This window comes from Macaca nemestrina, chromosome 10 (genome assembly GCF_043159975.1).
Source record: "Macaca nemestrina isolate mMacNem1 chromosome 10, mMacNem.hap1, whole genome shotgun sequence".
Classification (NCBI taxonomy): Eukaryota; Metazoa; Chordata; class Mammalia; order Primates; family Cercopithecidae; genus Macaca; species Macaca nemestrina.
This window is the reverse complement of record NC_092134.1, coordinates 98,484,358-98,628,231: the sequence shown is the minus strand read 5'-3', so window position 1 is coordinate 98,628,231 and position 143,874 is coordinate 98,484,358.

Sequence of the window (143,874 nt, the reverse complement as noted above, 5' to 3'; positions counted from 1 at the left end):
AGAGAAAGAAGCTTTCTGAGAAACTTCTTTGTGTTCTGTGAAATCATCTCACAGAGTTACAGCATTCCCTTCAAGAAGCCTTTCGCTAAGAAAGTTCTTGTGGAATTGGCAAAGTGATATTTGGAAGCCCATAGAGGGCTATGGTGAAAAATGAAATATCCTCAGATGAAATCTGGAAAGAAGCTTTCTGAGAAACTGCTTAGTGTTCTGTGAATTCATCTCACAGAGTTACATCTGTGTTTCGTAGATCTCTTTGCTAGCCTTATTTCTGTGCAATCTGAGAACAGATATTTCGGATCCCTTTAAAGACTATAGGGCCAAAGGAAATATCCTCCGATAACAAAGAGAAAGAAGCTTTCTGAGAAACTTCTTTGTGTTCTGTGAAATCATCTCACAGAGTTACAGCTTTCCCCTCAAGAAGCCTTTCGCTAAGACAGTTCTTGTGGAACTGGCAAAATGATATTTGGAAACCCATAGAGGGCTATGGGGAAAAGGAAATATCCTCAGATGAAATCTGGAAAGAAGCTTTCTGAGAAACTGCTTAGTGTTCTGTGAATTCATCTCACAGAGTTACATCTGTGTTTCGTAGATCTCTTTGCTAGCCTTATTTCTGTGGAATCTGAGAACAGATATTTCGGATCCCTTTGAAGACTCTAGGGCCAAAGGAAATATCCTCCGATAACAAAGAGAAAGAAGCTTTCTGAGAAACTTCTTTGTGTTCTGTGAAATCATCTCACAGAGTTACAGCTTTCCCCTCAAGAAGCCTTTCGCTAAGACAGTTCTTGTGGAATTGGCAAAGTGATATTTGGCAGCCCATAGAGGGCTATGGTGAAAAAGGAAATATCCTCAGATGAAATCTGGAAAGAAGCTTTCTGAGAATCTGCTTAGTGTTCTGTGAATTCATCTCACAGAGTTACATCTGTGTTTCGTAGATCTCTTTGCTAGCCTTATTTCTGTGGAATCTGAGACCAGATATTTCGGATCCCTTTGAAGACTATAGGGCCAAAGGAAATATCCTCCGATAACAAAGAGAAAGAAGCTTTCTGAGAAACTTCTTTGTGTTCTGTGAAATCATCTTACATAGTTACACCTTTCGTCTCAAAAAGCCTTTTGCTAAGACAGTTCTTGTGGAACTGTCAAAGTGATATTTGGAAGCCTATAGAGGGCTAGGGTGAAAAAGGAAATATCCTCAGATGAAATCTGGAAAGAAGCTTTCTGAGAAACTGCTTAGTGTTCTGTGAATTCATCTCACAGAGTTACATCTGTGTTTCGTAGATCTCTTTGCTAGCCTTATTTCTGTGGAATCTGAGAACAGATATTTCGGATGCCTTTGATGACTATAGGGCCAAAGGAAATATCCTCCGATAACAAAGAGAAAGAAGCTTTTTGAGAAACTTTTTTGTGTTCTGTGAAATCATCTCACAGAGTTACAGCTTTCCCCTCAAGAAGCCTTTCGCTAAGACAGTTCTTGTGGAATTGGCAAAGTGATATTTGGAAGCCCATAGAGGGCTATGGTGAAAAAGGAAGTATCCTCAGATGTAATCTGGAAAGAAGCTTTCTGAGAAACTGCTTAGTGTTCTGTGAATTCATCTCACACAGTTACATCTGTGTTTCGTTGATCTCTTTGCTAGCCTTATTTCTGTGGAATCTGAGAACAGATATTTCGGATCCCTTTGAAGACTATAGGGCCAAAGGAAATATCCTCCGATAACAAAGAGAAAGAAGCTTTCTGAGAAACTTCTTTGTGTTCTGTGAAATCATCTCACAGAGTTACAGCTTTCCCCTCAAGAAGCCTTTCGCTAAGACAGTTCTTGTGGAATTGCAAAGTGATATTTGGAAGCCCATAGAGGGCTATGGTGAAAAAGGAAATATCCTCAGATGAAATCTGGAAAGAAACTTTCTGAGAAACTGCTTAGTGTTCTGTGAATTCATCTCACAGAGTTACATCTGTGTTTCGTAGATCTGTTTGCTAGCCTTATTTCTGTGGAATCTGAGAACAGATATTTCGGATCCCTTTGAAGACTATAGGGCCAAAGGAAATATCCTCCGATAACAAAGAGAAAGAAACTTTCTGAGAAACTTCTTTGTGTTCTGTGAAATCATCTCACAGAGTTACAGCTTTCCCCTCAAGAAGCCTTTCGCTGAGACAGTTCTTGTGGAATTGGCAAAGTGATATTTGGAAGCCCATAGAGGGCTATGTTGAAAAAGGAAATTTCCTCAGATGAAATCTGGAAAGAAGCTTTCTGAGAAACTGCTTAGTGTTCTGTGAATTCATCTCACAGAGTTACATCTGTGTTTCGTAGATCTCTTTGCTAGCCTTATTTCTGTGGAATCTGAGAACAGATATTTCGGATCCCTTTGAAGACTATAGGGCCAAAGGAAATACCCTCCGATAACAAAGAGAAAGAAGCTTTCTGAGAAACTTCTTTGTGTTCTGTGAAATCATCTCACAGAGTTACAGCTTTCCCCTCAAGAAGCCTTTCGCTAAGACAGTTCTTGTGGAATTGGCAAAGTGATATTTGGAAGTCCTTAGAGGGCTATGGTGAAAAAGGAAATATCCTCAGATGAAATCTGGAAAGAAGCTTTCTGAGAAACTGCTTAGTGTTCTGTGAATTCATCTCACAGAGTTACATCTGTGTTTCGTAGATCTCTTTGCTAGCCTTATTTCTGTGGAATCTGAGAACAGATATTTCGGATCCCTTTGAAGACTATAGGGCCAAAGGAAATATCCTCCGATAACAAAGAGAAAGAAGCTTTCTGAGAAACTTCTTTGTGTTCTGTGAAATCATCTCACAGAGTTACAGCATTCCCTTCAAGAAGCCTTTCGCTAAGAAAGTTCTTGTGGAATTGGCAAAGTGATATTTGGAAGCCCATAGAGGGCTATGGTGAAAAATGAAATATCCTCAGATGAAATCTGGAAAGAAGCTTTCTGAGAAACTGCTTAGTGTTCTGTGAATTCATCTCACAGAGTTACATCTGTGTTTCGTAGATCTCTTTGCTAGCCTTATTTCTGTGCAATCTGAGAACAGATATTTCGGATCCCTTTAAAGACTATAGGGCCAAAGGAAATATCCTCCGATAACAAAGAGAAAGAAGCTTTCTGAGAAACTTCTTTGTGTTCTGTGAAATCATCTCACAGAGTTACAGCTTTCCCCTCAAGAAGCCTTTCGCTAAGACAGTTCTTGTGGAACTGGCAAAATGATATTTGGAAACCCATAGAGGGCTATGGGGAAAAGGAAATATCCTCAGATGAAATCTGGAAAGAAGCTTTCTGAGAAACTGCTTAGTGTTCTGTGAATTCATCTCACAGAGTTACATCTGTGTTTCGTAGATCTCTTTGCTAGCCTTATTTCTGTGGAATCTGAGAACAGATATTTCGGATCCCTTTGAAGACTCTAGGGCCAAAGGAAATATCCTCCGATAACAAAGAGAAAGAAGCTTTCTGAGAAACTTCTTTCTGTTCTGTGAAATCATCTCACAGAGTTACAGCTTTCCCCTCAAGAAGCCTTTCGCTAAGACAGTTCTTGTGGAATTGGCAAAGTGATATTTGGAAGCCCATAGAGGGCTATGGTGAAAAAGGAAATTTCCTCAGATGAAATCTGGAAAGAAGCTTTATGAGAAACTGCTTAGTGTTTTGTGAATTCATCTCACAGAGTTACATCTGTGTTTCGTAGATCTCTTTGCTAGCCTTATTTCTGTGGAATCTGAGAACAGATATTTCGGATCCCTTTGAAGACTATAGGGCCAAAGGAAATATCCTCCGATAACAAAGAGAAAGAAGCTTTCTGAGAAACTTCTTTGTGTTCTGTGAAATCATCTCACAGAGTTACAGCTTTCCCCTCAAGAAGCCTTTCGCTAAGACAGTTCTTGTGGAATTGGCAAAGTGATATTTGGAAGCCCATAGAGGGCTATGGTGAAAAAGGAAATATCCTCAGATGAAATCTGGAAAGAAGCTTTCTGAGAAACTGCTTAGTGTTCTGTGAATTCATCTCACAGAGTTACATCTGTGTTTCGTAGATCTCTTTGCTAGCCTTATTTCTGTGGAATCTGAGAACAGATATTTCGGATCCCTTTGAAGACTATAGGGCCAAAGGAAATATCCTCCGATAACAAAGAGAAAGAAGCTTTCTGAGAAACTTCTTTGTGTTCTGTGAAATCATCTCACAGAGATACAGCTTTCCCCTCAAGAAGCCTTTCGCTAAGACAGTTCTTGTGGAATTGGCAAAGTGATATTTGGAAGCCCATAGAGTGCTATGGTGAAAACGGAAATATCCTCAGATGGAATCTGGAAAGAAGCTTTCTGAGAAACTGCTTAGTGTTCTGTGAATTCATCTCACAGAGTTACATCTGTGTTTCGTAGATCTCTTTGCTAGCCTTATTTCTGTGGAATCTGAGAACAGATATTTCGGATGCCTTTGATGACTATAGGGCCAAAGGAAATATCCTCCAATAACAAAGAGAAAGAAGCTTTTTGAGAAACTTTTTTGTGTTCTGTGAAATCATCTCACAGAGTTACAGCTTTCCCCTCAAGAAGCCTTTCGCTAAGACAGTTCTTGTGGAATTGGCAAAGTGATATTTGGAAGCCCATAGAGGGCTATGGTGAAAAAGGAAATATCCTCAGATGTAATCTGGAAAGAAGCTTTCTGAGAAACTGCTTAGTGTTCTGTGAATTCATCTCACACAGTTACATCTGTGTTTCGTTGATCTCTTTGCTAGCCTTATTTCTGTGGAATCTGAGAACAGATATTTCGGATCCCTTTGAAGACTATAGGGCCAAAGGAAATATCCTCCGATAACAAAGAGAAAGAAGCTTTCTGAGAAACTTCTTTGTGTTCTGTGAAATCATCTCACAGAGTTACAGCTTTCCCCTCAAGAAGCCTTTCGCTAAGACAGTTCTTGTGGAATTGCAAAGTGATATTTGGAAGCCCATAGAGGGCTATGGTGAAAAAGGAAATATCCTCAGATGAAATCTGGAAAGAAACTTTCTGAGAAACTGCTTAGTGTTCTGTGAATTCATCTCACAGAGTTACATCTGTGTTTCGTAGATCTGTTTGCTAGCCTTATTTCTGTGGAATCTGAGAACAGATATTTCGGATCCCTTTGAAGACTATAGGGCCAAAGGAAATATCCTCCGATAACAAAGAGAAAGAAACTTTCTGAGAAACTTCTTTGTGTTCTGTGAAATCATCTCACAGAGTTACAGCTTTCCCCTCAAGAAGCCTTTCGCTGAGACAGTTCTTGTGGAATTGGCAAAGTGATATTTGGAAGCCCATAGAGGGCTATGTTGAAAAAGGAAATTTCCTCAGATGAAATCTGGAAAGAAGCTTTCTGAGAAACTGCTTAGTGTTCTGTGAATTCATCTCACAGAGTTACATCTGTGTTTCGTAGATCTCTTTGCTAGCCTTATTTCTGTGGAATCTGAGAACAGATATTTCGGATCCCTTTGAAGACTATAGGGCCAAAGGAAATACCCTCCGATAACAAAGAGAAAGAAGCTTTCTGAGAAACTTCTTTGTGTTCTGTGAAATCATCTCACAGAGTTACAGCTTTCCCCTCAAGAAGCCTTTCGCTAAGACAGTTCTTGTGGAATTGGCAAAGTGATATTTGGAAGTCCTTAGAGGGCTATGGTGAAAAAGGAAATATCCTCAGATGTAATCTGGAAAGAAGCTTTCTGAGAAACTGCTTAGTGTTCTGTGAATTCATCTCACAGAGTTACATCTGTGTTTCGTAGATCTCTTTGCTAGCCTTATTTCTGTGGAATCTGAGAACAGATATTTCGGATCCCTTTGAAGACTATAGGGCCAAAGGAAATATCCTCCGATAACAAAGAGAAAGAAGCTTTCTGAGAAACTTCTTTGTGTTCTGTGAAATCATCTCACAGAGTTACAGCATTCCCTTCAAGAAGCCTTTCGCTAAGAAAGTTCTTGTGGAATTGGCAAAGTGATATTTGGAAGCCCATAGAGGGCTATGATGAAAAATGAAATATCCTCAGATGAAATCTGGAAAGAAGCTTTCTGAGAAACTGCTTAGTGTTCTGTGAATTCATCTCACAGAGTTACATCTGTGTTTCGTAGATCTCTTTGCTAGCCTTATTTCTGTGCAATCTGAGAACAGATATTTCGGATCCCTTTAAAGACTATAGGGCCAAAGGAAATATCCTCCGATAACAAAGAGAAAGAAGCTTTCTGAGAAACTTCTTTGTGTTCTGTGAAATCATCTCACAGAGTTACAGCTTTCCCCTCAAGAAGCCTTTCGCTAAGACAGTTCTTGTGGAACTGGCAAAATGATATTTGGAAACCCATAGAGGGCTATGGGGAAAAGGAAATATCCTCAGATGAAATCTGGAAAGAAGCTTTCTGAGAAACTGCTTAGTGTTCTGTGAATTCATCTCACAGAGTTACATCTGTGTTTCGTAGATCTCTTTGCTAGCCTTATTTCTGTGGAATCTGAGAACAGATATTTCGGATCCCTTTGAAGACTCTAGGGCCAAAGGAAATATCCTCCGATAACAAAGAGAAAGAAGCTTTCTGAGAAACTTCTTTCTGTTCTGTGAAATCATCTCACAGAGTTACAGCTTTCCCCTCAAGAAGCCTTTCGCTAAGACAGTTCTTGTGGAATTGGCAAAGTGATATTTGGAAGCCCATAGAGGGCTATGGTGAAAAAGGAAATTTCCTCAGATGAAATCTGGAAAGAAGCTTTATGAGAAACTGCTTAGTGTTTTGTGAATTCATCTCACAGAGTTACATCTGTGTTTCGTAGATCTCTTTGCTAGCCTTATTTCTGTGGAATCTGAGAACAGATATTTCGGATCCCTTTGAAGACTATAGGGCCAAAGGAAATATCCTCCGCTAACAAAGAGAAAGAAGCTTTCTGAGAAACTTCTTTGTGTTCTGTGAAATCATCTCACAGAGTTACAGCTTTCCCCTCAAGAAGCCTTTCGCTAAGACAGTTCTTGTGGAATTGGCAAAGTGATATTTGGAAGCCCATAGAGGGCTATGGTGAAAAAGGAAATATCCTCAGATGAAATCTGGAAAGAAGCTTTCTGAGAAACTGCTTAGTGTTCTGTGAATTCATCTCACAGAGTTACATCTGTGTTTCGTAGATCTCTTTGCTAGCCTTATTTCTGTGGAATCTGAGAACAGATATTTCGGATCCCTTTGAAGACTATAGGGCCAAAGGAAATATCCTCCGATAACAAAGAGAAAGAAGCTTTCTGAGAAACTTCTTTGTGTTCTGTGAAATCATCTCACAGAGATACAGCTTTCCCCTCAAGAAGCCTTTCGCTAAGACAGTTCTTGTGGAATTGGCAAAGTGATATTTGGAAGCCCATAGAGTGCTATGGTGAAAACGGAAATATCCTCAGATGGAATCTGGAAAGAAGCTTTCTGAGAAACTGCTTAGTGTTCTGTGAATTCATCTCACAGAGTTACATCTGTGTTTCGTAGATGTCTTTGCTAGCCTTATTTCTGAGGAATCTGAGAACAGATATTTCGAATCCCTTTGAAGACTAAAGGGCCAAAGGAAATATCCTCCGATAACAAAGAGAAAGAAGCTTTCTGAGAAACTTCTTTGTGTTCTGTGAAATCATCTCACAGAGTTACAGCTTTCCCCTCAAGAAGCCTTTCGCTAAGACAGTTCTTGTGGAACTGGCAAAGTGATATTTGGAAGCCCATAGAGGGCTATGGTGAAAAAGGAAATATCCTCAGATGAAATCTGGAAAGAAGTTTTCTGAGAAACTGCTTAGTGTTCTCTGAATTCATCTCACAGAGTTACATCTGTGTTTCGTAGAACTCTTTGCTAGCCTTATTTCTGTATAATCTGAGAACAGATATTTCGGATCCCTTTGAAGACTATAGGGCCAAAGGAAATATCCTCCGATAACAAAGAGAAAGAAGCTTTCTGAGAAACTTCTTTGTGTTCTGTGAAAGCATCCCACAGAGTTAAAGCTTTCCCCTCAAGAAGCCTTTCGCAAAGACATTTCTTGTGGAATTGGCAAAGTGATATTTGGAAGCCCATAGAGGGCTAGGGTGAAAAAGGAAATATCCTCAGATGAAATCTGGAAAGAAGCTTTCAGAGAAACTGCTTAGTGTTCTGTGAATTCATCTCACAGTGTTACATCTGTGTTTCGTAGATCTCTTTGCTAGCCTTATTTCTGTGGAATCTGAGAACAGATATTTCGGATCCCTTTGAAGACTATAGGGCCAAAGGAAATATCCTCCGATACAAAAAGAGAAAGATGCTTTCTGAGAAATTTTTTTATGTTCTGTGAAATCATCTCACAGAGTTACAGCTTTCCCTCAAGAAGCCTTTCGCTAAGACAGTTCTTGTGTAATTAGCAAAGTGATATTTGGAAGCCCATTGAGGGCTATGGTGAAAAAGGAAATATCCTCAGATGAAATCTGGAAAGAAGCTTTCTGAGAAACTGCTTAGTGTTCTGTGAATTCATCTCACAGAGTTACATCTGTGTTTCGTAGATCTCTTTGCTAGCCTTATTTCTGTGGAATCTGAGACCAGATATTTCGGATCCCTTTGAAGACTATAGGGCCAAAGGAAATATCCTCCGATAACAAAGAGAAAGAAGCTTTCTGAGAAACTTCTTTGTGTTCTGTGAAATCATCTTACATAGTTACACCTTTCGACTCAAGAAGCCTTTCGCTAAGACAGTTCTTGTGGAACTGTCAAAGTGATATTTGGAAGCCTATAGAGGGCTAGGGTGAAAAAGGAAATATCCTCAGATGAAATCTGGAAAGAAGCTTTCTGAGAAACTGCTTAGTGTTCTGTGAATTCATCTCACAGAGTTACATCTGTGTTTCGTAGATCTCTTTGCTAGCCTTATTTCTGTGGAATCTGAGAACAGATATTTCGGATGCCTTTGATGACTATAGGGCCAAAGGAAAGATCCTCCGATAACAAAGAGAAAGAAGCTTTCTGAGAAACTTCTTTGTGTTCTGTGAAATCATCTCACAGAGTTACAGCTTTCCCCTCAAGAAGCCTTTCGCTAAGACAGTTCTTGTGGAATTGGCAAAGTGATATTTGGAAGCCCATAGAGGGCTATGGGGAAAAAGGAAATATCCTCAGATGAAATCTGGAAAGAAGCTTTCTGAGAAACTGCTTAGTGTTATGTGAATTCATCTCACAGAGTTACATCTGTGTTTCGTAGATCTCTTTGCTAGCCTTATTTCTGTGGAATCTGAGAACAGATATTTCGGATCCCTTTGAAGACTATAAGGCCAAAGGAAATATCCTCCGATAACAGAGAGAAAGAAGCTTTCTGAGAAACTTCTTTGTGTTCTGTGAAATCATCTCACAGAGTTACACCTTTCGTCTCAAGAAGCCTTTCACTAAGACAGTTCTTGTGGAACTGGCAAAATGATATTTGGAAGCCCTTAGAGGGCTATGGGGAAAAGGAAATATCCTAAGATGAAATCTGGAAAGAAGCTTTCTGTGAAACTGCTCAGTGTTCTGTGAATTCATCTCACAGAGTTACATCTGTGTTTCGTAGATCTCTTTGCTAGCCTTATTTCTGTGGAATCTGAGAACAGATATTTCGGATCCCTTTGAAGACTATAGGGCCAAAGGAAATATCCTCCGATAACAAAGAGAAAGAACCTTTTTGAGAAACTTCTTTGTGTTCTGTGAAATCATCTCACAGAGTTACAGCTTTCCCCTCAAGAATCCTTTCGCTAAGACAGTTCTTGTGGAATTGGCAAAGTGATATTGGAAGCCCATAGAGGGCTATGGTGAAAAAGGAAATATCCTCAGATGAAATCTGGAAAGAAGCTTTCTGAGAAACTGCTTAGTGTTCTGTGAATTCATCTCACAGAGTTACATCTGTGTTTCGTAGATCTCTTTGCTAGCCTTATTTCTGTGGAATCTGAGAACAGATATTTCGGATCCCTTTGAAGACTATAGGGCCAAAGGAAATATCCTCCGATAACAAAGAGAAAGAAGCTTTCTGAGAAACTTCTTTGTGTTCTGTGAAATCATCTCACAGAGTTACAGCTTTCCCCTGAAGAAGCCTTTCGCTAAGACAGTTCTTGTAAAATTAGCAAAGTGATATTTGGAAGCCCCTAGAGGGCTATGGTGAAAAAGGAAATATCCTCAGATGGAATCTGGAAAGAAGCTTTCTGAGAAACTGCTTAGTGTTCTGTGAATTCATCTCACAGAGTTACATCTGTGTTTCGTAGATCTCTTTGCTAGCCTTATTTCTGTGGAATCTGAGAACAGATATTTCGGATCCCTTTGAAGACTAAAGGGCCAAAGGAAATATCCTCCGATAACAAAGAGAAAGAAGCTTTCTGAGAAACTTCTTTGTGTTCTGTGAAATCATCTCACAGAGTTACAGCATTCCCCTCAAGAAGCCTTTCGCTAAGACAGTTCTTGTGGAATTGGCAAAGTGATATTTGGAAGCCCATAGAGGGCTATGGTGAAAAAGGAAATATCCTCAGATGAAATCTGGAAAGAAGCTTTCTGAGAAACTGCTTAGTGTTCTGTGAATTCATCTCACAGAGTTACATCTGTGTTTCGTAGATCTCTTTGCTAGCCTTATTTCTGTGGAATCTGAGAACAGATATTTCGGATCCCTTTGAAGACTATAGGGCCAAAGGAAATATCCTCCGATAACAAAGAGAAAGAAGCTTTCTGAGAAACTTCTTTGTGTTCTGTGAAATCATCTCACAGAGTTACAGCATTCCCCTCAAGAAGCCTTTCGCTAAGACAGTTCTTGTGGAATTGGCAAAGTGATATTTGGAAGCCCATAGAGGGCTATGGTGAAAAAGGAAATATCCTCAGATGAAATCTGGAAAGAAGCTTTCTGAGAAACTGCTTAGTGTTCTGTGAATTCATCTCAGAGAGTTACATCTGTGTTTCGTAGATCTCTTTGCTAGCCTTATTTCTGTGGAATCTGAGAACAGATATTTCGGATCCCTTTGAAGACTATAGGGCCAAAGGAAATATCCTCCGATAACAAAGAGAAAGAAGCTTTCTGAGAAACTTCTTTGTGTTCTGTGAAATCATCTCACAGAGTTACAGCTTTCCCCTCAAGAAGACTTTCGCTAAGACAGTTCTTGTGGAACTGGCAAAATGATATTTGGAAGCCCATAGAGGGCTATGGGGAAAAGGAAATATCCTCAGATGAAATCTGGAAAGAAGCTTTCTGAGAAACTGCTTAGTGTTCTGTGAATTCATCTCACAGAGTTACATCTGTGTTTCGTAGATCTCTTTGCTAGCCTTATTTCTGTGGAATCTGAGAACAGATATTTCGGATCCCTTTGAAGACTATAGGGCCAAAGGAAATATCCTCCGATAACAAAGAGAAAGAAGCTTTCTGAGAAACTTCTTTGTGTTCTGTGAAATCATCTCACAGAGTTACAGCTTTCCCCTCAAGAAGCCTTTCGCTAAGCCAGTTCTTGTGGAATTGGCAAAGTGATATTTGGAAGCCCATAGAGGGCTATGGTGAAAAAGGAAATATCCTCAGATGAAATCTGGAAAGAAGCTTTCTGAGAAACTGCTTAGTGTTCTGTGAATTCATCTCACAGAGTTATATCTGTGTTTCGTAGATCTCTTTGCTAGCCTTATTTCTGTGGAATCTGAGAACAGATATTTCGGATCCCTTTGAAGACTATAGGGCCAAAGGAAATATCCTCCGATAACAAAGAGAAAGAAGCTTTCTGAGAAACTTCTTTGTGTTCTGTGAAATCATCTCACAGAGTTACAGCTTTCCCCTCAAGAAGCCTTTCGCTAAGACAGTTCTTGTGGAATTGGCAAAGTGATATTTGGAAGCCCATAGAGGGCTATGGTGAAAAAGGAAATATCCTCAGATGAAATCTGGAAAGAAGCTTTCTGAGAAACTGCTTAGTGTTCTGTGAATTCATCTCACAGAGTTACATCTGTGTTTCGTAGATCTCTTTGCTAGCCTTATTTCTGTGGAATCTGAGAACAGATATTTCGGATCCCTTTGAAGACTATAGGGCCAAAGAAATATCCTCCGATAACAAAGAGAAAGAAGCTTTCTGAGAAACTTCTTTGTGTTCTGTGAAATCATCTCACAGAGTTACAGCTTTCCCCTCAAGAAGCCTTTCGCTAAGACAGTTCTTGTGGAATTGGCAAAGTGATATTTGGAAGCCCATAGAGGGCTATGGTGAAAAAGGAAATATCCTCAGATGAAATCTGGAAAGAAGCTTTCTGAGAAACTGCTTAGTGTTCTGTGAATTCATCTCACAGAGTTACATCTGTGTTTCGTAGATCTCTTTGCTAGCCTTATTTCTGTGGAATCTGAGAACAGATATTTCGGATCCCTTTGAAGACTATAGGGCCAAAGAAATATCCTCCGATAACAAAGAGAAAGAAGCTTTCTGAGAAACTTCTTTGTGTTCTGTGAAATCATCCCACAGAGTTACAGCTTTCCCCTCAAGAAGCCTTTCGCAAAGACAGTTCTTGTGGAATTGGCAAAGTGATATTTGGAAGCCCATAGAGGGCGAGGGTGAAAAAGGAAATATCCTCAGATGAAATCTGGAAAGACGCATTCAGAGAAACTGCTTAGTGTTCTGTGAATTCATCTCACAGAGTTACATCTGTGTTTCGTAGATCTCTTTGCTAGCCTTATTTCTCTGGAATCTGAGAACAGATATTTCGGATATCTTTGAAGACTATAGGGCCAAAGGAAATATCCTCCGTTAACAAAGAGAAAGAAGCTTTCTGAGAAATTTTTTTATGTTCTGTGAAATCATCTCACAGAGTTACAGCTTTCCCTCAAGAAGCCTTTCGCTAAGACAGTTCTTGTGTAATTAGCAAAGTGATATTTGGAAGCCCTTAGAGGGCTATGGTGAAAAAGGAAATATCCTCAGATGAAATCTGGAAAGAAGCTTTCTGAGAAACTGCTTAGTGTTCTGTGAATTCATCTCACAGAGTTACATCTGTGTTTCGTAGATCTCTTTGCTAGCCTTATTTCTGTGGAATCTGAGACCAGATATTTCGGATCCCTTTGAAGACTATAGGGCCAAAGGAAATATCCTCCGATAACAAAGAGAAAGAAGCTTTCTGAGAAACTTCTTTGTGTTCTGTGAAATCATCTTACATAGTTACACCTTTCGTCTCAAGAAGCCTTTCGCTAAGACAGTTCTTGTGGAACTGTCAAAGTGATATTTGGAAGCCCATAGAGGGCTAGGGTGAAAAAGGAAATATCCTCAGATGAAATCTGGAAAGAAGCTTTCTGAGAAACTGCTTAGTGTTCTGTGAATTCATCTCACAGAGTTACATCTGTGTTTCGTAGATCTCTTTGCTAGCCTTATTTCTGTGGAATCTGAGAACAGATATTTCGGATGCCTTTGATGACTATAGGGCCAAAGGAATTATCCTCCGATAACAAAGAGAAAGAAGCTTTCTGAGAAACTTCTTTGTGTTCTGTGAAATCATCTCACAGAGTTACAGCTTTCCCCTCAAGAAGCCTTTCGCTAAGACAGTTCTTGTGGAATTGGCAAAGTGATATTTGGAAGCCCATAGAGGGCTATGGGGAAAAAGGAAATATCCTCAGATGAAATCTGGAGAGAAGCTTTCTAAGAAACTGCTTAGTGTTCTGTGAATTCATCTCACAGAGTTACATCTGTGTTTCGTAGATCTCTTTGCTAGCCTTATTTCTGTTTAATCTGAGAACAGATATTTCGGATCCCTTTGAAGACTATAGGGCCAAAGGAAATATCCTCCGATAACAAAGAGAAAGAAGCTTTCTGAGAAACTTCTTTGTGTTCTGTGAAATCATCTCACAGAGTTACAGCTTTCCCCTCAAGAAGCCTTTCGCTAAGACAGTTCTTGTGGAATTGGCAAAGTGATATTTGGAAGCCCATGGAGGGCTATGGTGGAAAAGGAAATATCCTCAGATGAAATCTGGAAAGAAGCTTTCTGAGAAACTGCTTAGTGTTCTGTGAATTCATCTCACAGAGTTACTTCTGTGTTTCGTAGATCTCTTGGCTAGCCTTATTTCTGTGGAATCTGAGAACAGATATTTCGGATCCCTTTGAAGACTATAGGGCCAAAGGAAATATCCTCCGATAACAGAGAGAAAGAAGCTTTCTGAGAAACTTCTTTGTGTTCTGTGAAATCATCTCACAGAGTTACACCTTTCGTCTCAAGAAGCCTTTCACTAAGACAGTTCTTGTGGAACTGGCAAAATGATATTTGGAAGCCCATAGAGGGCTATGGGGAAAAGGAAATATCCTCAGATGAAATCTGGAAAGAAGCTTTCTGAGAAACTGCTTAGTGTTCTGTGAATTCATCTCAGAGAGTTACATCTGTGTTTCGTAGATCTCTTTGCTAGCCTTATTTCTGTGGAATCTGAGAACAGATATTTCGGATCCCTTTGAAGACTCTAGGGCCAAAGGAAATATCCTCCGATAACAAAGAGAAAGAAGCTTTCTGAGAAACTTCTTTCTGTTCTGTGAAATCATCTCACAGAGTTACAGCTTTCCCCTCAAGAAGCCTTTCGCTAAGACAGTTCTTGTGGAATTGGCAAAGTGATATTTGGAAGCCCATAGAGGGCTATGGTGAAAAAGGAAATTTCCTCAGATGAAATCTGGAAAGAAGCTTTATGAGAAACTGCTTAGTGTTTTGTGAATTCATCTCACAGAGTTACATCTGTGTTTCGTAGATCTCTTTGCTAGCCTTATTTCTGTGGAATCTGAGAACAGATATTTCGGATCCCTTTGAAGACTATAGGGCCAAAGGAAATATCCTCCGCTAACAAAGAGAAAGAAGCTTTCTGAGAAACTTCTTTGTGTTCTGTGAAATCATCTCACAGAGTTACAGCTTTCCCCTCAAGAAGCCTTTCGCTAAGACAGTTCTTGTGGAATTGGCAAAGTGATATTTGGAAGCCCATAGAGGGCTATGGTGAAAAAGGAAATATCCTCAGATGAAATCTGGAAAGAAGCTTTCTGAGAAACTGCTTAGTGTTCTGTGAATTCATCTCACAGAGTTACATCTGTGTTTCGTAGATCTCTTTGCTAGCCTTATTTCTGTGGAATCTGAGAACAGATATTTCGGATCCCTTTGAAGACTATAGGGCCAAAGGAAATATCCTCCGATAACAAAGAGAAAGAAGCTTTCTGAGAAACTTCTTTGTGTTCTGTGAAATCATCTCACAGAGATACAGCTTTCCCCTCAAGAAGCCTTTCGCTAAGACAGTTCTTGTGGAATTGGCAAAGTGATATTTGGAAGCCCATAGAGTGCTATGGTGAAAACGGAAATATCCTCAGATGGAATCTGGAAAGAAGCTTTCTGAGAAACTGCTTAGTGTTCTGTGAATTCATCTCACAGAGTTACATCTGTGTTTCGTAGATGTCTTTGCTAGCCTTATTTCTGAGGAATCTGAGAACAGATATTTCGAATCCCTTTGAAGACTAAAGGGCCAAAGGAAATATCCTCCGATAACAAAGAGAAAGAAGCTTTCTGAGAAACTTCTTTGTGTTCTGTGAAATCATCTCACAGAGTTACAGCTTTCCCCTCAAGAAGCCTTTCGCTAAGACAGTTCTTGTGGAACTGGCAAAGTGATATTTGGAAGCCCATAGAGGGCTATGGTGAAAAAGGAAATATCCTCAGATGAAATCTGGAAAGAAGTTTTCTGAGAAACTGCTTAGTGTTCTCTGAATTCATCTCACAGAGTTACATCTGTGTTTCGTAGAACTCTTTGCTAGCCTTATTTCTGTATAATCTGAGAACAGATATTTCGGATCCCTTTGAAGACTATAGGGCCAAAGGAAATATCCTCCGATAACAAAGAGAAAGAAGCTTTCTGAGAAACTTCTTTGTGTTCTGTGAAAGCATCCCACAGAGTTAAAGCTTTCCCCTCAAGAAGCCTTTCGCAAAGACAGTTCTTGTGGAATTGGCAAAGTGATATTTGGAAGCCCATAGAGGGCTAGGGTGAAAAACGAAATATCCTCAGATGAAATCTGGAAAGAAGCTTTCAGAGAAACTGCTTAGTGTTCTGTGAATTCATCTCACAGTGTTACATCTGTGTTTCGTAGATCTCTTTGCTAGCCTTATTTCTGTGGAATCTGAGAACAGATATTTCGGATCCCTTTGAAGACTATAGGGCCAAAGGAAATATCCTCCGATAACAAAGAGAAAGATGCTTTCTGAGAAATTTTTTTATGTTCTGTGAAATCATCTCACAGAGTTACAGCTTTCCCTCAAGAAGCCTTTCGCTAAGACAGTTCTTGTGTAATTAGCAAAGTGATATTTGGAAGCCCATAGAGGGCTATGGTGAAAAAGGAAATATCCTCAGATGAAATCTGGAAAGAAGCTTTCTGAGAAACTGCTTAGTGTTCTGTGAATTCATCTCACAGAGTTACATCTGTGTTTCGTAGATCTCTTTGCTAGCCTTATTTCTGTGGAATCTGAGACCAGATATTTCGGATCCCTTTGAAGACTATAGGGCCAAAGGAAATATCCTCCGATAACAAAGAGAAAGAAGCTTTCTGAGAAACTTCTTTGTGTTCTGTGAAATCATCTTACATAGTTACACCTTTCGACTCAAGAAGCCTTTCGCTAAGACAGTTCTTGTGGAACTGTCAAAGTGATATTTGGAAGCCTATAGAGGGCTAGGGTGAAAAAGGAAATATCCTCAGATGAAATCTGGAAAGAAGCTTTCTGAGAAACTGCTTAGTGTTCTGTGAATTCATCTCACAGAGTTACATCTGTGTTTCGTAGATCTCTTTGCTAGCCTTATTTCTGTGGAATCTGAGAACAGATATTTCGGATGCCTTTGATGACTATAGGGCCAAAGGAAAGATCCTCCGATAACAAAGAGAAAGAAGCTTTCTGAGAAACTTCTTTGTGTTCTGTGAAATCATCTCACAGAGTTTCAGCTTTCCCCTCAAGAAGCCTTTCGCTAAGACAGTTCTTGTGGAATTGGCAAAGTGATATTTGGAAGCCCATAGAGGGCTATGGGGAAAAAGGAAATATCCTCAGATGAAATCTGGAAAGAAGCTTTCTGAGAAACTGCTTAGTGTTATGTGAATTCATCTCACAGAGTTACATCTGTGTTTCGTAGATCTCTTTGCTAGCCTTATTTCTGTGGAATCTGAGAACAGATATTTCGGATCCCTTTGAAGACTATAAGGCCAAAGGAAATATCCTCCGATAACAGAGAGAAAGAAGCTTTCTGAGAAACTTCTTTGTGTTCTGTGAAATCATCTCACAGAGTTACACCTTTCGTCTCAAGAAGCCTTTCACTAAGACAGTTCTTGTGGAACTGGCAAAATGATATTTGGAAGCCCTTAGAGGGCTATGGGGAAAAGGAAATATCCTAAGATGAAATCTGGAAAGAAGCTTTCTGTGAAACTGCTCAGTGTTCTGTGAATTCATCTCACAGAGTTACATCTGTGTTTCCTAGATCTCTTTGCTAGCCTTATTTCTGTGGAATCTGAGAACAGATATTTCGGATCCCTTTGAAGACTATAGGGCCAAAGGAAATATCCTCCGATAACAAAGAGAAAGAAGCTTTTTGAGAAACTTCTTTGTGTTCTGTGAAATCATCTCACAGAGTTACACCTTTCGTCTCAAGAAGCCTTTCGCTTAGACAGTTCTTGTGGAACAGGCAAAGTGATATTTGGAAGCCCATAGATGGCTATGGTGAAAAAGGAAATATCCTCAGATGAAATCTGGAAAGAAGCTTTCTTAGAAACTGCTTAGTGTTCTGTGAATTCATGTCACAGAGTTATATCTGTGTTTCGTAGATCTCTTTGCTAGCCTTATTTCTGTGGAATCTGAGAACAGATATTTCGGATCCCTTTGAAGACTATAGGGCCAAAGGAAATATCCTCCGATAACAAAGAGAAAGAAGGTTTCTGAGAAACTTCTTTGTGTTCTGTGAAATCATCTCACAGAGTTACAGCTTTCCCCTCAAGAATCCTTTCGCTAAGACAGTTCTTGTGGAATTGGCAAAGTGATATTGGAAGCCCATAGAGGGCTATGGTGAAAAAGGAAATTTCCTCAGATGAAATCTGGAAAGAAGCTTTCTGAGAAACTGCTTAGTGTTCTGTGAATTCATCTCACAGAGTTACATCTGTGTTTCGTAGATCTCTTTGCTAGCCTTATTTCTGTGGAATCTGAGAACAGATATTTCGGATCCCTTTGAAGACTATAGGGCCAAAGGAAATATCCTCCGATAACAAAGAGAAAGAAGCTTTCTGAGAAACTTCTTTGTGTTCTGTGAAATCATCTCACAGAGTTACAGCTTTCCCCTGAAGAAGCCTTTCGCTAAGACAGTTCTTGTAAAATTAGCAAAGTGATATTTGGAAGCCCCTAGAGGGCTATGGTGAAAAAGGAAATATCCTCAGATGAAATCTGGAAAGAAGCTTTCTGAGAAACTGCTTAGTGTTCTGTGAATTCATCTCACAGAGTTACATCTGTGTTTCGTAGATCTCTTTGCTAGCCTTATTTCTGTGGAATCTGAGAACAGATATTTCGGATCCCTTTGAAGACTAAAGGGCCAAAGGAAATATCCTCCGATAACAAAGAGAAAGAAGCTTTCTGAGAAACTTCTTTGTGTTCTGTGAAATCATCTCACAGAGTTACAGCATTCCCCTCAAGAAGCCTTTCGCTAAGACAGTTCTTGTGGAATTGGCAAAGTGATATTTGGAAGCCCATAGAGGGCTATGGTGAAAAAGGAAATATCCTCAGATGAAATCTGGAAAGAAGCTTTCTGAGAAACTGCTTAGTGTTCTGTGAATTCATCTCACAGAGTTACATCTGTGTTTCGTAGATCTCTTTGCTAGCCTTATTTCTGTGGAATCTGAGAACAGATATTTCGGATCCCTTTGAAGACTATAGGGCCAAAGGAAATATCCTCCGATAACAAAGAGAAAGAAGCTTTCTGAGAAACTTCTTTGTGTTCTGTGAAATCATCTCACAGAGTTACAGCATTCCCCTCAAGAAGCCTTTCGCTAAGACAGTTCTTGTGGAATTGGCAAAGTGATATTTGGAAGCCCATAGAGGGCTATGGTGAAAAAGGAAATATCCTCAGATGAAATCTGGAAAGAAGCTTTCTGAGAAACTGCTTAGTGTTCTGTGAATTCATCTCAGAGAGTTACATCTGTGTTTCGTAGATCTCTTTGCTAGCCTTATTTCTGTGGAATCCGAGAACAGATATTTCGGATCCCTTTGAAGACTATAGGGCCAAAGGAAATATCCTCCGATAACAAAGAGAAAGAAGCTTTCTGAGAAACTTCTTTGTGTTCTGTGAAATCATCTCACAGAGTTACAGCTTTCCCCTCAAGAAGACTTTCGCTAAGACAGTTCTTGTGGAACTGGCAAAATGATATTTGGAAGCCCATAGAGGGCTATGGGGAAAAGGAAATATCCTCAGATGAAATCTGGAAAGAAGCTTTCTGAGAAACTGCTTAGTGTTCTGTGAATTCATCTCACAGAGTTACATCTGTGTTTCGTAGATCTCTTTGCTAGCCTTATTTCTGTGGAATCTGAGAACAGATATTTCGGATCCCTTTGAAGACTATAGGGCCAAAGGAAATATCCTCCGATAACAAAGAGAAAGAAGCTTTCTGAGAAACTTCTTTGTGTTCTGTGAAATCATCTCACAGAGTTACAGCTTTCCCCTCAAGAAGCCTTTCGCTAAGCCAGTTCTTGTGGAATTGGCAAAGTGATATTTGGAAGCCCATAGAGGGCTATGGTGAAAAAGGAAATATCCTCAGATGAAATCTGGAAAGAAGCTTTCTGAGAAACTGCTTAGTGTTCTGTGAATTCATCTCACAGAGTTATATCTGTGTTTCGTAGATCTCTTTGCTAGCCTTATTTCTGTGGAATCTGAGAACAGATATTTCGGATCCCTTTGAAGACTGTAGGGCCAAAGGAAATATCCTCCGATAACAAAGAGAAAGAAGCTTTCTGAGAAACTTCTTTGTGTTCTGTGAAATCATCTCACAGAGTTACAGCTTTCCCCTCAAGAAGCCTTTCGCTAAGACAGTTCTTGTGGAATTGGCAAAGTGATATTTGGAAGCCCATAGAGGGCTATGGTGAAAAAGGAAATATCCTCAGATGAAATCTGGAAAGAAGCTTTCTGAGAAACTGCTTAGTGTTCTGTGAATTCATCTCACAGAGTTACATCTGTGTTTCGTAGATCTCTTTGCTAGCCTTATTTCTGTGGAATCTGAGAACAGATATTTCGGATCCCTTTGAAGACTATAGGGCCAAAGAAATATCCTCCGATAACAAAGAGAAAGAAGCTTTCTGAGAAACTTCTTTGTGTTCTGTGAAATCATCCCACAGAGTTACAGCTTTCCCCTCAAGAAGCCTTTCGCAAAGACAGTTCTTGTGGAATTGGCAAAGTGATATTTGGAAGCCCATAGAGGGCGAGGGTGAAAAAGGAAATATCCTCAGATGAAATCTGGAAAGACGCATTCAGAGAAACTGCTTAGTGTTCTGTGAATTCATCTCACAGAGTTACATCTGTGTTTCGTAGATCTCTTTGCTAGCCTTATTTCTGTGGAATCTGAGAACAGATATTTCGGATCCCTTTGAAGACTATAGGGCCAAAGGAAATATCCTCCGATAACAAAGAGAAAGAAGCTTTCTGAGAAACTTCTTTGTGTTCTGTGAAATCATCTCACAGAGTTACAGCTTTCCCCTCAAGAAGCCTTTCGCTAAGCCAGTTCTTGTGGAATTGGCAAAGTGATATTTGGAAGCCCATAGAGGGCTATGGTGAAAAAGGAAATATCCTCAGATGAAATCTGGAAAGAAGCTTTCTGAGAAACTGCTTAGTGTTCTGTGAATTCATCTCACAGAGTTATATCTGTGTTTCGTAGATCTCTTTGCTAGCCTTATTTCTGTGGAATCTGAGAACAGATATTTCGGATCCCTTTGAAGACTATAGGGCCAAAGGAAATATCCTCCGATAACAAAGAGAAAGAAGCTTTCTGAGAAACTTCTTTGTGTTCTGTGAAATCATCTCACAGAGTTACAGCTTTCCCCTCAAGAAGCCTTTCGCTAAGACAGTTCTTGTGGGATTGGCAAAGTGATATTTGGAAGCCCATAGAGGGCTATGGTGAAAAAGGAAATATCCTCAGATGAAATCTGGAAAGAAGCTTTCTGAGAAACTGCTTAGTGTTCTGTGAATTCATCTCACAGAGTTACATCTGTGTTTCGTAGATCTCTTTGCTAGCCTTATTTCTGTGGAATCTGAGAACAGATATTTCGGATCCCTTTGAAGACTATAGGGCCAAAGAAATATCCTCCGATAACAAAGAGAAAGAAGCTTTCTGAGAAACTTCTTTGTGTTCTGTGAAATCATCCCACAGAGTTACAGCTTTCCCCTCAAGAAGCCTTTCGCAAAGACAGTTCTTGTGGAATTGGCAAAGTGATATTTGGAAGCCCATAGAGGGCGAGGGTGAAAAAGGAAATATCCTCAGATGAAATCTGGAAAGACGCATTCAGAGAAACTGCTTAGTGTTCTGTGAATTCATCTCACAGAGTTACATCTGTGTTTCGTAGATCTCTTTGCTAGCCTTATTTCTCTGGAATCTGAGAACAGATATTTCGGATATCTTTGAAGACTATAGGGCCAAAGGAAATATCCTCCGTTAACAAAGAGAAAGAAGCTTTCTGAGAAATTTTTTTATGTTCTGTGAAATCATCTCACAGAGTTACAGCTTTCCCTCAAGAAGCCTTTCGCTAAGACAGTTCTTGTGTAATTAGCAAAGTGATATTTGGAAGCCCTTAGAGGGCTATGGTGAAAAAGGAAATATCCTCAGATGAAATCTGGAAAGAAGCTTTCTGAGAAACTGCTTAGTGTTCTGTGAATTCATCTCACAGAGTTACATCTGTGTTTCGTAGATCTCTTTGCTAGCCTTATTTCTGTGGAATCTGAGACCAGATATTTCGGATCCCTTTGAAGACTATAGGGCCAAAGGAAATATCCTCCGATAAAAAAGAGAAAGAAGCTTTCTGAGAAACTTCTTTGTGTTCTGTGAAATCATCTTACATAGTTACACCTTTCGTCTCAAGAAGCCTTTCGCTAAGACAGTTCTTGTGGAACTGTCAAAGTGATATTTGGAAGCCCATAGAGGGCTAGGGTGAAAAAGGAAATATCCTCAGATGAAATCTGGAAAGAAGCTTTCTGAGAAACTGCTTAGTGTTCTGTGAATTCATCTCACAGAGTTACATCTGTGTTTCGTAGATCTCTTTGCTAGCCTTATTTCTGTGGAATCTGAGAACAGATATTTCGGATGCCTTTGATGACTATAGGGCCAAAGGAAATATCCTCCGATAACAAAGAGAAAGAAGCTTTCTGAGAAACTTCTTTGTGTTCTGTGAAATCATCTCACAGAGTTACAGCTTTCCCCTCAAGAAGCCTTTCGCTAAGACAGTTCTTGTGGAATTGGCAAAGTGATATTTGGAAGCCCATAGAGGGCTATGGGGAAAAAGGAAATATCCTCAGATGAAATCTGGAGAGAAGCTTTCTAAGAAACTGCTTAGTGTTCTGTGAATTCATCTCACAGAGTTACATCTGTGTTTCGTAGATCTCTTTGCTAGCCTTATTTCTGTTTAATCTGAGAACAGATATTTCGGATCCCTTTGAAGACTATAGGGCCAAAGGAAATATCCTCCGATAACAAAGAGAAAGAAGCTTTCTGAGAAACTTCTTTGTGTTCTGTGAAATCATCTCACAGAGTTACAGCTTTCCCCTCAAGAAGCCTTTCGCTAAGACAGTTCTTGTGGAATTGGCAAAGTGATATTTGGAAGCCCATAGAGGGCTATGGTGGAAAAGGAAATATCCTCAGATGAAATCTGGAAAGAAGCTTTCTGAGAAACTGCTTAGTGTTCTGTGAATTCATCTCACAGAGTTACTTCTGTGTTTCGTAGATCTCTTGGATAGCCTTATTTCTGTGGAATCTGAGAACAGATATTTCGGATCCCTTTGAAGACTATAGGGCCAAAGGAAATATCCTCCGATAACAGAGAGAAAGAAGCTTTCTGAGAAACTTCTTTGTGTTCTGTGAAATCATCTCACAGAGTTACACCTTTCGTCTCAAGAAGCCTTTCACTAAGACAGTTCTTGTGGAACTGGCAAAATGATATTTGGAAGCCCATAGAGGGCTATGGGGAAAAGGAAATATCCTCAGATGAAATCTGGAAAGAAGCTTTCTGAGAAACTGCTTAGTGTTCTGTGAATTCATCGCAGAGAGTTACATCTGTGTTTCGTAGATCTCTTTGCTAGCCTTATTTCTGTGGAATCTGAGAACAGATATTTCGGATCCCTTTGAAGACTATAGGGCCAAAGGAAATATCCTCCGATAACAAAGAGAAAGAAGCTTTCTGAGAAACTTCTTTGTGTTCTGTGAAATCATCTCACAGAGTTACAGCTTTCCCCTCAAGAAGACTTTCGCTAGGACAGTTCTTGTGGAACTGGCAAAATGATATTTGGAAGCCCATAGAGGGCTATGGGGAAAAGGAAATATCCTCAGATGAAATCTGGAAAGAAGCTTTCTGAGAAACTGCTTAGTGTTCTGTGAATTCATCTCACAGAGTTACATCTGTGTTTCGTAGATCTCTTTGCTAGCCTTATTTCTGTGGAATCTGAGAACAGATATTTCGGATCCCTTTGAAGACTATAGGGCCAAAGGAAATATCCTCCGATAACAAAGAGAAAGAAGCTTTCTGAGAAACTTCTTTGTGTTCTGTGAAATCATCTCACAGAGTTACACCTTTCCCCTCAACAAGCCTTTCTCTAAGACAGTTCTTGTGGAATTGGCAAAGTGATATTTGGAAGCCCATAGAGGGCTATGGTGAAAAAGGAAATATCCTCAGATGAAATCTGGAAAGAAGCTTTCTGAGAAACTGCTTAGTGTTCTGTGAATTCATCTCACAGAGTTACATCTGTGTTTCGTAGATCTCTTTGCTAGCCTTATTTCTGTGGAATCTGAGAACAGATATTTCGGATCCCTTTGAAGACTATAGGGCCAAAGGAAATATCCTCCGATAACAAAGAGAAAGAAGCTTTCTGAGAAACTTCTTTGTGTTCTGTGAAATCATCTAACAGAGTTACAGCTTTCCCCTCAAGAAGCCTTTCGCTAAGACAGTTCTTGTGGAATTGGCAAAGTGATATTTGGAAGCCCATAGAGGGCTATGGTGAAAAAGGAAATATCCTCAGATGAAATCTGGAAAGAAGCTTTCTGAGAAACTGCTTAGTGTTCTGTGAATTCATCTCACAGAGTTACATCTGTGTTTCGTAGATCTCTTTGCTAGCCTTATTTCTGTGGAATCTGAGAACAGATATTTCGGATCCCTTTGAAGACTATAGGGCCAAAGGAAATATCCTCCGATAACAAAGAGAAAGAAGCTTTCTGAGAAACTTCTTTGTGTTCTGTGAAATCATCCCACAGAGTTACAGCTTTCCCCTCAAGAAGCCTTTCGCAAAGACAGTTCTTGTGGAATTGGCAAAGTGATATTTGAAGCCCATAGAGGGCTAGGGTGAAAAAGGAAATATCCTCAGATGAAATCTGGAAAGAAGCTTTCAGAGAAACTGCTTAGTGTTCTGTGAATTCACCTCAGAGAGTTACATCTGTGTTTCGTAGATCTCTTTGCTAGCCTTATTTCTGTGGAATCTGAGAACAGATATTTCGGATCCCTTTGAAGACTATAGGGCCAAAGGAAATATCCTCCGATAACAAAGAGAAAGAAGTTTTCTGAGAAATTTTTTTATGTTCTGTGAAATCATCTCACAGAGTTACAGCTTTCCCTCAAGAAGCCTTTCGCTAAGACAGTTCTTGTGTAATTAGCAAAGTGATATTTGGAAGCCCTTAGAGGGTTATGGTGAAAAAGGAAATATCCTCAGATGAAATCTGGAAAGAAGCTTTCTGAGAAACTGCTTAGTTTTCTGTGAATTCATCTCACAGAGTTACATCTGTGTTTCGTAGATCTCTTTGCTAGCCTTATTTCTGTGGAATCTGAGACCAGATATTTCGGATCCCTTTGAAGACTATAGGGCCAAAGGAAATATCCTCCGATAACAAAGAGAAAGAAGCTTTCTGAGAAACTTCTTTGTGTTCTGTGAAATCATCTCACGGAGTTACAGCTTTCCCCTCAAGAAGCCTTTCGCTAAGACAGTTCTTGTGGAATTGGCAAAGTGATATTTGGAAGCCCATAGAGGGCTATGGTGGAAAAGGAAATATCCTCAGATGAAATCTGGAAAGAAGCTTTCTGAGAAACTGCTTAGTGTTCTGTGAATTCATCTCACAGAGTTACTTCTGTGTTTCGTAGATCTCTTTGCTAGCCTTATTTCTGTGGAATCTGAGAACAGATATTTCGGATCCCTTTGAAGACTATAGGGCCAAAGGAAATATCCTCCGATAACAGAGAGAAAGAAGCTTTCTGAGAAACTTCTTTGTGTTCTGTGAAATCATCTCACAGAGTTACAGCTTTCGTCTCAAGAAGCCTTTCACTAAGACAGTTCTTGTGGAACTGACAAAATGATATTTGGAAGCCCATAGAGGGCTATGGGGAAAAGGAAATATCCTAAGATGAAATCTGGAAAGAAGCTTTCTGAGAAACTGCTTAGTGTTCTGTGAATTCATCTCACAGAGTTACATCTGTGTTTCGTAGATCTCTTTGCTAGCCTTATTTCTGTGGAATCTGAGAACAGATATTTCGGATCCCTTTGAAGACTATAGGGCCAAAGGAAATATCCTCCGATAACAAAGAGAAAGAAGCTTTCTGAGAAACTTCTTTGTGTTCTTTGAAATCATCTCACAGTGTTACACCTTTCCCCTCAAGAAGCCTTTCGCTAAGACAGTTCTTGTGGAACTGGCAAAGTGATATTTGGAAGCCCATAGAGGGCTATGGTGAAAAAGGAAATATCCTCAGATGAAATCTGGAAAGAAGCTTTCTGAGAAACTGTTTAGTGTTCTGTGAATTCATCTCACAGAGTTATTTCTGTGTTTCGTAGATCTCTTTGCTAGCCTTATTTCTGTGGAATCTGAGAACAGATATTTCGGATCCCTTTGAAGACTATAGGGCCAAAGGAAATATCCTCCGATAACAAAGAGAAAGAAGCTTTCTGAGAAACTTCTTTGTGTTCTGTGAAATCATCTCACAGAGTTACAGCTATCCCCTCAAGAACCCTTTCGCGAAGACAGTTCTTGTGGAATTGGCAAAGTGATATTTGGAAGCCCATAGAGGGCTATGGTGAAAAAGGAAATATCCTCAGATGAAATCTGGAAAGAAGCTTTCTGAGAAACTGCTTAGTGTTCTGTGAATTCATCTCACAGAGTTACATCTGTGTTTCGTAGATCTCTTTGCTAGCCTTATTTCTGTGGAATCTGAGAACAGATATTTCGGATCCCTTTGGACACTATAGGGCCAAAGGAAATATACTCCGATAACAAAGAGAAAGAAGCTTTCTGAGAAACTTCTTTGTGTTCTGTGAAATCATCTCAAAGAGTTACAGCTTTCCCCTCAAGAAGCCTTTCGCTAAGACAGTTCTTGTGTAATTGGCAAAGAGATATTTGGAAGCCCATAGAGGGCTATGGTGAAAAAGGAAATATCCTCAGATGAAATCTGGAAAGAATCTTTCTGAGAAACTGCTTAGTGTTCTGTGAATTCATCTCACAGAGTTACATCTGTGTTTCGTAGATCTCTTTGCTAGCCTTATTTCTGTGGAATCTGAGAGCAGATATTTCGGATCCCTTTGAAGACTATAGGGCCAAAGGAAATATCCTCCGATAACAAAGAGAAAGAAGCTTTCTGAGAAACTTCTTTGTGTTCTGTGAAATCATCTCACATAGTTACACCTTTCGTCTCAAGAAGCCTTTCGCTAAGACAGTTCTTGTGGAACTGGCAAAGTGATATTTGCAAGCCCATAGAGGGCTAGGGTGAAAAAGGAAATATCCTCAGATGAAATCTGGAAAGAAGCTCTCTGAGAAACTGCTTAGTTTTCTGTGAATTCCTCTCACAGAGTTACATCTGTGTTTCGTAGATCTCTTTGCTAGCCTTATTTCTGTGGAATCTGAGAACAGATATTTCGGATCCCTTTGATGACTATAGGGCCAAAGGAAATATCCTCCGATAACAAAGAGAAAGAAGCTTTTTGAGAAACTTCTTTGTGTTCTGTGAAATCATCTCACAGAGTTACAACTTTCCCCTCAAGAAGCCTTTCGCTAAGACAGTTCTTGTGGAATTGGCAAAGTGATATTTGGAAGCCCATAGAGGGCTATGGTGAAAAAGGAAATATCCTCAGATGTAATCTGGAAAGAAGCTTTCTGAGAAACTGCTTAGTGTTCTGTGAATTCATCTCACAGAGTTACATCTGTGTTTCGTAGATCTCTTTGCTAGCCTTATTTCTGTGGAATCTGAAAACTGATATTTCGGATCCCTTTGAAGGCTATAGGGCCAAAGGAAATATCCTCCGATAACAAAGAGAAAGAAGCTTTCTGAGAAACTTCTTTGTGTTCTGTGAAATCATCTCACAGAGTTACAGCTTTCCCCTTAAGAAGCCTTTCTCTAAGACAGTTCTTGTGGAATTGGCAAAGTGATATTTGGAAGCCCATAGAGGGCTATGGTGAAAAAGGAAATATCCTCAGATGAAATCTGGAAAGAAGCTTTCTGAGAAACTGCTTAGTGTTCTGTGAATTCATCTCACAGAGTTACATCTGTGTTTCGTAGATCTCTTTGTTAGCCTTATTTCTGTGGAATCTGAGAACAGATATTTCGGATCCCTTTGAAGACTATAGGGCCAAAGGAACTATCCTCCGATAACAAAGAGAAAGAAGCTTTCTGAGAAACTTCTTTGTGTTCTGTGAAATCATCTCACAGAGTTACAGCTTTCTCCTCAAGAAGCCTTTCGCTAAGACAGTTTTTGTGGTATTGGCAATGTGATATTTGGAAGGTCATAGAGGGCTATGGTGAAAAAGGAAATATCCTCAGATGAAATCTGGAAAGAAGCTTTCTGAGAAACTGCTTAGTGTTCTGTGAATTCATCTCACAGAGTTACATCTGTGTTTCGTAGATCTCTTTGCTAGCCTTATTTCTTTGGAATCTGAGAACAGATATTTCGGATCCCTTTGAATACTATAGGGCCAAAGGAAATATCCTCCGATAACAAAGAGAAAGAAGCTTTCTGAGAAACTTCTTTGTGTTCTGTGAAATCATCTCACAGAGTTACAGCTTTCCCCTCAAGAAGCCTTTCGCTAAGACAGTTCTTGAGGAATTGGCAAAGTGATATTTGGAAGCCCATAGAGGGCTATGGTGAAAAAGCAAATATCCTCAGATGAAATCTGGAAAGAAGCTTTCTGAGAAACTGCTTAGTGTTCTGGTAATTCATCTCACAGATTTACATCTGTATTTCGTGGATCTCTTTGCTAGACTTATTTCTGTGGAATCTGAGAACAGATATTTCGGATCCCTTTGAAGACTATAGGGCCAAAGGAAATATCCTCCGATAACAAAGAGAAAGAAGCTTTCTGAGAAACTTCTTTGTGTTCCGTGAAATCATCTCACAGAGTTACAGCTTTCCCCTGCAGAATCTTTTCGCTAAGACAGTTCTTGTGGAATTGGCAAAGTGATATTTGGAAGCCAATAGAGGGCTACGGTGAAAAAGGAAATATCTTCACATGTAATCTGGAGAGAAGCTTTCTGAGAAACTGCTCTGTGATGTGTTACTTCCACTCTCAGAGTTACATCTGTATTTCGTTGGTCTCTTTGGTAGCCTTATTTCTGTGGAATCTGAGAACAGATATTTCGGATCCCTTTGAAGACTATAGGGCCAAAGGAAATATCCTCCGATAACAAAGAGAAAGAAGCTTTCTGAGAAACTTCTTTGTGTTCTGTGAAATCATCTCACAGAGTTACAGCTTTCCCCTCAAGAAGCCTTTCGCTAAGACAGTTCTTGTGGAATTGGCAAAGTGATATTTGGAAGCCCATAGATGGCTAAGGTGCAAAAGGAAATATCCTCAGATGAAATCTGGAAAGAAGGTTTCTGAGAAACTCCTTAGTGTTCTGTGAATTCATCTCACAGAGTTACATCTGTATTTCGTGATCTCTTTGCTAGCCTTATTTCTGTGGAATCTGAGAACAGATATTTCGGATCCCTTTGAAGACTATAGGGCCAAAGGAAATATCCTCCGATAACAAAGAGAAAGAAGCTTTCTGAGAAACTTTTTTGTGTTCTGTGAAATCATCTCACAGAGTTACAGCTTTCCCCTAAAGAAACCTTTCGCTAAGACAGTTCTTGTGGAATTGGCAAAGTGATATTTGGAAGCCCATAGAGGGCTATGGTGAAAAAGGAAATATCCTCAGATGAAATCTGGAAAGAAGCTTTCTGAGAAACTGCTTAGTGTTCTGTGAATTCATCTCACAGAGTTACATCTGTATTTCGTGGATCTCTTTGCTAGCCTTATTTCTGTGGAATCTGAGAACAGATATTTCGGATCCCTTTGAAGACTATAGGGCGAAAGTAAATATCCTCCGATAACAAAGAGAAAGAAGCTTTCTGAGAAACTTCTTTGTGTTCTGTGAAATCATCTCACAGAGTTACAGCTTTCCCCTCAAGAAGCCTTTCACTAAGACAGTTCTTGTGGAACTGGCAAAATGATATTTGGAAGCCCATCGAAGGCTATGGGGAAAAGGAAATATCCTAAGATGAAATCTGGAAAGAAGCTTTCTGAGAAACTGCTTAGTGTTCTGTGAATTCATCTCACAGAGTTACATCTGTGTTTCGTAGATCTCTTTGCTAGCCTTATTTCTGTTTAATCTGAGAACAGATATTTCGGATCCCTTTGAAGACTGTAGGGCCAAAGGAAATATCCTCCGATAACAAAGAGAAAGAAGCTTTCTGAGAAACTTCTTTGTGTTCTGTGAAATCATCTTACATAGTTACACCTTTCGTCTCAAGAAGCCTTTCGCTAAGACAGTTCTTGTGGAACTGTCAAAGTGATATTTGGAAGCCTATAGAGGGCTAGGGTGAAAAAGGAAATATCCTCAGGTGAAATCTGGAAAGAAGCTTTCTGAGAAACTGCTTAGTGTTCTGTGAATTCATCTCACAGAGTTACATCTGTGTTTCGTAGATCTCTTTGCTAGCCTTATTTCTGTGGAATCTGAGAACAGATATTTCGGATGCCTTTGATGACTATAGGGCCAAAGGAAATATCCTCCGATAACAAAGAGAAAGAAGCTTTCTGAGAAACTTCTTTGTGTTCTGTGAAATCATCTCACAGAGTTACAGCTTTCCCCTCAAGAAGCCTTTCGCTAAGACAGTTCTTGTGGAATTGGCAAAGTGATATTTGGAAGCCCATAGAGGGCTATGGGGAAAAAGGAAATATCCTCAGATGAAATCTGGAAAGAAGCTTTCTGAGAAACTTCTTAGTGTTCTGTGAATTCATCTCACAGAGTTACATCTGTGTTTCGTAGATCTCTTTGCTAGCCTTATTTCTGTTTAATCTGAGAACAGATATTTCGGATCCCTTTGAAGACTATAGGGCCAAAGGAAATATCCTCCAATAACAAAGAGAAAGAAGCTTTCTGAGAAACTTCTTTGTGTTCTGTGAAATCATCTCACAGAGTTACAGCTTTCCCCTCAAGAAGCCTTTCGCTAAGACAGTTCTTGTGGAATTGGCAAAGTGATATTTGGAAGCCCATAGAGGGCTATGGTGGAAAAGGAAATATCCTCAGAAGAAATCTGGAAAGAAGCTTTCTGAGAAACTGCTTAGTGTTCTGTGAATTCATCTCACAGAGTTACTTCTGTGTTTCGTAGATCTCTTTGCTAGCCTTATTTCTGTGGAATCTGAGAACAGATATTTCGGATCCCTTTGAAGACTATAGGGCCAAAGGAAATATCCTCCGATAACAAAGAGAAAGAAGCTTTCTGAGAAACTTCTTTGTGTTCTGTGAAATCATCTCACAGAGTTACACCTTTCCCCTCAAGAAGCCTTTCGCTAAGACAGTTCTTGTGGAACTGGCAAAGTGATATTTGGAAGCCCATAGAGGGCTATGGCGAAAAAGGAAATATCCTCAGATGAAATCTGGAAAGAAGCTTTCTGAGAAACTGTTTAGTGTTCTGTGAATTCATCTCACAGAGTTATTTCTGTGTTTCGTAGATCTCTTTGCTAGCCTTATTTCTGTGGAATCTGAGAACAGATATTTCGGATCCCTTTGAAGAGTATAGGGCCAAAGGAAATATCCTCCGATAACAAAGAGAAAGAAGCTTTCTGAGAAACTTCTTTGTGTTCTGTGAAATCATCTCACAGAGTTACAGCTTTCCCCTCAAGAACCCTTTCCGAAGACAGTTCTTGTGGAATTGGCAAAGTGATATTTGGAAGCCCATAGAGGGCTATGGTGAAAAAGGAAATTTCCTCAGATGAAATCTGGAAAGAAGCTTTCTGAGAAACTGCTTAGTGTTCTGTGAATTCATCTCACAGAGTTACATCTGTGTTTCGTAGATCTCTTTGCTAGCCTTATTTCTGTGGAATCTGCGAACAGATATTTCGGATCCCTTGGAAGACTATAGGGCCAAAGGAAATATCCTCCGCTAACAAAGAGAAAGAAGCTTTCTGAGAAACTTCTTTGTGTTCCGTGAAATCATCTCACAGAGTTACAGCTTTCCCCTCAAGAAGCCTTTCGCTAAGACAGTTCTTGTGGAATTGGCAAAGTGATATTTGGAAGCCCATAGAGGGCTATGGTGAAAAAGGAAATATCCTCAGATGAAATCTGGAAAGAAGCTTTCTGAGAAACTGCTTAGTGTTCTGTGAATTCATCTCAGAGAGTTACATCTGTGTTTCGTAGATCTCTTTGCTAGCCTTATTTCTGTGGAATCTGAGAACAGATATTTCGGATCCCTTTGAAGACTATAGGGCCAAAGGAAATATCCTCCGCTAACAAAGAGAAAGAAGCTTTCTGAGAAACTTCTTTGTGTTCTGTGAAATCATCTCACAGAGTTACAGCTTTCCCCTCAAGAAGCCTTTCGCTAAGACAGTTCTTCTGGAATTGGCAAAGTGATATTTGGAAGCCCATAGAGGGCTATGGTGGAAAAGGAAATATCCTCAGATGAAATCTGGAAAGAAGCTTTCTGAGAAACTGCTTAGTGTTCTGTGAATTCATCTCACAGAGTTACTTCTGTGTTTCGTAGATCTCTTTGCTAGCCTTATTTCTGTGGAATCTGAGAACAGATATTTCGGATCCCTTTGAAGACTATAGGGCCAAAGGAAATATCCTCCGATAACAGAGAGAAAGAAGCTTTCTGAGAAACTTCTTTGTGTTCTGTGAAATCATCTCACAGAGTTACACCTTTCGTCTCAAGAAGCCTTTCATGAAGACAGTTCTTGGGGAACTGGCAAAATGATATTTGGAAGCCCATAGAGGGCTATGGGGAAAAGGAAATATCCTCAGATGAAATCTGGAAAGAAGCTTTCTGAGAAACTGCTTAGTGTTCTGTGAATTCATCTCACAGAGTTACATCTGTGTTTCGTAGATCTCTTTGCTAGCCTTATTTCTGTGGAATCTGAGAACAGATATTTCGGATCCCTTTGAAGACTATAGGGCCAAAGGAAATATCCTCCGATAACAAAGAGAAAGAAGCTTTCTGAGAAACTTCTTTGTGTTCTGTGAAATCATCTCACAGAGTTACACCTTTCCCCTCAACAAGCCTTTCTCTAAGACAGTTCTTGTGGAATTGGCAAAGTGATATTTGGAAGCCCATAGAGGGCTATGGTGAAAAAGGAAATATCCTCAGATGAAATCTGGAAAGAAGCTTTCTGAGAAACTGCTTAGTGTTCTGTGAATTCATCTCACAGAGTTACATCTGTGTTTCGTAGATCTCTTTGCTAGCCTTATTTCTGTGGAATCTGAGAACAGATATTTCGGATCCCTTTGAAGACTATAGGGCCAAAGGAAATATCCTCCGATAACAAAGAGAAAGAAGCTTTCTGAGAAACTTCTTTGTGTTCTGTGAAATCATCTAACAGAGTTACAGCTTTCCCCTCAAGAAGCCTTTCGCTAAGACAGTTCTTGTGGAATTGGCAAAGTGATATTTGGAAGCCCATAGAGGGCTATGGTGAAAAAGGAAATATCCTCAGATGAAATCTGGAAAGAAGCTTTCTGAGAAACTGCTTAGTGTTCTGTGAATTCATCTCACAGAGTTACATCTGTGTTTCGTAGATCTCTTTGCTAGCCTTATTTCTGTGGAATCTGAGAACAGATATTTCGGATCCCTTTGAAGACTATAGGGCCAAAGGAAATATCCTCCGATAACAAAGAGAAAGAAGCTTTCTGAGAAACTTCTTTGTGTTCTGTGAAATCATCCCACAGAGTTACAGCTTTCCCCTCAAGAAGCCTTTCGCAAAGACAGTTCTTGTGGAATTGGTAAAGTGATATTTGAAGCCCATAGAGGGCTAGGGTGAAAAAGGAAATATCCTCAGATGAAATCTGGAAAGAAGCTTTCAGAGAAACTGCTTAGTGTTCTGTGAATTCACCTCAGAGAGTTACATCTGTGTTTCGTAGATCTCTTTGCTAGCCTTATTTCTGTGGAATCTGAGAACAGATATTTCGGATCCCTTTGAAGACTATAGGGCCAAAGGAAATATCCTCCGATAACAAAGAGAAAGAAGTTTTCTGAGAAATTTTTTTATGTTCTGTGAAATCATCTCACAGAGTTACAGCTTTCCCTCAAGAAGCCTTTCGCTAAGACAGTTCTTGTGTAATTAGCAAAGTGATATTTGGAAGCCCATAGAGGGCTATGGTGAAAAAGGAAATATCCTCAGATGAAATCTGGAAAGAAGCTTTCTGAGAAACTGCTTAGTTTTCTGTGAATTCATCTCACAGAGTTACATCTGTGTTTCGTAGATCTCTTTGCTAGCCTTATTTCTGTGGAATCTGAGACCAGATATTTCGGATCCCTTTGAAGACTATAGGGCCAAAGGAAATATCCTCCGATAACAAAGAGAAAGAAGCTTTCTGAGAAACTTCTTTGTGTTCTGTGAAATCATCTCACAGAGTTACAGCTTTCCCCTCAAGAAGCCTTTCGCTAAGACAGTTCTTGTGGAATTGGCAAAGTGATATTTGGAAGCCCATAGAGGGCTATGGTGGAAAAGGAAATATCCTCAGATGAAATCTGGAAAGAAGCTTTCTGAGAAACTGCTTAGTGTTCTGTGAATTCATCTCACAGAGTTACTTCTGTGTTTCGTAGATCTCTTTGCTAGCCTTATTTCTGTGGAATCTGAGAACAGATATTTCGGATCCCTTTGAAGACTATAGGGCCAAAGGAAATATCCTCCGATAACAGAGAGAAAGAAGCTTTCTGAGAAACTTCTTTGTGTTCTGTGAAATCATCTCACAGAGTTACAGCTTTCGTCTCAAGAAGCCTTTCACTAAGACAGTTCTTGTGGAACTGACAAAATGATATTTGGAAGCCCATAGAGGGCTATGGGGAAAAGGAAATATCCTAAGATGAAATCTGGAAAGAAGCTTTCTGAGAAACTGCTTAGTGTTCTGTGAATTCATCTCACAGAGTTACATCTGTGTTTCGTAGATCTCTTTGCTAGCCTTATTTCTGTGGAATCTGAGAACAGATATTTCGGATCCCTTTGAAGACTATAGGGCCAAAGGAAATATCCTCCGATAACAAAGAGAAAGAAGCTTTCTGAGAAACTTCTTTGTGTTCTGTGAAATCATCTCACAGTGTTACACCTTTCCCCTCAAGAAGCCTTTCGCTAAGACAGTTCTTGTGGAACTGGCAAAGTGATATTTGGAAGCCCATAGAGGGCTATGGTGAAAAAGGAAATATCCTCAGATGAAATCTGGAAAGAAGCTTTCTGAGAAACTGTTGAGTGTTCTGTGAATTCATCTCACAGAGTTATTTCTGTGTTTCGTAGATCTCTTTGCTAGCCTTATTTCTGTGGAATCTGAGAACAGATATTTCGGATCCCTTTGAAGACTATAGGGCCAAAGGAAATATCCTCCGATAACAAAGAGAAAGAAGCTTTCTGAGAAACTTCTTTGTGTTCTGTGAAATCATCTCACAGAGTTACAGCTATCCCCTCAAGAACCCTTTCGCGAAGACAGTTCTTGTGGAATTGGCAAAGTGATATTTGGAAGCCCATAGAGGGCTATGGTGAAAAAGGAAATATCCTCAGATGAAATCTGGAAAGAAGCTTTCTGAGAAACTGCTTAGTGTTCTGTGAATTCATCTCACAGAGTTACATCTGTGTTTCGTAGATCTCTTTGCTAGCCTTATTTCTGTGGAATCTGAGAACAGATATTTCGGATCCCTTTGGACACTATAGGGCCAAAGGAAATATACTCCGATAACAAAGAGAAAGAAGCTTTCTGAGAAACTTCTTTGTGTTCTGTGAAATCATCTCAAAGAGTTACAGCTTTCCCCTCAAGAAGCCTTTCGCTAAGACAGTTCTTGTGTAATTGGCAAAGAGATATTTGGAAGCCCATAGAGGGCTATGGTGAAAAAGGAAATATCCTCAGATGAAATCTGGAAAGAATCTTTCTGAGAAACTGCTTAGTGTTCTGTGAATTCATCTCACAGAGTTACATCTGTGTTTCGTAGATCTCTTTGCTAGCCTTATTTCTGTGGAATCTGAGAGCAGATATTTCGGATCCCTTTGAAGACTATAGGGCCAAAGGAAATATCCTCCGATAACAAAGAGAAAGAAGCTTTCTGAGAAACTTCTTTGTGTTCTGTGAAATCATCTCACATAGTTACACCTTTCGTCTCAAGAAGTCTTTCGCTAAGACAGTTCTTGTGGAACTGGCAAAGTGATATTTGCAAGCCCATAGAGGGCTAGGGTGAAAAAGGAAATATCCTCAGATGAAATCTGGAAAGAAGCTCTCTGAGAAACTGCTTAGTTTTTTGTGAATTCCTCTCACAGAGTTACATCTGTGTTTCGTAGATCTCTTTGCTAGCCTTATTTCTGTGGAATCTGAGAACAGATATTTCGGATCCCTTTGATGACTATAGGGCCAAAGGAAATATCCTCCGATAACAAAGAGAAAGAAGCTTTTTGAGAAACTTCTTTGTGTTCTGTGAAATCATCTCACAGAGTTACAACTTTCCCCTCAAGAAGCCTTTCGCTAAGACAGTTCTTGTGGAATTGGCAAAGTGATATTTGGAAGCCCATAGAGGGCTATGGTGAAAAAGGAAATATCCTCAGATGTAATCTGGAAAGAAGCTTTCTGAGAAACTGCTTAGTGTTCTGTGAATTCATCTCACAGAGTTACATCTGTGTTTCGTAGATCTCTTTGCTAGCCTTATTTCTGTGGAATCTGAAAACTGATATTTCGGATCCCTTTGAAGACTATAGGGCCAAAGGAAATATCCTCCGATAACAAAGAGAAAGAAGCTTTCTGAGAAACTTCTTTGTGTTCTGTGAAATCATCTCACAGAGTTACAGCTTTCCCCTTAAGAAGCCTTTCTCTAAGACAGTTCTTGTGGAATTGGCAAAGTGATATTTGGAAGCCCATAGAGGGCTATGGTGAAAAAGGAAATATCCTCAGATGAAATCTGGAAAGAAGCTTTCTGAGAAACTGCTTAGTGTTCTGTGAATTCATCTCACAGAGTTACATCTGTGTTTCGTAGATCTCTTTGTTAGCCTTATTTCTGTGGAATCTGAGAACAGATATTTCGGATCCCTTTGAAGACTATAGGGCCAAAGGAAATATCCTCCGATAACAAAGAGAAAGAAGCTTTCTGAGAAACTTCTTTGTGTTCTGTGAAATCATCTCACAGAGTTACAGCTTTCCCCTCAAGAAGCCTTTCGCTAAGACAGTTCTTGAGGAATTGGCAAAGTGATATTTGGAAGCCCATAGAGGGCTATGGTGAAAAAGCAAATATCCTCAGATGAAATCTGGAAAGAAGCTTTCTGAGAAACTGCTTAGTGTTCTGGTAATTCATCTCACAGATTTACATCTGTATTTCGTGGATCTCTTTGCTAGACTTATTTCTGTGGAATCTGAGAACAGATATTTCGGATCCCTTTGAAGACTATAGGGCCAAAGGAAATATCCTCCGATAACAAAGAGAAAGAAGCTTTCTGAGAAACTTCTTTGTGTTCCGTGAAATCATCTCACAGAGTTACAGCATTCCCCTGAAGAAGCTTTTCGCTAAGACAGTTCTTGTGGAATTGGCAAAGTGATATTTGGAAGCCAATAGAGGGCTACGGTGAAAAAGGAAATATCCTCACATGTAATCTGGAGAGAAGCTTTCTGAGAAACTGCTCTGTGATGTGTTACTTCCACTCTCAGAGTTACATCTGTATTTCGTTGGTCTCTTTGGTAGCCTTATTTCTGTGGAATCTGAGAACAGATATTTCGGATCCCTTTGAAGACTATAGGGCCAAAGGAAATATCCTCCGATAACAAAGAGAAAGAAGCTTTCTGAGAAACTTCTTTGTGTTCTGTGAAATCATCTCACAGAGTTACAGCTTTCCCCTCAAGAAGCCTTTCGCTAAGACAGTTCTTGTGGAATTTGCAAAGTGATATTTGGAAGCCCATAGATGGCTAAGGTGCAAAAGGAAATATCCTCAGATGAAATCTGGAAAGAAGGTTTCTGAGAAACTCCTTAGTGTTCTGTGAATTCATCTCACAGAGTTACATCTGTATTTCGTGATCTCTTTGCTAGCCTTATTTCTGTGGAATCTGAGAACAGATATTTCGGATCCCTTTGAAGACTATAGGGCCAAAGGAAATATCCTCCGATAACAAAGAGAAAGAAGCTTTCTGAGAAACTTTTTTGTGTTCTGTGAAATCATCTCACAGAGTTACAGCTTTCCCCTCAAGAAGCGTTTCGCTGAGACAGTTCTTGTGGAATTGGCAAAGTGATATTTGGAAGCCCATAGAGGGCTATGGTGAAAAAGGAAATATCCTCAGATGAAATCTGGAAAGAAGCTTTCTGAGAAACTGCTTAGTGTTCTGTGAATTCATCTCACAGAGTTACATCTGTATTTCGTGGATCTCTTTGCTAGCCTTATTTCTGTGGAATCTGAGAACAGATATTTCGGATCCCTTTGAAGACTATAGGGCGAAAGTAAATATCCTCCGATAACAAAGAGAAAGAAGCTTTCTGAGAAACTTCTTTGTGTTCTGTGAAATCATCTCACAGAGTTACAGCTTTCCCCTCAAGAAGCCTTTCACTAAGACAGTTCTTGTGGAACTGGCAAAATGATATTTGGAAGCCCATAGAAGGCTATGGGGAAAAGGAAATATCCTAAGATGAAATCTGGAAAGAAGCTTTCTGAGAAACTGCTTAGTGTTCTGTGAATTCATCTCACAGAGTTACATCTGTGTTTCGTAGATCTCTTTGCTAGCCTTATTTCTGTTTAATCTGAGAACAGATATTTCGGATCCCTTTGAAGACTATAGGGCCAAAGGAAATATCCTCCGATAACAAAGAGAAAGAAGCTTTCTGAGAAACTTCTTTGTGTTCTGTGAAATCATCTTACATAGTTACACCTTTCGTCTCAAGAAGCCTTTCGCTAAGACAGTTCTTGAGGAACTGTCAAAGTGATATTTGGAAGCCTATAGAGGGCTAGGGTGAAAAAGGAAATATCCTCAGGTGAAATCTGGAAAGAAGCTTTCTGAGAAACTGCTTAGTGTTCTGTGAATTCATCTCACAGAGTTACATCTGTGTTTCGTAGATCTCTTTGCTAGCCTTATTTCTGTGGAATCTGAGAACAGATATTTCGGATGCCTTTGATGACTATAGGGCCAAAGGAAATATCCTCCGATAACAAAGAGAAAGAAGCTTTCTGAGAAACTTCTTTGTGTTCTGTGAAATCATCTCACAGAGTTACAGCTTTCCCCTCAAGAAGCCTTTCGCTAAGACAGTTCTTGTGGAATTGGCAAAGTGATATTTGGAAGCCCATAGAGGGCTATGGGGAAAAAGGAAATATCCTCAGATGAAATCTGGAAAGAAGCTTTCTGAGAAACTGCTTAGTGTTCTGTGAATTCATCTCACAGAGTTACATCTGTGTTTCGTAGATCTCTTTGCTAGCCTTATTTCTGTTTAATCTGAGAACAGATATTTCGGATCCCTTTGAAGACTATAGGGCCAAAGGAAATATCCTCCAATAACAAAGAGAAAGAAGCTTTCTGAGAAACTTCTTTGTGTTCTGTGAAATCATCTCACAGAGTTACAGCTTTCCCCTCAAGAAGCCTTTCGCTAAGACAGTTCTTGTGGAATTGGCAAAGTGATATTTGGAAGCCCATAGAGGGCTATGGTGGAAAAGGAAATATCCTCAGAAGAAATCTGGAAAGAAGCTTTCTGAGAAACTGCTTAGTGTTCTGTGAATTCATCTCACAGAGTTACTTCTGTGTTTCGTAGATCTCTTTGCTAGCCTTATTTCTGTGGAATCTGAGAACAGATATTTCGGATCCCTTTGAAGACTATAGGGCCAAAGGAAATATCCTCCGATAACAAAGAGAAAGAAGCTTTCTGAGAAACTTCTTTGTGTTCTGTGAAATCATCTCACAGAGTTACACCTTTCCCCTCAAGAAGCCTTTCGCTAAGACAGTTCTTGTGGAACTGGCAAAGTGATATTTGGAAGCCCATAGAGGGCTATGGTGAAAAAGGAAATATCCTCAGATGAAATCTGGAAAGAAGCTTTCTGAGAAACTGTTTAGTGTTCTGTGAATTCATCTCACAGAGTTATTTCTGTGTTTCGTAGATCTCTTTGCTAGCCTTATTTCTGTGGAATCTGAGAACAGATATTTCGGATCCCTTTGAAGAGTATAGGGCCAAAGGAAATATCCTCCGATAACAAAGAGAAAGAAGCTTTCTGAGAAACTTCTTTGTGTTCTGTGAAATCATCTCACAGAGTTACAGCTTTCCCCTCAAGAACCCTTTCCGAAGACAGTTCTTGTGGAATTGGCAAAGTGATATTTGGAAGCCCATAGAGGGCTATGGTGAAAAAGGAAATTTCCTCAGATGAAATCTGGAAAGAAGCTTTCTGAGAAACTGCTTAGTGTTCTGTGAATTCATCTCACAGAGTTACATCTGTGTTTCGTAGATCTCTTTGCTAGCCTTATTTCTGTGGAATCTGCGAACAGATATTTCGGATCCCTTGGAAGACTATAGGGCCAAAGGAAATATCCTCCGCTAACAAAGAGAAAGAAGCTTTCTGAGAAACTTCTTTGTGTTCTGTGAAATCATCTCACAGAGTTACAGCTTTCCCCTCAAGAAGCCTTTCGCTAAGACAGTTCTTGTGGAATTGGCAAAGTGATATTTGGAAGCCCATAGAGGGCTATGGTGAAAAAGGAAATATCCTCAGATGAAATCTGGAAAGAAGCTTTCTGAGAAACTGCTTAGTGTTCTGTGAATTCATCTCAGAGAGTTACATCTGTGTTTCGTAGATCTCTTTGCTAGCCTTATTTCTGTGGAATCTGAGAACAGATATTTCGGATCCCTTTGAAGACTATAGGGCCAAAGGAAATATCCTCCGATAACAGAGAGAAAGAAGCTTTCTGAGAAACTTCTTTGTGTTCTGTGAAATCATCTCACAGAGTTACACCTTTCGTCTCAAGAAGCCTTTCATGAAGACAGTTCTTGGGGAACTGGCAAAATGATATTTGGAAGCCCATAGAGGGCTATGGGGAAAAGGAAATATCCTCAGATGAAATCTGGAAAGAAGCTTTCTGAGAAACTGCTTAGTGTTCTGTGAATTCATCTCAGAGAGTTACATCTGTGTTTCGTAGATCTCTTTGCTAGCCTTATTTCTGTGGAATCTGAGAACAGATATTTCGGATCCCTTTGAAGACTATAGGGCCAAAGGAAATATCCTCCGATAACAAAGAGAAAGAAGCTTTCTGAGAAACTTCTTTGTGTTCTGTGAAATCATCTCACAGAGTTACACCTTTCCCCTCAACAAGCCTTTCGCTGAGACAGTTCTTGTGGAATTGGCAAAGTGATATTTGGAAGCCCATAGAGGGCTATGGTGAAAAAGGAAATATCCTCAGATGAAATCTGGAAAGAAGCTTTCTGAGAAACTGCTTAGTGTTCTGTGAATTCATCTCACAGAGTTACATCTGTGTTTCGTAGATCTCTTTGCTAGCCTTATTTCTGTGGAATCTGAGAACAGATATTTCGGATCCCTTTGAAGACTATAGGGCCAAAGGAAATATCCTCCGATAACAAAGAGAAAGAAGCTTTCTGAGAAACTTTTTTGTGTTCTGTGAAATCATCTCACAGAGTTACAGCTTTCCCCTAAAGAAACCTTTCGCTAAGACAGTTCTTGTGGAATTGGCAAAGTGATATTTGGAAGCCCATAGAGGGCTATGGTGAAAAAGGAAATATCCTCAGATGAAATCTGGAAAGAAGCTTTCTGAGAAACTGCTTAGTGTTCTGTGAATTCATCTCACAGAGTTACATCTGTATTTCGTGGATCTCTTTGCTAGCCTTATTTCTGTGGAATCTGAGAACAGATATTTCGGATCCCTTTGAAGACTATAGGGCGAAAGTAAATATCCTCCGATAACAAAGAGAAAGAAGATTTCTGAGAAACTTCTTTGTGTTCTGTGAAATCATCTCACAGACTTACAGCTTTCCCCTCAAGAAGCCTTTCACTAAGACAGTTCTTGTGGAACTGGCAAAATGATATTTGGAAGCCCATAGAAGGCTATGGGGAAAAGGAAATATCCTAAGATGAAATCTGGAAAGAAGCTTTCTGAGAAACTTCTTAGTGTTCTGTGAATTCATCTCACAGAGTTACATCTGTGTTTCGTAGATCTCTTTGCTAGCCTTATTTCTGTGGAATCTGAGAACAGATATTTCGGATCCCTTTGAAGACTGTAGGGCCAAAGGAAATATCCTCCGATAACAAAGAGAAAGAAGATTTCTGAGAAACTTCTTTGTGTTCTGTGAAATCATCTTACATAGTTACACCTTTCGTCTCAAGAAGCCTTTCGCTAAGACAGTTCTTGTGGAACTGTCAAAGTGATATTTGGAAGCCTATAGAGGGCTAGGGTGAAAAAGGAAATATCCTCAGATGAAATCTGGAAAGAAGCTTTCTGAGAAACTGCTTAGTGTTCTGTGAATTCATCTCACAGAGTTACATCTGTGTTTCGTAGATCTCTTTGCTAGCCTTATTTCTGTGGAATCTGAGAACAGATATTTCGGATGCCTTTGATGACTATAGGGCCAAAGGAAATATCCTCCGATAACAAAGAGAAAGAAGCTTTCTGAGAAACTTCTTTGTGTTCTGTGAAATCATCTCACAGAGTTACAGCTTTCCCCTCAAGAAGCCTTTCGCTAAGACAGTTCTTGTGGAATTGGCAAAGTGATATTTGTAAGCCCATAGAGGGCTATGGGGAAAAAGGAAATATCCTCAGATGAAATCTGGAAAGAAGCTTTCTGAGAAACTGCTTAGTGTTCTGTGAATTCATCTCACAGAGTTACATCTGTGTTTCGTAGATCTCTTTGCTAGCCTTATTTCTGTTTAATCTGAGAACAGATATTTCGGATCCCTTTGAAGACTATAGGGCCAAAGGAAATATCCTCCAATAACAAAGAGAAAGAAGCTTTCTGAGAAACTTCTTTGTGTTCTGTGAAATCATCTCACAGAGTTACAGCTTTCCCCTCAAGAAGCCTTTCGCTAAGACAGTTCTTGTGGAATTGGCAAAGTGATATTTGGAAGCCCATAGAGGGCTATGGTGGAAAAGGAAATATCCTCAGAAGAAATCTGGAAAGAAGCTTTCTGGGAAACTGCTTAGTGTTCTGTGAATTCATCTCACAGAGTTACTTCTGTGTTTCGTAGATCTCTTTGCTAGCCTTATTTCTGTGGAATCTGAGAACAGATATTTCGGATCCCTTTGAAGACTATAGGGCCAAAGGAAATATCCTCCGATAACAAAGAGAAAGAAGCTTTCTGAGAAACTTCTTTGTGTTCTGTGAAATCATCTCACAGAGTTACACCTTTCCCCTCAAGAAGCCTTTCGCTAAGACAGTTCTTGTGGAACTGGCAAAGTGATATTTGGAAGCCCATAGAGGGCTATGGTGAAAAAGGAAATATCCTCAGATGAAATCTGGAAAGAAGCTTTCTGAGAAACTGTTTAGTGTTCTGTGAATTCATCTCACAGAGTTATTTCTGTGTTTCGTAGATCTCTTTGCTAGCCTTATTTCTGTGGAATCTGAGAACAGATATTTCGGATCCCTTTGAAGAGTATAGGGCCAAAGGAAATATCCTCCGATAACAAAGAGAAAGAAGCTTTCTGAGAAACTTCTTTGTGTTCTGTGAAATCATCTCACAGAGTTACAGCTTTCCCCTCAAGAACCCTTTCCGAAGACAGTTCTTGTGGAATTGGCAAAGTGATATTTGGAAGCCCATAGAGGGCTATGGTGAAAAAGGAAATTTCCTCAGATGAAATCTGGAAAGAAGCTTTCTGAGAAACTGCTTAGTGTTCTGTGAATTCATCTCACAGAGTTACATCTGTGTTTCGTAGATCTCTTTGCTAGCCTTATTTCTGTGGAATCTGCGAACAGATATTTCGGATCCCTTGGAAGACTATAGGGCCAAAGGAAATATCCTCCGCTAACAAAGAGAAAGAAGCTTTCTGAGAAACTTCTTTGTGTTCTGTGAAATCATCTCACAGAGTTACAGCTTTCCCCTCAAGAAGCCTTTCGCTAAGACAGTTCTTGTGGAATTGGCAAAGTGATATTTGGAAGCCCATAGAGGGCTATGGTGAAAAAGGAAATATCCTCAGATGAAATCTGGAAAGAAGCTTTCTGAGAAACTGCTTAGTGTTCTGTGAATTCATCTCAGAGAGTTACATCTGTGTTTCGTAGATCTCTTTGCTAGCCTTATTTCTGTGGAATCTGAGAACAGATATTTCGGATCCCTTTGAAGACTATAGGGCCAAAGGAAATATCCTCCGCTAACAAAGAGAAAGAAGCTTTCTGAGAAACTTCTTTGTGTTCTGTGAAATCATCTCACAGAGTTACAGCTTTCCCCTCAAGAAGCCTTTCGCTAAGACAGTTCTTCTGGAATTGGCAAAGTGATATTTGGAAGCCCATAGAGGGCTATGGTGGAAATGGAAATATCCTCAGATGAAATCTGGAAAGAAGCTTTCTGAGAAACTGCTTAGTGTTCTGTGAATTCATCTCACAGAGTTACTTCTGTGTTTCGTAGATCTCTTTGCTAGCCTTATTTCTGTGGAATCTGAGAACAGATATTTCGGATCCCTTTGAAGACTATAGGGCCAAAGGAAATATCCTCCGATAACAGAGAGAAAGAAGCTTTCTGAGAAACTTCTTTGTGTTCTGTGAAATCATCTCACAGAGTTACACCTTTCGTCTCAAGAAGCCTTTCATGAAGACAGTTCTTGGGGAACTGGCAAAATGATATTTGGAAGCCCATAGAGGGCTATGGGGAAAAGGAAATATCCTCAGATGAAATCTGGAAAGAAGCTTTCTGAGAAACTGCTTAGTGTTCTGTGAATTCATCTCAGAGAGTTACATCTGTGTTTCGTAGATCTCTTTGCTAGCCTTATTTCTGTGGAATCTGAGAACAGATATTTCGGATCCCTTTGAAGACTATAGGGCCAAAGGAAATATCCTCCGATAACAAAGAGAAAGAAGCTTTCTGAGAAACTTCTTTGTGTTCTGTGAAATCATCTCACAGAGTTACACCTTTCCCCTCAACAAGCCGTTCGCTGAGACAGTTCTTGTGGAATTGGCAAAGTGATATTTGGAAGCCCATAGAGGGCTATGGTGAAAAAGGAAATATCCTCAGATGAAATCTGGAAAGAAGCTTTCTGAGAAACTGCTTAGTGTTCTGTGAATTCATCTCACAGAGTTACATCTGTGTTTCGTAGATCTCTTTGCTAGCCTTATTTCTGTGGAATCTGAGAACAGATATTTCGGATCCCTTTGAAGACTATAGGGCCAAAGGAAATATCCTCCGAAAACAAAGAGAAAGAAGCTTTCTGAGAAACTTCTTTGTGTTCTGTGAAATCATCTCACAGAGTTACAGCTTTCCCCTCAAGAAGCCTTTCACTAAGACAGTTCTTGTGGAACTGGCAAAATGATATTTGGAAGCCCATAGAAGGCTATGGGGAAAAGGAAATATCCTAAGATGAAATCTGGAAAGAAGCTTTCTGAGAAACTGCTTAGTGTTCTGTGAATTCATCTCACAGAGTTACATCTGTGTTTCGTAGATCTCATTGCTAGCCTTATTTCTGTGGAATCTGAGAACAGATATTTCGGATCCCTTTGAAGACTGTAGGGCCAAAGGAAATATCCTCCGATAACAAAGAGAAAGAAGCTTTCTGAGAAACTTCTTTGTGTTCTGTGAAATCATCTTACATAGTTACACCTTTCTTCTCAAGAAGCCTTTCGCTAAGACAGTTCTTGTGGAACTGTCAAAGTGATATTTGGAAGCCTATAGAGGGCTAGGGTGAAAAAGGAAATATCCTCAGATGAAATCTGGAAAGAAGCTTTCTGAGAAACTGCTTAGTGTTCTGTGAATTCATCTCACAGAGTTACATCTGTGTTTCGTAGATCTCTTTGCTAGCCTTATTTCTGTGGAATCTGAGAACAGATATTTCGGATGCCTTTGATGACTATAGGGCCAAAGGAAATATCCTCCGATAACAAAGAGAAAGAAGCTTTCTGAGAAACTTCTTTGTGTTCTGTGAAATCATCTCACAGAGTTACGGCTTTCCCCTCAAGAAGCCTTTCGCTAAGACAGTTCTTGTGGAATTGGCAAAGTGATATTTGGAAGCCCATAGAGGGCTATGGGGAAAAAGGAAATATCCTCAGATGAAATCTGGAAAGAAGCTTTCTGAGAAACTGCTTAGTGTTCTGTGAATTCATCTCACAGAGTTACATCTGTGTTTCGTAGATCTCTTTGCTAGCCTTATTTCTGTTTAATCTGAGAACAGATATTTCGGATCCCTTTGAAGACTATAGGGCCAAAGGAAATATCCTCCAATAACAAAGAGAAAGAAGCTTTCTGAGAAACTTCTTTGTGTTCTGTGAAATCATCTCACAGAGTTACAGCTTTCCCCTCAAGAAGCCTTTCGCTAAGACAGTTCTTGTGGAATTGGCAAAGTGATATTTGGAAGCCCATAGAGGGCTATGGTGGAAAAGGAAATATCCTCAGAAGAAATCTGGAAAGAAGCTTTCTGAGAAACTGCTTAGTGTTCTGTGAATTCATCTCACAGAGTTACTTCTGTGTTTCGTAGATCTCTTTGCTAGCCTTATTTCTGTGGAATCTGAGAACAGATATTTCGGATCCCTTGGAAGACTATAGGGCCAAAGGAAATATCCTCCGATAACAAAGAGAAAGAAGCTTTCTGAGAAACTTCTTTGTGTTCTGTGAAATCATCTCACAGAGTTACACCTTTCCCCTCAAGAAGCCTTTCGCTAAGACAGTTCTTGTGGAACTGGCAAAGTGATATTTGGAAGCCCATAGAGGGCTATGGTGAAAAAGGAAATATCCTCAGATGAAATCTGGAAAGAAGCTTTCTGAGAAACTGTTTAGTGTTCTGTGAATTCATCTCACAGAGTTATTTCTGTGTTTCGTAGATCTCTTTGCTAGCCTTATTTCTGTGGAATCTGAGAACAGATATTTCGGATCCCTTTGAAGAGTATAGGGCCAAAGGAAATATCCTCCGATAACAAAGAGAAAGAAGCTTTCTGAGAAACTTCTTTGTGTTCTGTGAAATCATCTCACAGAGTTACAGCTTTCCCCTCAAGAACCCTTTCCGAAGACAGTTCTTGTGGAATTGGCAAAGTGATATTTGGAAGCCCATAGAGGGCTATGGTGAAAAAGGAAATTTCCTCAGATGAAATCTGGAAAGAAGCTTTCTGAGAAACTGCTTAGTGTTCTGTGAATTCATCTCACAGAGTTACATCTGTGTTTCGTAGATCTCTTTGCTAGCCTTATTTCTGTGGAATCTGCGAACAGATATTTCGGATCCCTTGGAAGACTATAGGGCCAAAGGAAATATCCTCCGATAACAAAGAGAAAGAAGCTTTCTGAGAAACTTCTTTGTGTTCTGTGAAATCATCTCACAGAGTTACAGCTTTCCCCTCAAGAAGCCTTTCGCTAAGACAGTTCTTGTGGAATTGGCAAAGTGATATTTGGAAGCCCATAGAGGGCTATGGTGAAAAAGGAAATATCCTCAGATGAAATCTGGAAAGAAGCTTTCTGAGAAACTGCTTAGTGTTCTGTGAATTCATCTCACAGAGTTACATCTGTGTTTCGTAGATCTCTTTGCTAGCCTTATTTCTGTGGAATCTGAGAACAGATATTTCGGATCCCTTTGAAGACTATAGGGCCAAAGGAAATATCCTCCGCTAACAAAGAGAAAGAAGCTTTCTGAGAAACTTCTTTGTGTTCTGTGAAATCATCTCACAGAGTTACAGCTTTCCCCTCAAGAAGCCTTTCGCTAAGACAGTTCTTCTGGAATTGGCAAAGTGATATTTGGAAGCCCATAGAGGGCTATGGTGGAAAAGGAAATATCCTCAGATGAAATCTGGAAAGAAGCTTTCTGAGAAACTGCTTAGTGTTCTGTGAATTCATCTCACAGAGTTACTTCTGTGTTTCGTAGATCTCTTTGCTAGCCTTATTTCTGTGGAATCTGAGAACAGATATTTCGGATCCCTTTGAAGACTATAGGGCCAAAGGAAATATCCTCCGATAACAGAGAGAAAGAAGCTTTCTGAGAAACTTCTTTGTGTTCTGTGAAATCATCTCACAGAGTTACACCTTTCGTCTCAAGAAGCCTTTCATGAAGACAGTTCTTGGGGAACTGGCAAAATGATATTTGGAAGCCCATAGAGGGCTATGGGGAAATGGAAATATCCTCAGATGAAATCTGGAAAGAAGCTTTCTGAGAAACTGCTTAGTGTTCTGTGAATTCATCTCAGAGAGTTACATCTGTGTTTCGTAGATCTCTTTGCTAGCCTTATTTCTGTGGAATCTGAGAACAGATATTTCGGATCCCTTTGAAGACTATAGGGCCAAAGGAAATATCCTCCGATAACAAAGAGAAAGAAGCTTTCTGAGAAACTTCTTTGTGTTCTGTGAAATCATCTCACAGAGTTACACCTTTCCCCTCAACAAGCCTTTCGCTGAGACAGTTCTTGTGGAATTGGCAAAGTGATATTTGGAAGCCCATAGAGGGCTATGGTGAAAAAGGAAATATCCTCAGATGAAATCTGGAAAGAAGCTTTCTGAGAAACTGCTTAGTGTTCTGTGAATTCATCTCACAGAGTTACATCTGTGTTTCGTAGATCTCTTTGCTAGCCTTATTTCTGTGGAATCTGAGAACAGATATTTCGGATCCCTTTGAAGACTGTAGGGCCAAAGGAAATATCCTCCGATAACAAAGAGAAAGAAGCTTTCTGAGAAACTTCTTTGTGTTCTGTGAAATCATCTTTCATAGTTACACCTTTCGTCTCAAGAAGCCTTTCGCTCAGACAGTTCTTGTGGAACTGTCAAAGTGATATTTGGAAGCCTATAGAGGGCTAGGGTGAAAAAGGAAATATCCTCAGATGAAATCTGGAAAGAAGCTTTCAGAGAAACTGCTTAGTGTTCTGTGAATTCACCTCACAGAGTTACATCTGTGTTTCGTAGATCTCTTTGCTAGCCTTATTTCTGTGGAATCTGAGAACAGATATTTCGGATCCCTTTGAAGACTATAGGGCCAAAGGAAATATCCTCCGATAACAAAGAGAAAGAAGCTTTCTGAGAAATTTTTTTATGTTCTGTGAAATCATCTCACAGAGTTACAGCTTTCCCTCAAGAAGCCTTTCGCTAAGACAGTTCTTGTGTAATTAGCAAAGTGATATTTGGAAGCCCATAGAGGGCTATGGTGAAAAAGGAAATATCCTCAGATGAAATCTGGAAAGAAGCTTTCTGAGAAACTGCTTAGTGTTCTGTGAATTCATCTCACAGAGTTACATCTGTGTTTCGTAGATCTCTTTGCTAGCCTTATTTCTGTGGAATCTGAGACCAGATATTTCGGATCCCTTTGAAGACTATAGGGCCAAAGGAAATATCCTCCGATAACAAAGAGAAAGAAGCTTTATGAGAAACTTCTTTGTGTTCTGTGAAATCATCTCACAGAGTTACAGCTTTCCCCTCAAGAAGCCTTTCGCTAAGACAGTTCTTGTGGAATTGGCAAAGTGATATTTGGAAGCCCATAGAGGGCTATGGTGAAAAAGGAAATATCCTCAGATGAAATCTGGAAAGAAGCTTTCTGAGAAACTGCTTAGTGTTCTGTGAATTCATCTAACCGAGTTACATCTGTGTTTCGTAGATCTCTTTGCTAGCCTTATTTCTGTGGAATCTGAGAACAGATATTTCGGATCCCTTTGAAGACTATAGGGCCAAAGGAAATATCCTCCGATAACAAAGAGAAAGAAGCTTTCTGAGAAACTTCTTTGTGTTCTGTGAAATCATCTAACAGAGTTACAGCTTTCCCCTCAAGAAGCCTTTCGCTAAGACAGTTCTTGTGGAATTGGCAAAGTGATATTTGGAAGCCCATAGAGGGCTATGGTGAAAAAGGAAATATCCTCAGATGAAATCTGGAAAGAAGCTTTCTGAGAAACTGCTTAGTGTTCTGTGAATTCATCTCACAGAGTTATATCTGTGTTTCGTAGATCTCTTTGCTAGCCTTATTTCTGTGGAATCTGAGAACAGATATTTCGGATCCCTTTGAAGACTATAGGGCCAAAGGAAATATCCTCCGATAACAAAGAGAAAGAAGCTTTCTGAGAAACTTCTTTGTGTTCTGTGAAATCATCTCACAGAGTTACAGCTTTCCCCTCAAGAAGCCTTTCGCTAAGACAGTTCTTGTGGAATTGGCAAAGTGATATTTGGAAGCCCATAGAGGGCTATGGTGAAAAAGGAAATATCCTCAGATGAAATCTGGAAAGAAGCTTTCTGAGAAACTGCTTAGTGTTCTGTGAATTCATCTCACAGAGTTACATCTGTGTTTCGTAGATCTCTTTGCTAGCCTTATTTCTGTGGAATCTGAGAACAGATATTTCGGATCCCTTTGAAGACTATAGGGCCAAAGGAAATATCCTCCGATAACAAAGAGAAAGAAGCTTTCTGAGAAACTTCTTTGTGTTCTGTGAAATCATCCCACAGAGTTACAGCTTTCCCCTCAAGAAGCCTTTCGCAAAGACAGTTCTTGTGGAATTGGCAAAGTGATATTTGGAAGCCCATAGAGGGCTAGGGTGAAAAAGGAAATATCCTCAGATGAAATCTGGAAAGAAGCTTTCAGAGAAACTGCTTAGTGTTCTGTGAATTCACCTCACAGAGTTACATCTGTGTTTCGTAGATCTCTTTGCTAGCCTTATTTCTGTGTAATCTGAAAACAGATATTTCGGATCCCTTTGAAGACTATAGGGCCAAAGGAAATATCCTCCGATAACAAAGAGAAAGAAGCTTTCTGAGAAATTTTTTTATGTTCTGTGAAATCATCTCACAGAGTTACAGCTTTCCCTCAAGAAGCCTTTCGCTAAGACAGTTCTTGTGTAATTAGCAAAGTGATATTTGGAAGCCCATAGAGGGCTATGGTGAAAAAGGAAATATCCTCAGATGAAATCTGGAAAGAAGCTTTCTGAGAAACTGCTTAGTGTTCTGTGAATTCATCTCACAGAGTTACTTCTGTGTTTCGTAGATCTCTTTGCTAGCCTTATTTCTGTGGAATCTGAGAACAGATATTTGGGATCCCTTTGAAGACTATAGGGCCAAAGGAAATATCCTCCGATAACAGAGAGAAGGAAGCTTTCTGAGAAACTTCTTTGTGTTCTGTGAAATCATCTCACAGAGTTACAGCTTTCGTCTCAAGAAGCCTTTCACTAAGACAGTTCTTGTGGAACTGACAAAATGATATTTGGAAGCCCATAGAGGGCTATGGGGAAAAGGAAATATCCTCAGATGAAATCTGGAAAGAAGCTTTCTGAGAAACTGCTTAGTGTTCTGTGAATTCATCTCACAGAGTTACATCTGTGTTTCGTAGATCTCTTTGCTAGCCTTATTTCTGTGGAATCTGAGAACAGATATTTCGGATCCCTTTGAAGACTATAGGGCCAAAGGAAATATCCTCCGATAACAAAGAGAAAGAAGCTTTCTGAGAAACTTCTTTGTGTTCTGTGAAATCATCTCACAGAGTTACACCTTTCCCCTCAAGAAGCCTTTCGCGAAGACAGTTCTTGTGGAACTGGCAAAGTGATATTTGGAAGCCCATAGAGGGCTATGGTGAAAAAGGAAATATCCTCAGATGAAATCTGGAAAGAAGCTTTCTGAGAAACTGCTTAGTGTTCTGTGAATTCATCTCACAGAGTTACATCTGTGTTTCGTAGATCTCTTTGCTAGCCTTATTTCTGTGGAATCTGAGAACAGATACTTCGGATCCCTTTGGACACTATAGGGCCAAAGGAAATATACTCCGATAACAAAGAGAAAGAAGCTTTCTGAGAAACTTCTTTGTGTTCTGTGAAATCATCTCACAGAGTTACAGCTTTCCTCTCAAGAAGCCTTTCGCTAAGACAGTTCTTGTGGAATTGGCAAAGTGATATTTGGAAGCCCATAGAGGGCTATGGTGAAAAAGGAAATATCCTCAGATGAAATCTGGAAAGAAGCTTTCTGAGAAACTGCTTAGTGTTCTGTGAATTCATCTCAGAGAGTTACATCTGTGTTTCGTAGATCTCTTTGCTAGCCTTATTTCTGTGGAATCTGAGAACAGATATTTCGGATCCCTTTGAAGGCTATAGGGCCAAAGGAAATATTCTCCGATAACAAAGAGAAAGAAGCTTTCTGAGAAACTTCTTTGTGTTCTGTGAAATCATCTCACAGAGTTACAGCTTTCCCCTCAAGAAGACTTTCGCTAAGACAGTTCTTGTGGAACTGGCAAAATGATATTTGGAAGCCCATAGAGGGCTATGGGGAAAAGGAAATATCCTCAGATGAAATCTGGAAAGAAGCTTTCTGAGAAACTGCTTAGTGTTCTGTGAATTCATCTCACAGAGTTACATCTGTGTTTCGTAGATCTCTTTGCTAGCCTTATTTCTGTGGAATCTGAGAACAGATATTTCGGATCCCTTTGAAGACTATAGGGCCAAAGGAAGTATCCTCCGATAACAAAGAGAAAGAAGCTTTCTGAGAAACTTATTTGTGTTCTGTGAAATCATCTCACAGAGTTACACCTTTCCCCTCAACAAGCCGTTCGCTAAGACAGTTCTTGTGGAATTGGCAAAGTGATATTTGGAAGCCCATAGAGTGCTATGGTGAAAAAGGAAATATCCTCAGATGAAATCTGGAAAGAAGCTTTCTGAGAAACTGCTTAGTGTTCTGTGAATTCATCTCACAGAGTTACATCTGTGTTTCGTAGATCTCTTTGCTAGCCTTATTTCTGTGGAATCTGAGAACAGATATTTCGGATCCCTTTGAAGACTATAGGGCCAAAGGAAATATCCTCCGATAACAAAGAGAAAGAAGCTTTCTGAGAAATTTTTTTATGTTCTGTGAAATCATCTCACAGAGTTACAGCTTTCCCTCAAGAAGCCTTTCGCTAAGACAGTTCTTGTGTAATTAGCAAAGTGATATTTGGAAGCCCTTAGAGGGCTATGGTGAAAAAGGAAATATCCTCAGATGAAATCTGGAAAAAAGCTTTCTGAGAAACTGCTTAGTGTTCTGTGAATTCATCTCACAGAGTTACATCTGTGTTTCGTAGATCTCTTTGCTAGCCTTATTTCTGTGGAATCTGAGACCAGATATTTCAGATCCCTTTGAAGACTATAGGGCCAAAGGAAATATCCTCCGATAACAAAGAGAAAGAAGCTTTCTGAGAAACTTCTTTGTGTTCTGTGAAATCATCTTACATAGTTACACCTTTCGTCTCAAGAAGCCTTTCGCTAAGACAGTTCTTGTGGAAATGTCAAAGTGATATTTGGAAGCCTATAGAGGGCTAGGGTGAAAAAGGACATATCCTCAGATGAAATCTGGAAAGAAGCTTTCTGAGAAACTGCTTAGTGTTCTGTGAATTCATCTCACAGAGTTACATCTGTGTTTCATAGATCTCTTTGCTAGCCTTATTTCTGTGGAATCTGAGAACAGATATTTAAGATGCTTTTGATGACTATAGGGCCAAAGGAAATATCCTCCGATAACAAAGAGAAAGAAGCTTTCTGAGAAACTTCTTTGTGTTCTGTGAAATCATCTCACAGAGTTACAGCTTTCCCCTCAAGAAGCCTTTCGCTAAGACAGTTCTTGTGGAATTGGCAAAGTGATATTTGGAAGCCCATAGAGGGCTATGGGGAAAAAGGAAATATCCTCAGATGAAATCTGGAAAGAAGCTTTCTGAGAAACTGCTTAGTGTTCTGTGAATTCATCTCACAGATTTACATCTGTGTTTCGTAGATCTCTTTGCTAGCCTTATTTCTGTTTAATCTGAGAACAGATATTTCGGATCCCTTTGAAGACTATAGGGCCAAAGGAAATATCCTCCGATAACAAAGAGAAAGAAGCTTTCTGAGAAACTACTTTGTGTTCTGTGAAATCATCTCACAGAGTTACAGCTTTCCCCTCAAGAAGCCTTTCGCTAAGACAGTTCTTGTGGAATTGGCAAAGTGATATTTGGAAGCCCATAGAGGGCTATGGTGGAAAAGGAAATATCCTCAGATGAAATCTGGAAAGAAGCTTTCTGAGAAACTGCTTAGTGTTCTGTGAATTCATCTCACAGAGTTACTTCTGTGTTTCGTAGATCTCTTTGCTAGCCTTATTTCTGTGGAATCTGAGAACAGATATTTCGGATCCCTTTAAAGACGATAGGGCCAAAGGAAATATCCTCCGATAACAGAGAGAAAGAAGCTTTCTGAGAAACTTCTTTGTGTTCTGTGAAATCATCTCACAGAGTTACACCTTTCGTCTCAAGAAGCCTTTCACTAAGACAGTTCTTGTGGAACTGGCAAAATGATATTTGGAAGCCCATAGAGGGCTATGGGGAAAAGGAAATATCCTAAGATGAAATCTGGAAAGAAGCTTTCTGGGAAAATGCTTAGTGTTCTGTGAATTCATCTCACAGAGTTACATCTGTGTTTCGTAGATCTCTTTGCTAGCCTTATTTCTGTGGAATCTGAGAACAGATATTTCGGATCCCTTTGAAGACTATAGGTCCAAAGGAAATATCCTCCGATAACAAAGAGAAAGAAGCTTTCTGAGAAACTTCTTTGTGTTCTGTGAAATCATCTCACAGAGTTACAGCTTTCCCCTCAAGAAACCTTTCACGAAGACAGTTCTTGTGGAATTGGCAAAGTGATATTTGGAAGCCCATAGAGGGCTATGGTGAAAAAGGAAATAACCTCAGATGAAATCTGGAAAGAAGCTTTCTGAGAAACTGCTTAGTGTTCTGTGAATTCATCTCACAGAGTTACATCTGTGTTTCGTAGATCTCTTTGCTATCCTTATTTCTGTGGAATCTGAGAACAGATATTTCGGATCCCTTGGAAGACTATAGGGCCAAAGGAAATATCCTCCGATAACAAAGAGAAAGAAGCTTTCTGAGAAACTTCTTTGTGTTCTGTGAAATCATCTCACAGAGTTACAGCTTTCCCCTCAAGAAGCCTTTCGCTAAGACAGTTCTTGTGGAATTGGCAAAGTGATATTTGGAAGCCCATAGAGGGCTAGGGTGAAAAAGGAAATATCCTCAGATGAAATCTGGAAAGAAGCTTTCAGAGAAACTGCTTAGTGTTCTGTGAATTCATCTCACAGAGTTACATCTTTGTTTCGTAGATCTCTTTGCTAGCCTTATTTCTGTGGAATCTGAGAACAGATATTTCGGATCCCTTTGAAGACTATAGGGCCAAAGGAAATATCCTCCGATAACAAAGAGAAAGAAAATTCTGAGAAATTTTTTTATGTTCTGTGAAATCATCTCACAGAGTTACAGCTTTCCCCTCAAGAAGCCTTTCGCTAAGACAGTTCTTGTGTAATTGGCAAAGAGATATTTGGAAGCCCATAGAGGGCTATGGTGAAAAAGGAAATATCCTCAGATGAAATCTGGAAAGAATCTTTCTGAGAAACTGCTTAGTGTTCTGTGAATTCATCTCACAGAGTTACATCTGTGTTTCGTAGATCTCTTTGCTAGCCTTATTTCTGTGGAATCTGAGAGCAGATATTTCGGATCCCTTTGAAGACTATAGGGCCAAAGGAAATATCCTCCGATAACAAAGAGAAAGAAGCTTTCTGAGAAACTTCTTTGTGTTCTGTGAAATCATCTTACATAGTTACACCTTTCGTCTCAAGAAGCCTTTCGCTAAGACAGTTCTTGTGGAACTTGCAAAGTGATATTTGCAAGCCCATAGAGGGCTAGGGTGAAAAAGGAAATATCCTCAGATGAAATCTGGAAAGAAGCTTTCTGAGAAACTGCTTAGTGTTCTGTGAATTCATCTCACAGAGTTACATCTGTGTTTCGTAGATCTCTTTGCTAGCCTTATTTCTGTGGAATCTGAGAACAGATATTTCGGATGCCTTTGATGACTATAGGGCCAAAGGAAATATCCTCCGATAACAAAGAGAAAGAAGCTTTCTGAGAAACTTCTTTGTGTTCTGTGAAATCATCTCACAGAGTTACAGCTTTCCCCTCAAGAAGCCTTTCGCTAAGACAGTTCTTGTGGAATTGGCAAAGTGATATTTGGAAGCCCATAGAGGGCTATGGGGAAAAAGGAAATATCCTCAGATGAAATCTGGAAAGAAGCTTTCTGAGAAACTGCTTAGTGTTCTGTGAATTCATCTCACAGAGTTACATCTGTGTTTCGTAGATCTCTTTGCTAGCCTTATTTCTGTGGAATCTGAGAACAGATATTTCGGATGCCTTTGATGACTATAGGGCCAAAGGAAATATCCTCCGATAACAAAGAGAAAGAAGCTTTCTGAGAAACTTCTTTGTGTTCTGTGAAATCATCTCACAGAGTTACAGCTTTCCCCTCAAGAAGCCTTTCGCTAAGACAGTTCTTGTGGAATTGGCAAAGTGATATTTGGAAGCCCATAGAGGGCTATGGGGAAAAAGGAAATATCCTCAGATGAAATCTGGAAAGAAGCTTTCTGAGAAACTGCTTAGTGTTCTGTGAATTCATCTCACAGAGTTACATCTGTGTTTCGTAGATCTCTTTGCTAGCCTTATTTCTGTGGAATCTGAGAACAGATATTTCGGATCCCTTTGAAGACTATAGGGCCAAAGGAAATATCCTCCGATAACAAAGAGAAAGAAGCTTTCTGAGAAACTTCTTTGTGTTCTGTGAAATCATCTCACAGAGTTACAGCTTTCCCCTCAAGAAGCCTTTCGCTAAGACAGTTCTTGTGGAATTGGCAAAGTGATATTTGGAAGCCCATAGAGGGCTATGGTGGAAAAGGAAATATCCTCAGAAGAAATCTGGAAAGAAGCTTTCTGAGAAACTGCTTAGTGTTCTGTAAATTCATCTCACAGAGTTACTTCTGTGTTTCGTAGATCTCTTTGCTAGCCTTATTTCTGTGGAATCTGAGAACAGATATTTCGGATCCCTTTGAAGACTATGGGGCCAAAGGAAATATCCTCCGATAACAAAGAGAAAGAAGCTTTCTGAGAAACTTCTTTGTGTTCTGTGAAATCATCTCACAGAGTTACACCTTTCCCCTCAAGAAGCCTTTCGCTAAGACAGTTCTTGTGGAACTGGCAAAGTGATATTTGGAAGCCCATAGAGGGCTATGGTGAAAAAGGAAATATCCTCAGATGAAATCTGGAAAGAAGCTTTCTGAGAAACTGTTTAGTGTTCTGTGAATTCATCTCACAGAGTTATTTCTGTGTTTCGTAGATCTCTTTGCTAGCCTTATTTCTGTGGAATCTGAGAACAGATATTTCGGATCCCTTTGAAGAGTATAGGGCCAAAGGAAATATCCTCCGATAACAAAGAGAAAGAAGCTTTCTGAGAAACTTCTTTGTGTTCTGTGAAATCATCTCACAGAGTTACAGCTTTCCCCTCAAGAACCCTTTCCGAAGACAGTTCTTGTGGAATTGGCAAAGTGATATTTGGAAGCCCATAGAGGGCTATGGTGAAAAAGGAAATATCCTCAGATGAAATCTGGAAAGAAGCTTTCTGAGAAACTGCTTAGTGTTCTGTGAATTCATCTCACAGAGTTACATCTGTGTTTCGTAGATCTCTTTGCTAGCCTTATTTCTGTGGAATCTGAGAACAGATATTTCGGATCCCTTTGAACACTATAGGACCAAAGGAAATATACTCCGATAACAAAGAGAAAGAAGCTTTCTGAGAAACGTTTTTGTGTTCTGTGAAATCATCTCACAGAGTTACAGCTTTCCCCTCAAGAAGCCTTTCGCTAAGACAGTTCTTGTGGAATTGGCAAAGTGATATTTGGAAGCCCATAGAGGGCTAGGGTGAAAAAGGAAATTTCCTCAGATGAAATCTGGAAAGAAGCTTTCTGAGAAACTGCTTAGTGTTCTGTGAATTCATCTCACAGAGTTACATCTGTGTTTCGTAGATCTCTTTGCTAGCCTTATTTCTGTGGAATCTGAGAACAGATATTTCGGATCCCTTGGAAGACTATAGGGCCAAAGGAAATATCCTCCGATAACAAAGAGAAAGAAGCTTTCTGAGAAACTTCTTTGTGTTCTGTGAAATCATCTCACAGAGTTACAGCTTTCCGCTCAAGAACCCTTTCGCGAAGACAGTTCTTGTGGAATTGGCAAAGTGATATTTGGAAGCCCATAGAGGGCTATGGTGAAAAAGGAAATATCCTCAGATGAAATCTGGAAAGAAGCTTTCTGAGAAACTGCTTAGTGTTCTGTGAATTCATCTCACAGAGTTACATCTGTGTTTCGTAGATCTCTTTGCTAGCCTTATTTCTGTGGAATCTGAGAACAGATATTTCGGATCCCTTTGAACACTATAGGGCCAAAGGAAATATACTCCGATAACAAAGAGAAAGACGCTTTCTGAGAAACTTCTTTGTGTTCTGTGAAATCATCTCACAGAGTTACAGCTTTCCCCTCAAGAAGCCTTTCGCTAAGACAGTTCTTGTGGAATTGGCAAAGTGATATTTGGAAGCCCATAGAGCGCTATGGGGAAAAAGGAAATATCCTCAGATGAAATCTGGAAAGAAGCTTTCTGAGAAACTGCTTAGTGTTCTGTGAATTCATCTCACAGAGTTACTTCTGTGTTTCGTAGATCTCTTTGCTAGCCTTATTTCTGTGGAATCTGAGAACAGATATTTCGGATCCCTTTGAAGACGATAGGGCCAAAGGAAATATCCTCCGACAACAGAGAGAAAGAAGCTTTCTGAGAAACTTCTTTGTGTTCTGTGAAATCATCTCACAGAGTTACACCTTTCGTCTCAAGAAGCCTTTCACTAAGACAGTTCTTGTGGAACTGGCAAAATGATATTTGGAAGCCCATAGAGGTCTATGGGGAAAAGGAAATATCCTAAGATGAAATCTGGAAAGAAGCTTTCTGAGAAACTGCTTAGTGTTCTGTGAATTCATCTCACAGAGTTACATCTGTGTTTCGTAGATCTCTTTGCTAGCCTTATTTCTGTGGAATCTGAGAACAGATATTTCGGATCCCTTTGAAGACTATAGGGCCAAAGGAAATATCCTCCGATAACAAAGAGAAAGAAGCTTTCTGAGAAACTTCTTTGTGTTCTGTGAAATCATCTCACAGAGTTACACCTTTCCCCTCAAGAAGCCTTTCGCTAAGACAGTTCTTGTGGAACTGGCAAAGTGATATTTGGAAGCCCATAGAGGGCTATGGTGAAAAAGGAAATATCCTCAGATGAAATCTGGAAAGAAGCTTTCTGAGAAACTGCTTAGTGTTCTGTGAATTCATCTCACAGAGTTACTTCTGTGTTTCGTAGATCTCTTTGCTAGCCTTATTTCTGTGGAATCTGAGAACAGATATTTCGGATCCCTTTGAAGACGATAGGGCCAAAGGAAATATCCTCCGATAACAAAGAGAAAGAAGCTTTCTGAGAAACTTCTTTGTGTTCTCTGAAATCATCTCACAGAGTTACACCTTTCGTCTCAAGAAGCCTTTCGCTAAGACAGTTCTTGTGTAATTGGCAAAGTGATATTTGAAAGCCCATAGAGGGCTATGGTGAAAAAGGAAATATCCTCAGATGAAATCTGGAAAGAATCTTTCTGAGAAACTGCTTAGTGTTCTGTGAATTCATCTCACAGAGTTACATCTGTGTTTCGTAGATCTCTTTGCTAGCCTTATTTCTGTGGAATCTGAGAGCAGATATTTCGGATCCCTTTGAAGACTATAGGGCCAAAGGAAATATCCTCCGATAACAAAGAGAAAGAAGCTTTCTGAGAAACTTCTTTGTGTTCTGTGAAATCATCTCACATAGTTACACCTTTCGTCTCAAGAAGCCTTTCGCTAAGACAGTTCTTGTGGAACTGGCAAAGTGATATTTGCAAGCCCATAGAGGGCTAGGGTGAAAAAGGAAATATCCTCAGATGAAATCTGGAAAGAAGCTCTCTGAGAAACTGCTTAGTGTTCTGTGAATTCATCTCACAGAGTTACATCTGTGTTTCGTAGATCTCTTTGCTAGGCTTATTTCTGTGGAATCTGAGAACAGATATTTCGGATCCCTTTGATGACTATAGGGCCAAAGGAAATATCCTCCGATAACAAAGAGAAAGAAGCTTTCGGAGAAACTTCTTTGTGTTCTGTGAAATCATCCCACAGAGTTACAGCTTTCCCCTCAAGAAGCCTTTCGCAAAGACAGTTCTTGTGGAGTTGGCAAAGTGATATTTGGAAGCCCATAAAGGGCTAGGGTGAAAAAGGAAATATCCTCAGATGAAATCTGGAAAGAAGCTTTCAGAGAAACTGCTTAGTGTTCTGTGAATTCATCTCACAGAGTTACATCTGTGTTTCGTAGATCTCTTTGCTAGCCTTATTTCTGTGGAATCTGAGAACAGATATTTCGGATCCCTTTGAAGACTATAGGGCCAAAGGAAATATCCTCCGATAACAAAGAGAAAGAAGATTTCTGAGAAATTTTTTTATGTTCTGTGAAATCATCTCACAGAGTTACAGCTTTCCCTCAAGAAGCCTTTCGCTAAGACAGTTCTTGTGTAATTAGCAAAGTGATATTTGGAAGCCCATAGAGGGCTATGGTGAAAAAGGAAATATCCTCAGATGAAATCTGGAAAGAAGCTTTCTGAGAAACTGCTTAGTGTTCTGTGAATTCATCTCACAGAGTTACATCTGTGTTTCGTAGATCTCTTTGCTAGCCTTATTTCTGTGGAATCTGAGACCAGATATTTCGGATCCCTTTGAAGACTATAGGGCCAAAGGAAATATCCTCCGATAACAAAGAGAAAGAAGCTTTCTGAGAAACTTCTTTGTGTTCTGTGAAATCATCTTACATAGTTACACCTTTCGTTTCAAGAAGCCTTTTGCTGAGACAGTTCTTGTGGAACTGTCAAAGTGATATTTGGAAGCCTATAGAGGGCTAGGGTGAAAAAGGAAATATCCTCAGATGAAATCTGGAAAGAAGCTTTCTGAGAAACTGCTTAGTGTTCTGTGAATTCATCTCACAGAGTTACATCTGTGTTTCGTAGATCTCTTTGCTAGCCTTATTTCTGTGGAATCTGAGAACAGATATTTCGGATGCCTTTGATGACTATAGGGCCAAAGGAAATATCCTCCGATAACAAAGAGAAAGAAGCTTTCTGAGAAACTTCTTTGTGTTCTGTGAAATCATCTCAGAGAGTTACAGCTTTCCCCTCAAGAAGCCTTTCGCTAAGACAGTTCTTGTGGAATTGGCAAAGTGATATTTGGAAGCCCATAGAGGACTATGGGGAAAAAGGAAATATCCTCAGATGAAATCTGGAAAGAAGCTTTCTGAGAAACTGCTTAGTGTTCTGTGAATTCATCTCACAGAGTTACATCTGTGTTTCGTAGATCTCTTTGCTAGCCTTATTTCTGTTTAATCTGAGAAGAGATATTTCGGATCCCTTTGAAGACTATAGGGCCAAAGGAAATATCCTCCGATAACAAAGAGAAAGAAGCTTTCTGAGAAACTTCTTTGTGTTCTGTGAAATCATCTCAAAGAGTTACAGCTTTCCCCTCAAGAAGCCTTTCGCTAAGACAGTTCTTGTGGAATTGGCAAAGTGATATTTGGAAGCCCATAGAGGGCTGTGGTGGAAAAGGAAATATCCTCAGATGAAATCTGGAAAGAAGCTTTCTGAGAAACTGCTTAGTGTTCTGTGAATTCATCTCACAGAGTTACTTCTGTGTTTCGTAGATCTCTTTGCTAGCCTTATTTCTGTGGAATCTGAGAACAGATATTTCGGATCCCTTTGAAGACGATAGGGCCAAAGGAAATATCCTCCGACAACAGAGAGAAAGAAGCTTTCTGAGAAACTTCTTTGTGTTCTCTGAAATCATCTCACAGAGTTACACCTTTCGTCTCAAGAAGCCTTTCACTAAGACAGTTCTTGTGGAACTGGCAAAATGATATTTGGAAGCCCATAGAGGGCTATGGGGAAAAGGAAATATCCTAAGATGAAATCTGGAAAGAAGCTTTCTGAGAAACTGCTTAGTGTTCTGTGAATTCATCTCACAGAGTTACATCTGGGTTTCGTAGATCTCTTTGCTAGCCTTATTTCTGTGGAATCTGAGAACAGATATTTCGGATCCCTTTGAAGACTATAGGGCCAAAGGAAATATCCTCCGATAACAAAGAGAACGAAGCTTTCTGAGAAACTTCTTTGTGTTCTGTGAAATCATCTCACAGAGTTACACCTTTCCCCTCAAGAAGCCTTTCGCTAAGACAGTTCTTGTGGAACTGGCAAAGTGATATTTGGAAGCCCATAGAGGGCTATGGTGAAAAAGGAAATATCCTCAGATGAAATCAGGAAAGAAGCTTTCTGAGAAACTGCTTAGTGTTCTGTGAATTCATCTCACAGAGTTACTTCTGTGTTTCGTAGATCTCTTTGCTAGCCTTATTTCTGTGGAATCTGAGAACAGATATTTCGGATCCCTTTGAAGACGATAGGGCCAAAGGAAATATCCTCCGACAACAGAGAGAAAGACGCTTTCTGAGAAACTTCTTTGTGTTCTGTGAAATCATCTCACATAGTTACACCTTTCGTCTCAAGAAGCCTTTCACTAAGACAGTTCTTGTGGAACTGGCAAAATGATATTTGGAAGCCCATAGAGGGCTATGGGGAAAAGGAAATATCCTAAGATGAAATCTGGAAAGAAGCTTTCTGAGAAACTGCTTAGTGTTCTGTGAATTCATCTCACAGAGTTACATCTGGGTTTCGTAGATCTCTTTGCTAGCCTTATTTCTGTGGAATCTGAGAACAGATATTTCGGATCCCTTTGAAGACTATAGGGCCAAAGGAAATATCCTCCGATAACAAAGAGAACGAAGCTTTCTGAGAAACTTCTTTGTGTTCTGTGAAATCATCTCACAGAGTTACACCTTTCCCCTCAAGAAGCCTTTCGCTAAGACAGTTCTTGTGGAATTGACAAAGTGATATTTGGAAGCCCATAGAGGGCTAGGGTGAAAAAGGAAATATCCTCAGATGAAATCTGGAAAGAAGCTTTCTGAGAAACTGCTTAGTGTTCTGTGAATTCATCTCACAGAGTTATATCTGTGTTTCATAGATGTCTTTACTAGCCTTATTTCTGTGGAATCTGAGAACAGATATTTCGGATCCCTTTGAAGACTAAAGGGCCAAAGGAAATATCCTCTGATAACAAAGAGAAAGAAGCTTTCTGAGAAACTTCTTTGTGTTCTGTGAAATCATCTCACAGAGTTACACCTTTCCCCTCAAGAAGCCTTTCGCTAAGACAGTTCTTGTGTAATTGGCAAAGTGATATTTGGAAGCCCATAGAGGGCTATGGTGAAAAAGGAAATATCCTCAGATGAAATCTGGAAAGAATCTTTCTGAGAAACTGCTTAGTGTTCTGTGAATTCATCTCACAGAGTTACATCTGTGTTTCGTAGATCTCTTTGCTAGCCTTATTTCTGTGGAATCTGAGAGCAGATATTTCGGATCCCTTTGAAGACTATAGGGCCAAAGGAAATATCCTCCGATAACAAAGAGAAAGAAGCTTTCTGAGAAACTTCTTTGTGTTCTGTGAAATCATCTCACATAGTTACACCTGTCGTCTCAAGAAGCCTTTCGCTAAGACAGTTCTTGTGGAACTGGCAAAGTGATATTTGCAAGCCCATAAAGGGCTAGGGTGAAAAAGGAAATATCCTCAGATGAAATCTGGAAAGAAGCTCTCTGAGAAACTGCTTAGTGTTCTGTGAATTCATCTCACAGTGTTACATCTGTGTTTCGTAGATCTCTTTGCTAGGCTTATTTCTGTGGAATCTGAGAACAGATATTTCGGATCCATTTGATGACTATAGGGCCAAAGGAAATATCCTCCGATAACAAAGAGAAAGAAGCTTTCGGAGAAACTTCTTTGTGTTCTGTGAAATCATCCCACAGAGTTACAGCTTTCCCCTCAAGAAGCCTTTCGCAAAGACAGTTCTTGTGGAATTGGCAAAGTGATATTTGGAAGCCCATAGAGGGCTAGGGTGAAAAAGGAAATATCCTCAGATGAAATCTGGAAAGAAGCTTTCAGAGAAACTGCTTAGTGTTCTGTGAATTCATCTCACAGAGTTACATCTGTGTTTCGTAGATCTCTTTGCTAGCCTTATTTCTGTGGAATCTGAGAACAGATATTTCGGATCCCTTTGAAGACTATAGGGCCAAAGGAAATATCCTCCGATAACAAAGAGAAAGAAGCTTTCTGAGAAATTTTTTTATGTTCTGTGAAATCATCTCACAGAGTTACAGCTTTCCCTCAAGAAGCCTTTCGCTAAGACAGTTCTTGTGTAATTAGCAAAGTGATATTTGGAAGCCCATAGAGGGCTATGGTGAAAAAGGAAATAGCCTCAGATGAAATCTGGAAAGAAGCTTTCTGAGAAACTGCTTAGTGTTCTGTGAATTCATCTCACAGAGTTACATCTGTGTTTCGTAGATCTCTTTGCTAGCCTTATTTCTGTGGAATCTGAGACCAGATATTTCGGATCCCTTTGAAGACTATAGGGCCAAAGGAAATATCCTCCGATAACAAAGAGAAAGAAGCTTTCTGAGAAACTTCTTTGTGTTCTGTGAAATCATCTTACATAGTTACACCTTTCGTCTCAAGAAGCCTTTTGCTAAGACAGTTCTTGTGGAACTGTCAAAGTGATATTTGGAAGCCTATAGAGGGCTAGGGTGAAAAAGGAAATATCCTCAGATGAAATCTGGAAAGAAGCTTTCTGAGAAACTGCTTAGTGTTCTGTGAATTCATCTCACAGAGTTACATTTGTGTTTCGTAGATCTCTTTGCTAGCCTTATTTCTGTGGAATCTGAGAACAGATATTTCTGATGCCTTTGATGACTATAGGGCCAAAGGAAATATCCTCCGATAACAAAGAGAAAGAAGCTTTCTGAGAAACTTCTTTGTGTTCTGTGAAATCATCTCACAGAGTTACAGCTTTCCCCTCAAGAAGCCTTTCGCTAAGACAGTTCTTGTGGAATTGGCAAAGTGATATTTGGAAGCCCATAGAGGGCTATGGGGAAAAAGGAAATATCCTCAGATGAAATCTGGAAAGAAGCTTTCTGAGAAACTGCTTAGTGTTCTGTGAATTCATCTCACAGAGTTACATCTGTGTTTCGTAGATCTCTTTGCTAGCCTTATTTCTGTTTAATCTGAGAACAGATATTTCGGATCCCTTTGAAGACTATAGGGCCAAAGGAAATATCCTCCGATAACAAAGAGAAAGAAGCTTTCTGAGAAACTTCTTTGTGTTCTGTGAAATCATCTCACAGAGTTACACCTTTCGTCTCAAGAAGCCTTTCACTAAGACAGTTCTTGTGGAACTGGCAAAATGATATTTGGAAGCCCATAGAGGGCTATGGGGAAAAGGAAATATCCTAAGATGAAATCTGGAAAGAAGCTTTCTGAGAAACTGCTTAGTGTTCTGTGAATTCATCTCACAGAGTTACATCTGTGTTTCGTAGATCTCTTTGCTAGCCTTATTTCTGTGGAATCTGAGAACAGATATTTCGGATCCCTTTGAAGTCTATAGGGCCAAAGGAAATATCCTCCGATAACAAAGAGAACGAAGCTTTCTGAGAAACTTCTTTGTGTTCTGTGAAATCATCTCACAGAGTTACACCTTTCCCCTCAAGAAGCCTTTCGCTAAGACAGTTCTTGTGGAACTGGAAAAGTGATATTTGGAAGCCCATAGAGGGCTATGGTGAAAAAGGAAATATCCTCAGATGAAATCTGGAAAGAATCTTTCTGAGAAACTGTTTAGTGTTCTGTGAATTCATCTCACAGAGTTATTTCTGTGTTTCGTAGATCTCTTTGCTAGCCTTATTTCTGTGGAATCTGAGAACAGATATTTCGGATCCCTTTGAAGACTATAGGGCCAAAGGAAATATCCTCTGATAACAAAGAGAAAGAAGCTTTCTGAGAAATTTCTTTGTGTTCTGTGAAATCATCTCACAGAGTTACAGCCTTCCCCTCAAGAACCCTTTCGCGAAGACATTTCTTGTGGAATTGGCAAAGTGATATTTGGAAGCCCATAGAGGGCTATGGTGAAAAAGGAAATATCCTCAGATGAAATCTGGAAAGAAGCTTTCTGAGAAACTGCTTAGTGTTCTGTGAATTCATCTCACAGAGTTACATCTGTGTTTCGTAGATCTCTTTGCTAGCCTTATTTCTGTGGAATCTGAGAACAGATATTTCGGATCCCTTTGAACACTATAGGGCCAAAGGAAATATATTCCGATAACAAAGAGAAAGAAGCTTTCTGAGAAACTTCTTTGTGTTCTGTGAAATCATCTCACAGAGTTACAGCTTTCCCCTCAAGAAGCCTTTCGCTAAGACAGTTCTTGTGGAATTGGCAAAGTGATATTTGGAAGCCCATAGAGGGCTATGGTGAAAAAGGAAATTTCCTCAGATGAAATCTGGAAAGAAGCTTTCTGAGAAACTGCTTAGTGTTCTGTGAATTCATCTCACAGAGTTACATCTGTGTTTCGTAGATCTCTTTGCTAGCCTTATTTCTGTGGAATCTGAGAACAGATATTTCGGATCCCTTGGAAGACTATAGGGCCAAAGGAAATATCCTCCGATAACAAAGAGAAAGAAGCTTTCTGAGAAACTTCTTTGTGTTCTGTGAAATCATCTCACAGAGATACAGCTTTCCCCTCAAGAAGCCTTTCGCTAAGACAGTTCTTGTGGAATTGACAAAGTGATATTTGGAAGCCCATAGAGGGCTAGGGTGAAAAAGGAAATATCCTCAGATGAAATCTGGAAAGAAGCTTTCTGAGAAACTGCTTAGTGTTCTGTGAATTCATCTCACAGAGTTATATCTGTGTTTCATAGATGTCTTTGCTAGCCTTATTTCTGTGGAATCTGAGAACAGATATTTCGGATCCCTTTGAAGACTAAAGGGCCAAAGGAAATATCCTCCGATAACAAAGAGAAAGAAGCTTTCTGAGAAACTTCTTTGTGTTCTGTGAAATCATCTCACAGAGTGACAGCTTTCCCCTCAAGAAGCCTTTCGCTAAGACAGTTCTTGTGTAATTGGCAAAGTGATATTTGGAAGCCCATAGAGGGCTAGGGTGAAAAAGGAAATATCCTCAGATGAAATCTGGAAAGAAGCTTTCAGAGAAACTGCTTAGTGTTCTGTGAATTCATCTCACAGAGTTACATCTGTGTTTCGTAGATCTCTTTGCTAGCCTTATTTCTGTGGAATCTGAGAACAGATATTTCGGATCCCTTTGAAGACTATAGGGCCAAAGCAAATATCCTACGATAACAAAGAGAAAGAAAATTCTGAGAAATTTTTTTATGTTCTCTGAAATCATCTCACAGAGTTACAGCGTTCCCCTCAAGAAGCCTTTCGCTAAGACAGTTCTTGTGGAATTGGCAAAGTGATATTTGGAAGCCCCTAGAGGGCTATGGTGAAAAAGGAAATATCCTCAGATGAAATCTGGAAAGAATCTTTCTGAGAAACTGCTTAGTGTCTGTGAATTCATCTCACAGAGTTACATCTGTGTTTCGTAGATCTCTTTGCTAGCCTTATTTCTGTGGAATCTGAGAGCAGATATTTCGGATCCCTTTGATGACTATAGGGCCAAAGGAAATATCCTCCGATAACAAAGAGAAAGAAGCTTTCGGAGAAACTTCTTTGTGTTCTATGAAATCATCCCACAGAGTTACAGCTTTCCCCTCAAGAAGCCTTTCGCAAAGACAGTTCTTGTGGAATTGGCAAAGTGATATTTGGAAGCCCATAGAGGGCTAGGGTGAAAAAGGAAATATCCTCAGATGAAATCTGGAAAGAAGCTTTCAGAGAAACTGCTTAGTGTTCTGTGAATTCATCTCACAGAGTTACATCTGTGTTTCGTAGATCTCTTTGCTAGCCTTATTTCTGTGGAATCTGAGAACAGATATTTCGGATCCTTTGAAGACTATAGGGCCAAAGGAAATATCCTCCGATAACAAAGAGAAAGAAGCTTTCTGAAAAATTTTTTTATGTTCTGTGAAATCATCTCACAGAGTTACAGCTTTCCCTCAAGAAGCCTTTCGCTAAGACAGTTCTTGTGTAATTAGCAAAGTGATATTTGGAAGCCCATAGAGGGCTATGGTGAAAAAGGAAATATCCTCAGATGAAATCTGGAAAGAAGCTTTCTGAGAAACTGCTTAGTGTTCTGTGAATTCATCTCACAGAGTTACATCTGTGTTTCGTAGATCTCTTTGCTAGCCTTATTTCTGTGGAATCTGAGACCAGATATTTCGGATCCCTTTGAAGACTATAGGGCCAAAGGAAATATCCTCCGATAACAAAGAGAAAGAAACTTTCTGAGAAACTTCTTCGTGTTCTGTGAAATCATCTCACAGAGTTACACCTTTCGTCTCAAGAAGCCTTTCGCTAAGACAGTTCTTGTGGAACTGGCAAAGTGATATTTGGAAGCCCATAGAGGGCTAGGGTGAAAAAGGAAATATCCTCAGATGAAATCTGGAAAGAAGCTTTCTGAGAAACTGCTTAGTGTTCTGTGAATTCATCTCACAGAGTTACATCTGTGTTTCGTAGATCTCTTTGCTAGCCTTATTTCTGTGGAATCTGAGAACAGATATTTCGGATCCCTTTGAAGACTATAGGGACAAAGGAAATATCCTCCGATAACAAAGAGAAGGAAGCTTTCTGAGAAACTTCTTTGTGTTCTGTGAAATCATCTCAGAGTTACACCTTTCGTCTCAAGAAGCCTTTCGCCAAGACAGTTCTTGTGGAACTGGCAAAGTGATATTTGGAAGCCCATAGAGTGCTATGGTGAAAAAGGAAATATCCTCAGATGAAATCTGGAAAGAAGCTTTCTGAGAAACTGCTTAGTGTTCTGTGAATTCATCTCACAGAGTTACATCTGTGTTTCGTTGATCTCTTTGCTAGCCTTATTTCTGTGGAATCTGAGAACAGATATTTCGGATCCCTTTGAAGACTATAGGGCCAAAGGAAATATCCTCCGATAACAAAGAGAAAGAAGCTTTCTGAGAAACTTCTTTGTGTTCTGTGAAATCATCTCACAGAGATGCAGCTTTCCCCTCATGAAGCCTTTCGCTAAGACAGTTCTTGTGGAATTGGCAAAGTGATATTTGGAAGCCCATAGAGGGCTATGGTGAAAAAGGAAATATCCTCAGATGAAATCTGGAAAGAAGCTTTCTGAGAAACTGCTTAGTGTTCTTTGAATTCATCTCACAGAGTTACATCTGTGTTTCGTAGATCTCTTTGCTAGCCTTATTTCTGTGGAATCTGAGAACAGATATTTCGGATCCCTTTGAAGACTATAGGGCCAAAGGAAATATCCTCCGATAACAAAGAGAAAGAAGCTTTCTGAGAAACTTCTTTGTGTTCTGTGAAATCATCTCACAGAGTTACAGCTTTCCCCTCAAGAAGACTTTCGCTAAGACAGTTCTTGTGTAATTGGCAAAGTGATATTTGGAAGCCCATAGAGGGCTATGGTGAAAAAGGAAATATCCTCAGATGAAATCTGGAAAGAAGCTTTCTGAGAAACTGCTTAGTGTTCTGTGAATTCATCTCAGAGAGTTACCTCTGTGTTTCGTAGATCTCTTTGCTAGCCTTATTTCTGTGGAATCTGAGAACAGATATTTCGGATCCCTTTGAAGACTGTAGGGCCAAAGGAAATATCCTCCGATAACAAAGAGAAAGAAGCTTTCTGAGAAACTTCTTTGTGTTCTGTGAAATCATCTCACATAGTTACACCTTTCGTCTCAAGAAGCCTTTCGCTAAGACAGTTCTTGTGGAACTTGCAAAGTGATATTTGGAAGCCCATAGAGGGCTAGGGTGAAAAAGGAAATATCCTCAGATGAAATCTGGAAAGAAGCTTTCTCAGAAACTGCTTAGTGTTCTGTGAATTCATCTCACAGAGTTACATCTGTGTTTCGTAGATATCTTTGCTAGCCTTATTTCTGTGGAATCTGAGAACAGATATTTCGGATCCCTTTGAAGACTATAGGGACAAAGGAAATATCCTCCGATAACAAAGAGAAGGAAGCTTTCTGAGAAACTTCTTTGTGTTCTGTGAAATCATCTCAGAGTTACACCTTTCGTCTCAAGAAGCCTTTCGCTAAGACAGTTCTTGTGGAACTGGCAAAGTGATATTTGGAAGCCCATAGAGGGCTATGGTGAAAAAGGAAATATCCTCAGATGAAATCTGGAAAGAAGCCTTCTGAGAAACTGCTTAGTGTTCTGTGAATTCATCTCACAGAGTTACATCTGTGTTTCGTAGATCTCTTTGCTAGCCTTATTTCTGTGGAATCTGAGAACAGATATTTCGGATCCCTTGGAAGACTATAGGGCCAAAGGAAATATCCTCCGATAACAAAGAGAAAGAAGCTTTCTGAGAAACTTCTTTGTGTTCTGTGAAATCATCTCACAGAGTTACAGCTTTCCCCTCAAGAAGCCTTTCGCTAAGACAGTTCTTGTGGAATTGGCAAAGTGATATTTGGAAGCCCATAGAGGGCTATGGTGAAAAAGGAAATATCCTCAGATGAAATCTGGAAAGAAGCTTTCTGAGAAACTGCTTAGTGTTCTGTGAATTCATCTCACAGAGTTACATCTGTGTTTCGTAGATCTCTTTGCTAGCCTTATTTCTGTGGAATCTGAGAACAGATATTTCGGATCCCTTTGAAGACTATAGGGCCAAAGGAAATATCCTCCGATAACAAAGAGAAAGAAGCTTTCTGAGAAACTTCTTTGTGTTCAGTGAAATCATCTCACAGAGTTACAGCTTTCCCCTCAAGAAGCCTTTCGCTAAGACAGTTCTTGTGGAATTGGCAAAGTGATATTTGGAAGCCCATAGAGCGCTAGTGTGAAAAAGGAAATATCCTCAGATGAAATCTGGAAAGAAGCTTTCTGAGAAACTGCTTAGTGTTTTGTAAATTCATCTCACAGAGTTACATCTGTGTTTCGTAGATCTCTTTGCTAGCCTTATTTCTGTGGAATCTGAGAACAGATATTTCGGATCCCTTTGATGACTACAGGGCCAAAGGAAATATCCTCCGATAACAAAGGGAAAGAAGCTTTTTGAGAAACTTCTTTGTGTTCTGTGAAATCATCTCACAGAGTTACAGCTTTCCCCTCAAGAAGCCTTTCGCTAAGACAGTTCTTGTGGAATTGGCAAACTGATATTTGGAAGCCCATAGAGGGCTATGGTGAAAAAGGAAATATCCTCAGATGTAATCTGGAAAGAAGCTTTCTGAGAAACTGCTTAATGTTCTGTGAATTCATCTCACACAGTTACATCTGTGTTTCGTAGATCTCTTTGCTAGCCTTATTTCTGTGGAATCTGAAAACAGATATTTCGGATCCCTTTGAAGACTATAGGGCCAAAGGAAATATCCTCCGATAACAAAGAGAAAGAAGCTTTATGAGAAACTTCTTTGTGTTCTGTGAAATCATCTCACAGAGTTACAGCTTTCCCCTCAAGAAGCCTTTCGCTAAGACAGTTCTTGTGGAATTGTCAAAGTGATATTTGGAAGCCCATAGAGGGCTATGGTGAAAAAGGAAATATCCTCAGATGAAATCTGGAAAGAAGCTTTCTGAGAAACTGCTTAGTGTTCTGTGAATTCATCTCACAGAGTTACATCTGTGTTTCGTAGATCTCTTTGCTAGCCTTATTTCTGTGGAATCTGAGAACAGATATTTCGGATCCCTTTGAAGACTATAGGTCCAAAGGAAATATCCTCCGATAACAAAGAGAAAGAAGCTTTCTGAGAAACTTCTTTGTGTTCTGTGAAATCATCTCACAGAGTTACAGCTTTCCCCTCAAGAAGCCTTTCGCTAAGACAGTTCTTTTGGAATTGGCAAAGTGATATTTTGAAGCCCATAGAGGGCTATGGTGAAAAGGAAATATCCTCAGATGAAATCTGGAAAGAAGCTTTCTGAGAAACTGCTTAGTGTTCTGTGAATTCATCTCACAGAGTTACATCTGTGTTTTGTAGATCTCTTTGCTAGCCTTATTTCTGTGGAATCTGAGAACAGATATTTCGGATCCCTTTGAACACTACAGGGCCAAAGGAAATATACTCCGATAACAAAGAGAAAGAAGCTTTCTGAGAAACTTCTTTGTGTTCTGTGAAATCATCTCACAGAGTTACAGCATTCCCCTCAAGAAGCCTTTCGCTAAGACAGTTCTTGTGGAACTGGCAAAGTGATATTTGGAAGCCCATAGAGGGCTATGGTGAAAAAGGAAATGTCCTCAGATGAAATCTGGAAAGAAGCTTTCTGAGAAACTGCTTAGTGTTCTCTGAATTCATCTCACAGAGTTACATCTGTGTTTCGTAGATCTCTTTGCTAGCCTTTTTTCTGTGGAATCTGAGAACAGATATTTCGGATCCCTTTGAAGAATATAGGGCCAAAGGAAATATCCTCCGATAACAAAGAGAAAGATGCTTTCTGAGAAACTTCTTTGTGTTCTGTGAAATCATCTCACAGAGTTACAGCTTTCCCCTCAAGAAGCCTTTCGCTAAGACAGTTCTTGTGGAATTGGCAAAGTGATATTTGGAAGCCCATAGAGGGCTATGGGGAAAAGGAAATATCCTCAGATGAAATCTGGAAAGAAGCTTTCTGAGAAACTGCTTAGTGTTCTGTGAATTCATCTCACAGAGTTACATCTGTGTTTCTTAGATCTCTTTGCTAGCCTTATTTCTGTGGAATCTGAGAACAGATATTTCGGATCCCTTTGAAGACTATAGGGCCAAAGGAAATATCCTCCGATAACAAAGAGAAAGAAGCTTTCTGAGAAACTTCTTTGTGTTCTGTGAAATCATCTCACATAGTTACACCTTTCGTCTCAAGAAGCCTTTCGCTAAGACAGTTCTTGTGGAACTTGCAAAGTGATATTTGGAAGCCCATAGAGGGCTAGGGTGAAAAAGGAAATATCCTCAGATGAAATCTGGAAAGAAGCTTTCTCAGAAACTGCTTAGTGTTCTGTGAATTCATCTCACAGAGTTACATCTGTGTTTCGTAGATCTCTTTGCTAGCCTTATTTCTGTGGAATCTGAGAACAGATATTTCGGATCCCTTTGAAGACTATAGGGACAAAGGAAATATCCTCCGATAACAAAGAGAAGGAAGCTTTCTGAGAAACTTCTTTGTGTTCTGTGAAATCATCTCAGAGTTACACCTTTCGTCTCAAGAAGCCTTTCGCTAAGACAGTTCTTGTGGAACTGGCAAAGTGATATTTGGAAGCCCATAGAGGGCTATGGTGAAAAAGGAAATATCCTCAGATGAAATCTGGAAAGAAGCCTTCTGAGAAACTGCTTAGTGTTCTGTGAATTCATCTCACAGAGTTACATCTGTGTTTCGTAGATCTCTTTGCTAGCCTTATTTCTGTGGAATCTGAGAACAGATATTTCGGATCCCTTGGAAGACTATAGGGCCAAAGGAAATATCCTCCGATAACAAAGAGAAAGAAGCTTTCTGAGAAACTTCTTTGTGTTCAGTGAAATCATCTCACAGAGTTACAGCTTTCCCCTCAAGAAGCCTTTCGCTAAGACAGTTCTTGTGGAATTGGCAAAGTGATATTTGGAAGCCCATAGAGCGCTAGTGTGAAAAAGGAAATATCCTCAGATGAAATCTGGAAAGAAGCTTTCTGAGAAACTGCTTAGTGTTTTGTAAATTCATCTCACAGAGTTACATCTGTGTTTCGTAGATCTCTTTGCTAGCCTTATTTCTGTGGAATCTGAGAACTGATATTTCGGATCCCTTTGATGACTACAGGGCCAAAGGAAATATCCTCCGATAACAAAGGGAAAGAAGCTTTTTGAGAAACTTCTTTGTGTTCTGTGAAATCATCTCACAGAGTTACAGCTTTCCCCTCAAGAAGCCTTTCGCTAAGACAGTTCTTGTGGAATTGGCAAACTGATATTTGGAAGCCCATAGAGGGCTATGGTGAAAAAGGAAATATCCTCAGATGTAATCTGGAAAGAAGCTTTCTGAGAAACTGCTTAATGTTCTGTGAATTCATCTCACACAGTTACATCTGTGTTTCGTAGATCTCTTTGCTAGCCTTATTTCTGTGGAATCTGAAAACAGATATTTCGGATCCCTTTGAAGACTATAGGGCCAAAGGAAATATCCTCCGATAACAAAGAGAAAGAAGCTTTCTGAGAAACTTCTTTGTGTTCTGTGAAATCATCTCACAGAGTTACAGCTTTCCCCTCAAGAAGCCTTTCGCTAAGACAGTTCTTGTGGAATTGTCAAAGTGATATTTGGAAGCCCATAGAGGGCTATGGTGAAAAAGGAAATATCCTCAGATGAAATCTGGAAAGAAGCTTTCTGAGAAACTGCTTAGTGTTCTGTGAATTCATCTCACAGAGTTACATCTGTGTTTCGTAGATCTCTTTGCTAGCCTTATTTCTGTGGAATCTGAGAACAGATATTTCGGATCCCTTTGAAGACTATAGGTCCAAAGGAAATATCCTCCGATAACAAAGAGAAAGAAGCTTTCTGAGAAACTTCTTTGTGTTCTGTGAAATCATCTCACAGAGTTACAGCTTTCCCCTCAAGAAGCCTTTCGCTAAGACAGTTCTTTTGGAATTGGCAAAGTGATATTTTGAAGCCCATAGAGGGCTATGGTGAAAAAGGAAATATCCTCAGATGAAATCTGGAAAGAAGCTTTCTGAGAAACTGCTTAGTGTTCTGTGAATTCATCTCACAGAGTTACATCTGTGTTTTGTAGATCTCTTTGCTAGCCTTATTTCTGTGGAATCTGAGAACAGATATTTCGGATCCCTTTGAACACTACAGGGCCAAAGGAAATATACTCCGATAACAAAGAGAAAGAAGCTTTCTGAGAAACTTCTTTGTGTTCTGTGAAATCATCTCACAGAGTTACAGCTTTCCCCTCAAGAAGCCTTTCGCTAAGACAGTTCTTGTGGAATTGGCAAAGTGATATTTGTAAGCCCATAGAAGGGCTATGGTGAAAAAGGAAATATCCTCAGATGAAATCTGGAAAGAAGCTTTCTGAGAAACTGCTTAGTGTTCTGTGAATTCATCTCACAGAGTTACATCTGTGTTTCGTAGATCTCTTTGCTAGCCTTATTTCTGTGGAATCTGAGAACAGATATTTCGGATCCCTTTGAAGACTATAGGGCCAAAGGAAATATCCTCCGATAACAAAGAGAAGGAAGCTTTCTGAGAAACTTCTTTGTGTTCTGTGAAATCATCTCACATAGTTACACCTTTCGTCTCAAGAAGCCTTTCGCTAAGACAGTTCTTGTGGAACTGGCAAAGTGATATTTGGAAGCCCATAGAGGGCTATGGTGAAAAAGGAAATATCCTCAGATGAAATCTGGAAAGAAGCTTTCTGAGAAACTGCTTAGTGTTCTGTGAATTCATCTCACAGAGTTACATCTGTGTTTCGTAGATCTCTTTGCTAGCCTTATTTCTGTGGAATCTGAGAACAGATATTTCGGATCCCTTTGAAGACTATAGGGCCAAAGGAAATATCCTCCGATAACAAAGAGAAAGAAGCTTTCTGAGAAACTTCTTTGTGTTCTATGAAATCATCTCACAGAGTTACAGGTTTCCCCTCAAGAAGCCTTTCGCTAAGACAGTTCTTGTGGAATTGGCAAAGTGATATTTGGAAGCCCATAGAGGGCTATGGTGAAAAAGGAAATATCCTCAGATGAAATCTGGAAAGAAGCTTGCTGAGAAACTACTTAATGTTCTGTGAATTCATCTCACAGAGTTACATCTGTGTTTCGTAGATCTCTTTGCTAGCCTTATTTCTGTGGAATCTGAGAACAGATATTTCGGATCCCTTTGAAGACTATAGGGCCAAAGGAAATATCCTCCGATAACAAAGAGAAAGAAGCTTTCTGAGAAATTTTTTTATGTTCTGTGAAATCATCTCACAGAGTTACAGCTTTCCCCTCAAGAAGACTTTCGCCAAGACAGTTCTTGTGTAATTGGCAAAGTGATATTTGGAAGCCCATAGAGGGCTATGGTGAATAAGGAAATATCCTCAGATGAAATCTGGAAAGAAGCTTTCTGAGAAACTGCTTAGTGTTCTGTGAATTCATCTCACAGAGTTACATCTGTGTTTCGTAGATCTCTTTGCTAGCCTTATTTCTGTGGAATCTGAGAACAGATATTTCGGATCCCTTTGAAGACTATAGGGCCAAAGGAAATATCCTCCGATAACAAAGAGAAAGAAGCTTTCTGAGAAACTTCTTTGTGTTCTGTGAAATCATCTCACAGAGTTACAGCTTTCCCCTCAAGAAGCCTTTCGCTAAGACAGTTCTTGTGGAATTGGCAAAGTGATATTTGGAAGCCCATAGAGGGCTATGGTGAAAAAGGAAATATCCTCAGATGAAATCTGGAAAGAAGCTTTCTGAGAAACTGCTTAGTGTTCTGTGAATTCATCTCACAGAGTTACATCTGTGTTTCGTAGATCTCTTTGCTAGCCTTATTTCTGTGGAATCTGAGAACAGATATTTCGGATCCCTTTGAAGACTATAGGGCCAAAGGAAATATCCTCCGATAACAAAGAGAAAGAAGCTTTCTGAGAAACTTCTTTGTGTTCTGTGAAATCATCTCACAGAGTTACAGCTTTCCCCTCAAGAAGCCTTTCGCTACACAGTTCTTGTGGAATTGGCAAAGTGATATTTGGAAGCCCATAGAGGGCTAGTGTGAAAAAGGAAATATCCTCAGATGAAATCTGGAAAGAAGCTTTCTGAGAAACTGCTTAGTGTTTTGTAAATTCATCTCACAGAGTTACATCTGTGTTTCGTAGATCTCTTTGCTAGCCTTATTTCTGTGGAATCTGAGAACAGATATTTCGGATCCCTTTGATGACTACAGGGCCAAAGGAAATATCCTCCGATAACAAAGGGAAAGAAGCTTTTTGAGAAACTTCTTTGTGTTCTGTGAAATCATCTCACAGAGTTACAGCTTTCCCCTCAAGAAGCCTTTCGCTAAGACAGTTCTTGTGGAATTGGCAAACTGATATTTGGAAGCCCATAGAGGGCTATGGTGAAAAAGGAAATATCCTCAGATGTAATCTGGAAAGAAGCTTTCTGAGAAACTGCTTAATGTTCTGTGAATTCATCTCACACAGTTACATCTGTGTTTCGTAGATCTCTTTGCTAGCCTTATTTCTGTGGAATCTGAAAACAGATATTTCGGATCCCTTTGAAGACTATAGGGCCAAAGGAAATATCCTCCGATAACAAAGAGAAAGAAGCTTTCTGAGAAACTTCTTTGTGTTCTGTGAAATCATCTCACAGAGTTACAGCTTTCCCCTCAAGAAGCCTTTCGCTAAGACAGTTCTTGTGGAATTGTCAAAGTGATATTTGGAAGCCCATAGAGGGCTATGGTGAAAAAGGAAATATCCTCAGATGAAATCTGGAAAGAAGCTTTCTGAGAAACTGCTTAGTGTTCTGTGAATTCATCTCACAGAGTTACATCTGTGTTTCGTAGATCTCTTTGCTAGCCTTATTTCTGTGGAATCTGAGAACAGATATTTCGGATCCCTTTGAAGACTATAGGTCCAAAGGAAATATCCTCCGATAACAAAGAGAAAGAAGCTTTCTGAGAAACTTCTTTGTGTTCTGTGAAATCATCTCACAGAGTTACAGCTTTCCCCTCAAGAAGCCTTTCGCTAAGACAGTTCTTTTGGAATTGGCAAAGTGATATTTTGAAGCCCATAGAGGGCTATGGTGAAAAAGGAAATATCCTCAGATGAAATCTGGAAAGAAGCTTTCTGAGAAACTGCTTAGTGTTCTGTGAATTCATCTCACAGAGTTACATCTGTGTTTTGTAGATCTCTTTGCTAGCCTTATTTCTGTGGAATCTGAGAACAGATATTTCGGATCCCTTTGAACACTACAGGGCCAAAGGAAATATACTCCGATAACAAAGAGAAAGAAGCTTTCTGAGAAACTTCTTTGTGTTCTGTGAAATCATCTCACAGAGTTACAGCTTTCCCCTCAAGAAGCCTTTCGCTAAGACAGTTCTTGTGGAATTGGCAAAGTGATATTTGTAAGCCCATAGAAGGGCTATGGTGAAAAAGGAAATATCCTCAGATGAAATCTGGAAAGAAGCTTTCTGAGAAACTGCTTAGTGTTCTGTGAATTCATCTCACAGAGTTACATCTGTGTTTCGTAGATCTCTTTGCTAGCCTTATTTCTGTGGAATCTGAGAACAGATATTTCGGATCCCTTTGAAGACTATAGGGCCAAAGGAAATATCCTCCGATAACAAAGAGAAGGAAGCTTTCTGAGAAACTTCTTTGTGTTCTGTGAAATCATCTCACATAGTTACACCTTTCGTCTCAAGAAGCCTTTCGCTAAGACAGTTCTTGTGGAACTGGCAAAGTGATATTTGGAAGCCCATAGAGGGCTATGGTGAAAAAGGAAATATCCTCAGATGAAATCTGGAAAGAAGCTTTCTGAGAAACTGCTTAGTGTTCTGTGAATTCATCTCACAGAGTTACATCTGTGTTTCGTAGATCTCTTTGCTAGCCTTATTTCTGTGGAATCTGAGAACAGATATTTCGGATCCCTTTGAAGACTATAGGGCCAAAGGAAATATCCTCCGATAACAAAGAGAAAGAAGCTTTCTGAGAAACTTCTTTGTGTTCTATGAAATCATCTCACAGAGTTACAGGTTTCCCCTCAAGAAGCCTTTCGCTAAGACAGTTCTTGTGGAATTGGCAAAGTGATATTTGGAAGCCCATAGAGGGCTATGGTGAAAAAGGAAATATCCTCAGATGAAATCTGGAAAGAAGCTTGCTGAGAAACTACTTAATGTTCTGTGAATTCATCTCACAGAGTTACATCTGTGTTTCGTAGATCTCTTTGCTAGCCTTATTTCTGTGGAATCTGAGAACAGATATTTCGGATCCCTTTGAAGACTATAGGGCCAAAGGAAATATCCTCCGATAACAAAGAGAAAGAAGCTTTCTGAGAAATTTTTTTATGTTCTGTGAAATCATCTCACAGAGTTACAGCTTTCCCCTCAAGAAGACTTTCGCCAAGACAGTTCTTGTGTAATTGGCAAAGTGATATTTGGAAGCCCATAGAGGGCTATGGTGAATAAGGAAATATCCTCAGATGAAATCTGGAAAGAAGCTTTCTGAGAAACTGCTTAGTGTTCTGTGAATTCATCTCACAGAGTTACATCTGTGTTTCGTAGATCTCTTTGCTAGCCTTATTTCTGTGGAATCTGAGAACAGATATTTCGGATCCCTTTGAAGACTATAGGGCCAAAGGAAATATCCTCCGATAACAAAGAGAAAGAAGCTTTCTGAGAAACTTCTTTGTGTTCTGTGAAATCATCTCACAGAGTTACAGCTTTCCCCTCAAGAAGCCTTTCGCTAAGACAGTTCTTGTGGAATTGGCAAAGTGATATTTGGAAGCCCATAGAGGGCTATGGTGAAAAAGGAAATATCCTCAGATGAAATCTGGAAAGAAGCTTTCTGAGAAACTGCTTAGTGTTCTGTGAATTCATCTCACAGAGTTACATCTGTGTTTCGTAGATCTCTTTGCTAGCCTTATTTCTGTGGAATCTGAGAACAGATATTTCGGATCCCTTTGAAGACTATAGGGCCAAAGGAAATATCCTCCGATAACAAAGAGAAAGAAGCTTTCTGAGAAACTTCTTTGTGTTCTGTGAAATCATCTCACAGAGTTACAGCTTTCCCCTCAAGAAGCCTTTCGCTACACAGTTCTTGTGGAATTGGCAAAGTGATATTTGGAAGCCCATAGAGGGCTAGTGTGAAAAAGGAAATATCCTCAGATGAAATCTGGAAAGAAGCTTTCTGAGAAACTGCTTAGTGTTTTGTAAATTCATCTCACAGAGTTACATCTGTGTTTCGTAGATCTCTTTGCTAGCCTTATTTCTGTGGAATCTGAGAACAGATATTTCGGATCCCTTTGATGACTACAGGGCCAAAGGAAATATCCTCCGATAACAAAGGGAAAGAAGCTTTTTGAGAAACTTCTTTGTGTTCTGTGAAATCATCTCACAGAGTTACAGCTTTCCCCTCAAGAAGCCTTTCGCTAAGACAGTTCTTGTGGAATTGGCAAAGTGATATTTGGAAGCCCATAGAGGGCTATGGTGAAAAAGGAAATATCCTCAGATGTTATCTGGAAAGAAGCTTTCTGAGAAACTGCTTAATGTTCTGTGAATTCATCTCACACAGTTACATCTGTGTTTCGTAGATCTCTTTGCTAGCCTTATTTCTGTGGAATCTGAAAACAGATATTTCGGATCCCTTTGAAGACTATAGGGCCAAAGGAAATATCCTCCGATAACAAAGAGAAAGAAGCTTTATGAGAAACTTCTTTGTGTTCTGTGAAATCATCTCACAGAATTACAGCTTTCCCCTCAAGAAGCCTTTCGCTAAGACAGTTCTTGTGCAATTGGCAAAGTGATATTTGGAAGCCCGTAGAGGGCTATGGTGAAAAAGGAAATATCCTCAGATGAAATCTGGAAAGAAGCTTTCTGAGAAACTGCTTAGTGTTCTGTGAATTCATCTCACAGAGTTACATCTGTGTTTCGTAGATCTCTTTGCTAGCCTTATTTCTGTGGAATCTGAGAACAGATATTTCGGATCCCTTTGAAGAATATAGGGCCAAAGGAAATATCCTCCGATAACAAAGAGAAAGAAGCTTTCTGAGAAACTTCTTTGTGTTCTGTGAAATCATCTCACAGAGTTACAGCTTTCCCCTCAAGAAGCCTTTCGCTAAGACAGTTCTTTTGGAATTGGCAAAGTGATATTTTGAAGCCCATAGAGGGCTATGGTGAAAAAGGAAATATCCTCAGATGAAATCTGGAAAGAAGCTTTCTGAGAAACTGCTTAGTGTTCTGTGAATTCATCTCACAGAGTTACATCTGTGTTTTGTAGATCTCTTTGCTAGCCTTATTTCTGTGGAATCTGAGAACAGATATTTCGGATCCCTTTGAACACTATAGGGCCAAAGGAAATATACTCCGATAACAAAGAGAAAGAAGCTTTCTGAGAAACTTCTTTGTGTTCTGTGAAATCATCTCACAGAGTTACAGCTTTCCCCTCAAGAAGCCTTTCGCTAAGACAGTTCTTGTGGAATTGGCAAAGTGATATTTGTAAGCCCATAGAAGGGCTATGGTGAAAAAGGAAATATCCTCAGATGAAATCTGGAAAGAAGCTTTCTGAGAAACTGCTTAGTGTTCTGTGAATTCATCTCACAGAGTTACATCTGTGTTTCGTAGATCTCTTTGCTAGCCTTATTTCTGTGGAATCTGAGAACAGATATTTCGGATCCCTTTGAAGACTATAGGGCCAAAGGAAATATCCTCCGATAACAAAGAGAAGGAAGCTTTCTGAGAAACTTCTTTGTGTTCTGTGAAATCATCTCACATAGTTACACCTTTCGTCTCAAGAAGCCTTTCGCTAAGACAGTTCTTGTGGAACTGGCAAAGTGATATTTGGAAGCCCATAGAGGGCTATGGTGAAAAAGGAAATATCCTCAGATGAAATCTGGAAAGAAGCTTTCTGAGAAACTGCTTAGTGTTCTGTGAATTCATCTCACAGAGTTACATCTGTGTTTCGTAGATCTCTTTGCTAGCCTTATTTCTGTGGAATCTGAGAACAGATATTTCGGATCCCTTTGAAGACTATAGGGCCAAAGGAAATATCCTCCGATAACAAAGAGAAAGAAGCTTTCTGAGAAACTTCTTTGTGTTCTATGAAATCATCTCACAGAGTTACAGGTTTCCCCTCAAGAAGCCTTTCGCTAAGACAGTTCTTGTGGAATTGGCAAAGTGATATTTGGAAGCCCATAGAGGGCTATGGTGAAAAAGGAAATATCCTCAGATGAAATCTGGAAAGAAGCTTGCTGAGAAACTACTTAATGTTCTGTGAATTCATCTCACAGAGTTACATCTGTGTTTCGTAGATCTCTTTGCTAGCCTTATTTCTGTGGAATCTGAGAACAGATATTTCGGATCCCTTTGAAGACTATAGGGCCAAAGGAAATATCCTCCGATAACAAAGAGAAAGAAGCTTTCTGAGAAATTTTTTTATGTTCTGTGAAATCATCTCACAGAGTTACAGCTTTCCCCTCAAGAAGACTTTCGCTAAGACAGTTCTTGTGTAATTGGCAAAGTGATATTTGGAAGCCCATAGAGGGCTATGGTGAATAAGGAAATATCCTCAGATGAAATCTGGAAAGAAGCTTTCTGAGAAACTGCTTAGTGTTCTGTGAATTCATCTCACAGAGTTACATCTGTGTTTCGTAGATCTCTTTGCTAGCCTTATTTCTGTGGAATCTGAGAACAGATATTTCGGATCCCTTTGAAGACTATAGGGCCAAAGGAAATATCCTCCGATAACAAAGAGAAAGAAGCTTTCTGAGAAACTTCTTTGTGTTCTGTGAAATCATCTCACAGAGTTACAGCTTTCCCCTCAAGAAGCCTTTCGCTAAGACAGTTCTTGTGGAATTGGCAAAGTGATATTTGGAAGCCCATAGAGGGCTATGGTGAAAAAGGAAATATCCTCAGATGAAATCTGGAAAGAAGCTTTCTGAGAAACTGCTTAGTGTTCTGTGAATTCATCTCACAGAGTTACATCTGTGTTTCGTAGATCTCTTTGCTAGCCTTATTTCTGTGGAATCTGAGAACAGATATTTCGGATCCCTTTGAAGACTATAGGGCCAAAGGAAATATCCTCCGATAACAAAGAGAAAGAAGCTTTCTGAGAAACTTCTTTGTGTTCTGTGAAATCATCTCACAGAGTTACAGCTTTCCCCTCAAGAAGCCTTTCGCTACACAGTTCTTGTGGAATTGGCAAAGTGATATTTGGAAGCCCATTGAGGGCTAGTGTGAAAAAGGAAATATCCTCAGATGAAATCTGGAAAGAAGCTTTCTGAGAAACTGCTTAGTGTTTTGTAAATTCATCTCACAGAGTTACATCTGTGTTTCGTAGATCTCTTTGCTAGCCTTATTTCTGTGGAATCTGAGAACAGATATTTCGGATCCCTTTGATGACTACAGGGCCAAAGGAAATATCCTCCGATAACAAAGGGAAAGAAGCTTTTTGAGAAACTTCTTTGTGTTCTGTGAAATCATCTCACAGAGTTACAGCTTTCCCCTCAAGAAGCCTTTCGCTAAGACAGTTCTTGTGGAATTGGCAAAGTGATATTTGGAAGCCCATAGAGGGCTATGGTGAAAAAGGAAATATCCTCAGATGTAATCTGGAAAGAAGCTTTCTGAGAAACTGCTTAATGTTCTGTGAATTCATCTCACACAGTTACATCTGTGTTTCGTAGATCTCTTTGCTAGCCTTATTTCTGTGGAATCTGAAAACAGATATTTCGGATCCCTTTGAAGACTATAGGGCCAAAGGAAATATCCTCCGATAACAAAGAGAAAGAAGCTTTATGAGAAACTTCTTTGTGTTCTGTGAAATCATCTCACAGAATTACAGCTTTCCCCTCAAGAAGCCTTTCGCTAAGACAGTTCTTGTGGAATTGGCAAAGTGATATTTGGAAGCCCATAGAGGGCTATGGTGAAAAAGGAAATATCCTCAGATGAAATCTGGAAAGAAGCTTTCTGAGAAACTGCTTAGTGTTCTGTGAATTCATCTCACAGAGTTACATCTGTGTTTCGTAGATCTCTTTGCTAGCCTTATTTCTGTGGAATCTGAGAACAGATATTTCGGATCCCTTTGAAGAATATAGGGCCAAAGGAAATATCCTCCGATAACAAAGAGAAAGAAGCTTTCTGAGAAACTTCTTTGTGTTCTGTGAAATCATCTCACAGAGTTACAGCTTTCCCCTCAAGAAGCCTTTCGCTAAGACAGTTCTTTTGGAATTGGCAAAGTGATATTTTGAAGCCCATAGAGGGCTATGGTGAAAAAGGAAATATCCTCAGATGAAATCTGGAAAGAAGCTTTCTGAGAAACTGCTTAGTGTTCTGTGAATTCATCTCACAGAGTTACATCTGTGTTTTGTAGATCTCTTTGCTAGCCTTATTTCTGTGGAATCTGAGAACAGATATTTCGGATCCCTTTGAACACTATAGGGCCAAAGGAAATATACTCCGATAACAAAGAGAAAGAAGCTTTCTGAGAAACTTCTTTGTGTTCTGTGAAATCATCTCACAGAGTTACAGCTTTCCCCTCAAGAAGCCTTTCGCTAAGACAGTTCTTGTGGAATTGGCAAAGTGATATTTGGAAGCCCATAGAAGGGCTATGGTGAAAAAGGAAATATCCTCAGATGAAATCTGGAAAGAAGCTTTCTGAGAAACTGCTTAGTGTTCTGTGAATTCATCTCACAGAGTTACATCTCTGTTTCGTAGATCTCTTTGCTAGCCTTATTTCTGTGGAATCTGAGAACAGATATTTCGGATCCCTTTGAAGACTATAGGGCCAAAGGAAATATCCTCCGATAACAAAGAGAAAGAAGCTTTCTGAGAAACTTCTTTGTGTTCTGTGAAATCATCTCACATAGTTACACCTTTCGTCTCAAGAAGCCTTTCGCTAAGACAGTTCTTGTGGAACTGGCAAAGTGATATTTGGAAGCCCATAGAGTGCTAGGGTGAAAAAGGAAATATCCTCAGATGAAATCTGGAAAGAAGCTTTCTGAGAAACTGCTTAGTGTTCTGTGAATTCATCTCACAGAGTTACATCTGTGTTTCGTAGATCTCTTTGCTAGCCTTATTTCTGTGGAATCTGAGAACAGATATTTCGGATCCCTTTGAAGACTATAGGGACAAAGGAAATATCCTCCGATAACAAAGAGAAGGAAGCTTTCTGAGAAACTTCTTTGTGTTCTGTGAAATCATCTCAGAGTTACACCTTTCGTCTCAAGAAGCCTTTCGCTAAGACAGTTCTTGTGGAACTGGCAAAGTGATATTTGGAAGCCCATAGAGGGCTATGGTGAAAAAGGAAATATCCTCAGATGAAATCTGGAAAGAAGCTTTCTGAGAAACTGCTTAGTGTTCTGTGAATTCATCTCACAGAGTTACATCTGTGTTTCGTAGATCTCTTTGCTAGCCTTATTTCTGTGGAATCTGAGAACAGATATTTCGGATCCCTTTGAAGACTATAGGGCCAAAGGAAATATCCTCCGATAACAAAGAGAAAGAAGCTTTCTGAGAAACTTCTTTGTGTTCTATGAAATCATCTCACAGAGTTACAGCTTTCCCCTCAAGAAGCCTTTCGCTAAGACAGTTCTTGTGGAATTGGCAAAGTGATATTTGGAAGCCCATAGAGGGCTATGGTGAAAAAGGAAATATCCTCAGATGAAATCTGGAAAGAAGCTTGTTGAGAAACTACTTAATGTTCTGTGAATTCATCTCACAAAGTTACATCTGTGTTTCGTAGATCTCTTTGCTAGCCTTATTTCTGTGGAATCTGAGAACAGATATTTCGGATCCCTTTGAAGACTATAGGGCCAAAGGAAATATCCTCCGATAACAAAGAGAAAGAAGCTTTTTGAGAAATTTTTTTATGTTCTGTGAAATCATCTCACAGAGTTACAGCTTTCCCCTCAAGAAGACTTTCGCTAAGACAGTTCTTGTGTAATTGGCAAAGTGATATTTGGAAGCCCATAGAGGGCTATGGTGAATAAGGAAATATCCTCAGATGAAATCTGGAAAGAAGCTTTCTGAGAAACTGCTTAGTGTTCTGTGAATTCATCTCACAGAGTTACATCTGTGTTTCGTAGATCTCTTTGCTAGCCTTATTTCTGTGGAATCTGAGAACAGATATTTCGGATCCCTTTGAAGACTATAGGGCAAAAGGAAATATCCTCCGATAACAAAGAGAAAGAAGCTTTCTGAGAAACTTCTTTGTGTTCTGTGAAATCATCACACAGAGTTACACCTTTCGTCTCAAGAAGCCTTTCGCTAAGACAGTTCTTGTGGAACTGGCAAAGTGATATTTGGAAGCCCATAGAGGGCTATGGTGAAAAAGGAAATATCCTCAGATGAAATCTGGAAAGAAGCTTTCTGAGAAACTGCTTAGTGTTCTGTGAATTCATCTCACAGAGTTACATCTGTGTTTCGTAGATCTCTTTGCTAGCCTTATTTCTGTGGAATCTGAGAACAGATATTTCGGATCCCTTTGATGATTATAGGGCCAAAGGAAATATCCTCCGATAACAGGGGAAAGAAGCTTTTTGAGAAACTTCTTTGTTTTCTGTGAAATCATCTCACAGAGTTACAGCTTTCCCCTCAAGAAGCCTTTCGCTAAGACAGTTCTTGTGGAATTGGAAAAGTGATACTTGGAAGCCCATAGAGGGCTATGGTGAAAAACGAAATATCCTCAGATGTAATCTGGAAAGAAGCTTTCTGAGAAACTGCTTAATGTTCTGTGAATTCATCTCACACAGTTACATCTGTGTTTCGTACATCTCTTTGCTAGCCTTATTTCTGTGGAATCTGAAAACAGATATTTCGGATCCCTTTGAAGACTATAGGGCCAAAGGAAATATCCTCCGATAACAAAGAGAAAGAAGCTTTCTGAGAAACTTCTTTGTGTTCTGTGAAATCATCTCACAGAGTTACAGCTTTCCCCTCAAGAAGCCTTTCACTAAGACAGTTCTTGTGGAATTGGCAAAGTGATATTTGGAAGCCCATAGAGGGCTATGGTGAAAAAGGAAATATCCTCAGATGAAATCTGGAAAGAAGCTTTCTGAGAAACTGCTTAGTGTTCTGTGAATTCATCTCACAGAGTTACATCTGTGTTTCGTAGATCTCTTTGCTAGCCTTATTTCTGTGGAATCTGAGAACAGATATTTCGGATCCCTTTGAAGACTATAGGGCCAAAGGAAATATCCTCCGATAACAAAGAGAAAGAAGCTTTCTGAGAAACTTCTTTGTGTTCTGTGAAATCATCTCACAGAGTTACAGCTTTCCCCTCAAGAAGCCTTTCGCTAAGACAGTTCTTGTGGAATTGGCAAAGTGATATTTGGAAGCCCATAGAGGGCTATGGGGAAAAAGGAAATATCCTCAGATGAAATCTGGAAAGAAGCTTTCTGAGAAACTGCTTAGTGTTCTGTGAATTCATCTCACAGAGTTACATCTGTGTTTCGTAGATCTCTTTGCTAGCCTTATTTCTGTGGAATCTGAGAACAGATATTTCGGATCCCTTTGAAGACTATAGTGCCAAAGGAAATATCCTCCGATAACAAAGAGAAAGAAGCTTTCTGAGAAACTTCTTTGTGTTCTGTGAAATCATCTCACAGAGTTACAGCTTTCCCCTCCAGAAGCCTTTCGCTAAGATAGTTCTTGTGGAATTGGCAAAGTGATATTTGGAAGCCCATAGAGGGCTATGGGGAAAAGGAAATATCCTCAGATGAAATCTGGAAAGAAGCTTTCTGAGAAACTGCTTAGTGTTCTGTGAATTCATCTCACAGAGTTATATCTGTGTTTCGTAGATGTCTTTTCTAGCCTTATTTCTGTGGAATCTGAGAACAGATATTTCGGATCCCTTTGAAGACTAAAGGACCAAAGGAAATATCCTCCGATAACAAAGAGAAAGAAGCTTTCTGAGAAACTTCTTTGTGTTCTGTGAAATCATCTCACAGAGTTACACCTTACCCCTCAAGAAGCCTTTCGCTATGACAGTTCTTGTGGAACTGGCAAAGTGATATTTGGAAGCCCATAGAGGGCTATGGTGAAAAAGGAAATATCCTCAGATGAAATCTGGAAAGAAGTTTTCTGAGAAACTGCTTAGTGTTCTCTGAATTCATGTCACAGAGTTATATCTGTGTTTCGTAGAACTCTTTGCTAGCCTTATTTCTGTAGAATCTGAGAACAGATATTTCGGATCCCTTTGAAGACTATAGGGCCAAAGGAAATATCCTCCGATAACAAAGAGAAAGAAGATTTCTGAGAAATTTCTTTGTGTTCTGTGAAATCATCTCACAGAGTTACAGCTTTCCCCTCCAGAAGCCTTTCGCTAAGACAGTTCTTGTGGAATTGGCAAAGTGATATTTGGAAGCCCATAGAGGTCTATGGTGAAAAAGGAAATATCCTCATATGAAATCTGGAAAGAAGCTTTCAGAGAAACTGCTTAGTGTTCTGTGAATTCATCTCACAGTGTTACATCTGTGTTTCGTAGATCTGTTTGCTAGCCTTATTTCTGTGGAATCTGAGAACAGATATTTCGGATCCCTTTGAAGACTATAGGGCAAAAGGAAATATCCTCCGATAACAAAGAGAAAGAAGCTTTCTGAGAAACTTCTTTGTGTTCTGTGAAATCATCTCACAGAGTTACAGCTTCCCCCTCAAGAAGCCTTTCGCTAAGACAGTTCTTGTGGATTAGGCAAAGTGATATTTGGAAGCCCATAGAGGGCTATGGTGAAAAAGGAAATATCCTCAGATGTAATCTGGAAAGAAGCTTTCTGAGAAACTGCTTAGTGTTCTGTGAATTCATCTCACACAGTTACATCTGTGTTTCGTAGATCTCTTTGCTAGCCTTATTTATGTGGAATCTGAGAACAGATATTTCGGATCCCTTTGAAGACTTTAGGGCCAAAGGAAATATCCTCCGATAACAAAGAGAAAGAAGCTTTCTGAGAAACTTCTTTGTGTTCTGTGAAATCATCTCACAGAGTTACAGCTTTCCCCTCAAGAAGCCTTTCGCTAAGACAGTTCTTATGGAATTGGCAAAGTGATATTTGGAAGTCCATAGAGGGCTATGGTGAAAAAGGAAATATCCTCAGATGAAATCTGGAAAGAAGCTTTCTGAGAAACTGCTTAGTGTTCTGTGAATTCATCTCACAGTGTTACATCTGTGTTTCGTAGATCTCTTTGCTAGCCTTATTTCTGTGGAATCTGAGAACAGATATTTCGGATCCCTTTGAAGACTATAGGGCCAAAGGAAATATCCTCCGATAACAAAGAGAAAGAAGCTTTCGGAGAAACTTCTTTGTGTTCTGTGAAATCATCTCACAGAGTTACAGCTTTCCCCTCAAGAAGCCTTTCGCTAAGACAGTTCTTGTGGAATTGGCAAAGTGATATTTGGAAGCCCATAGAGGGCTATGGTGAAAAAGGAAATATCCTCAGATGAAATCTGGAAAGAAGCTTTCTGAGAAACTGCTTAGTGTTCTGTGAATTCATCTCACAGAGTTACTTCTGTGTTTCGTAGATCTCTTTGCTAGCCTTATTTCTGTGGAATCTGAGAACAGATATTTCGGATCCCTTTGAAGACTATAGGGCCAAAGGAAATATCCTCCGATAACAGAGAGAAAGAAGCTTTCTGAGAAACTTCTTTGTGTTCTGTGAAATCATCTCACAGAGTTACACCTTTCCCCTCAAGAAGCCTTTCGCTAAGACAGTTCTTGTGGAATTGGCAAAGTGATATTTGGAAGCCCATGGAGGGCTATGGTGAAAAAGGAAATATCCTCAGATGAAATCTGGAAAGAAGCTTTCTGAGAAACTGCTTAGTGTTCTGTGAATTCATCTCACAGAGTTACATCTGTGTTTCCTAGATCTCTTTGCTAGCCTTATTTCTGTGGAATCTGAGAACAGATATTTCGGATCCCTTTGAAGACTATAGGGCCAAAGGAAATATCCTCCGATAACAAAGAGAAAGAAGCTTTCTGAGAAACTTCTTTGTGTTCTGTGAAATCATCTCACAGAGATACAGCTTTCCCCTCAAGAAGCCTTTCGCTAAGACAGTTCTTGTGGAATTGGCAAAGTGATATTTGGAAGCCCATAGAGGGCTATGGTGAAAAAGGAAATTTCCTCAGATGAAATCTGGAAAGAAGCTTTCTGAGAAACTGCTTAGTGTTCTGTGAATTCATCTCACAGAGTTACATCTGTGTTTCGTAGATCTCTTTGCTAGCCTTGTTTCTGTGGAATCTCAGAACAGATATTTCGGATCCCTTGGAAGACTATAGGGCAAAAGGATATATCCTCCGATAACAAAGAGAAAGAAGCTTTCTGAGAAACTTCTTTGTGTTCTGTGAAATCATCTCACAGAGTTACAGCTTTCCCCTCAAGAAGCCTTTCGCTAAGACAGTTCTTGTGGAATTGGCAAAGTGATATTTGGAAGCCCATAGAGGGCTATGGTGAAAAAGGAAATATCCTCAGATGAAATCTGGAAAGAAACTTTCTGAGAAACTGCTTAGTGTTCTGTGAATTCATCTCACAGAGTTACATCTGTGTTTCGTAGATCTCTTTGCTAGCCTTATTTCTGTGGAATCTGAGAACAGATATTTCGGATCCCTTTGAAGACTATAGGGCCAAAGGAAATATCCTCCGATAACAAAGAGAAAGAAGCTTTCTGAGAAACTTCTTTGTGTTCTGTGAAATCATCTCACAGAGTTACAGCTTTCCCCTCAAGAAGCCTTTCGCTAAGACAGTTCTTGTGGAATTGGCAAAGTGATATTTGGAAGCCCATGGAGGGCTATGGTGAAAAAGGAAATATCCTCAGATGAAATCTGGAAAGAAGCTTTCTGAGAAACTGCTTAGTGTTCTGTGAATTCATCTCACAGAGTTACATCTGTGTTTCCTAGATCTCTTTGCTAGCCTTATTTCTGTGGAATCTGAGAACAGATATTTCGGATCCCTTTGAAGACTATAGGGCCAAAGGAAATATCCTCCGATAACAAAGAGAAAGAAGCTTTCTGAGAAACTTCTTTGTGTTCTGTGAAATCATCTCACAGAGTTACAGCTTTCCCCTCAAGAAGCCTTTCGCTAAGACAGTTCTTGTGGAATTGGCAAAGTGATATTTGGAAGCCCATAGAGGGCTATGGTGAAAAAGGAAATATCCTCAGATGAAATCTGGAAAGAAGCTTTCTGAGAAACTGCTTAGTGTTCTGTGAATTCATCTCACAGAGTTACATCTGTGTTTCGTAGATCTCTTTGCTAGCCTTATTTCTGTGGAATCTGAGAACAGATATTTCGGATCCCTTTGAAGACTATAGGGCCAAAGGAAATATCCTCCGATAACAAAGAGAAAGAAGCTTTCTTAGAAACTTCTTTGTGTTCTGTGAAATCATCTCACAGAGTTACAGCTTTCCCCTCAAGAAGCCTTTCGCTAAGACAGTTCTTGTGGAATTGGCAAAGCGATATTTGGAAGCCCATAGAGGGCTATGGTGAAAAAGGAAATTTCCTCAGATGAAATCTGGAAAGAAGCTTTCTGAGAAACTGCTTAGTGTTCTGTGAATTCATCTCACAGAGTTACATCTGTGTTTCGTAGATCTCTTTGCTAGCCTTATTTCTGTGGAATCTGAGAACAGATATTTCGGATCCCTTTGAAGACTATAGGGCCAAAGGAAATATCCTCCGATAACAAAGAGAAAGAAGCTTTCTGAGAAACTTCTTTGTGTTCTGTGAAATCATCTCACAGAGTTACAGCTTTCCCCTCAAGAAGCCTTTCGCTAAGACAGTTCTTGTGGAATTGGCAAAGTGATATTTGGAAGCCCATGGAGGGCTATGGTGAAAAAGGAAATATCCTCAGATGAAATCTGGAAAGAAGCTTTCTGAGAAACTGCTTAGTGTTCTGTGAATTCATCTCACAGAGTTACATCTGTGTTTCCTAGATCTCTTTGCTAGCCTTATTTCTGTGGAATCTGAGAACAGATATTTCGGATCCCTTTGAAGACTATAGGGCCAAAGGAAATATCCTCCGATAACAAAGAGAAAGAAGCTTTCTGAGAAACTTCTTTGTGTTCTGTGAAATCATCTCACAGAGTTACAGCTTTCCCCTCAAGAAGCCTTTCGCTAAGACAGTTCTTGTGGAATTGGCAAAGTGATATTTGGAAGCCCATAGAGGTCTATGGTGAAAAAGGAAATATCCTCATATGAAATCTGGAAAGAAGCTTTCAGAGAAACTGCTTAGTGTTCTGTGAATTCATCTCACAGTGTTACATCTGTGTTTCGTAGATCTGTTTGCTAGCCTTATTTCTGTGGAATCTGAGAACAGATATTTCGGATCCCTTTGAAGACTATAGGGCAAAAGGAAATATCCTCCGATAACAAAGAGAAAGAAGCTTTCTGAGAAACTTCTTTGTGTTCTGTGAAATCATCTCACAGAGTTACAGCTTCCCCCTCAAGAAGCCTTTCGCTAAGACAGTTCTTGTGGATTAGGCAAAGTGATATTTGGAAGCCCATAGAGGGCTATGGTGAAAAAGGAAATATCCTCAGATGTAATCTGGAAAGAAGCTTTCTGAGAAACTGCTTAGTGTTCTGTGAATTCATCTCACACAGTTACATCTGTGTTTCGTAGATCTCTTTGCTAGCCTTATTTATGTGGAATCTGAGAACAGATATTTCGGATCCCTTTGAAGACTTTAGGGCCAAAGGAAATATCCTCCGATAACAAAGAGAAAGAAGCTTTCTGAGAAACTTCTTTGTGTTCTGTGAAATCATCTCACAGAGTTACAGCTTTCCCCTCAAGAAGCCTTTCGCTAAGACAGTTCTTATGGAATTGGCAAAGTGATATTTGGAAGTCCATAGAGGGCTATGGTGAAAAAGGAAATATCCTCAGATGAAATCTGGAAAGAAGCTTTCTGAGAAACTGCTTAGTGTTCTGTGAATTCATCTCACAGTGTTACATCTGTGTTTCGTAGATCTCTTTGCTAGCCTTATTTCTGTGGAATCTGAGAACAGATATTTCGGATCCCTTTGAAGACTATAGGGCCAAAGGAAATATCCTCCGATAACAAAGAGAAAGAAGCTTTCGGAGAAACTTCTTTGTGTTCTGTGAAATCATCTCACAGAGTTACAGCTTTCCCCTCAAGAAGCCTTTCGCTAAGACAGTTCTTGTGGAATTGGCAAAGTGATATTTGGAAGCCCATAGAGGGCTATGGTGAAAAAGGAAATATCCTCAGATGAAATCTGGAAAGAAGCTTTCTGAGAAACTGCTTAGTGTTCTGTGAATTCATCTCACAGAGTTACTTCTGTGTTTCGTAGATCTCTTTGCTAGCCTTATTTCTGTGGAATCTGAGAACAGATATTTCGGATCCCTTTGAAGACTATAGGGCCAAAGGAAATATCCTCCGATAACAGAGAGAAAGAAGCTTTCTGAGAAACTTCTTTGTGTTCTGTGAAATCATCTCACAGAGTTACACCTTTCCCCTCAAGAAGCCTTTCGCTAAGACAGTTCTTGTGGAATTGGCAAAGTGATATTTGGAAGCCCATGGAGGGCTATGGTGAAAAAGGAAATATCCTCAGATGAAATCTGGAAAGAAGCTTTCTGAGAAACTGCTTAGTGTTCTGTGAATTCATCTCACAGAGTTACATCTGTGTTTCCTAGATCTCTTTGCTAGCCTTATTTCTGTGGAATCTGAGAACAGATATTTCGGATCCCTTTGAAGACTATAGGGCCAAAGGAAATATCCTCCGATAACAAAGAGAAAGAAGCTTTCTGAGAAACTTCTTTGTGTTCTGTGAAATCATCTCACAGAGATACAGCTTTCCCCTCAAGAAGCCTTTCGCTAAGACAGTTCTTGTGGAATTGGCAAAGTGATATTTGGAAGCCCATAGAGGGCTATGGTGAAAAAGGAAATTTCCTCAGATGAAATCTGGAAAGAAGCTTTCTGAGAAACTGCTTAGTGTTCTGTGAATTCATCTCACAGAGTTACATCTGTGTTTCGTAGATCTCTTTGCTAGCCTTGTTTCTGTGGAATCTCAGAACAGATATTTCGGATCCCTTGGAAGACTATAGGGCAAAAGGATATATCCTCCGATAACAAAGAGAAAGAAGCTTTCTGAGAAACTTCTTTGTGTTCTGTGAAATCATCTCACAGAGTTACAGCTTTCCCCTCAAGAAGCCTTTCGCTAAGACAGTTCTTGTGGAATTGGCAAAGTGATATTTGGAAGCCCATAGAGGGCTATGGTGAAAAAGGAAATATCCTCAGATGAAATCTGGAAAGAAACTTTCTGAGAAACTGCTTAGTGTTCTGTGAATTCATCTCACAGAGTTACATCTGTGTTTCGTAGATCTCTTTGCTAGCCTTATTTCTGTGGAATCTGAGAACAGATATTTCGGATCCCTTTGAAGACTATAGGGCCAAAGGAAATATCCTCCGATAACAAAGAGAAAGAAGCTTTCTGAGAAACTTCTTTGTGTTCTGTGAAATCATCTCACAGAGTTACAGCTTTCCCCTCAAGAAGCCTTTCGCTAAGACAGTTCTTGTGGAATTGGCAAAGTGATATTTGGAAGCCCATGGAGGGCTATGGTGAAAAAGGAAATATCCTCAGATGAAATCTGGAAAGAAGCTTTCTGAGAAACTGCTTAGTGTTCTGTGAATTCATCTCACAGAGTTACATCTGTGTTTCCTAGATCTCTTTGCTAGCCTTATTTCTGTGGAATCTGAGAACAGATATTTCGGATCCCTTTGAAGACTATAGGGCCAAAGGAAATATCCTCCGATAACAAAGAGAAAGAAGCTTTCTGAGAAACTTCTTTGTGTTCTGTGAAATCATCTCACAGAGTTACAGCTTTCCCCTCAAGAAGCCTTTCGCTAAGACAGTTCTTGTGGAATTGGCAAAGTGATATTTGGAAGCCCATAGAGGGCTATGGTGAAAAAGGAAATATCCTCAGATGAAATCTGGAAAGAAGCTTTCTGAGAAACTGCTTAGTGTTCTGTGAATTCATCTCACAGAGTTACATCTGTGTTTCGTAGATCTCTTTGCTAGCCTTATTTCTGTGGAATCTGAGAACAGATATTTCGGATCCCTTTGAAGACTATAGGGCCAAAGGAAATATCCTCCGATAACAAAGAGAAAGAAGCTTTCTTAGAAACTTCTTTGTGTTCTGTGAAATCATCTCACAGAGTTACAGCTTTCCCCTCAAGAAGCCTTTCGCTAAGACAGTTCTTGTGGAATTGGCAAAGCGATATTTGGAAGCCCATAGAGGGCTATGGTGAAAAAGGAAATTTCCTCAGATGAAATCTGGAAAGAAGCTTTCTGAGAAACTGCTTAGTGTTCTGTGAATTCATCTCACAGAGTTACATCTGTGTTTCGTAGATCTCTTTGCTAGCCTTATTTCTGTGGAATCTGAGAACAGATATTTCGGATCCCTTTGAAGACTATAGGGCCAAAGGAAATATCCTCCGATAACAAAGAGAAAGAAGCTTTCTGAGAAACTTCTTTGTGTTCTGTGAAATCATCTCACAGAGTTACAGCTTTCCCCTCAAGAAGCCTTTCGCTAAGACAGTTCTTGTGGAATTGGCAAAGTGATATTTGGAAGCCCATGGAGGGCTATGGTGAAAAAGGAAATATCCTCAGATGAAATCTGGAAAGAAGCTTTCTGAGAAACTGCTTAGTGTTCTGTGAATTCATCTCACAGAGTTACATCTGTGTTTCCTAGATCTCTTTGCTAGCCTTATTTCTGTGGAATCTGAGAACAGATATTTCGGATCCCTTTGAAGACTATAGGGCCAAAGGAAATATCCTCCGATAACAAAGAGAAAGAAGCTTTCTGAGAAACTTCTTTGTGTTCTGTGAAATCATCTCACAGAGTTACAGCTTTCCCCTCAAGAAGCCTTTCGCTAAGACAGTTCTTGTGGAATTGGCAAAGTGATATTTGGAAGCCCATAGAGGGCTATGGTGAAAAAGGAAATATCCTCAGATGAAATCTGGAAAGAAGCTTTCTGAGAAACTGCTTAGTGTTCTGTGAATTCATCTCACAGAGTTACATCTGTGTTTCGTAGATCTCTTTGCTAGCCTTATTTCTGTGGAATCTGAGAACAGATATTTCGGATCCCTTTGAAGACTATAGGGCCAAAGGAAATATCCTCCGATAACAAAGAGAAAGAAGCTTTCTTAGAAACTTCTTTGTGTTCTGTGAAATCATCTCACAGAGTTACAGCTTTCCCCTCAAGAAGCCTTTCGCTAAGACAGTTCTTGTGGAATTGGCAAAGCGATATTTGGAAGCCCATAGAGGGCTATGGTGAAAAAGGAAATTTCCTCAGATGAAATCTGGAAAGAAGCTTTCTGAGAAACTGCTTAGTGTTCTGTGAATTCATCTCACAGAGTTACATCTGTGTTTCGTAGATCTCTTTGCTAGCCTTATTTCTCTGGAATCTGAGAACATTTATTTCGGATCCCTTTGAAGACTATAGGGCCAAAGGAAATATCCTCCGATAACAAAGAGAAAGAAGCTTTCTGAGAAACTTCTTTGTGTTCTGTGAAATCATCTCACAGAGTTACAGCTTTCCCCTCCAGAAGCCTTTCGCTAAGACAGTTCTTGTGGAATTGGCAAAGTGATATTTGGAAGCCCTTGGAGGGCTATGGTTGAAAAGGAAATATCCTCAGATGAAATCTGGAAAGAAGCTTACTGAGAAACTGCTTAGTGTTCTGTGAATTCATCTCACAGAGTTACATCTGTGTGTCGTGGATCTCTTTGCTAGCCTTATTTCTGTGGAATCTGAGAACAGATATTTCGGATCCCTTTGAAGACTATAGGGCCAAAGGAAATATCCTCCGATAACAAAGAGAAAGAAGCTTTCTGAGAAACTTCTTTGTGTTCTGTGAAATCATCTTACAGAGATACAGCTTTCCCCTCAAGAAGCCTTTCGCTAAGACAGTTCTTGTGGAATTGGCAAAGTGATATTTGGAAGCCCATAGAGTGCTATGGTGAAAAAGGAAATACCCTCAGATGAAATCTGGAAAGAAGCTTTCTGAGAACCTGCTTAGTGTTCTGTGAATTCATCTCACAGAGTTACATCTGTGTTTCGTAGATCTCTTTGCTAGCCTTATTTCTGTGGAATCTGAGAACAAATATTTCGGATCCCTTTGAAGACAATAGGGCAAAAGGAAATATCCTCCGATAACAAAGAGAAAGAAGCTTTCTGAGAAACTTCTTTGTGTTCTGTGAAATCATCTCACAGAGTTACAGCTTTCCCCTCAAGAAGCCTTTCGCTAAGACAGTTCTTATGGAATTGGCAAAGTGATATTTGGAAGCCCATAGAGGGCTATGGTGAAAAAGGAAATATCCTCAGATGAAATCTGGAAAGAAGCTTTCAGAGACACTGCTTAGTGTTCTGTGAATTCATCTCACAGAGTTACATCTGTGTTTCGTAGATCTCTTTGCTAGCCTTATTTCTGTGGAATCTGAGAACAGATATTTCGGATCCCTTTGAAGACTATAGGGCCAAAGGAAATATCCTCCGATAACAAAGAGAAAGAAGCTTTCTGAGAAACTTCTTTGTGTTCTGTGAAATCATCTCACAGAGTTACAGCTTTCCCCTCAAGAAGCCTTTCGCTAAGACAGTTCTTGTGGAATTGGCAAAGCGATATTTGGAAGCCCATAGAGGGCTATGGTGAAAAAGGAAATATCCTCAGATGAAATCTGGAAAGAAGCTTTCTGAGAAACTGCTTAGTGTTCTGTGAATTCTTCTCACAGAGTTACATCTGTGTTTCTTAGATCTCTTTGCTAGCCTTATTTCTGTGGAATCTGAGAACAGATATTTCGGATCCCTTTGAAGACTATAGGGCCAAAGGAAATATCCTCCGATAACAAAGAGAAAGAAGCTTTCTTTGAAACTTCTTGGTGTTCTGTGAAATCATCTCACAGAGTTACAGCTTTCCCCTCAAGAAGCCTTTCGCTAAGACAGTTCTTGTGGAATTGGCAAAGCGATATTTGGAAGCCCATAGAGGGCTATGGTGAAAAAGGAAATTTCCTCAGATGAAATCTGGAAAGAAGCTTTCTGAGAAACTGCTTAGTGTTCTGTGAATTCATCTCACAGAGTTACATCTGTGTTTCGTAGATCTCTTTGCTAGCCTTATTTCTGTGGAATCTGAGAACATTTATTTCGGATCCCTTTGAAGACTATAGGGCCAAAGGAAATATCCTCCGATAACAAAGAGAAAGAAGCTTTCTGAGAAACTTCTTTGTGTTCTGTGAAATCATCTCACAGAGTTACAGCTTTCCCCTCCAGAAGCCTTTCGCTAAGACAGTTCTTGTGGAATTGGCAAAGTGATATTTGGAAGCCCATGGAGGGCTATGGTTGAAAAGGAAATATCCTCAAGAGGAAATCTGGAAAGAAGCTTTCTGAGAAACTGCTTAGTGTTCTGTGAATTCATCTCACAGAGTTACATCTGTGTTTCGTAGATCTCTTTGCTAGCCTTATTTCTGTGGAATCTGAGAACAGATATTTCGGATCCCTTTGAAGACTATAGGGCCAAAGGAAATATCCTCCGATAACAAAGAGAAAGAAGCTTTCTGAGAAACTTCTTTGTGTTCTGTGAAATCATCTTACAGAGATACAGCTTTCCCCTCAAGAAGCCTTTCGCTAAGACAGTTCTTGTGGAATTGGCAAAGTGATATTTGGAAGCCCATAGAGTTCTATGGTGAAAAAGGAAATATCCTCAGATGAAATCTGGAAAGAAGCTTTCTGAGAAACTGCTTAGTGTTCTGTGAATTCATCTCACAGAGTTACATCTGTGTTTCGTAGATCTCTTTGCTAGCCTTATTTCTGTGGAATCTGAGAACAGATATTTCGGATCCCTTTGAAGACAATAGGGCCAAAGGAAATATCCTCCGATAACAAAGAGAAAGAAGCTTTCTGAGAAACTTCTTTGTGTTCTGTGAAATCATCTCACAGAGTTACAGCTTTCCCCTCAAGAAGCCTTTCGCTAAGACAGTTCTTGTGGAATTGGCAAAGTGATATTTGGAAGCCCATGGAGGGCTATGGTTGAAAAGGAAATATCCTCAGATGAAATCTGGAAAGAAGCTTTCTGAGAAACTGCTTAGTGTTCTGTGAATTCATCTCACAGAGTTACATCTGTGTTTTGTAGATCTCTTTGCTAGCCTTATTTCTGTGGAATCTGAGAACAGATATTTCGGATCCCTTTGAAGACTATAGGGCCAAAGGAAATATCCTCCGATAACAAAGAGAAAGAAGCTTTCTGAGAAACTTCTTTGTGTTCTGTGAAATCATCTCACAGAGGTACAGCTTTCCCATCAAGAAGCCTTTCGCTAAGACAGTTCTTGTGGAATTGGCAAAGTGATATTTGGAAGCCCATAGAGTGCTATGGTGAAAAAGGAAATATCCTCAGATGAAATCTGGAAAGAAGCTTTCTGAGAAACTGCTTAGTGTTCTGTGAATTCATCTCACAGAGTTACATCTGTGTTTCGTAGATCTCTTTGCTAGCCTTATTTCTGTGGAATCTGAGAACAGATATTTCGGATCCCTTTGAAGACAATAGGGCCAAAGGAAATATCCTCCGATAACAAAGAGAAAGAAGCTTTCTGAGAAACTTCTTTGTGTTCTGTGAAATCATCTCACAGAGTTAGAGCTTTCCCCTCAAGAAGCCTTTCGCTAAGACAGTTCTTGTGGAATTGGCAAAGTGATATTTGGAAGCCCATAGAGGGCTATGGTGAAAAAGGAAATATCCTCAGATGAAATCTGGAAAGAAGCTTTCTGAGAAACTGCTTAGTGTTCTGTGAATTCATCTCACAGAGTTACATCTGTGTTTCGTAGATCTCTTTGCTAGCCTTATTTCTGTGGAATCTGAGAACAGATATTTCGGATCCCTATGAAGACTATAGGGCCAAAGGAAATATCCTCCGATAACAAAGAGAAAGAAGCTTTCTGAGAAACTTCTTTGTGTTCTGTGAAATCATCTCACAGAGTTACAGCTTTCCCCTCAAGAAGCCTTTCGCTAAGACAGTTCTTGTGGAATTGGCAAAGTGATATTTGGAAGCCCTTAGAGGGCTATGGTGAAAAAGGAAATTTCCTCAGATGAAATCTGGAAAGAAGCTTTCTGAGAAACTGCTTAGTGTTCTGTGAATTCATCTCACAGAGTTACATCTGTGTTTCGTAGATCTCTTTGCTAGCCTTATTTCTGTGGAATCTGAGAACAGATATTTCGGATCCCTTTGAAGACTATAGGGCCAAAGGAAATATCCTCCGATAACAAAGAGAAAGAAGCTTTCTGAGAAACTTCTTTGTGTTCTGTGAAATCATCTCACAGAGTTACAGCTTTCCCCTCAAGAAGCCTTTCGCTAAGACAGTTCTTATGGAATTGGCAAAGTGATATTTGGAAGCCCATAGAGGGCTATGGTGAAAAAGGAAATATCCTCAGATGAAATCTGGAAAGAAGCTTTCTGAGAAACTGCTTAGTGTTCTGTGAATTCATCTCACAGAGTTACATCTGTGTTTCGTAGATCTCTTTGCTAGCCTTATTTCTGTGGAATCTGAGAACAGATATTTCGGATCCCTTTGAAGACTATAGGGCCAAAGGAAATATCCTCCGATAACAAAGAGAAAGAAGCTTTCTGAGAAACTTCTTTGTGTTCTGTGAAATCATCTCACAGAGTTACAGCTTTCCCCTCAAGAAGCCTTTCGCTAAGACAGTTCTTGTGTAATTGGAAAAGTGATATTTGCAAGCCCATAGAGGGCTATGGTGAAAAAGGAAATTTCCTCAGATGAAATCTGGAAAGAAGCTTTCTGAGAAACTGCTTAGTGTTCTGTGAATTCATCTCACAGAGTTACATCTGTGTTTCGTAGATCTCTTTGCTAGCCTTATTTCTCTGGAATCTGAGAACATTTATTTCGGATCCCTTTGAAGACTATAGGGCCAAAGGAAATATCCTCCGATAACAAAGAGAAAGAAGCTTTCTGAGAAACTTCTTTGTGTTCTGTGAAATCATCTCACAGAGTTACAGCTTTCCCCTCAAGAAGCCTTTCGCTAAGACAGTTCTTGTGGAATTGGCAAAGTGATATTTGGAAGCCCATAGAGGGCTATGGTGAAAAAGGAAATATCCTCAGATGAAATCTGGAAAGAAGCTTTCTGAGAAACTGCTTAGTGTTCTGTGAATTCATCTCACAGAGTTACATCTGTGTTTCGTAGATCTCTTTGCTAGCCTTATTTCTGTGGAATCTGAGAACAGATATTTCGGATCCCTTTGAAGACTATAGGGCCAAAGGAAATATCCTCCGATAACAAAGAGAAAGAAGCTTTCTTAGAAACTTCTTGGTGTTCTGTGAAATCAGCTCACAGAGTTACAGCTTTCCCCTCAAGAAGCCTTTCGCTAAGACAGTTCTTGTGGAATTGGCAAAGCGATATTTGGAAGCCCATAGAGGGCTATGGTGAAAAAGGAAATTTCCTCAGATGAAATCTGGAAAGAAGCTTTCTGAGAAACTGCTTAGTGTTCTGTGAATTCATCTCAGAGAGTTACATCTGTGTTTCGTAGATCTCTTTGCTAGCCTTATTTCTCTGGAATCTGAGAACATTTATTTCGGATCCCTTTGAAGACTATAGGGCCAAAGGAAATATCCTCCGATAACAAAGAGAAAGAAGCTTTCTGAGAAACTTCTTTGTGTTCTGTGAAATCATCTTACAGAGATACAGCTTTCCCCTCAAGAAGCCTTTCGCTAAGACAGTTCTTGTGGAATTGGCAAAGTGATATTTGGAAGCCCATAGAGTTCTATGGTGAAAAAGGAAATATCCTCAGATGAAATCTGGAAAGAAGCTTTCTGAGAAACTGCTTAGTGTTCTGTGAATTCATCTCACAGAGTTACATCTGTGTTTCGTAGATCTCTTTGCTAGCCTTATTTCTGTGGAATCTGAGAACAGATATTTCGGATCCCTTTGAAGACAATAGGGCCAAAGGAAATATCCTCCGATAACAAAGAGAAAGAAGCTTTCTGAGAAACTTCTTTGTGTTCTGTGAAATCATCTCACAGAGTTACAGCTTTCCCCTCAAGAAGCCTTTCGCTAAGACAGTTCTTGTGGAATTGGCAAAGTGATATTTGGAAGCCCATGGAGGGCTATGGTTGAAAAGGAAATATCCTCAGATGAAATCTGGAAAGAAGCTTTCTGAGAAACTGCTTAGTGTTCTGTGAATTCATCTCACAGAGTTACATCTGTGTTTTGTAGATCTCTTTGCTAGCCTTATTTCTGTGGAATCTGAGAACAGATATTTCGGATCCCTTTGAAGACTATAGGGCCAAAGGAAATATCCTCCGATAACAAAGAGAAAGAAGCTTTCTGAGAAACTTCTTTGTGTTCTGTGAAATCATCTCACAGAGGTACAACTTTCCCATCAAGAAGCCTTTCGCTAAGACAGTTCTTGTGGAATTGGCAAAGTGATATTTGGAAGCCCATAGAGTGCTATGGTGAAAAAGGAAATATCCTCAGATGAAATCTGGAAAGAAGCTTTCTGAGAAACTGCTTAGTGTTCTGTGAATTCATCTCACAGAGTTACATCTGTGTTTCGTAGATCTCTTTGCTAGCCTTATTTCTGTGGAATCTGAGAACAGATATTTCGGATCCCTTTGAAGACAATAGGGCCAAAGGAAATATCCTCCGATAACAAAGAGAAAGAAGCTTTCTGAGAAACTTCTTTGTGTTCTGTGAAATCATCTCACAGAGTTAGAGCTTTCCCCTCAAGAAGCCTTTCGCTAAGACAGTTCTTGTGGAATTGGCAAAGTGATATTTGGAAGCCCATAGAGGGCTATGGTGAAAAAGGAAATATCCTCAGATGAAATCTGGAAAGAAGCTTTCTGAGAAACTGCTTAGTGTTCTGTGAATTCATCTCACAGAGTTACATCTGTGTTTCGTAGATCTCTTTGCTAGCCTTATTTCTGTGGAATCTGAGAACAGATATTTCGGATCCCTATGAAGACTATAGGGCCAAAGGAAATATCCTCCGATAACAAAGAGAAAGAAGCTTTCTGAGAAACTTCTTTGTGTTCTGTGAAATCATCTCACAGAGTTACAGCTTTCCCCTCAAGAAGCCTTTCGCTAAGACAGTTCTTGTGGAATTGGCAAAGTGATATTTGGAAGCCCTTAGAGGGCTATGGTGAAAAAGGAAATTTCCTCAGATGAAATCTGGAAAGAAGCTTTCTGAGAAACTGCTTAGTGTTCTGTGAATTCATCTCACAGAGTTACATCTGTGTTTCGTAGATCTCTTTGCTAGCCTTATTTCTGTGGAATCTGAGAACAGATATTTCGGATCCCTTTGAAGACTATAGGGCCAAAGGAAATATCCTCCGATAACAAAGAGAAAGAAGCTTTCTGAGAAACTTCTTTGTGTTCTGTGAAATCATCTCACAGAGTTACAGCTTTCCCCTCAAGAAGCCTTTCGCTAAGACAGTTCTTATGGAATTGGCAAAGTGATATTTGGAAGCCCATAGAGGGCTATGGTGAAAAAGGAAATATCCTCAGATGAAATCTGGAAAGAAGCTTTCTGAGAAACTGCTTAGTGTTCTGTGAATTCATCTCACAGAGTTACATCTGTGTTTCGTAGATCTCTTTGCTAGCCTTATTTCTGTGGAATCTGAGAACAGATATTTCGGATCCCTTTGAAGACTATAGGGCCAAAGGAAATATCCTCCGATAACAAAGAGAAAGAAGCTTTCTGAGAAACTTCTTTGTGTTCTGTGAAATCATCTCACAGATTTACAGCTTTCCCCTCAAGAAGCCTTTCGCTAAGACAGTTCTTGTGTAATTGGAAAAGTGATATTTGCAAGCCCATAGAGGGCTATGGTGAAAAAGGAAATTTCCTCAGATGAAATCTGGAAAGAAGCTTTCTGAGAAACTGCTTAGTGTTCTGTGAATTCATCTCACAGAGTTACATCTGTGTTTCGTAGATCTCTTTGCTAGCCTTATTTCTCTGGAATCTGAGAACATTTATTTCGGATCCCTTTGAAGACTATAGGGCCAAAGGAAATATCCTCCGATAACAAAGAGAAAGAAGCTTTCTGAGAAACTTCTTTGTGTTCTGTGAAATCATCTCACAGAGTTACAGCTTTCCCCTCAAGAAGCCTTTCGCTAAGACAGTTCTTGTGGAATTGGCAAAGTGATATTTGGAAGCCCATAGAGGGCTATGGTGAAAAAGGAAATATCCTCAGATGAAATCTGGAAAGAAGCTTTCTGAGAAACTGCTTAGTGTTCTGTGAATTCATCTCACAGAGTTACATCTGCGTTTCGTAGATCTCTTTGCTAGCCTTATTTCTGTGGAATCTGAGAACAGATATTTCGGATCCCTTTGAAGACTATAGGGCCAAAGGAAATATCCTCCGATAACAAAGAGAAAGAAGCTTTCTTAGAAACTTCTTGGTGTTCTGTGAAATCAGCTCACAGAGTTACAGCTTTCCCCTCAAGAAGCCTTTCGCTAAGACAGTTCTTGTGGAATTGGCAAAGCGATATTTGGAAGCCCATAGAGGGCTATGGTGAAAAAGGAAATTTCCTCAGATGAAATCTGGAAAGAAGCTTTCTGAGAAACTGCTTAGTGTTCTGTGAATTCATCTCAGAGAGTTACATCTGTGTTTCGTAGATCTCTTTGCTAGCCTTATTTCTCTGGAATCTGAGAACATTTATTTCGGATCCCTTTGAAGACTATAGGGCCAAAGGAAATATCCTCCGATAACAAAGAGAAAGAAGCTTTCTGAGAAACTTCTTTGTGTTCTGTGAAATCATCTCACAGAGTTACAGCTTTCCCCTCAAGAAGCCTTTCGCTAAGACAGTTCTTGTGGAATTGGCAAAGTGATATTTGGAAGCCCATGGAGGGCTATGGTTGAAAAGGAAATATCCTCAGATGAAATCTGGAAAGAAGCTTTCTGAGAAACTGCTTAGTGTTCTGTGAATTCATCTCACAGAGTTACATCTGTGTTTCGTAGATCTCTTTGCTAGCCTTATTTCTGTGGAATCTGAGAACAGATATTTCGGATCCCTTTGAAGACTATAGGGCCAAAGGAAATATCCTCCGATAACAAAGAGAAAGAAGCTTTCTGAGAAACTTCTTTGTGTTCTGTGAAATCATCTTACAGAGATACAGCTTTCCCCTCAAGAAGCCTTTCGCTAAGACAGTTCTTGTGGAATTGGCAAAGTGATATTTGGAAGCCCATAGAGTGCTAGGGTGAAAAAGGAAATATCCTCAGATGAAATCTGGAAAGAAGCTTTCTGAGAAACTGCTTAGTGTTCTGTGAATTCATCTCACAGAGTTACATCTGTGTTTCGTAAATCTCTTTGCTAGCCTTATTTCTGTGGAATCTGAGAACAGATATTTCGGATCCCTTTGAAGACAATAGGGCAAAAGGAAATATCCTCCGATAACAAAGAGAAAGAAGCTTTCTGAGAAACTTCTTTGTGTTCTGTGAAATCATCTCACAGAGTTACAGCTTTCCCCTCAAGAAGCCTTTCGCTAAGACAGTTCTTGTGGAATTGGCAAAGTGATATTTGCAAGCCCATAGAGGGCTATGGGGAAAAAGGAAATATCCTCAGATGAAATCTGGAAAGAAGCTTTCTGAGAAACTGCTTAGTGTTCTGTGAATTCATCTCACAGAATTACATCTGTGTTTCGTAGATCTCTTTGCTAGCCTTATTTCTGTGGAATCTGAGAACAGATATTTCGCATCCCTTTGAAGACTATAGGGCCAAAGGAAATATCCTCCGATAACAAAGAGAAAGAAGCTTTCTGAGAAACTTCTTTGTGTTCTGTGAAATCATCTCACAGAGTTACAGCTTTCCCCTCAAGAAGCCTTTCGCTAAGACAGTTCTTGTGTAATTGGCAAAGTGATATTTGGAAGCCCATAGAGGGCTATGGTGAAAAAGGAAATATCCTCAGATGAAATCTGGAAAGAAGCTTTCTGAGAAACTGCTTAGTGTTCTGTGAATTCATCTCACAGAGTTACATCTGTGTTTCGTAGATCTCTTTGCTAGCCTTATTTCTGTGGAATCTGAGAACAGATATTTCGGATCCCTTTGAAGACTATAGGGCCAAAGGAAATATCCTCCGATAACAAAGAGAAAGAAGCTTTCTGAGAAACTTCTTTGTGTTCTGTGAAATCATCTCACAGAGTTACAGCTTTCCCCTCAAGAAGCCTTTCGCTAAGACAGTTCTTGTGGAATTGGCAAAGTGATATTTGGAAGCCCTTAGAGGGCTATGGTGAAAAAGGAAATTTCCTCAGATGAAATCTGGAAAGAAGCTTTCTGAGAAACTGCTTAGTGTTCTGTGAATTCATCTCACAGAGTTACATCTGTGTTTCCTAGATCTCTTTGCTAGCCTTATTTCTGTGGAATCTGAGAACAGATATTTCGGATCCCTTTGAAGACTATAGGGCCAAAGGAAATATCCTCCGATAACAAAGAGAAAGAAGCTTTCTGAGAAACTTCTTTGTGTTCTGTGAAATCATCTCACAGAGTTACAGCTTTCCCCTGAAGAAGCCTTTCGCTAAGACAGTTCTTGTGGAACTGGCAAAGTGATATTTGGAAGCCCATAGAGGGCTGTGGTGAAAAAGGAAATATCCTCAGATGAAATCTGGAAAGAAGCTTTCTGAGAAACTGCTTAGTGTTCTGTGAATTCATCTCACAGAGTTACATCTGTGTTTCGTAGATCTCTTTGCTAGCCTTATTTCTGTGGAATCTGAGAACAGATATTTCGGATCCCTTTGAAGACTATAGGGCCAAAGGAAATATCCTCCGATAACAAAGAGAAAGAAGCTTTCGGAGAAACTTCTTTGTGTTCTGTGAAATCATCTCACAGAGATACAGCTTTCCCCTCAAGAAGCCTTTCTCTAAGACAGTTCTTGTGGAATTGGCAAAGTGATATTTTGAAGCCCATAGAGGGCTATGGGGAAAAAGGAAATATCCTCAGATGAAATCTGGAAAGAAGCTTTCTGAGAAACTGCTTAGTGTTCTGTGAATTCATCTCACAGAGTTACATCTGTGTTTCGTAGATCTCTTTGCTAGCCTTATTTCTGTGGAATCTGAGAACAGATATTTCGGATCCCTTTGAAGACTATAGGGCCAAAGGAAATATCCTCCGATAACAAAGAGAAAGAAGCTTTCTGAGAAACTTCTTTGTGTTCTGTGAAATCATCTCACAGAGTTACAGCTTTCCCCTCAAGAAGCCTTTCGCTAAGACAGTTCTTGTGGAATTGGCAAAGTGATATTTGGAAGCACATAGAGGGCTATGGTGAAAAAGGAAATTTCCTCAGATGAAATCTGGAAAGAAGCTTTCTGAGAAACTGCTTAGTGTTCTGTGAATTCATCTCACAGAGTTACATCTGTGTTTCGTAGATCACTTTGCTAGCCTTATTTCTGTGGAATCTGAGAACAGATATTTCGGATCCCTTTGAAGACTATAGGGCCAAAGGAAATATCCTCCGATAACAAAGAGAAAGAAGCTTTCTGAGAAACTTCTTTGTGTTCTGTGAAATCATCTCACAGAGTTACAGCTTTCCCCTCAAGAAGCCTTTCGCTAAGACAGTTCTTGTGGAATTGGCAAAGTGATATTTGGAAGCCCATAGAGGGCTATGGTGAAAAAGGAAATATCCTCAGATGAAATCTGGAAAGAAGCTTTCTGAGAAACTGCTTAGTGTTCTGTGAATTCATCTCACAGAGTTACATCTGTGTTTCGTATATCTCTTTGCTAGCCTGATTTCTGTGGAATCTGAGAACAGATATTTCGGATCCCTTTGAAGACTATAGGGCCAAAGGAAATATCCTCCGATAACAAAGAGAAAGAAGCTTTCTTAGAAACTTCTTGGTGTTCTGTGAAATCATCTCACAGAGTTACAGCTTTCCCCTCAAGAAGACTTTCGCTAAGACAGTTCTTGTGGAATTGGCAAAGCGATATTTGGAAGCCCATAGAGGGCTATGGTGAAAAAGGAAATTTCCTCAGATGAAATCTGGAAAGAAGCTTTCTGAGAAACTGGTTAGTGTTCTGTGAATTCATCTCACAGAGTTACATCTGTGTTTCGTAGATCTCTTTGCTAGCCTTATTTCTCTGGAATCTGAGAACATTTATTTCGGATCCCTTTGAAGACTATAGGGCCAAAGGAAATATCCTCCGATAACAAAGAGAAAGAAGCTTTCTGAGAAACTTCTTTGTGTTCTGTGAAATCATCTCACAGAGTTACAGCTTTCTCCTCCAGAAGCCTTTCGCTAAGACAGTTCTTGTGGAATTGGCAAAGTGATATTTGGAAGCCCATGGAGGGCTATGGTTGAAAAGCAAATATCCTCAGATGAAATCTGGAAAGAAGCTTTCTGAGAAACTGCTTAGTGTTCTGTGAATTCATCTCACAGAGTTACATCTGTGTTTCGTAGATCTCTTTGCTAGCCTTATTTCTGTGGAATCTGAGAACAGATATTTCGGATCCCTTTGAAGACTATAGGGCCAAAGGAAATATCCTCCGATAACAAAGAGAAAGAAGCTTTCTGAGAAACTTCTTTGTGTTCTGTGAAATCATCTTACAGAGATACAGCTTTCCCCTCAAGAAGCCTTTCGCTAAGACAGTTCTTGTGGAATTGGCAAAGTGATATTTGGAAGCCCATAGAGTGCTATGGTGAAAAAGGAAATATCCTCAGATGAAATCTGGAAAGAAGCTTTCTGAGAAACTGCTTAGTGTTCTGTGAATTCATCTCACAGAGTTACATCTGTGTTTCGTAGATCTCTTTGCTAGCCTTATTTCTGTGGAATCTGAGAACAGATATTTCGGATCCCTTGGAAGACTATAAGGCCAAAGGAAATATCCTCCGATAACAAAGAGAAAGAAGCTTTCTGAGAAACTTCTTTGTGTTCTGTGAAATCATCTCACAGAGTTACAGCTTTCCCCTCAAGAAGCCTTTCGCTAAGACAGTTCTTGTGGAATTGGCAAAGTGATATTTGCAAGCCCATAGAGGTCTATGGGGAAAAAGGAAATATCCTCAGATGAAATCTGGAAGGAAGCTTTCTGAGAAACTGCTTAGTGTTCTGTGAATTCATCTCACAGAGTTACATCTGTGTTTCGTAGATCTCTTTGCTAGCCTTATTTCTGTGGAATCTGAGAACAGATATTTCGCATCCCTTTGAAGACTATAGGACCAAAGGAAATATCCTCCGATAACAAAGAGAAAGAAGCTTTCTGAGAAACTTCTTTGTGTTCTGTGAAATCATCTCACAGAGTTACAGCTTTCCCCTCAAGAAGCCTTTCGCTAAGACAGTTCTTGTGTAATTGGCAAAGTGATATTTGGAAGCTCATAGAGGGCTATGGGGAAAAAGGAAATATCCTCAGATGAAATCTGGAAAGAAGCTTTCTGAGAAACTGCTTAGTGTTCTGTGAATTCATCTCACAGAGTTACATCTGTGTTTCGTAGATCTCTTTGCTAGCCTTATTTCTGTGGAATCTGAGAACAGATATTTCGGATCCCTTTGAAGACTATAGGGCCAAAGGAAATATCCTCCGATAACAAAGAGAAAGAAGCTTTCTGAGAAACTTCTTTGTGTTCTGTGAAATCATCTCACAGAGTTACAGCTTTCCCCTCAAGAAGCCTTTCGCTAAGACAGTTCTTGTGGAATTGGCAAAGTGATATTTGGAAGCCCTTAGAGGGCTATGGTGAAAAAGGAAATTTCCTCAGATGAAATCTGGAAAGAAGCTTTCTGAGAAACTGCTTAGTGTTCTGTGAATTCATCTCACAGAGTTACATCTGTGTTTCGTAGATCTCTTTGCTAGCCTTATTTCTGTGGAATCTGAGAACAGATATTTCGGATCCCTTTGAAGACAATAGGGCCAAAGGAAATATTCTCCGATAACAAAGAGAAAGAAGCTTTCTGAGAAACTTCTTTGTGTTCTGTGAAATCATCTCACAGAGTTACAGCATTCCCCTCAAGAAGCCTTTCGCTAAGACAGTTCTTGTAGAACTGGCAAAGTGATATTTGGAAGCCCATAGAGGGCTATGGTGAAAAAGGAAATATCCTCAGATGAAATCTGGAAAGAAGCTTTCTGAGAAACTGCTTAGTGTTCTGTGAATTCATCTCACAGAGTTACATCTGTGTTTCGTAGATCTCTTTGCTAGCCTTATTTCTGTGGAATCTGAGAACAGATATTTCGGATCCCTTTGAAGACTATAGGGCCAAAGGAAATATCCTCCGATAACAAAGAGAAAGAAGCTTTCTGAGAAACTTCTTTGTGTTCTGTGAAATCATCTCACAGAGTTACAGCTTTCCCCTCAAGAAGCCTTTCGCTAAGACAGTTCTTATGGAATTGGCAAAGTGATATTTGGAAGCCCATAGAGGGCTATGGTGAAAAAGGAAATATCCTCAGATGAAATCTGGAAAGAAGCCTTCAGAGAAACTGCTTAGTGTTCTGTGAATTCATCTCACAGAGTTACATCTGTGTTTCGTAGATCTCTTTGCTAGCCTTATTTCTGTGGAATCTGAGAACAGATATTTCGGATCCCTTTGAAGACTATAGGGCCAAAGGAAATATCCTCCGATAACAAAGAGAAAGAAGCTTTCTGAGAAACTTCTTTGTGTTCTGTGAAATCATCTCACAGAGTTACAGCTTTCCCCTCAAGAAGCCTTTCGCTAAGACAGTTCTTGTGGAATTGGCAAAGTGATATTTGGAAGCCCATAGAGGGCTATGGTGAAAAAGGAAATATCCTCAGATGAAATCTGGAAAGAAGCTTTCTGAGAAACTGCTTAGTGTTCTGTGAATTCATCTCACAGAGTTACATCTGTGTTTCGTAGATCTCTTTGCTAGCCTTATTTCTGTGGAATCTGAGAACAGATATTTCGGATCCCTTTGAAGACTATAGGGCCAAAGGAAATATCCTCCGATAACAAAGAGAAAGAAGCTTTCTGAGAAACTTCTTGGTGTTCTGTGAAATCATCTCACAGAGTTACAGCTTTCCCCTCAAGAAGCCTTTGCTAAGACAGTTCTTGTGGAATTGGCAAATCGATATTTGGAAGCCCATAGAGGGCTATGGTGAAAAAGGAAATTTCCTCAGATGAAATCTGGAAAGAACCTTTTGAGAAACTGCTTAGTGTTCTGTGAATTCATCTCACATAGTTACATCTGTGTTTCGTAGATCTCTTTGCTAGCCTTATTTCTGTGGAATCTGAGAACAGATATTTCGGATCCCTTTGAAGACTATAGGGCCAAAGGAAATATTCTCCGATAACAAAGAGAAAGAAGCTTTCTGAGAAACTTCTTTGTGTTCTGTGAAATCATCTCACAGAGTTACAGCATTCCCCTCAAGAAGCCTTTCGCTAAGACAGTTCTTGTGGAACTGGCAAAGTGATATTTGGAAGCCCATAGAGGGCTATGGTGAAAAAGGAAATATCCTCAGATGAAATCTGGAAAGAAGCTTTCTGAGAAACTGCTTAGTGTTCTGTGAATTCATCTCACAGAGTTACATCTGTGTTTCGTAGATCTCTTTGCTAGCCTTATTTCTGTGGAATCTGAGAACAGATATTTCGCATCCCTTTGAAGACTATAGGGCCAAAGGAAATATCCTCCGATAACAAAGAGAAAGAAGCTTTCTGAGAAACTTCTTTGTGTTCTGTGAAATCATCTCACAGAGTTACAGCTTTCCCCTCAAGAAGCCTTTCGCTAAGACAGTTCTTATGGAATTGGCAAAGTGATATTTGGAAGCCCATAGAGGGCTATGGTGAAAAAGGAAATATCCTCAGATGAAATCTGGAAAGAAGCCTTCAGAGAAACTGCTTAGTGTTCTGTGAATTCATCTCACAGAGTTACATCTGTGTTTCGTAGATCTCTTTGCTAGCCTTATTTCTGTGGAATCTGAGAACAGATATTTCGGATCCCTTTGAAGACTATAGGGCCAAAGGAAATATCCTCCGATAACAAAGAGAAAGAAGCTTTCTGAGAAACTTCTTTGTGTTCTGTGAAATCATCTCACAGAGTTACAGCTTTCCCCTCAAGAAGCCTTTGCTAAGACAGTTCTTGTGGAATTGGCAAATCGATATTTGGAAGCCCATAGAGGGCTATGGTGAAAAAGGAAATTTCCTCAGATGAAATCTGGAAAGAACCTTTTGAGAAACTGCTTAGTGTTCTGTGAATTCATCTCACAGAGTTACATCTGTGTTTCGTAGATCTCTTTGCTAGCCTTATTTCTCTGGAATCTGAGAACATTTATTTCGGATCCCTTTGAAGACTATAGGGCCAAAGGAAATATCCTCCGATAACAAAGAGAAAGAAGCTTTCTGAGAAACTTCTTTGTGTTCTGTGAAATCATCTCACAGAGTTACAGCTTTCCCCTCCAGAAGCCTTTCGCTAAGACAGTTCTTGTGGAATTGGCAAAGTGATATTTGCAATCCCATAGAGGGCTATGGGGAAAAAGGAAATATCCTCAGATGAAATCTGGAAAGAAGCTTTCTGAGAAACTGCTTAGTGTTCTGTGAATTCATCTCACAGAGTTACATCTGTGTTTCGTAGATCTCTTTGCTAGCCTTATTTCTGTGGAATCTGAGAACAGATATTTCGGATCCCTTTGAAGACTATAGGACCAAAGGAAATATCCTCCGATAACAAAGAGAAAGAAGCTTTCTGAGAAACTTCTTTGTGTTCTGTGAAATCATCTCACAGAGTTACAGCTTTTCCCTGAAGAAGCCTTTCGCTAAGACAGTTCTTGTGGAATTGGCAAAGTGATATTTGGAAGCCCATAGAGGGCTATGGAGAAAAAGGAAATATCCTCAGATGAAATCTGGAAAGAAGCTTTCTGAGAAACTGCTTAGTGTTCTGTGAATTCATCTCACAGAGTTACATCTGTGTTTCGTAGATCTCTTTGCTAGCCTTATTTCTGTTGAATCTGAGAACAGATATTTCGGATCCCTTTGAAGACTATAGGGCCAAAGGAAATATCCTCCGATAACAAAGAGAAAGAAGCTTTCTGAGAAACTTCTTTGTGTTCTGTGAAATCATCTCACAGAGTTACAGCTTTCCCCTGAAGAAGCCTTTCGCTAAGACAGTTCTTGTGGAATTGGCAAAGTGATATTTGGAAGCCCATAGAGGGCTATGGTGAAAAAGGAAATATCCTCAGATGAAATCTGGAAAGAAGCTTTCTGAGAAACTGCTTAGTGTTCTGTGAATTCATCTCACAGAGTTACATCTGTGTTTCGTAGATCTCTTTGCTAGCCTTATTTCTGTGGAATCTGAGAACAGATATTTCGGATCCCTTTGAAGACTATAGGGCCAAAGGAAATATCCTCCGATAACAAAGAGAAAGAAGCTTTCTGAGAAACTTCTTTGTGTTCTGTGAAATCATCTCACAGAGTTACAGCTTTCCCCTCAAGTAGCCTTTCGCTAAGACAGTTCTTATGGAATTGGCAAAGTGATATTTGGAAGCCAATAGAGGGCTATGGTGAAAAAGGAAATATCCTTAGATGAAATCTGGAAAGAAGCTTTCTGAGAAACTGCTTAGTGTTCTGTGAATTCATCTCACAGAGTTACATCTGTGTTTCTTAGATCTCTTTGCAAGCCTTATTTCTGTGGAATCTGAGAACAGATATTTCGGATCCCTTTGAAGACTATAGGGCCAAAGGAAATATCCTCCGATAACAAAGAGAAAGAAGCTTTCTGAGAAACTTCTTTGTGTTCTGTGAAATCATCTCACAGAGTTACAGCTTTCCCCTCCAGAAGCCTTTCGCTAAGACAGTTCTTGTGGAATTGGCAAAGTGATATTTAGAAGCCCATGGAGGGCTATGGTTGAAAAGGAAATATCCTCAGATGAAATCTGGAAAGAAGCTTTCTGAGAAACTGCTTAGTGTTCTGTGAATTCATCTCCCAGAGTTACATCTGTGTTTCGTAGATCTCTTTGCTAGCCTTATTTCTGTGGAATCTGAGAACAGATATTTCGGATCCCTTTGAAGACAATAGGGCCAAAGGAAATATCCTCCGATAACAAAGAGAAAGAAGCTTTCTGAGAAACTTCTTTGTGTTCTGTGAAATCATCTCACAGAGTTACAGCTTGCCCTTCAAGAAGCCTTTCGCTAAGACAGTTCTTGTGGAATTGGCAAAGTGATATTTGGAAGCCCATAGAGGGCTATGGTGAAAAAGGAAATATCCTCAGATGAAATCTGGAAAGAAGCTTTCTGAGAAACTGCTTAGTGTTCTGTGAATTCATCTCACAGAGTTACATCTGTGTTTCGTAGATCTCTTTGCTAGCCTTATTTCTGTGGAATCTGAGAACAGATATTTCGGATCCCTTTGAAGACTATAGGGCCAAAGGAAATATCCTCCGATAACAAAGAGAAAGAAGCTTTCTGAGAAACTTCTTTGTGTTCTGTGAAATCATCTCACAGAGTTACAGCTTTCCCCTCAAGAAGCCTTTCGCTAAGACAGTTCTTGTGGAATTGGCAAAGTGATATTTGGAAGCCCAGAGAGGACTATGGTGAAAAAGGAAATATCCTCAGATGAAATCTGGAAAGAAGCTTTCTGAGAAACTGCTTAGTGTTCTGTGAATTCATCTCACAGAGTTACATCTGTGTTTCGTAGATCTCTTTGCTAGCCTTATTTCTGTGGAATCTGAGAACAGATATTTCGGATCCCTTTGAAGACTATAGGGCCAAAGGAAATATCCTCCGATAACAAAGAGAAAGAAGCTTTCTGAGAAACTTCTTGGTGTTCTGTGAAATCATCTCACAGAGTTACAGCTTTCCCCTCAAGAAGCCTTTGCTAAGACAGTTCTTGTGGAATTGGCAAAGCGATATTTAGAAGCCCATAGAGGGCTATGGTGAAAAAGGAAATTTCCTCAGATGAAATCTGGAAAGAAGCTTTCTGAGAAACTGCTTAGTGTTCTGTGAATTCATCTCACAGAGTTACATCTGTGTTTCGTAGATCTCTTTGCTAGCCTTATTTCTCTGGAATCTGAGAACATTTATTTCGGATCCCTTTGAAGACTATAGGGCCAAAGGAAATATCCTCCGATAACAAAGAGAAAGAAGCTTTCTGAGAAACTTCTTTGTGTTCTGTGAAATCATCTCACAGAGTTACAGCTTTCCCCTCCAGAAGCCTTTCGCTAAGACAGTTCTTGTGGAATTGGCAAAGTGATATTTGCAATCCCATAGAGGGCTATGGGGCAAAAGGAAATATCCTCAGATGAAATCTGGAAAGAAGCTTTCTGAGAAACTGCTTAGTGTTCTGTGAATTCATCTCACAGAGTTACATCTGTGTTTCGTAGATCTCTTTGCTAGCCTTATTTCTGTGGAATCTGAGAGCAGATATTTCGGATCCCTTTGAAGACTATAGGACCAAAGGAAATATCCTCCGATAACAAAGAGAAAGAAGCTTTCTGAGAAACTTCTTTGTGTTCTGTGAAATCATCTCACAGAGTTACAGCTTTTCCCTGAAGAAGCCTTTCGCTAAGACAGTTCTTGTGGAACTGGCAAAGTGATATTTGGAAGCCCATAGAGGGCTGTGGTGAAAAAGGAAATATCCTCAGATGAAATCTGGAAAGAAGCTTTCTGAGAAACTGCTTAGTGTTCTGTGAATTCATCTCACAGAGTTACATCTGTGTTTCGTAGATCTCTTTGCTAGCCTTATTTCTGTGGAATCTGAGAACAGATATTTCGGATCCCTTTGAAGACTATAGGGCCAAAGGAAATATCCTCCGATAACAAAGAGAAAGAAGCTTTCGGAGAAACTTATTTGTGTTCTGTGAAATCATCTCACAGAGATACAGCTTTCCCCTCAAGAAGCCTTTCTCTAAGACAGTTCTTGTGGAATTGGCAAAGTGATATTTTGAAGCCCATAGAGGGCTATGGGGAAAAAGGAAATATCCTCAGATGAAATCTGGAAAGAAGCTTTCTGAGAAACTGCTTAGTGTTCTGTGAATTCATCTCACAGAGTTACATCTGTGTTTCGTAGATCTCTTTGCTAGCCTTATTTCTGTGGAATCTGAGAACAGATATTTCGGATCCCTTTGAAGACTATAGGGCCAAAGGAAATATCCTCCGATAACAAAGAGAAAGAAGCTTTCTGAGAAACTTCTTTGTGTTCTGTGAAATCATCTCACAGAGTTACAGCTTTCCCCTCAAGAAGCCTTTCGCTAAGACAGTTCTTGTGGAATTGGCAAAGTGATATTTGGAAGCACATAGAGGGCTATGGTGAAAAAGGAAATTTCCTCAGATGAAATCTGGAAAGAAGCTTTCTGAGAAACTGCTTAGTGTTCTGTGAATTCATCTCACAGAGTTACATCTGTGTTTCGTAGATCACTTTGCTAGCCTTATTTCTGTGGAATCTGAGAACAGATATTTCGGATCCCTTTGAAGACTATAGGGCCAAAGGAAATATCCTCCGATAACAAAGAGAAAGAAGCTTTCTGAGAAACTTCTTTGTGTTCTGTGAAATCATCTCACAGAGTTACAGCTTTCCCCTCAAGAAGCCTTTCGCTAAGACAGTTCTTGTGGAATTGGCAAAGTGATATTTGGAAGCCCATAGAGGGCTATGGTGAAAAAGGAAATATCCTCAGATGAAATCTGGAAAGAAGCTTTCTGAGAAACTGCTTAGTGTTCTGTGAATTCATCTCACAGAGTTACATCTGTGTTTCGTATATCTCTTTGCTAGCCTGATTTCTGTGGAATCTGAGAACAGATATTTCGGATCCCTTTGAAGACAATAGGGCCAAAGGAAATATCCTCCGATAACAAAGAGAAAGAAGCTTTCTGAGAAACTTCTTTGTGTTCTGTGAAATCATCTCACAGAGTTACAGCTTTCCCCCCCAGAAGACTTTCGCTAAGACAGTTCTTGTGGAATTGGCAAAGTGATATTTGGAAGCCCATGGAGGGCTATGGTTGAAAAGGAAATATCCTCAGATGAAATCTGGAAAGAAGCTTTCTGAGAAACTGCTTAGTGTTCTGTGAATTCATCTCACAGAGTTACATCTGTGTTTCGTAGATCTCTTTGCTAGCCTTATTTCTGTGGAATCTGAGAACAGATATTTCGGATCCCTTTGAAGACTATAGGGCCAAAGGAAATATCCTCCGATAACAAAGAGAAAGAAGCTTTCTGAGAAACTTCTTTGTGTTCTGTGAAATCATCTTACAGAGATACAGCTTTCCCCTCAAGAAGCCTTTCGCTAAGACAGTTCTTGTGGAATTGGCAAAGTGATATTTGGAAGCCCATAGAGTGCTATGGTGAAAAAGGAAATATCCTCAGATGAAATCTGGAAAGAAGCTTTCTGAGAAACTGCTTAGTGTTCTGTGAATTCATCTCACAGAGTTACATCTGTGTTTCGTAGATCTCTTTGCTAGCCTTATTTCTGTGGAATCTGAGAACAGATATTTCGGATCCCTTGGAAGACTATAAGGCCAAAGGAAATATCCTCCGATAACAAAGAGAAAGAAGCTTTCTGAGAAACTTCTTTGTGTTCTGTGAAATCATCTCACAGAGTTACAGCTTTCCCCTCAAGAAGCCTTTCGCTAAGACAGTTCTTGTGGAATTGGCAAAGTGATATTTGCAAGCCCATAGAGGTCTATGGGGAAAAAGGAAATATCCTCAGATGAAATCTGGAAGGAAGCTTTCTGAGAAACTGCTTAGTGTTCTGTGAATTCATCTCACAGAGTTACATCTGTGTTTCGTAGATCTCTTTGCTAGCCTTATTTCTGTGGAATCTGAGAACAGATATTTCGCATCCCTTTGAAGACTATAGGACCAAAGGAAATATCCTCCGATAACAAAGAGAAAGAAGCTTTCTGAGAAACTTCTTTGTGTTCTGTGAAATCATCTCACAGAGTTACAGCTTTCCCCTCAAGAAGCCTTTCGCTAAGACAGTTCTTGTGTAATTGGCAAAGTGATATTTGGAAGCTCATAGAGGGCTATGGGGAAAAAGGAAATATCCTCAGATGAAATCTGGAAAGAAGCTTTCTGAGAAACTGCTTAGTGTTCTGTGAATTCATCTCACAGAGTTACATCTGTGTTTCGTAGATCTCTTTGCTAGCCTAATTTCTGTGGAATCTGAGAACAGATATTTCGGATCCCTTTGAAGACTATAGGGCCAAAGGAAATATCCTCCGATAACAAAGAGAAAGAAGCTTTCTGAGAAACTTCTTTGTGTTCTGTGAAATCATCTCACAGAGTTACAGCTTTCCCCTCAAGAAGCCTTTCGCTAAGACAGTTCTTGTGGAATTGGCAAAGTGATATTTGGAAGCCCTTAGAGGGCTATGGTGAAAAAGGAAATTTCCTCAGATGAAATCTGGAAAGAAGCTTTCTGAGAAACTGCTTAGTGTTCTGTGAATTCATCTCACAGAGTTACATCTGTGTTTCGTAGATCTCTTTGCTAGCCTTATTTCTGTGGAATCTGAGAACAGATATTTCGGATCCCTTTGAAGACTATAGGGCCAAAGGAAATATTCTCCGATAACAAAGAGAAAGAAGCTTTCTGAGAAACTTCTTTGTGTTCTGTGAAATCATCTCACAGAGTTACAGCATTCCCCTCAAGAAGCCTTTCGCTAAGACAGTTCTTGTGGAACTGGCAAAGTGATATTTGGAAGCCCATAGAGGGCTATGGTGAAAAAGGAAATATCCTCAGATGAAATCTGGAAAGAAGCTTTCTGAGAAACTGCTTAGTGTTCTGTGAATTCATCTCACAGAGTTACATCTGTGTTTCGTAGATCTCTTTGCTAGCCTTATTTCTGTGGAATCTGAGAACAGATATTTCGGATCCCTTTGAAGACTATAGGGCCAAAGGAAATATCCTCCGATAACAAAGAGAAAGAAGCTTTCTGAGAAACTTCTTTGTGTTCTGTGAAATCATCTCACAGAGTTACAGCTTTCCCCTCAAGAAGCCTTTCGCTAAGACAGTTCTTATGGAATTGGCAAAGTGATATTTGGAAGCCCATAGAGGGCTATGGTGAAAAAGGAAATATCCTCAGATGAAATCTGGAAAGAAGCCTTCAGAGAAACTGCTTAGTGTTCTGTGAATTCATCTCACAGAGTTACATCTGTGTTTCGTAGATCTCTTTGCTAGCCTTATTTCTGTGGAATCTGAGAACAGATATTTCGGATCCCTTTGAAGACTATAGGGCCAAAGGAAATATCCTCCGATAACAAAGAGAAAGAAGCTTTCTGAGAAACTTCTTTGTGTTCTGTGAAATCATCTCACAGAGTTACAGCTTTCCCCCCCAGAAGACTTTCGCTAAGACAGTTCTTGTGGAATTGGCAAAGTGATATTTGGAAGCCCATGGAGGGCTATGGTTGAAAAGGAAATATCCTCAGATGAAATCTGGAAAGAAGCTTTCTGAGAAACTGCTTAGTGTTCTGTGAATTCATCTCACAGAGTTACATCTGTGTTTCGTAGATCTCTTTGCTAGCCTTATTTCTGTGGAATCTGAGAACAGATATTTCGGATCCCTTTGAAGACTATAGGGCCAAAGGAAATATCCTCCGATAACAAAGAGAAAGAAGCTTTCTGAGAAACTTCTTTGTGTTCTGTGAAATCATCTTACAGAGATACAGCTTTCCCCTCAAGAAGCCTTTCGCTAAGACAGTTCTTGTGGAATTGGCAAAGTGATATTTGGAAGCCCATAGAGTGCTATGGTGAAAAAGGAAATATCCTCAGATGAAATCTGGAAAGAAGCTTTCTGAGAAACTGCTTAGTGTTCTGTGAATTCATCTCACAGAGTTACATCTGTGTTTCGTAGATCTCTTTGCTAGCCTTATTTCTGTGGAATCTGAGAACAGATATTTCGGATCCCTTGGAAGACTATAAGGCCAAAGGAAATATCCTCCGATAACAAAGAGAAAGAAGCTTTCTGAGAAACTTCTTTGTGTTCTGTGAAATCATCTCACAGAGTTACAGCTTTCCCCTCAAGAAGCCTTTCGCTAAGACAGTTCTTGTGGAATTGGCAAAGTGATATTTGCAAGCCCATAGAGGTCTATGGGGAAAAAGGAAATATCCTCAGATGAAATCTGGAAGGAAGCTTTCTGAGAAACTGCTTAGTGTTCTGTGAATTCATCTCACAGAGTTACATCTGTGTTTCGTAGATCTCTTTGCTAGCCTTATTTCTGTGGAATCTGAGAACAGATATTTCGCATCCCTTTGAAGACTATAGGACCAAAGGAAATATCCTCCGATAACAAAGAGAAAGAAGCTTTCTGAGAAACTTCTTTGTGTTCTGTGAAATCATCTCACAGAGTTACAGCTTTCCCCTCAAGAAGCCTTTCGCTAAGACAGTTCTTGTGTAATTGGCAAAGTGATATTTGGAAGCTCATAGAGGGCTATGGGGAAAAAGGAAATATCCTCAGATGAAATCTGGAAAGAAGCTTTCTGAGAAACTGCTTAGTGTTCTGTGAATTCATCTCACAGAGTTACATCTGTGTTTCGTAGATCTCTTTGCTAGCCTAATTTCTGTGGAATCTGAGAACAGATATTTCGGATCCCTTTGAAGACTATAGGGCCAAAGGAAATATCCTCCGATAACAAAGAGAAAGAAGCTTTCTGAGAAACTTCTTTGTGTTCTGTGAAATCATCTCACAGAGTTACAGCTTTCCCCTCAAGAAGCCTTTCGCTAAGACAGTTCTTGTGGAATTGGCAAAGTGATATTTGGAAGCCCTTAGAGGGCTATGGTGAAAAAGGAAATTTCCTCAGATGAAATCTGGAAAGAAGCTTTCTGAGAAATTGCTTAGTGTTCTGTGAATTCATCTCACAGAGTTACATCTGTGTTTCGTAGATCTCTTTGCTAGCCTTATTTCTGTGGAATCTGAGAACAGATATTTCGGATCCCTTTGAAGACTATAGGGCCAAAGGAAATATGCTCCGATAACAAAGAGAAAGAAGCTTTCTGAGAAACTTCTTTGTGTTCTGTGAAATCATCTCACAGAGTTACAGCATTCCCCTCAAGAAGCCTTTCGCTAAGACAGTTCTTGTGGAACTGGCAAAGTGATATTTGGAAGCCCATAGAGGGCTATGGTGAAAAAGGAAATATCCTCAGATGAAATCTGGAAAGAAGCTTTCTGAGAAACTGCTTAGTGTTCTGTGAATTCATCTCACAGAGTTACATCTGTGTTTCGTAGATCTCTTTGCTAGCCTTATTTCTGTGGAATCTGAGAACAGATATTTCGGATCCCTTTGAAGACTATAGGGCCAAAGGAAATATCCTCCGATAACAAAGAGAAAGAAGCTTTCTGAGAAACTTCTTTGTGTTCTGTGAAATCATCTCACAGAGTTACAGCTTTCCCCTCAAGAAGCCTTTCGCTAAGACAGTTCTTATGGAATTGGAAAAGTGATATTTGGATGCCCATAGAGGGCTATGGTGAAAAAGGAAATATCCTCAGATGAAATCTGGAAAGAAGCCTTCAGAGAAACTGCTTAGTGTTCTGTGAATTCATCTCACAGAGTTACATCTGTGTTTCGTAGATCTCTTTGCTAGCCTTATTTCTGTGGAATCTGAGAACAGATATTTCGGATCCCTTTGAAGACTATAGGGCCAAAGGAAATATCCTCCGATAACAAAGAGAAAGAAGCTTTCTGAGAAACTTCTTTGTGTTCTGTGAAATCATCTCACAGAGTTACAGCTTTCCCCTCAAGAAGCCTTTCGCTAAGACAGTTCTTGTGGAATTGGCAAAGTGATATTTGGAAGCCCATAGAGGGCTATGGTGAAAAAGGAAATATCCTCAGATGAAATCTGGAAAGAAGCTTTCTGAGAAACTGCTTAGTGTTCTGTGAATTCATCTCACAGAGTTACATCTGTGTTTCGTAGATCTCTTTGCTAGCCTTATTTCTGTGGAATCTGAGAACAGATATTTCGGATCCCTTTGAAGACTATAGGGCCAAAGGAAATATCCTCCGATAACAAAGAGAAAGAAGCTTTCTGAGAAACTTCTTGGTGTTCTGTGAAATCATCTCACAGAGTTACAGCTTTCCCCTCAAGAAGCCTTTGCTAAGACAGTTCTTGTGGAATTGGCAAATCGATATTTGGAAGCCCATAGAGGGCTATGGTGAAAAAGGAAATTTCCTCAGATGAAATCTGGAAAGCACCTTTTGAGAAACTGCTTAGTGTTCTGTGAATTCATCTCACAGAGTTACATCTGTGTTTCGTAGATCTCTTTGCTAGCCTTATTTCTCTGGAATCTGAGAACATTTATTTCGGATCCCTTTGAAGACTATAGGGCCAAAGGAAATATCCTCCGATAACAAAGAGAAAGAAGCTTTCTGAGAAACTTCTTTGTGTTCTGTGAAATCATCTCACAGAGTTACAGCTTTCCCCTCCAGAAGCCTTTCGCTAAGACAGTTCTTGTGGAATTGGCAAAGTGATATTTGCAATCCCATAGAGGGCTATGGGGAAAAAGGAAATATCCTCAGATGAAATCTGGAAAGAAGCTTTCTGAGAAACTGCTTAGTGTTCTGTGAATTCATCTCACAGAGTTACATCTGTGTTTCGTAGATCTCTTTGCTAGCCTTATTTCTGTGGAATCTGAGAACAGATATTTCGGATCCCTTTGAAGACTATAGGACCAAAGGAAATATCCTCCGATAACAAAGAGAAAGAAGCTTTCTGAGAAACTTCTTTGTGTTCTGTGAAATCATCTCACAGAGTTACAGCTTTTCCCTGAAGAAGCCTTTCGCTAAGACAGTTCTTGTGGAATTGGCAAAGTGATATTTGGAAGCCCATAGAGGGCTATGGAGAAAAAGGAAATATCCTCAGATGAAATCTGGAAAGAAGCTTTCTGAGAAACTGCTTAGTGTTCTGTGAATTCATCTCACAGAGTTACATCTGTGTTTCGTAGATCTCTTTGCTAGCCTTATTTCTGTTGAATCTGAGAACAGATATTTCGGATCCCTTTGAAGACTATAGGGCCAAAGGAAATATCCTCTGATAACAAAGAGAAAGAAGCTTTCTGAGAAACTTCTTTGTGTTCTGTGAAATCATCTCACAGAGTTACAGCTTTCCCCTGAAGAAGCCTTTCGCTAAGACAGTTCTTGTGGAATTGGCAAAGTGATATTTGGAAGCCCATAGAGGGCTATGGTGAAAAAGGAAATATCCTCAGATGAAATCTGGAAAGAAGCTTTCTGAGAAACTGCTTAGTGTTCTGTGAATTCATCTCACAGAGTTACATCTGTGTTTCGTAGATGTCTTTGCTAGCCTTATTTCTGTGGAATCTGAGAACAGATATTTCGGATCCCTTTGAAGACTATAGGGCCAAAGGAAATATCCTCCGATAACAAAGAGAAAGAAGCTTTCTGAGAAACTTCTTTGTGTTCTGTGAAATCATCTCACAGAGTTACAGCTTTCCCCTCAAGAAGCCTTTCGCTAAGACAGTTCTTATGGAATTGGCAAAGTGATATTTGGAAGCCAATAGAGGGCTATGGTGAAAAAGGAAATATCCTTAGATGAAATCTGGAAAGAAGCTTTCTGAGAAACTGCTTAGTGTTCTGTGAATTCATCTCACAGAGTTACATCTGTGTTTCTTAGATCTCTTTGCTAGCCTTATTTCTGTGGAATCTGAGAACAGATATTTCGGATCCCTTTGAAGACTATAGGGCCAAAGGAAATATCCTCCGATAACAAAGAGAAAGAAGCTTTCTGAGAAACTTCTTTGTGTTCTGTGAAATCATCTCACAGAGTTACAGCTTTCCCCTCCAGAAGCCTTTCGCTAAGACAGTTCTTGTGGAATTGGCAAAGTGATATTTGGAAGCCCATGGAGGGCTATGGTTGAAAAGGAAATATCCTCAGATGAAATCTGGAAAGAAGCTTTCTGAGAAACTGCTTAGTGTTCTGTGAATTCATCTCACAGAGTTACATCTGTGTTTCGTAGATCTCTTTGCTAGCCTTATTTCTGTGGAATCTGAGAACAGATATTTCGGATCCCTTTGAAGACAATAGGGCCAAAGGAAATATCCTCCGATAACAAAGAGAAAGAAGCTTTCTGAGAAACTTCTTTGTGTTCTGTGAAATCATCTCACAGAGTTACAGCTTTCCCCTCAAGAAGCCTTTCGCTAAGACAGTTCTTGTGGAATTGGCAAAGTGATATTTGCAAGCCCATAGAGGTCTATGGGGAAAAAGGAAATATCCTCAGATGAAATCTGGAAGGAAGCTTTCTGAGAAACTGCTTAGTGTTCTGTGAATTCATCTCACAGAGTTACATCTGTGTTTCGTAGATCTCTTTGCTAGCCTTATTTCTGTGGAATCTGAGAACAGATATTTCGGATCCCTTTGAAGACTATAGGGCCAAAGGAAATATTCTCCGATAACAAAGAGAAAGAAGCTTTCTGAGAAACTTCTTTGTGTTCTGTGAAATCATCTCACAGAGTTACAGCTTTCCCCTCAAGAAGCCTTTCGCTAAGACAGTTCTTGTGGAACTGGCAAAGTGATATTTGGAAGCCCATAGAGGGCTATGGTGAAAAAGGAAATATCCTCAGATGAAATCTGGAAAGAAGCTTTCTGAGAAACTGCTTAGTGTTCTGTGAATTCATCTCACAGAGTTACATCTGTGTTTCGTAGATCTCTTTGCTAGCCTTATTTCTGTGGAATCTGAGAACAGATATTTCGGATCCCTTTGCAGACTATAGGGCCAAAGGAAATATCCTCCGATAACAAAGAGAAAGAAGCTTTCTGAGAAACTTCTTTGTGTTCTGTGAAATCATCTCACAGAGTTACAGCTTTCCCCTCAAGAAGCCTTTCGCTAAGACAGTTCTTATGGAATTGGCAAAGTGATATTTGGAAGCCCATAGAGGGCTATGGTGAAAAAGGAAATATCCTCAGATGAAATCTGGAAAGAAGCTTTCTGAGAAACTGCTTAGTGTTCTGTGAATTCATCTCACAGAGTTACATCTGTGTTTCGTAGATCTCTTTGCTAGCCTTATTTCTGTGGAATCTGAGAACAGATATTTCGGATCCCTTTGAAGACTATAGGGCCAAAGGAAATATCCTCCGATAACAAAGAGAAAGAAGCTTTCTGAGAAACTTCTTTGTGTTCTGTGAAATCATCTCACAGAGTTACAGCTTTCCCCTCAAGAAGCCTTTCGCTAAGACAGTTCTTGTGGAATTGGCAAAGTGATATTTGGAAGCCCATAGAGGACTATGGTGAAAAAGGAAATATCCTCAGATGAAATCTGGAAAGAAGCTTTCTGAGAAACTGCTTAGTGTTCTGTGAATTCATCTCACAGAGTTACATCTGTGTTTCGTAGATCTCTTTGCTAGCCTTATTTCTGTGGAATCTGAGAACAGATATTTCGGATCCCTTTGAAGACTATAGGGCCAAAGGAAATATCCTCCGATAACAAAGAGAAAGAAGCTTTCTGAGAAACTTCTTGGTGTTCTGTGAAATCATCTCACAGAGTTACAGCTTTCCCCTCAAGAAGCCTTTGCTAAGACAGTTCTTGTGGAATTGGCAAAGCGATATTTAGAAGCCCATAGAGGGCTATGGTGAAAAAGGAAATTTCCTCAGATGAAATCTGGAAAGAAGCTTTCTGAGAAACTGCTTAGTGTTCTGTGAATTCATCTCACAGAGTTACATCTGTGTTTCGTAGATCTCTTTGCTAGCCTTATTTCTCTGGAATCTGAGAACATTTATTTCGGATCCCTTTGAAGACTATAGGGCCAAAGGAAATATCCTCCGATAACAAAGAGAAAGAAGCTTTCTGAGAAACTTCTTTGTGTTCTGTGAAATCATCTCACAGAGTTACAGCTTTCCCCTCCAGAAGCCTTTCGCTAAGACAGTTCTTGTGGAATTGGCAAAGTGATATTTGCAATCCCATAGAGGGCTATGGGGAAAAAGGAAATATCCTCAGATGAAATCTGGAAAGAAGCTTTCTGAGAAACTGCTTAGTGTTCTGTGAATTCATCTCACAGAGTTACATCTGTGTTTCGTAGATCTCTTTGCTAGCCTTATTTCTGTGGAATCTGAGAGCAGATATTTCGGATCCCTTTGAAGACTATAGGACCAAAGGAAATATCCTCCGATAACAAAGAGAAAGAAGCTTTCTGAGAAACTTCTTTGTGTTCTGTGAAATCATCTCACAGAGTTACAGCTTTCCCCTCAAGAAGCCTTTCGCTATGACAGTTCTTATGGAATTGGCAAAGTGATATTTGGAAGCCCATAGAGGGCTATGGTGAAAAAGGAAATATCCTTAGATGAAATCTGGAAAGAAGCTTTCTGAGAAACTGCTTAGTGTTCTGTGAATTCATCTCACAGAGTTACATCTGTGTTTCGTAGATCTCTTTGCTAGCCTTATTTCTGTGGAATCTGAGAACAGATATTTCGGATCCCTTTGAAGACTATAGGGCCAAAGGAAATATCCTCCGATAACAAAGAGAAAGAAGCTTTCTGAGATACTTCTTTGTGTTCTGTGAAATCATCTCACAGAGTTACAGCTTTCCCCTCAAGAAGCCTTTCGCTAAGACAGTTCTTGTGGAATTGGCAAAGTGATATTTGGAAGCCCATAGAGGGCTATGGTGAAAAAGGAAATGTCCTCAGATGAAATCTGGAAAGAAGCTTTCTGAGAAACTGCTTAGTGTTCTGTGAATTCATCTCACAGAGTTACATCTGTGTTTCGTAGATCTCTTTGCTAGCCTTATTTCTGTGGAATCTGAGAACAGATATTTCGGATCCCTTTGAAGACTATAGGGCCAAAGGAAATATCCTCCGATAACAAAGAGAAAGAAGATTTCTGAGAAACTTCTTTGTGTTCTGTGAAATCATCTCACATAGTTACACCTTTCGTCTCAAGAAGCCTTTCGCTATGACAGTTCTTGTGGAACTGGCAAAGTGATATTTGGAAGCCCATAGAGGGCTAGGGTGAAAAAGGAAATATCCTCAGATGAAATCTGGAAAGAAGCTTTCTGAGAAACTGCTTAGTGTTCTGTGAATTCATCTCACAGAGTTACATCTGTGTTTCGTAGATCTCTTTGCTAGACTTATTTCTGTGGAATCTGAGAACAGATATTTCGGATCCCTTTGAAGACTACAGGGCCAAAGGAAATATCCTCCGATAACAAAGAGAAAGAAGCTTTCTGAGAAACTTCTTTGTGTTCTGTGAAATCATCTCACAGAGTTACAGCTTTCACTTCAAGAAGCCTTTCGCTAAGACAGTTCTTGTGGAATTGGCAATGTGATATTTGGAAGCCCATAGAGGGCTATGGTGAAATAGCAAATATCCTCAGATGAAATCTGGAAAGAAGCTTTCTGAGAAACTGCTCTGTGATGTGTGACTTCCACTCACAGAATTACATCTGTATTTCGTGGATCTCTCTGCTAGCCTTATTTCTGTGGAATCTGAGAACAGATATTTCGGATCCCTTTGAAGACTATAGGGCCCAAGGAAATATCCTCCGATAATAAAGAGAAAGAAGCTTTCTGAGAAAGTTCTTTGTGTTCTGTGAAATCATCTCACAGAGTTACAGCTTTCCCCTCAAGAAGATTTTCGCTAAGACAGTTCTTGCGGAATTGGCAAAGTGATATTTGGAAGCCCATAGAGGGCTATGGTGAAATAGCAAATATCCTCCGATGAAATCCGGAAAGAAGCTTTCTGAGAAACTGCTTAGTGTTCTGTGAATTAATCTCACAGAGTTACATCTGTGTTTCGTAGATCTCTTTGCTAGCCTTATTTCTGTGAAATCGGAGAACAGATATTTCGGATCCCTTTGAAGACTACAGGGCCAAAGGAAATATCCTCCGATAACAAAGAGAAAGAAGCTTTCTGAGAAACTTCTTTGTGTTCTGTGAAATCATCTCTCAGAGTTACAGCTTTCCCCTCAAGAAGCCTTTCACTAAGACAGTTCTTGTGGAATTGGCAAAGTGATATTTGGAAGCCCATAGAGGGCTATGGGGAAAAAGGAAATATCCTCAGATGAAATCTGGAAAGAAGCATTCTGAGAAACTGCTTAGTGTTCTGTGAATTCATCTCACAGAGTTACATCTGTGTTTCGTAGATCTCTTTGCTAGCCTTATTTCTGTGGAATCTGAGAACAGATATTTCGGATCCCTTTGAAGACTATAGGGCCAACGAAATATCCTCCGATAACAAAGAGAAAGAAGCTTTCTGAGAAACTTCTTTGTGTTCTGTGAAATCATCTCACAGAGTTACAGCTTTCCCCTCAAGAAGCCTTTCGCTAAGACAGTTCTTGTGGAATTGGCAAAGTGATATTTGGAAGCCCATAGAGGGCTATGGTGAAAAAGGAAATATCCTCAGATGAAATCTGGAAAGAAGCTTTCTGAGAAACTGCTTAGTGTTCTGTGAATTCATCTCACAGAGTTACATCTGTGTTTCGTAGATCTCTTTGCTAGCCTTATTTCTGTGGAATCTGAGAACAGATATTTCGGATCCCTTTGAAGACTATAGGGCCCAAGGAAATATCCTCCGATAACAAAGAGAAAGAAGCTTTCAGAGAAACTTCTTTGTGTTCTGTGAAATCATCTCACAGAGTTACAGGTTTCCCCTGAAGAAGCCTTTCGCTAAGACAGTTCTTGTGGAATTGGAAAAGTGATATTTGGAAGCCCATAGAGGGCTATGGTGAAAAAGCAAATATCCTCAGATGAAATCTGGAAAGAAGCTTTCAGAGAAACTGCTTAGTGTTCTGTTAATTCATCTCACAGAGTTACATCTGTGTTACGTGGATCTCTTTGCTAGCCTTCTTTCTGTGAAATCTGAAAACAGATATTTCGGATCCCTTTGAAGACTATAGGGCCAAAGGAAATATCCTCCGATAACAAAGAAAAAGAAGCTTTCTGAGAAACTTCTTTGTGTTCTGTGAAATCATCTCACAGAGTTACAGCTTTCCCCTCAAGAAGCCTTTCGCTAAGACAGTTCTTGTGGAATTGGCAAAGTGATATTTGGAAGCCCCTAGAGGGCTCTGGTGAAAAAGGAAATATCCTCAGATGAAATCTGGAAAGAAGCTTTCTGAGAAACTGCTTAGTGTTCTGTGAATTCATCTCACAGAGTTACATCTGTGTTTCGTAGATCTCTTTGCTAGCCTTATTTCTGTGGAATCTGAGAACAGATATTTCGGATCCCTTTGAAGACTATAGAACCCAAGGAAATATCCTCCGATAACAAAGAGAAAGAAGCTTTCTGAGAAACTTCTTTGTGTTCTGTGAAATCATCTCACAGAGTTACAGCATTCACCTCAAGAAGACTTTCGCTAAGACAGTTCTTGCGGAATTGGCAAAGTGATATTTGGAAGCCCATAGAGGGCTATGGTGAAATAGCAAATATCCTCAGATGAAATCCGGAAAGAAGCTTTCTGAGAAACTGCTTAATGTTCTGTGAATTCATCTCACAGAGTTACATCTGTGTTTCGTAGATCTCTTTGCTAGCCTTATTTCTGTGGAATCTGAGAACAGATATTTCGGATCCCGTTGAAGACTACAGGGCCAAAGGAAATATCCTCCGATAACAAAGAGAAAGAAGCTTTCGGAGAAACTTCTTTGTGTTCTGTGAAATCATCTCACAGAGTTACAGCTTTCCAATCAAGAAGCCTTTCGCTAAGACAGTATTTGTGGAATTGGCAAAGTGATGTTTGGAAGCCCATAGAGGGCTATGGTGAAAAAGGAAATATCCTCAGATGAAATCTGGATAGAAGCTTTCTGAGAAACTGCTCTGTGTTGTGTGACTTCCACTCACAGAGTTATATCTATATTTCATGGATCTCTTTGCTAGCCTTATTTCTGTGGAATCTGAGAACAGATATTTCCGATCCCTTTGAAGACTAAAGGGCCAAAGGAAATATCCTCCAATAACAAAGAGAAAGAAGCTTTCTGAGAAACTTCTTTGTGTTCTGTGAAATCATCTTACAGAATTACAGCTTTGCCCTCAAGAAGCCTTTCGCAAAGACAGTTCTTGTGGAATTGGCAAAGTGATATTTGGAAGCCCATAGAGGGCTATGGTGAAAAAGGAAATATCCTCAGATGAAATCTGGAAAGAAGCTTTCTGAGAAACTGCTTAGTGTTCTTTGAATTCATCTCACAGAGTTACATCTGTGTTTCGTAGATCTCTTTGCTAGCCTTATTTCTGTGGAATCTGAGAACAGATATTTCGGATCCCTTTGAAGACTATAGGGCCAAAGGAAATATCCTCCGATAAGAAAGAGAAAGAAGTTTTCTGAGAAACTTCTTTGTGTTCTGTGAAATCATCTCACAGAGTTACAGCTTTCCCCTCAAGAAGCCTTTCGCTAAGACAGTTCTTGTGGAATTGGCAAAGTGATATTTGGAAGCCCTTAGAGGGCTATGGTGAAAAAGGAAATATCCTCAGATGAAATCTGGATAGAATCTTTCTGAGAAACTGCTCTGTGATGTGTGACTTCCACTCACAGAATTACATCTGTATTTCGTGGATCTCTTTGCTAGCCTTATTTCTGTGGAATCTGAGAACAGATATTTCGGATCCCTTTGAAGACTATAGGGCCAAAGGAAATATCCTCCGATAACAAAGAGAAAGAAGCTTTCTGAGAAACTTCTTTGTGTTCTGTGAAATCATCTCACAGAGATACAGCTTTCCCCTCAAGAAGCCTTTCGCTAAGACAGTTCTTGAGGAATTGGCAAAGTGATATTTGGAAGCCCATAGAGGGCTATGGGGAAAAAGCAAATATCCTCAGATGAAATCTGTAAAGAAGCTTTCTGAGAAACTGCTTAGTGTTCTGTGAATTCATCTCACAGAGTTACATCTGTATTTCGTGGATCTCTTTGCTAGCCTTCTTTCTGTGGAATCTGAAAACAGATATTTCGGATCCCTTTGAAGACTATAGGGCCAAAGGAAATATCCTCCGATAACAAAGAAAAAGAAGCTTTCTGAGAAACTTCTTTGTGTTCTGTGAAATCATCTCACAGAGTTACAGCTTTCCCCTCAAGAAGCCTTTCGGTAAGACAGGTCTTGTGGAATTGGCAAAGTGATATTTGGAAGCCCATAGAGGGCTATGGTGAAAAAGGAAATATCCTCAGATGAAATCTGGATAGAATCTTTCTGAGAAACTGCTCTGTGATGTGTGACTTCCACTCACAGAGTTATATCTATATTTCATGGATCTCTTTGCTAACCTTATTTCTGTGGAATCTGAGAACAGATATTTCGGATCCCTTTGAAGACTACAAGGCCAAAGGATATATCCTCCAATAACAAAGAGAAAGAAGCTTTCTGAGAAACTTCTTTGTGTTCTGTGAAATCATCTTACAGAGTTACAGCTTTCCCCTCAAGAAACCTTTCGCAAAGACAGTCCTTGTGGAATTGGCAAAGTGATATTTGGAAGCCCATAGAGGGCTATGGTGAAAAAGGAAATATCCTCAGATGAAATCTGGAAAGAAGCTTTCTGAGAAACTGCTTAGTGTTCTTTGAATTCATCTCACAGAGTTACATCTGTGTTTCGTAGATCTCTTTGCTAGCCTTATTTCTGTGGAATCTGAGAACAGATATTTCGGATCCCTTTAAAGACTATAGGGCCAAAGGAAATATCCTCCGATAAGAAAGAGAAAGAAGTTTTCTGAGAAACTTCTTTGTGTTCTGTGAAATCATCTCACAGAGTTACAGCTTTCCCCTCAAGAAGCCTTTCGCAAAGACAGTTCTTGTGGAATTGGCAAAGTGATATTTGGAAGCCCATAGAGGGCTATGGTGAAAAAGGAAATATCCTCAGATGAAATCTGGAAAGAAGCTTTCTGAGAAACTGCTTAGTGTTCTTTGAATTCATCTCACAGAGTTACATCTGTGTTTCGTAGATCTCTTTGCTAGCCTTATTTCTGTGGAATCTGAGAACAGATATTTCGGATCCCTTTGAAGACTATAGGGCCAAAGGAAATATCCTCCGATAAGAAAGAGAAAGAAGTTTTCTGAGAAACTTCTTTGTGTTCTGTGAAATCATCTCACAGAGTTACAGCTTTCCCCTCAAGAAGCCTTTCGCTAAGACAGTTCTTGTGGAATTGGCAAAGTGATATTTGGAAGCCCTTAGAGGGCTATGGTGAAAAAGGAAATATCCTCAGATGAAATCTGGAAGGAAGATTTCTGAGAAACTGCTTAGTGTTCTGTGAATTCATCTCACAGAGTTACATCTGTGTTTCGTAGATCTCTTTGCTAGCTTATTTCTATGGAATCTGAGAACAGATATTTCGGATCCCTTTGAAGACTACAGGGCCAAAGTAAATATCCTCCGATAACAAAGAGAAAGAAGCTTTCTGAGAAACTCCTTTGTGTTTTGTGAAATCATCTCACAGAGTTACAGCTTTGACCTCAAGAAGCCTTTCGCTAAGACAGTTTTTGTGGAATTGGCAATGTGATATTTGGAAGCCCATAGAGGGCTATGGTGAAATAGCAAATATCCTCAGATGAAATCTGGAAAGAAGCTTTCTGAGAAACTGCTCTGTGATGTGTGACTTCCACTCACAGAATTACATCTGTATTTCGTGGATCTCTTTGCTAGCCTTATTTCTGTGGAATTTGAGAACAGATATTTCGGATCCCTTTGAAGAATATAGGGCCAAAGGAAATATCCTCCGATAACAAAGAGAAAGAAGCTTTCTGAGAAACTTCTTTGTGTTCTGTGAAATCATCTCACAGAGATACAGCTTTCCCCTCAAGAAGCCTTTCGCTAAGACAGTTCTTGAGGAATTGGCAAAGTGATATTTGGAAGCCCATAGAGGGCTATGGGGAAAAAGCAAATATCCTCAGATGAAATCTGTAAAGAAGCTTTCTGAGAAAGTGCTTAGCGTTCTGTGAATTCATCTCACAGAGTTATATCTGTGTTTCGTAGATCTCTTTGCTAGCCTTATTTCTGTGGAATCTGAGAACAGATATTTCGGATCCCTTTGAAGACTATAGGGCCAAAGGAAATATCCTCCGATAACAAAGAGAAAGAAGCTTTCGGAGAAACTTCTTTGTGTTCGGTGAAATCATCTCGCAGAGTTACAGCTTTCCCCTGAAGAAGCCTTTCGGTAAGACAGTTCTTGTGGAATTGGCAAAGTGATATGTGGAAGCCCATAGTGGGCTATGTTGAAAAAGGAAATATCCTCAGATGAAATCTGGAAAGAAGCTTTCTGAGAAACTGCTTAGTGTTCTGTGAATTCATCTCACAGAGTTAGATCTGTATTTCGTGGATCTCTTTGCTAGACTTCTTTCTGTGGAATCTGAAAACAGATATTTCGGATCCCTTTGAAGACTATAGGGGCAAAGGAAATATCCTCCGATAACAAAGAAAAAGAAGCTTTCTGAGAAACTTCTTTGTGTTCTGTGAAATCATCTCACAGAGTTACAGCTTTCCCCTCAAGAAGCCTTTCGGTAAGACAGGTCTTGTGGAATTGGCAAAGTGATATTTGGAAGCCCATACAGGGCTATGGTGAAAAAGGAAATATCCTCAGATGAAATCTGGATAGAATCTTTCTGAGAAACTGCTCTGTGATGTGTGACTTCCACTCACAGAGTTATATCTATATTTCATGGATCTCTTTGCTAGCCTTATTTCTGTGGAATCTGAGAACAGATATTTCGGATCCCTTTGAAGACTACAAGGCCAAAGGATATATCCTCCAATAACAAAGAGAAAGAAGCTTTCTGAGAAACTTCTTTGTGTTCTGTGAAATCATCTTACAGAGTTACAGCTTTCCCCTCAAGAAGCCTTTCGCAAAGACAGTTCTTGTGGAATTGGCAAAGTGATATTTGGAAGCCCATAGAGGGCTATGGTGAAAAAGGAAATATCCTCAGATGAAATCTGGAAAGAAGCTTTCTGAGAAACTGCTTAGTGTTCTTTGAATTCATCTCACAGAGTTACATATGTGTTTCGTAGATCTCTTTGCTAGCCTTATTTCTGTGGAATCTGAGAACAGATATTTCGGATCCCTTTGAAGACTATAGGGCCAAAGGAAATATCCTCCGATAAGAAAGAGAAAGAAGTTTTCTGAGAAACTTCTTTGTGTTCTGTGGAATCATCTCACAGAGTTACAGCTTTCCCCTGAAGAAGCCTTTCGGGAAGACAGTTCTTGTGGAATTGGCAAAGTGATATTTGGAAGCCCATAGAGGGCTATGGTGAAAAAGGAAATATCCTCAGATGAAATCTGGAAGGAAGCTTTCTGAGAAAATGCATAGTGTTCTGTGAATTCATCTCACAGAGTTACATCTGTGTTTCGTAGATCTGTTTGCTAGCCTTATTTCTGTGGAATCTGAGAACAGATATTTCGGATCCCTTTGAAGACTACAGGGCCAAAGTAAATATCCTCCGATAACAAAGAGAAAGAAGCTTTCTGAGAAACTTCTTTGTGTTCTGTGAAATCATCTCACAGAGTTACAGCTTTCACCTCAAGAAGCCTTTCGCTAAGACAGTTCTTGTGGTATTGGCAATGTGATATTTGGAAGCCCATAGAGGGCTACGGTGAAATAGCAAATATCCTCAGATGAAATCTGGAAAGAAGCTTTCTGAGAAACTGCTCTGTGATGTGTGACTTCCACTCACAGAATTACATCTGTATTTCATGTATCTCTTTGCTAGCCTTATTTCTGTGGAATCTGAGAACAGATATTTCGGACCCTTTGAAGACTATAGGGCCCAAGGAAATATCCTCCGATAACAAAGAGAAAGAAGCTTTCTGAGAAAGTTCTTTGTGTTCTGTGAAATCATCTCACAGAGTTACAGCTTTCACCTCAAGAAGACTTTCGCTAAGACAGTTCTTGCGGAATTGGCAAAGTGATATTTGGAAGCCCATAGAGGGCTATGGTGAAATAGCAAATATCCTCAGATGAAATCCGGAAAGAAGCTTTCTGAGAAACTGCTTAGTTTTCTGTGAATTCATCTCACAGAGTTACATCTGTGTTTCGTAGATCTCTTTGCTAGCCTTATTTCTGTGGAATCTGAGAACACATATTTCGGATCCCTTTGAAGACTACAGGGCCAAAGGAAATATCCTCCGATAACAAAGAGAAAGAAGCTTTCTGAGAAACTTCTTTGTGTTCTGTGAAATCATCTCACAGAGTTACAGCTTTCCAATCAAGAAGCCTTTCGCTAAGACAGTTTTTGTGGAATTGGCAAAGTGATATTTGGAAGCCCATAGAGGGCTATGGTGAAAAAGGAAATATCCTCAGATGAAATCTGGAAAGAAGCTTTCTGAGTAACTGCTCTGTGATGTGTGACTTCCACTCACAGAGTTATATCTATATTTCGTGGATCTCTTTGCTAGTCTTATTTCTGTGGAATCTGAGAACAGATATTTCGGATCCCTTTGAAGACTATAGGGCCAAAGGAAATATCCTCCAATATCAAAGAGAAAGAAGCTTTCTGAGAAACTTCTTTGTGTTCTGTGAAATCATCTTACAGAGTTACAGCTTTCCCCTCAAGAAGCCTTTCGCAAAGACAGTTCTTGTGGAATTGGCAAAGTGATATTTGGAAGCCCATAGAGGGCTATGGTGAAAAAGGAAATATCCTCAGATGAAATCTGGAAAGAAGCTTTATGAGAAACAGCTTACTGTTCTGTGAATTCATCTCACAGAGTTACATCTGTATTTCGTGCATCTCTTTGCTAGCCTTCTTTCTGTGGAATCTGAAAACAGATATTTCGGATCCCTTTGAAGACTATAGGGCCAAAGGAAATATCCTCCGATAAAAAAGAAAAAGAAGCTTTCTGAGAAACTCCTTTGTGTTCTGTGAAATCATCTCACAGAGTTACAGCTTTCCCCTCAAGAAGCCTTTCGTTAAGACAGTTCTTGTGGAATTGGCAAAGTGATATTTGGAAGCCCATAGAGGGCTATGGTGAAAAAGGAAATATCCTCAGATGAAATCTGGAAAGAAGCTTTCTGAGAAACTGCTTAGTGTTCTGTGAATTCATCTCACAGAGTTACATCTCTGTTTCGTAGATCTCTTTGCTAGCCTTATTTCTGTGGAATCTGAGAACAGATATTTCGGATCCCTTTGAAGACTATAGGACCCAAGGAAATATCCTCCGATAAGAAAGAGAAAGAAGCTTTCTGAGAAACTTCTTTGTGTTCTGTGAAATCCTCTCACAGAGTTACAGCTTTCCCCTCAAGAAGCCTTTCGTTAAGACAGTTCTTGTGGAATTGGCAAAGTGATATTTGGAAGCCCATAGAGGGCTATGGTGAAAAAGGAAATATCCTCAGATGAAATCTGGAAAGAAGCTTTCTGAGAAACTGCTTAGTGTTCTGTGAATTCATCTCACAGAGTTACATCTCTGTTTCGTAGATCTCTTTGCTAGCCTTCTTTCTGTGGAATCTGAGAACAGATATTTCGGATCCCTTTGAAGACTACAGGGCCAAAGGAATTATCCTCCGATAACAAAGAGAAAGAAGCTTTCTGAGAAACTTCTTTGTGTTCTGTGAAATCATCTCACAGAGTTACAGCTTTCCAATCAAGAAGCCTTTCGCTAAGACAGTATTTGTGGAATTGGCAAAGTGATATTTGGAAGCCCATAGAGGGCTATGGTGAAAAAGGAAATATCCTCAGATGAAATCTGGATAGAAGCTTTCTGAGAAACTGCTCTGTGATGTGTGACTTCCACTCACAGAGTTATATCTATATTTCATGGATCTCTTTGCTAGCCTTATTTCTGTGGAATCTGAGAACAGATATTTCGGATCCCTTTGAAGACTAAAGGGACAAAGATATATCCTCCAATAACAAAGAGAAAGAAGCTTTCTGAGAAACTTCTTTGTGTTCTGTGAAATCATCTTACAGAGTTACAGCTTTCCCCTCAAGAAGCCTTTCGCAAAGACAGTTCTTGTGGAATTGGCAAAGTGATATTTGGAAGCCCATAGAGGGCTATGGTGAAAAAGGAAATATCCTCAGATGAAATCTGGAAAGAAGCTTTCTGAGAAACTGCTTAGTGTTCTTTGAATTCATCTCACAGAGTTACATCTGTGTTTCGTAGATCTCTTTGCTAGCCTTATTTCTGTGGAATCTGAGAACAGATATTTCGGATGCCTTTGAAGACTATAGGGCCAAAGGAAATATCCTCCGATAAGAAAGAGAAAGAAGTTTTCTGAGAAACTTCTTTGTGTTCTGTGAAATCATCTCACAGAGTTACAGCTTTCCCCTGAAGAAGCCTTTTGGTAAGACAGTTCTTGTGGAATTGGCAAAGTGATATTTGGAAGCCCATAGAGGGCTATGGTGAAAAAGGAAATATCCTCAGATGAAATCTGGAAGGAAGCTTTCTGAGAAAATGCTTAGTGTTCTGTGAATTCATCTCACAGAGTTACATCTGTGTTTCGTAGATCTCTTTGCTAGCCTTATTTCTGTGGAATCTGAGAACAGATATTTCCGATCCCTTTGAAGACTACAGGGCCAAAGTAAATATCCTCCGAAAACAAAGAGAAAGAAGCTTTCTGAGAAACTTCTTTGTGTTCTGTGAAATCATCTCACAGAGTTACAGCTTTCACCTCAAGAAGCCTTTCGCTAAGACAGTTCTTGTGGAATTGGCAATGTGATATTTGGAAGCCCATAGAGGGCTATGGTGAAATAGCAAATATCCTCAGATGAAATCTGGAAAGAAGCTTTCTGAGAAACTGCTCTGTGATGTGTGACTTCCACTCACAGAATTACATCTGTATTTCGAGGATCTCTTTGCGAGCATTATTTCTGTGGAATCTGAGAACAGATATTTCGGATCCCTTTGAAGACTATAGGGCCAAAGGAAATATACTCCGATAACAAAGAGAAAGAAGCTTTCTGAGAAACTTCTTTGTGTTCTGTGAAATCATCTCACAGAGATACAGCTTTCCCCTCAAGAAGCCTTTCGCTAAGACAGTTCTTGAGGAATTGGCAAAGTGATATTTGGAAGCCCATAGAGGGCTATGGGGAAAAAGCAAATATCCTCAGATGAAATCTGTAAAGAAGCTTTCTGAGATAGTGCTTAGCGTTCTGTGAATTCATCTCACAGAGTTACATCTGTGTTTCGTAGATCTCTTTGCTAGCCTTATTTCTGTGGAATCTGAGAACAGATATTTCGGATCCCTTTGAAGACTATAGGGCCAAAGGAAATATCCTCCGATAACAAAGAGAAAGAAGCTTTCGGAGAAACTTCTTTGTGTTCGGTGAAATCATCTCGCAGAGTTACAGCTTTCCCCTGAAGAAGCCTTTCGGGAAGACAGTTCTTGTGGAATTGGCAAAGTGATATTTGGAAGCCCATAGAGGGCTATGGTGAAAAAGGAAATATCCTCAGATGAAATCTGGAAGGAAGCTTTCTGAGAAAGAGCTTAGTGTTCTGTTAATTCATCTCACGGAGTTACATCTGTATTTCGTGGATCTCTTTGCTAGCCTTCTTTCTGCGGAATCTGAAAACAGATATTTCGGATCCCTTTGAAGACTATAGGGCCAAAGGAAATATCCTCTGATAACAAAGAAAAAGAAGCTTTCTGAGAAACTTCTTTGTGTTCTGTGAAATCATCTCACAGAGTTACAGCTTTCCCCTCAAGAAGCCTTTCGCTAAGACAGTTCTTGTGGAATTGGCAAAGTGATATTTTTAAAAGCCCATAGAGGGCTATGGTGAAAAAGGAAATATCCTCAGATGAAATCTGGAAAGAAGCTTTCTGAGAAACTGCTTAGTGTTCTGTGAATTCATCTCACAGAGTTACATCTCTGTTTCGTAGGTCTCTTTGCTAGCCTTATTTCTGTGGAATCTGAGAACAGATATTTCGGATCCCTTTGAAGACTATAGGGCCCAAGGAAATATCTTCCGATAAGAAAGAGAAAGAAGCTTTCTGAGAAAGTTCTTTGTGTTCTGTGAAATCATCCCACAGAGTTAGAGCTTTCACCTCAAGAAGACTTTCGCTAAGACAGTTCTTGCGGAATTGGCAAAGTGATATTTGGAAGCCCATAGAGGGCTATGGTGAAATAGCAAATATCCTCAGATGAAATCCGGAAAGAAGCTTTCTGAGAAACTGCTTAGTGTTCTGTGAATTCATCTCACAGAGTTACATCTGTGTTTCGTAGATCTCTTTGCTAGCCTTATTTCTGTGAAATCTGAGAACAGATATTTCGGATCCCTTTGAAGACTACAGGGCCAAAGGAAATATCCTCCGATAACAAAGAGAAAGAGGCTTTCTGAGAAACTTCTTTGTGTTCTGTGAAATCATCTCACAGAGTTACAGCTTTACAATCAAGAAGCCTTTCGCTAAGACAGTTTTTGTGGAATTGGCAAAGTGATATTTGGAAGCCCATAGAGGGCTATGGTGAAAAAGGAAATATCCTCAGATGAAATCTGGATAGAAGCTTTCTGAGAAACTGCTCTGTGATGTGTGACTTCCACTCACAGAGTTATATCTATATTTCATGGATCTCTTTGCTAGCCTTATTTCTGTGGAATCTGAGAACAGATATTTCGGATCCCTTTGAAGACTAAAGGGCCAAAGGAAATATCCTCTAATAACAAAGAGAAAGAAGCTTTCTGAGAAACTTCTTTGTGTTCTGTGAAATCATCTTACAGAGTTACAGCTTTCCCCTCAAGAAGCCTTTCGCAAAGACAGTTCTTGTGGAATTGGCAAAGTGATATTTGGAAGCCCATAGAGGGCTATGGTGAAAAAGCAAATATCCTCAGATGAAATCTGGAAAGAAGCTTTCTGAGAAACTGCTTAGTGTTTTGTGAATTCATCTCACAGAGTTACATCTGTGTTTCGTAGATCTCTTTTCTAGCCTTATTTCTGTGGAATCTGAGAACAGATATTTCGGATCCCTTTGAAGACTATAGGGCCAAAGGAAATATCCTCCGATAAGAAAGAGAAAGAAGTTTTCTGAGAAACTTCTTTGTGTTCTGTGAAATCATCTCACAGAGTTACAGCTTTCCCCTCAAGAAGCCTTTCGCCAAGACAGTTCTTGTGGAATTGGCAAAGTGATATTTGGAAGCCCTTAGAGGGCTATGGGGAAAAAGGAAATATCCTCAGATGAAATCTGGAAGGAAGCTTTCTGAGAAAATGCTTAGTGTTCTGTGAATTCATCTCACAGAGTTACATCTGTGTTTCGTAGATCTCTTTGCTAGCCTTATTTCTGTGGAATCTGAGAACAGATATTTCGGATCCCTTTGAAGACTACAGGGCCAAAGTAAATATCCTCCGATAACAAAGAGAAAGAAGCTTTCTGAGAAACTTCTTTGTGTTCCGTGAAATCATCTCACAGAGTTACAGCTTTCCCCTCAAGAAGCCTTTCGCGAAGACAGTTCTTGTGGAATTGGCAATGTGATATTTGGAAGCCCATAGAGGGCTATGGTGAAATAGCAAATATCCTCAGATGAAATCTGGAAAGAAGCTTTCTGAGAAACTGCTCTGTGATGTGTGACTTCCACTCACAGAATTACATCTGTATTTTGTGGATCTCTTTGCTAGCCTTATTTCTGTGGAATCTGAGAACAGATATTTCGGATCCCTTTGAAGACTAAAGGGACAAAGGAAATATCCTCCGATAACAAAGAGAAAGAAGCTTTCTGAGAAACTTCTTTGTGTTCTGTGAAATCATCTCACAGAGATACAGCTTTCCCCTCAAGAAGCCTTTCGCTAAGACAGTTCTTGAGGAATTGGCAAAGTGATATTTGGAAGCCCATAGAGGGCTATGGGGAAAAAGCAAATATCCTCAGATGAAATCTGTAAAGAAGCTTTCTGAGAAAGTGCTTAGCGTTCTGTGAATTCATCTCACAGAGTTACATCTGTGTTTCGTAGATCTCTTTGCTAGCCTTATTTCTGTGGAATCTGAGAACAGATATTTCGGATCCCTTTGAAGACTATAGGGCCAAAGGAAATATCCTCCGATAACAAAGAGAAAGAAGCTTTCGGAGAAACTTCTTTGTGTTCGGTGAAATCATCTCGCAGAGTTACAGCTTTCCCCTGAAGAAGCCTTTCGGGAAGACCGTTCTTGTGGAATTGGCAAAGTGATATTTGGAAGCCCATAGAGGGCTATGGTGAAAAAGGAAATATCCTCAGATGAAATCTGGAAAGAAGCTTTCTGAGAAACAGCTTAGTGTTCTGTTAATTCATCTCACAGAGTTACATCTGTATTTCGTGGATCTCTTTGCTAGCTTTCTTTCTGTGGAATCTGAAAACAGATATTTCGGATCCCTTTGAAGACTATAGGGCCAAAGGAAATATCCTCCGATAACAAAGAAAAAGAAGCTTTCTGAGAAACTTCTTTGTGTTCTGTGAAATCATCTCACAGAGTTACAGCTTTCCCCTCAAGAAGCCTTTCTCGAAGACAGTTCTTGTGGAATTGGCAAAGTGATATTTGGAAGCCCATAGAGGGCTATGGTGAAAAAGGAAATATCCTCAGATGAAATCTGGAAAGAAGCTTTCTGAGAAACTGCTTAGTGTTCTGTGAATTCATCTCACAGAGTTACATCTCTGTTTCGTAGGTCTCTTTGCTAGCCTTATTTCTGTGGAATCTGAGAACAGATATTTCGGATCCCTTTGAAGACTATAGGGCCCAAGGAAATATCTTCCGATAAGAAAGAGAAAGAAGCTTTCTGAGAAAGTTCTTTGTGTTCTGTGAAATCATCTCACAGAGTTGCAGCTTTCACCTCAAGAAGATTTTCGCTAAGACAGTTCTTGCGGAATTGGCAAAGTGATATTTGGAAGCCCATAGAGGGCTATGGTGAAATAGCAAATATCCTCAGATGAAATCCGGAAAGAAGCTTTCTGAGAAACTGCTTAGTGTTCTGTGAATTCATCTCACAGAGTTACATCTGTGTTTCGTAGATCTCTTTGCTAGCCTTATTTCTGTGAAATCTGAGAACAGATATTTCGGATCCCTTTGAAGACTACAGGGCCAAAGGAAATATCCTCCGATAACAAAGAGAAAGAAGCTTTCTGAGAAACTTCTTTGTGTTCTGTGAAATCATCTCACAGAGTTACAGCTTTCACTTCAAGAAGCCTTTCGCTAAGACAGTTCTTGTGGAATTGGCAATGTGATATTTGGAAGCCCATAGAGGGCAATGGTGAAATAGCACATATCCTCAGATGAAATCTGGAAAGAAGCTTTCTGAGAAACTGCTCTGTGATGTGTGACTTCCACTCACAGAATTACATCTGTATTTCGTGGATCTCTTTGCTAGCCTTATTTCTGTGGAATCTGAGAACAGATATTTCGGATCCCTTTGAAGACTATAGGGCCAAAGGAAATATCCTCCGATAACAAAGAGAAAGAAGCTTTCTGAGAAACTTCTTTGTGTTCTGTGAAATCATCTCACAGAGATACAGCTTTCCCCTCAAGAAGCCTTTCGCTAAGACAGTTCTTGAGGAATTGGCAAAGTGATATTTGGAAGCCCATAGAGGGCTATGGGGAAAAAGCAAATATCCTCATATGAAATCTGTAAAGAAGCTTTCTGAGAAAGTGCTTAGCGTTCTGTGAATTCATCTCACAGAGTTACATCTGTGTTTCGTAGATCTCTTTGCTAGCCTTATTTCTGTGGAATCTGAGAACAGATATTTCGGATCCCTTTGAAGACTATAGGGCCAAAGGAAATATCCTCCGATAACAAAGAGAAAGAAGCTTTCTGAGAAACTTCTTTGTGTTCGGTGAAATCATCTCGCAGAGTTACAGCTTTCCCCTGAAGAAGACTTTCGCTAAGACAGTTCTTGCGGAATTGGCAAAGTGATATTTGGAAGCCCATAGAGGGCTATGGTGAAATAGCAAATATCCTCACATGAAATCCGGAAAGAAGCTTTCTGAGAAACGGCTTAGTGTTCTGTGAATTCATCTCACAGAGTTACATCTGTGTTTCGTAGATCTCTTTGGTAGCCTTATTTCTGTGGAATCTGAGAACAGATATTTCGGATCCCTTTGAAGACTACAGGGCCAAAGGAAATATCCTCCGACAACAAAGAGAAAGAAGCTTTCTGAGAAACTTCTTTGTGTTCTGTGAAATCATCTCACAGAGTTACAGCTTTCCAATCAAGAAGCCTTTCGCTAAGACAGTTTTTGTGGAATTGGCAAAGTGATATTTGGAAGCCCATAGAGGGCTATGGTGTAAAAGGAAATATCCTCAGATGAAATCTGGAAAGAAGCTTTCTGAGAAACTGCTCTGTGATGTGTGACTTCCACTCACAGAGTTATATCTATATTTCGTGGATCTCTTTGCTAGCCTTATTTCTGTGGAATCTGAGAACAGATATTTCGGATCCCTTTGAAGACTATAGGGCCAAAGGAAATATCCTCCAATAACAAAGAGAAAGAAGCTTTCTGAGAAACTTCTTTGTGTTCTGTGAAATCATCTTACAGCGTTACAGCTTTCCCCTCGAGAAGCCTTTCGCAAAGACAGTTCTTGTGGAATTGGCAAAGTGATATTTGGAAGCCCATAGAGGGCTATGGTGAAAAAGGAAATATCCTCGGATGAAATCTGGAAAGAAGCTTTCTGAGAAACTGCTTAGTGTTCTGTGAATTCAAGTCACAGAGTTACATCTGTGTTTCGTAGATCTCTTTGCTAGCCTTATTTCTGTGGAATCTGAGAACAGATATTTCGGATCCCTTTGAAGACTACAGGGCCAAAGGAAATATCCTCCGATAACAAAGAGAAAGAAGCTTTCTGAGAAACTTCTTTGTGTTCTGTGAAATCATCTCACAGAGTTACAGCTTTCCCCTCAAGAAGCCTTTCGCTAAGACAGTTCTTTTGGAATTGGCAATGTGATATTTGGAAGCCCATAGATGGCTATGGTGAAATAGCAAATATCCTCAGATGAAATTTGGAAAGAAGCCTTCTGAGAAACTGCTCTGTGATGTGTGACTTCCACTCACAGAGTTACATGTGTATTTCATGAACTCTTTGCTAGCCTTATTTCTGTGGAATCTGAGAACAGATATTTCGGATCCCTTTGAACACTATAGGGCCAAAGGAAATATCCTCCGATAACAAAGAGAAAGAAGCTTTCTGAGAAACTTCTTTGTGTTCTGTGAAATCATCTCACAGAGATACAACTTTCCCCTCAAGAAGCTTTTCGATAAGACAGTTCTTGAGGAATTGGCAAAGTGATATTTGGAAGCCCATAGAGGGCGATTGTGAAAAAGGAAATATCCTCAGATGAAATCTGGATAGAAGCTTTCTGAGAAACTGCTCAGTGATGTGTGACTTCCACTCACAGAGTTACATCTGTATTTCGTGGATCTCTTTGCTAGCCTTATTTCTGTGGAATGTGAGAACAGATATTTCGGATCCCTTTGAAGACTACAGGGCCAAAGGAAATATCCTCCAATAACAAAGAGAAAGAAGCTTTCTGAGAAATTTCTTTGTGTTCTGTGAAGTCATCTTACAGAGTTACAGCTTTCCCCTCAAGAAGCCTTTCGCTAAGACAGTTCTTGTGGAATTGGCAAAGTGATATTTGGAAGCCCATAGAGGGCTATGGTGAAAAAGGAAATATCCTCAGATGAAATCTGGATAGAAGCTTTCTGAGAAACTGCTTAGTGTTCTGTGAATTCATCTCACAGAGTTACATCTGTGTTTCGTAGATCTCTTTGCTAGCCTTATTTCTGTGGAATCTGAGAACAGATATTTCGGATCCCTTTGAAGACTATAGGGCCCAAGGAAATATCCTCCGATAACAAAGAGAAAGAAGCTTTCTGAGAAACTTCTTTGTGTTCTGTGAAATCATCTCACAGAGTTACAGCTTTCCCCTGAAGAAGCCTTTTGGTAAGACAGTTCTTGTGGAATTGGCAAAGTGATATTTGGAAGCCCATAGAGGGCTATGGTGAAAAAGGAAATATCCTCAGATGAAATCTGGAAGGAAGCTTTCTGAGAAAATGCTTAGTGTTCTGTGAATTCATCTCACAGAGTTACATCTG